Here is a 144179-nt window from a genome sequence, read left to right as displayed (position 1 = left end):
AGTTAACCGCAGTAAATATAAATATTATAGACAATCGTTTCTCAATCTTTCTTAGCCCAAGGCCCAGTAAACTGCCTAAAACAATTCAACGGACCACTGAGTTATGTAATTTTTTAAAAAAACCTATGTGGGGATTACCAACATTTGAGAAAAACTGTGCCATTTATAAAAGCATGTTTTGAATACATAATTAAATTGGAAGTAAACGATTAAAAGTGTATAATCATTGAACAGAGTTGTAATTTTTATTAAACAAATAAATAATATGATATAATTATGTTACTACTTGCTTTTAATGAGATGGTTCAGCTTCTCGCCCCTTTGTAGAGTTGCTGGATAATCTGCCTCAATATTGGTCAACTTCAGTCAAAGATCGGCACACACACACTAAGACGATTTCTGTAGTTTGTTTTTATTTGAAGGAGATGAAAATCCTTTCTCACAAAGATAGATACGTTGTAGAAAATTGCATGACGATTCAATGCTTCTTCAGATAATTCGGGAAAGTCACTTCTCATTGAAGGCGAGATCCAGAATCGAGCCAAACCAATATCACGGAATTGCATTTTAAGCCCACTGTCACTTGAAAGCTCAATTAGCTGTTATTTTTTCGATAACGAAAGGTCGTTCTTGTGACTGTAAACCTGGAATGGATCGCGAACCCAGAAATTTCTTATCAACGTTATTCGGAAAATGTGTTTCCAAATTCTGTTTTAGAGTTTTGAGGTGGTCACAAACCCTTTCCAGAAACTCAGAATCAACAAAAATATCATTTTCCACTACAAAGGATTCCAATGTTGGAAAAGGTGCAAATTGTCTGTCCTTTACATAACTAATCCATAACACCAGTTTTTTCCCCCTCTCGAATGCCTTTATTTTGTCGCAGGTACCAAGAACAGATAAAGAATTTTCTTGGATGGAGAGATTTAGTTCCTTTAATTTCGAAAAAAATGTCTGAAAGATAGGATAGTGTTGGTAGCCATGCTTCGTCAACAAGGAGCGATGCAAAATCAGAATTACGTTCATTTACAAACAATAAAACTCCATGCAGTAAACAAAATAACCTTGTTAGTACTTTGCCCCTGGAAAGCTAGCGAATTTCAGCATGAAGCAAAAGTAATATATATTCACCACAGAGTACCCATTTCATCGAAGAGTACTGAAAATAACCTGTTATTTAACGGTCGAGCCTTAATAAAATTAACTAGCTTTACTGAGTTGTTTGGCATAGTTTTAAATTCTGGTGGCATTCCTTTGGAGGCTAAAGCTTCCCTATGTATGAAATTATTATTATTATTATTATTATAAAAACCTCCATGGAGTCAAAGACTCATCGTGGGAGGTCCACTGTTATACACACAGTTTATCATACTGTGCCTTAAATATATTCACTGTCTCTGCACACACCACACTCACGGGCAAAGCATTCCAATCACTCGCCACTCTCCATGCAAAAAATCTGCTCCTCACTCCCTTGCTCACACCCTCCTTATACAGCTTCCAGGAATGACCTCTTGTTCTCCTGCTATCCTCACCCATTCTGTGCAAAACCTCCCTGACATTAATCTGGTAATAACCTCTTAACAGCTTATATGTCTCAATCATATCCCTCTCCTCCTTCTATCCACCAATTTCTGCAAATTGCATTTTGTCAATCTGTCTTCATACTCCTCATTCCAGGGAGCAGAAACCACCTTAGTCAATCACCTCTGAACTTTTTCCAACGCAATTTCATCTTTTTGAAAACCAGGTGACCAGATCTGTGCACAGTAATCCATATGTGGCCTGATCAAAGGATGTTATGGTTCCTTATACAAAGGAACCATAACATCCTTACTTCTACAAGTCAATGTCCTCCGCATCATTCCCATTATCCGCTGTGTTGTCTTCACTATTTTAGTAACATGTCCCCGAAATTTTAGGTCCTTGTCTACAATCACTCCGAGATCTCTCATTTCCTCTACCTCTTCCAAGATATTTGCACCGATTGTGTACTTTACATCACATCTCTGCTTCCCAAATTTCAAAATCTTACACTTTGAAACATTGAATTAACATCCCCACTTATTTACCAATTCAGCCAGTGTATTCATGTCCTATTGCAAAGCTACAGCATCCACACTACTCCTGATAGCTCTGCCCAACTTTGCATCATCTGCAAACAACTGCACATCACCATTCAGACCTCTCCAGATATCATTTACATATAAATTAAACAGAAATGGACCCAAAACAGACCCTTGAGGTATCCCACTAGTAACGTTCCTCTTCTGGGATATCGTTCCTCCATAGACAACTCGCCGATGCCTATCAGACAGCCAATCTCCAATCCAGCGAACCAATCTACTGTTCAGCGCCATCCGTTTCAATTTAATTACTAGCTTGTCATGTGGCAAATTATCAAACGCCTTTGCTCAATCTAAATATACCACTGTATATGCAACACCCTTATCCAACGCATTTGTCACTTTATTATAAAAAGTAAGCAGGTTGCTAAAGCATGATTTTCTTTTAGTAAATCCATGCTGGACGCCAAAGAGTATTTTTATGTTGTCAACACAATTCTGAATCTTATTCCTAACTAACTTCTCTAATACCTTGACAACAACTGCAGACACACAGACTGGTCTATAATTCAAAGCCTTACTCTTATCACCTCCCTTATGAATTTGAACAATTTTACCCTCTTTCCACTCTTTTGGAACTTGACCCAGTGAGAGACTCATGTTGAAAAGATATACAAAAGCTGTTGTTAACTCTCTGGCACATTCCCTCAATCCGGAGCTACTTCCTTGACTTAGAAACAACTCCACTATGCCTGCCTGTAAGGATGTGAGCTGCATTGGAATAGAAGTCCATACATTTTTCCAGCTGATCACTTGGTGTATTACGTAATTATTGAGAGTGTAAAATATTTCTTCTCCAGTTGTTCGCAATGACAATTTTATTAGATCAGACCAAGTGCTTGGATCTGGGGAGTGGAAGCAATCATCGACCATAGAAAAGAGACAGAGAAATCTAAATAATTCAAAATTAGCACTATCGTAGTGTGATAAGATGCAAGGGTACGAATGCATAGAAGGATGATAATCTATACAGAAAGAAATAGACTAAATGCTTGTGGTCAGTAAAATTCAAAGAGACAAAGTTCTACAAAATAGAATATCGTCATGAATGTTGTTATCATGCACATATCTTACGTAACATATTAACTGCGCCTCATGTGAAACATCAGTAGTCTCGTATATTTGTAACGCATAATAAGGGCTCTTCTTAGCTCTTTCGATTAACTGAGATTCCACGTTACCTGACATATCATTAATTCTGAGAAAAACAGTATCAAATCAACAGTATGAAAGAGGAATCAAATCAACATCTTTTAGTAACTTATTGCGAAACATGGTTTTTACCACAACATTTATAGCCGGAAGTAGGAAATTTTCCCCGATAGAATGAAGTTTCCCTGTTTTCGCTATGCGCAAACTTAAGAGATAGGATGCTTCCAGTGCCTTGCTATTAATCGAACCCATGGTCGAAACTATATCTTTCCCATGATTTAATATCCCTAAGCGTCTGAAAAAATTTAATTGGCTTATTTTTCACATCACAATGTTTAGTTTCTAAATTTCTTCGGAGTTTCGCAGGTCTCATGCACTCGTTGAACAACTCTTCATAGCATAAAACACATTGAGATTTCTGTTCACTTTCATCTCCACACCAAGTAAACCCGAATTCCAAATATGAACTGTTATATTTCCTAATGTAATTTTCTTTGAACTGCTTGTTTCTTCTACTTTAATAGTATCAGATTTACTCGCCGTTACAACACGTGTATCACAATTAGACTTAGCATCACCTGCTCCACTTGCATTTCTTTTCAAAATCCTAGCTCTAAGCCACTTTTCCATTATTAAAAAAAAAAAAAAAAACTTTTCCGAAAAATATATATAAAGATTGGGGGGTTAACTCACGACACACTTTGTCCAAGTGTCACTTAGCACTTCTGAAGATATACTGAGTTGGTTGAAGGAGGAAAACCTTCGATAATAAAAATCAATAAACAACAAGCAGTTGATTAAAATGTGGACAACACATGTTTACTTCAAATCTGACAAAACAGCAAGAGACAGCGGAAGCAATAAAACCATACTGTTGTTCACTTCACCCCTCTGTTATTACTCGGATTGAACATTATGCCGCTATTTGTTGGTTTTTTTAAATATCCACACTTATTTATCCAGTTTTAATTTGTTTTGTTTGGATAATTAAAAAATATCTATTTATTTATTTAATTTAAGTTTGCCTACGGACCACCTGTCCCATCGTCGCGGGCCACCTATTGTCAGTAGACCACAGGTTGAGAAACACTCTTATAGACTATTCCTAAAATTTTGTCTCTGCTTGAAGAAACTATCCAAAACTGAACAAATTAGGAAGCATTAAAACCACAAATCTGGGAAAAGTTCACCATAGAACCGTCGGCTTAAGGTCATGAACCAGTTTAGCCCGCTAGTTTGCACTAATTAGGAATTTTGGACTACTACCTTCCTTTCTTTGCTTACCCAGCATAGAGGCTGCGTGCACGTATCATTCTATATATTATTTTCTGATTTCAATTTGTCTATGACAACATTTTGGAAGTATTGTCCTTGCATGTAGCTTCCAATTCTTCTTGCTTTTACTTGTCTCTTCACTCAATATAGGTGCCAATCTTCTTTCACGTTTTTCATTAGATCCTGAATACACTATTTGATATGTTCAACATTTCTCACTTTTCAAAGCCAGTCCACCTTAGTTCACTTATTCCAAAAACGTCTATACCGTACTATATCATTTCCATGTATACCAGGTGTTGCGTCTTTAGAGTTCGGAGCATAACTCTAACATTCCATGCTGATATGAGTGTTTTTGTTTTGTTTAGATTCAGGTATACAGAATAACTTGGATTCTCGGTTTCCATAATTAGGTGATTTTTACAGTGTAGAGGTGATTAGCCCTTCGCAAAACCTGCATCCTTTATCCGTGGTTAGGGTAAGCAGAGGGAAGTCTACCCCAAGGCAGCACTAACCTACACTAACTTACTATGTTGTCAAAAGTATTTGGACACCTTACATACCATGCAAATTTCGGATCCTACCACATGCAGATATTCAAGGAGTATCTGCGTAAGTCTGATAATAAAAGGTGGGATGTGCTGCATGTTTTGCACTGTACTCGATGCCACGTTCAGCTGAACTGACAGACTTCCAAAGAAAGTACAGCATGTAACCCTTTTCTGAATGAAAAATCAATATACTTAACCACTTCCCAAGTCAGTAAAACCTGATGAGTTTCACCAACCGAAGGCAGAACAGTCACATCATTAAATGAATTCCCCTCTGTGTTCGATTAATTAAAGTCATCGGTGACTTTAATTATTCAAACTCCATATAGCTCACTTCACACCAGAGAGCATCAAACTCAATGTTACATGCAAAAATGTTATTAATATTGCAATAATCATAACTTTTCACCTTAAAGGGGCTCAAATTATCCGATATTACTGGCAGAATACCCCTTCTATCTTGCCTTCTTAAAAATACCGTTAGTATATCTACCTTTGTGAGCTAGGTCTTCATCATGTTTACAATCTAAATGCACAACTTTTCCACTAAAGCAAAAAAACTCTACCCATTTGTTCCAAATTGTCCTGGCATTTGTGTACAGACATAATAAGTTACCTTTCGGTTTTTTGTCTATTTTTTTCTGTAGTCTACATGATCCACTTGAACAACTTTTCGATCAATGTTCATATCCTATGCTTCACTTATGCAGATATCCTCACATACACTGAGTAAGTCTGAAACAAACGAGCACACACTCATTCGTTCTTTATAATCACCTCCACGAAAATGTACATTCACATCAATAACACAGTTATATAAATAGTCATTCTTGCGCATAGATTTCTTCCATCATGAATTAGTTTCCTTACTCTCCGTATTAGGTTTCATATCAAAAAATGATTTCTCCATACTCCTTATACCAAGCGCATTCAAGCTCAGGCTGTCCCTTTGATATAAATCCATTCTTCCCTCAAACGCAGTATATCAAAACGCGGTATTCCTCCATGCATCAAAAAATTAAAAAGCTTTCTTCCTGCACATGTAATCGTTTGTCACCATACCTCCCCATATTAATTTATACTATTATACCTCGGTGAAGCCTCCGTAGCTCAGTCGGTATAGACGAAGCGCTGTGGTCTGAAAGGCCTCGATTCGATTCCCGTCCGTGACTGGAGGAACCTTTATCCGGTCTCTTTTACCGAAATCTGATTTAGCTGGTCTCATACGGAGGTAGGAGTTTTCATCCCGAAAAGAGGGTTTTTCATCCCAGCAAACCGACCCTGTGAACACATGCCTCTACAGACATAGGAAACACCGGGAGGCATAGGGATAACCATCTTATCCTCAGGTTACAGTTTCGGTTGCGAAGTCCAAGAATAGTTGGAAGGTCATGGGCGCTTAAGTGCCTGTTAGGACCACTGATGGGTGGATTATATCGTGGTAACAGACATCGATTTTCAATCTCTCTCTCTCTTCACTTTTTTCTTTTTTCCAATCCTTTTATATCCTTTCTCAAACTGAATTTATAGATAGTTAAATCATTTGTACCTACCAGAACTACCACATCTTTTATTCTTCTCTTATTCTGTTGTATCATCATCGTGATCATTATTATTGTTATTATTAATGTGTCTCCGTAGAACACACTATTTCAGACAATAATATATTCTGTTGGAGTTAATGACCGTGAGATGGTGGCACATGTTTTCCATCTCTTCACTGGATGTGCCTCAAAATTAATAATAGTTTTGTGTCATGTATCTATGATTGGCTATCGGTGGAGTCTGAAGCTCACTCAGTCTGCAAAAGTTAGATACAGCTAAAAACGGCCTCAACTCTCTATAAGGGAATAAATGGGTCTAGCTGTTATGTTATTATTATTATTATTATTATTATTATTATTATTATTATTATTATTATTATGCAACACCTCCATGCAGTCCAATGACTCATTGCAGGAGGACATGCTGCTTCACTGCACTCAACTCATCATCTCCCCAACTTGGTCTTCCAGTCACAACGGCACTTACTTCCAGTAATACACAATGCTATATACTGCCCAACACTACCACCAAAAATAATACTTTTGTCTGTAAATTGTGTTGTACTCATGGCCAATTTTCCTGTATGCGAGATGAAACCGAAAATACTAGCATGGCCATCAATCATCAATGCGTGCGTGTGTGTGTGTGCTTGGTGCGGGTGCTAGTATTGGTCTTAGTAATCTAGTAATATGGAATATTTTCAAAACAACTTTGCTCGCAATGGTTATCGGAAGCGATTTCATGCTCATTTCTCTATGGAATATGAAATTAATTTCATTGTTTTTGGTATGACGATTCAAGTGTTTCTTTAAAATTCTTTTAGCTAGACAATCATCATCATCATCAAATTCCTGATATATACCCTCAAGGGGTGTACAGGATATGATAGTACTACATGAAAAACTTACATTATTACTATCTATCTATCTACAATTTTCCTCCAAATCAGTATGTTTCCTATCAAGACTCCAACATTATCAGAGCTTATATTTTTATCTTCTAAGGCACTTTTTACTGTATCAATCAAACTATATCTTGGTATTCTTCTGAGTCATTTTCCTGCCAACCTGGCAGAGAACACTTGTTTTGCTAATCATTCCTTCCCCATTCTGCTTAAGTGTCCATACCACCTGAGATTAGCTCTAGAAATGCATTCCTGGATACTCACAATGTCAAGTTCTTTCCTAATATCCTCATTTTTAATATGATATTGCCATCTGTTCATGCACCTAATCTTTCTCAGGACTCACATAATTGTGGTCTCTAGTCTTTGGTCAAGTGTTTTACTTCTAACTCAGCTCTCCGATCCATGAGTTAAAATTGGTTTGAACACTGTCTTGTATACAGCTAATTTAGTGGTTTGGATAATTTCTCTCTTATTCCATATACATTTATTCAGTTGCCTTCCTACCATACCACCTTTGTTGATTCTGTTGTCTATTTCCATATTTAATTTACCATCCTCCCTAAAAATTGTGCCTAAGTAGCTAAAATGTTTTACTTGTTCCATAGGTTCTTCGTTCACAATGCAGTTGACATTTTCAGCGATTCTGCTTATTTTCATTGTCTTTGCCTTTTTATTTCTGACCTTCATACCATATGTATTACAGCAATTATTCAATTTAGTCAGGGATTCCTGCAGACTTGTAGCAGATTTATTTAGAAGTATAACATCGCCCACATAAAGCAAAGAGATGATATTAACATCTCCAATTTTGATATCATGTTTAATACCACTTTCTTTCATAATGTGATCCATATAGATAATGATTTAACAGATTTAACATTAAACCATCTTCCTTTACTTTCTTCAATTCTAACTGCTGACTTACAACTCAAAATAAAAAGTAAGTATTGCTTGATATAATGCCCATTGACACCATATAACTGTAGCGTATTGAATAGCTTCTCTCTTGGCACCTTGTCATATGCCTTTTCCAGATCGACAAAACTTAAATACAGATCTTTGTTATATTCCCATGATTTCTCAACTATATGTCGTAAAGTGAAGATCTGATCCTGACATCCTCTATTTGGCCTGAATCCAAAAGCTTGTGGAAGGAAAGCTTGTTCTTCACCAAGCTTTCCTTCCACAATTCTTCTCAAACGTTTCTCAAGTATACTTGCATAAATCTTACCAGGAACACTCAGTAATGAAATGCCTCTGTTCATTACTCTGTTCAAAATAATACTGAATGTCTCACATTCAGTTTTATTTCGATTTTTATATATGGGTACTATGAGAGCTCTACTCCACTCATCTGGAATTTGTCCCTCTGTCCAGGCTTTCTGAACTATGCAGTGCAGCCACTGTGCAACTTTTATACCTCCATATTTGAGCATTTCTGGTCGAATATCATTTACTCCTGCTGCCTCTGCACATTTCAGGCTTTTGATGGATTTTTCTATTTCAAGTATGGATATGTATTCCAGAAAAAACACTGGCCAGGTATGGAGTCAGAAATACTGTTCTTGACTCCATGCCTGGCCAGTGTTTTTTACCACTGTGCAGTCATCACTGCTTGTTTCATTCAGCAATTTTTCGAAGTAATTATCCATACTTCAAGGATATCTTTTTCTTCTGTTTTCATGTCACCTTTATCATCTCTAATTCCTTTTACAGCACTCTTTCCTCCATTTCTGAGCATCCTCAGCAACCTCCAGGACATCTTGTCAACTTCGTGATATTTATTTTCTATGTTCTTGCCAAAGTTCTCCCATGACTTTCGTTCAGCCAGTTTTACAGAGTGTTTAGCTTTATTACATTTGTTCTGTATTCTCTAAGAGCACAAGCTAACTTATTTGCAAGAACGTTTGATATGCTTTCTTCTTTTCCTTCACTACATCTAACTTTCTGTGTCCCCCATGGAATTCTGATTTTTCTATCCTAGCAGACAACCTCACCACATGCCTCTCTTGCTTAATCAATCAGTGTTTTCTTCAGGGCTTGCAAACTCTCATTTTTTTCTTGAATATTATAGTCTACAGTTCACATCTGAGAGTTGCTGCTTTCATTCGCTTAAAACTTTCTTACATGTTCTTCTTTTCAATATGAAATTCACATAAATTCAAGACTAAACGGTGATCACTTCAAAATTCAAATTCTCTGTACACTCTGGTGTCCTGCACCAGTGGAAAAACATCACCATCAACAATAACATAGTCAATGAGACTTTTGTTATTCCTTTCCTCTTCTCTCCGTGTGAATTTGTGCACATTTTTATGTTGGAACACGGTGTTAGTAATACCAGTCCATGTCCTGAGCAGACATCCAACAGGCATTTGCCATTATTATTAGTTTTGCTCTTTCTCCAAATTTAACCAATATATTTTTGTATATCTGACAATCATTTCCTACTCTATTTAGATAGTTCCCCAACAAAGACCAGCTTTTCCTTTTCATTGTGTCAGTTTCTTTCTCTAAATCCTCAAACAATTCCTCCACTTCTACATTAGCATAACCTTCGATGGGACCATAGGCACAAATAAGTCTCTTTGTCTAGTTCTCCATTCTCACATTTGCCCCATTACTCTGCTGGAGACTGCATGCCATTAAAGAAGATTAGCCTCGTATTTGGTGTTGAATACTATAGCTTCTCCTTTTTCTTGATTGTCATTGCCTGAATATAACATTTTGTATTTATTGCTCAAAGAGATCTCACCAGTTTTTGTCTTTTTCTGTTTCAGTCACCCCTATTATGTCGATCTGGTACTTATCCAATACCTCAGTAGCTGGACAAGTTAATCGCAATTGATTTGTTGCATGTTTTTGCCTGAGAACGAATAATGGGATTGCTACAAATTCTTTTAAACTTCCCCATAAGTTTGCTTTTCCTGAAGTGGAAATTTATCTTGCTGTGGATAATTCTTTACAGCATTTCTTGTACATCAACATTGAGTAAAGTAACTCCAAAATAGCTTTCATCTTGGCAAAATCTTTTGGATCAACTCTGAGATCCTTTAGCTTATTTCTTTGATGTGAATCAAAAGGGCTGAAATCGATAAACCGCACTCGACTAGACGAACTATAGAACTTTTTTAAACTGCTCTATGCCTTCAATAATTAAAGAGCTGGTCTCATGCAGGTCAGTAATGTGATATACGAACCCTGTGGCCTGTTGGATGGAAGTACTATTCAGTTGGTAACTAGACCTGCAACCAGCTCGTTTTCAATGGAGTGACTTACTTGCACAAAGAAAAGTAAGTCCTTGTGCTTCATTGGATTTAAAATTTTTCCTCTAGTATAATGAAAATCGTATGATGTTAAAATCATGATATCTTTTGAGTATAATTTAATTAGTAAGAATTACGGCATGTATCTTAGGTTTCCGGTGTGTTAATTTTCTAGCATATATCCTTACTGTGCACCGTCATCACATTTACAAGTGTTGTTCACTGATATGATTTAAATCATGGTAAATATACATACTTATTAAGCGAAAACTACCTTTGTTAAACAACGGTCCTCAAATTTAACTACAATTAAATTTGAGGACCGTTTCTGCAAACATATCAGAATCATAGCAGATTCTGATGTTTGCGGTCAGAAGAGTTCATCCATTATCTGGTTGTGCCGCTTTTGATTGCCAGATGTCTTTTTTCTATACATTGTTCAAAGTAATACTGGGACACTCTATTCTACAATGAAATATGCTGATACATACAGTACTGTATATATCCCTAGTTCGTCAAATAATAAGAAAACAGCTGGAATATTAGGTCACCTACTGATTAATGACATAAAAAGACATCAGCCAGAATCAAATGTAGGCAGCACTATTAACCAACGAAAATGTGAAAATGGCATCGCGACCAAGCAACACAGAGAAAAATAAAATCGAAGGAGCAAATGATGCTTGAAAGGGTATTCAGTAGTTTGATGCGAAAATGATAAAGCAAACAATAATGCTGACTATGCTAGACAGCATTGCTATTTGTAAAGAACAATTTGTACATAGCACTAGAAGTGATATGAAGAGATAAATCACAATATATCAGACATCTGAGAGTGGGTGTAGCAGATTCCTGTTATTGCTCAGGACCTCCATGGAGTTATAGAACTTATCGTTCATGGTGCATACCAGACAGCACAAAGACTATCATACCATTTCTTAAACTCATTCACCGCTGTCAAGCAGTGCATTCCATGGTCCAACCACCCTACATGAAAAAAGCGACTTCTCCCCTCTTCCTTACCACTTCTAGAGATGGCTCCTTGTCCTTGCTCCTTTCCTTGTTCTACAATGCGAAAGACCCCCCCCCCAAGTGTCAATTCCATAACTACTTCTCAACGGCTTAAATGTTTCAATCATATCACTTCATCTTCTATTACACTCCGCCCATTCACTCGACCTCTATTTTATATTTGTCTTTGCATCCTATCCAAGATTAATTTATCCCCTTCAAATACCAATGACCAGATCTGAGCAACCTGGATGTAGTCTGATCATGGCTGTATACAGTGGAATAACCATTCTTCTATCTGTGATGTCATGCTGGTCAATGTAATTCTCAATATTGGAGGAATTACCTTCGCGATATGTCCCCTAAACTTCAAATTTCTATCAATCATTCCTACTCCCAAGATCTCCTACCTCCTCTATTATAGTGCCACCAATAAAATATGCAGTCTCAATTGGTGGATTGCAAATTTCAATATCATATATTTACATAGTTGCTTTAAACTAAATCCCCATTCCTTTGCCCATCTGTCCACCTTCTTAATCTTTCTGAAGGATCACCATATCTGCACTATTACTAATAACGCTTCAGTTTCACGTCATCCGTAAATAACTGACTATTCTCCTGCAATCCACTGCCAATTTACTAACATAGACGTTAAACAGTAGAGATCACATAACTAAGCTGTGATTCTCACTTGTGACCTTCTACTTCATTGATACCCTTCCCTTCTACATAGGTATCTCCAAATCCAGTTCAATAACCTAATATATAAACTCATATGTTGAAACCTAAATATCAGATTATCATGTGGCACCCTGTCAAATTACATCGTGAAATAATAAAAAAAAAATATATGCCAACAGATGTCTTTCGCTCATTAACAGCGCTTTAAGGAAGCAAAGCACTCAAACAAGATCGTTCCTTGACAAATCCATGCTGATCCTTCACGGATAACGTACCCTCGTCTGACCAATGCTCTACACATTATCATCTCTCACCAATTTCTACAAAACGTCACCGTGAGCATGGATGCTTGTAAAAGTATGCTCTAAACGAGCTTGCACAGTTCCTTGAGTTTATAAGCTTGTCTTTTTTTTTAAATAAATAAATAAATATTAAAAAATCTTAACTAAAGAAGATATACAAACTAGTCTACAGTTTGACACTTCCATTCCACTACCCTTATGCAATGCCACTCTTACCCTCCTTGGAACCTTTCCCGTAACTATTTATTGAAAAGCCAGATGGAGCTGTCAGTTTCTTTGCACACACGCTAAAAACATGTGGCGAAATCCCATCCACTCTTAAAAAGATAGGAATTTCAAAGCTTAGATGAACGAAGCACTACTTAGCTGAAACTCGACTAAGTAGCGGAACTACCCGAAACTCAACTCCTCATCCCCTCCCCCTAGTAATAAACCTACTTTTCCAGGACGAAATATCCCAATAAAGTTATTATACAAATTCGCTGTCATCTACATTAGTCACTCGACCTCTATTTTCAGCGAACAATGTGATTCTTATGCAATCATTTCTTCTCTTAGTCCTCCACAAAATGTAACGAGAGAAGTCCTTGGATCTTTCCTTGGCTCGCAGGGCTAATCTCTTGGCGCATTCAAGTTTGTCTTCCTTACTATGTTAGTCACTTTCCCGGCCTAAATCCTATATCCTTATATAGCTGTTCTCCATCCCTCTAAATATTATTTTTCCATAATCTGTTTTCACCTGCAGTTAATTTTGATTTCATTAGTCATCCACTTCACACCAAAATGTTTTATCTTTTTCACTCAAGGTATGCATCTTGCCATTGCTGCTGATAAATATTTCTTCACGAGTTACCAAATCTATCTGCTCATCTATCTCCCAATTCCTTCATCCATGGAATTTTCCCAAGCTGATTTTAAGACCATATAATCACCTGCTCCTTATAATTCCTACAAATGCCTTTCTCCTTGATACCAATTTTATTCATCCTCCAATTCAGGACTACATGATCACTCTCTCAAGGAGATGTTACAATTGGATGTTAGGACCGAAGTTCAAAACTTCGGAACTTCGTATTTCCTGTTCCAGAAATTTTGTTCCCTGTGTTGTATGATATTTCCTCTTCCTAACTTATACTTTTGTAGTTACATAATCTTCTATAATGATCGCTCGTTTTATACTTACCAAACTTAATGACCTAAACACCTCTTGCTCTTATCCGTATTCTCTGGCTTCAAGCAATATTCTCCCCAAATATCCTATCCACTTGACACTGTACGCGCACAACCCCCCCCTCCAAATTAATCACCGGGAGGACGCAATTAAATTTATGAGTAATCTTTCTGTCCCACAGAAATATGCTATATCCCTCCATTTCTGTCAGTACGCCTTTTCTGTCATTTCAGTGATCCTACGATCTTTGGCCAAGCTGAGGCTACCAATGCCACCAATTCATTCTCTTAATTTCTGGAATTTGTATAGCGAAGCATCATAGCATTATCATTTCTGTATCTACTGTTATTCCCCCACCCTACCTGAACATTACATTACATTCTGCAATCTCTCAAGTGACTAATCCCAAGAGACCCCCCCCAGGCAACTATAGTTTCCTTGTCCTAATATTTTCACTTGTCCAGAAAATAATTTCTTCGTATGGCTGCATCTTTTCATGTACAGCACATCATTTGCATGGAGTTCTCTTCAGTCATCATATGTACTCCAGATATTCACATAATCCAAACCACTCTAATACATTCCTGCTATCAATGTCATTCATTTCAGGAATGTATTCTTCTTCTCAACACTCTGCATTATCATATACTATCTTCCCCCACTCATACTGTTCTGCTCCACCTGTAACATCAATCTCAGATCTCTTGCCACCTCCTGAGTCATTCATATCCACCATCATCAATATCATCTCATCCACATGTTCACCTTGCTTAATTGCCATACATAGTCATACTCTCTATCAGTACTCCTCTACCATTCTATTTTGCAAACCATTAATCATGTCTTCATAAATCACACCGTTTGTTGATCCATTCATTCTTTTTTCACTTGCATCCCTCCCTCTCTTACTGTCATCCTCTCATCTACTGATCCCTTGCTCTTGCATTATCACAACTTCCTCTCTATTTTATTCCCTCTCCTCCCTTCATTTACATACTCTCTCTCACTCCTACTTATTTGTTTCACGTTAATTAGCCTTCCAAATCTTCTAATTTCTCCCTTCACACCTCTCGTTTTTAATAACTTCCACTTCTTTCTCTAAGCCTCCTACCTGCAACTTGACATTCACATATCCATTCAATGCCATCCCCAAAACCTTCTACACTTCCTAATGTTATATTCATCATGTCACACTCACCTTCCTTACCCTTGATCACGTTAATTGTATCACTCTGCCAGCTCACAGCCATTTCTGATGCACTGCTATTGCCACCAATGAAACCAGAAATACTTATATCAACATCACCTGGCTCTTCCCATCGTCTACTATTTATGCAGACATGCATTCTCCTATCACTCACCTACCACAAGCACTGCATGTTAGAAAATCTTGTAGGAAACTGTCCAAAAGGAAGTCCTTAAATGGCAGTGGACTGGGAAATAATATATCAAACATATGCTCAAGTACATATTCCAGCAATAAGTTATATATTGAAAATATCATGGTATGGATATGTTTCTCCTATGAATTTAGACCTCTGGTTGTAGTGCCTGGAAGAATGAATGCTGACAAATATATGCAACATCTTCAGAACAATGCAACACTTCCTATATTGTGACATGTTGAAACAGACTTGTTTTTTTCCACATCATAATAATATACCATGTCACACTGTAGGTAATATTATAACATGGGTTGATGAAAATATGAAGAAACTTTAGTGGCTTGCACACTATCCCAATCTCAATCCAAAATGAAACCCTTGCAATAACTGGAACAGGTGACATAAGCCAAAAAGATGCATCTAACAAGAATTGTCTAAATTGCTGACATCATAAATTGGTGGAGAATACTCTTCTTTCAGGTTACAATGTGATCAGCAATCATTATAAATAATTATGGATACACTACTGTGTTTAATAACTTACTTTAAATAAAATTCGAACATTTTTTTTCAAGGTCATCTTCAGGAATATATACACACACACAACAGATGACAAGCTACATAGTACAGTGGACAGAGAATCATATCAACCAACCAAATCTCAACGAAAATGATGGCCTAAAACTCCAAAGGATCTGGATGGCAGACCTACAATCCACATAACATCTGGAAAAAGAATTACCCACATAGTGAATACCAAAAGAAAAAAAAAATTAATTGGATTACAACACATTAATTCTCAGGCAGCTAACAGAAATTAAAATAACAGGACCTTAAGAAACAAATAACTGCTGATGTAGTTTCTATTAATATAATGTTTTACTGTATTTTATTTTCACCAAAGGGCAAGCTATGATCAATGACCGACCAGACAGTTGTGCTCAGCCCATTGTAGCATGTGATCCATTTTATCGTCATCAAATTCCTGATATATATGCCCTCAAAAGGTGTACAGGATATGGTAGTACTACATGAAAACTTACATCATTACTAACTAACTTCCTATCTACAATTTTCCTCCAAATCAGTATGTTACCTGTCAAGACTCCAATATTATCAGATCTTATATTTCTATCTTCTAAGGCACTTTTTACTGTATCAATTCACCTGTATCTTGGTCTTTTTCCTGCCAACCTAGCAGAGAACACTTGTTTTGCTAATCTTTCCTCTCCCATTGTGTTTAAATGACCATACTACCTGAGATTAGCTCTGATAACACATTCCTGGATACTGACAATGTCCAGTTCTTTCCGAATATCCTCATTTTTAATATGATATTGCCATTGATGCCATCTGTTCATGCACCTAATCTTTCTCAGGACTCACATATCTAGGGTCTCTAGTCTTTGGTCAAGTGTTTCAATTCTAACCCAGCTCTCAGATCCATAAGTTAAAATTGGTTTGAACACTGTCCTGTATACAGCTAATTTAGTGTTTTGGTTAATTTCTCTCTTATTCCACATACATTTATTCAGTTGACTTCCTACCATACCAGCTTTGTTGATTCTGTTGTCTATTTCCTTATTTAAATTACCATCTTCACTAAAAATCATGCCTAAGTAGCTGAAATGTTTTACCTGTTCTATAAGTTCTCCATTCACAATGCCGTTGATATTTTCAATGTTTTTGCCTATTTTCATTGTCTGTCTTTTTAATGCTGACCTTCATACTATATCTATTACAACAGTTATTCAATTTAGCCAGGGAATCTTGCAGAATTGTAGCGGATTTATTTAGAAGTACAACATCATCTGCGTAAAGCAAAGATTAACATCTCCAATTTTGATATCAGGTTTAATACCACTTTCCTTCATAATGTGATTCATGTAGATAATGAAAAACAGAGAGGATAAAGTACATCCTTGTCTGAAACCAGATTTAACATTAAACCACCTTCCTGAACTTCCTTCAATATTAACTGATGACTTACAACTCAAATAAAGACTAAGTGTTGCTTGATATAATAATGCCCATCGACACCATATAACTGTAGTGTTTCGAATAGCTTCTCTCTTGGCTCCTTGTCATATGCCTTTTCCAGATCTACAAAACTTAAATACAGATCTTTGTTATATTTCCATGATTTTTCAACTATCTGTCATAAAGTGAAAATCTGATCCTGACAGCCTCTATTTGGCCTGAATGCAGCTTGTTCTTTACCAAACTTCTTTTTCACAATCCTTCTCACCGTTTCTCAAGTATACCTGCATTATCTTATCAGGAACACAGTAGAGAAATATCTCTGTCATTCTCACATTCAGTTTTATTTCCCTTTTTATCTATGGGCACTATGAGAGCACTACTCCAATCATCTGGAATTCATCCCAGGCCTTCTGAACTATACAGTGCAGCAACCAATACTTTTATACCTCCATACTTGAGCATTTCCGGTCAAATATCATCTACTCCTGCTGTCTTTCCACATTTCATGCTTTTGATGGCTTTTTCTACTTCAAGTATGGATATGTATTCCTGACTGCATGCCTGGTCAGTGTTTTTTACCACTGTTCTGTCATCACTGCTTGTTTCATTTAGCAATTTTTCGAAGTAATTACTCCATACTTCAAGGATATCTTTTTCTCTTGTTTTCTTGTCACCTATATCATCTCTAATTCCTTTTACAGCACTCTTTCCTCCATTTCTGAGCTTCTTTAACAACCTCCAGAATATCTTGCCACCTTCTTGATATTTATTTTCTATGTTATTACCAAAGTCCTCCAATCACTTTTGTTTAGCTAGTTTTACAGTGTTTAGCTTTCTTACATTTGTCTCTGTATTCTCTAAGATCACAAGCTGATTTATTTGCCAGGAACTTTTGATATGCTTTCTTCTTTTCTTTCACTGCTTCTTTAACTTCCTGTGTCCACCATGGAGTTCTGATTTTTCTATCCTTACACAGGTGCCATCCTTCGCACAGGTGCCATCCTTATTTGCAACGTGTTTTGTCAAATTATACGTTATAACACACCAAAAATAGATGCACTAAAATACGCAAGGCAAACAAAACAAAACTACACAATACTAAGTAATTTGTATCGATAACTGAAAATGATACTTATCTTATCTGGAGCTTGCACGAACACTACACATTACGAATTCATCTAGCGGCGACTTCCCGACATAGATTATGTTATAAAACATTTAGTACACTAACCACGCTAATAAAGCTCCAATAATATACCAAAATTACACACTTAAGTCCATTAAATTGAATCCAAAACACCAATAAATCAACAAAAATCACAAATCTCTCAGGAGCTCTCCGATAGCACGTCCATTCACCAGCTAGCCTCGACACCAATGAATCTTTTGCCACGGTATGACAGTGAAATGTTTAAAAGGAGGGCTATAATTGCGAATGACTTTATGCGTGGGTTATGTATGATGAGTGGTGTGGAATTTATGGATGTGTGGAGTGAGTTTGATGGGCGAAAGGATCTATATAAGATGGATGGCTTGCATTTGAATGGTTACGGTGTAAGAAGACTTGAGAAAGTGTTGCTGAATGTAGTGGATGTGCAAATTCAGGGAAACTAGATTTGTTAGGGGGGGGGGGAGTAGAGATACAGTCCTTATGGAGGCAGTTGAATGTAAGAATGAATATAATATGCCAGAGCAAATAAGGACAACAAATCTGAGTGGGATAGTTAATATAAGGCATCAAGGTAGGGTTGGGGCTAATGGGTGTCTTAAATTCATGTACACTAATACTAGGAGTATTAGGAACAAGAAGGAAGAGTTTTTGGCCATGGTTGGCACTTCCAGACCACAGGTTACAGGTATTAGTAAAACATGGCTGACTGTAGATGATATAACTAGTGGGATTGAATGTGATGGGTATAGTGTGTTCAGGAATGACAGAGAGAATAAAATGGGGGGAGGAGTATTATTGATGATAGCTGATGAGCTACAGCCAAGGAGAATAGAAGTTGAATTGCAGGATAGAGAAAAGAGCACATTTGAGGCCATTTGGTGTGAGATTGTGGCTAGCAGAACTAAATATACAATTGGGTGCTGCTATAGACCAGGTGATGGAAAAGATGGTGGTGACAGTATGCACAAGCAAATAGAAGAAATGGGTGGAAGGAGGGTGATTATTATGGGAGATTTCAACTATGGTCGCATTGATTGGAGTGAGGAGAGGACACACGGGAGGAAGGAACTGGATTTTATGCGGTTATTAAGGGATAACTATCTGCGACAGCATATAATGGAAAATACTAGGGGTCAGAGAGTGCTTGACCTAGTAATTACATCTGAGGATTTGGCTGTAACAAATGACCACATTGCCACCAATCGGTGAGAGTGATCATAGGGTCTTAACTTGGGAGGTGGCTAAAGGTGTAGAATTTTCAATTAAGACAGGGTACATGTGGAATTATCGGGCTGGAAAGTATGACATGCTTAGGAGTTTGATTGGTTCAGTGCCATGGCATGTACAACTGCAAGGACTAGAAGTTGATAGTGCATGGGAGGTAGTTAAGAAGTGCTTGCATGAAGCAATGGCTGACTGTATACCTAGAGTCCGAATAATAAATCAAGTAGGGGTTAAATGGATGAATAACACCATTAAGCTTGAGTTGCAAAAAAAGAAACAACTATGGAGGGAATTTAAGGAGAAGGGTGACCGGCAGGCACATGAACGGTATAAAGCGCAGGCCAGAAGGGTGACGAGTGTGGTAAGAAAAGCAAAAAAGGATTACGAAAGAACATTGGCCATGCAGGCTAAAGAGAATCCTAAACAGTTTTTTAGATATGTAGCAAGTAAAAGGAAAAATGTACATGGCAGATTGATTTTAAAGAATGCTGATGGTAGGGAGGTAACTGAATCAGTTGAGATAGTTGAGTTACTGAGTGAGCACTTTGCAAAAGTATATCATCCAGGTGGTGACATTGCAGAAACGAATAAACCAGTAGATTATACGGGAATTGTGGTTAATGAAGTGGAGGTGAGTAGTTTATTGCATAACCTCAATGTCAATACATCTGTGGGATTGGATGGTATACCAGCTCGTGTTGTACGAGAAGCAGCTAAAGAATTGTCAGTACCCTTGACCATTTTGTTTAATTTGAGTCTCGGGTCTGGGTTAGTCCCGAGCGGGTGGAAAGAGGGGAAAATAGTTCCACTGCATAAAGGTGGTTCCAAGACTGCTGTTGTAAATTACCGACCGATTAGCATATCAAGAATCATTGTCAAGGTCTTAGAGAAATTAGTCAAGAAAAGAATACAGGATTGGATAGATGAAAATGGGATATTGTATGAGGGACAACATGGTTTTGTGAAGGGTAGATCATGCCTCAGTAACTTGCTCACGTTTTATAACACAGTGACGGCTGAACTGGATAGGGGTAATGGGTTTACAGTGATACTACTGGACCTTGCCAAGGCCTTTGATAGGATACCACATGGAACCCTAATCAGTAAACTGGAGCAGATGGGTATAGATATAGGGTTGGTGAGATGGATAAGAGGGTGGTTGAAGGAGAGATATCAAATAGTGGTTTATTCAGGAATGGAGTCTAAAAGACGTCTTGTGACTAGTGGAGTGCCACAGGGCTCTGTTCTTGGACCACTGCTTTTCAATTTGTTCATCAATGATATTGGAAAGAATCTGAGAGGAAGTGTTCACTTGTTTGCTGATGATGCAAAGTTGGGTAGAGCAATTGTGAGTGCACAAGATGTCAAAATTTTACAGGATGATTTGGATAGTTTGGAGGACTGGGCTAGGAAAAATGGATGTGAATTTAATGTGGCAAAGTGTAAGGTTATGCACTTTGGGGTGAAAAGAATAGCAGCAGTATATCGCATTGGTGGAATCATACTCCAGGAGATTGATGAGGCCAGGGATTGTTGGTGGATAGGGAGTTGAAGTTTAGGGGGCACATTGCAAAAGTAACTAAAACAGCTCACCAAATCACTTGGCTTCTGAAAAATACTTTAACATGCAGAGACGAACAAGTTGTTGTTCCTCTGTATCGAGCCTTGATAAGACCCCATCTGGACTTCTGTGCCCAGCTATGGGCACCAGGGTTTCTTCGTGATGGGGAGGAAGTGGAGAGAGTCCAGAGACGAGTGACCAAGATGATAGCAGGTCTGTGGAATGAACCTTATGAGAATAGGTTGAAGATTTGTGGGTTGCAGAAATTGGACGATAGGCGAAGGAGGGGTGATATGATTGAAACATTCAAATTACTGAAGGGTTTTTATAAGATTGATCCAGAAGATATTTTTGAAAATATGACTGGTGGTGGGAGGACTAGGGGCCATGCATGGAAGCTGGGCAAGAGCGTGGTTGACAAGGGTGTTAGAGCTAGGTTCTTTACTTGGAGAGTGGTAAATGAGTGGAATAAGCTTCCAGAGTCTGTTGTGGGTGCTACGACTGTGAATGAGTTCAAGGCAAGGTATGATAGATACTGTGTGAATGTTGAATAGTTGTTCTTGACATGATGTTAGGGCCTCCCTCGATGAGTCTGTCGACTCCTTGGAGTTTCCCGGAACAATAATAATAATAATAATATGACTCTCTGGCTGAATCAATCAGTTTTCTTCAGGGCTTGCCACTGAATCTCCACTGTGAATGAGTTCAAGGCAAGGTATGATAGATACTGTGTGAATGTTGAATAGTTGTTCTTGACATGATGTTAGGGCCTCCCTCGATGAGTCTGTCGACTCCTTGGAGTTTCCCGGAACAATAATAATAATAATAATATGACTCTCTGGCTGAATCAATCAGTTTTCTTCAGGGCTTGCCACTGAATCTCCAAGGTTTAATTCCTATTCTCAAACTCTCATTTTTTCTTCAATCATGTTTGTGTATTTTAGTCTACGGTTCACATCTGAGAGCTGCTCAATTTTTATTCGCTTTAAAACTTTCTTATATGTTATTCTTTTCAATATGAAATTCAATTTTATCCAGCTCATGACTAAATGGTGATCACTTCCAATTTTAAATCCTCTGTACACTCTGGTGTCCTGCACCAGGGAGAAAACATCACTATCAACAATAACATAGTCAATGAGACTTTTCTTATTCCTTGCCTCTTCTCTCCATGTGAATTTGTGCACTTTATGTTGGAAAACTGTGTTAGTAATAATCAGTCCATGTCCTGAGCAGAAATCCTACAGGTATTTGCCATTATTATTAGCATTGCTCTTTTCTACAAATTTTCCCAATATATTTTTGTATGTCTCACAATTATTTCCTACTCTTTTATTTAGATCCCCAACAAGGACCAACTTTTCCTTTTGTCAGTTGCTTTCTCTAAAAGCCTCAAAAAAATTCCTCCACTTCTACCTCAGTAGAACCTTCTGTGGGACCATAGGCACAAATAAGTTTCACTTTTTTAATAATATTTAACGTGAGTTTTTCCATTATCATATTTTTGAATTCAAGTCTCTGTCCAGTTTCCCATTCTCATATTTGCCCACATCACTCTACTTGAGACTGCCTGCCATTCAAGAAGATTAACCTCGTGTTTAGTGTTGAATACTATGGCTACGCCTTCTTTTCCTTGATTGTCATTGCCTGAATATAACATTTTGTATTTATTGCTCAGAAAGATCCACCAGTTTTTGCCTTTTTTTTTGTTTCTGTCACCCCCATTATGTCGATCTGGTACTTATCCAATTCTTCAGCTAGCTTCATTTCTTTGCCATTCAGGCTTATGCTGACAGTACCAATCTTGAACTCTGATATTGAATTGGGGAGGGTTTTAGGATTTGTTCCAGTAGCTGACTTTCTGCTGTTTTTCCGTGGTTCCTTGGTGAAAACAACGGGGGCCTTGTTTAACCAGGCGATGCCCCAGCCGGCATGAAATTCTGTCATGTTGTACCATCATTTTTTATTTTGGTTTAAGCTAATAAGAATACAATTTTTGTCAGCTAAATCCCAGATTGCTAGGCCATCCTCATTTGTTCAGTATCCAGGTAGATACCTAACAGGGTGCACCACGAGAAGGTGAGGATTGAACATTAGGTCAGAACCCCTGAATGGTTCTCCGCATTCCTTTTAAAGGCTATGTGGAGGTCTCCTCTCAATTATATAGCTTTGACTCTTAAGCACCCTGTGATCCATTTTATACATGACATATACATGTATTCCTGAAGATGAACTTGATATAAAGGTCGAAACATTTTTATTATTTTTACATTTGAATTAAATGTAAGTTCTTAAACACAGTGGTGTCTCCATAATTATTCATAATGGTAGAGAGCACACACAAAAAAAAAAAAATGTGACCAGAACCAAAGGAGGGCAAACATAAGGTGTTCACTCTCGAGTGAGACCACTTTTGGCCTGAATGATAGCAACTACACTTTGGGACTTGCTTTCAATCAATTTCTGATATACTGCAATAGGAATATTTTTCATTTGTCATGCAAAGCTCTCCCCACCCCATTGCTGGTGATGGCCTCTGTGGTCTGGAGAAAATTTGGCATTCTAATTCGTCCCAAAGATATTTGATGGGGTTCAAGTCTGGACTCCGAGCATGCTAGTCCAACACTTCGTTTTGTGGAAACCAGTCACCGACATGCAATATAGTATGGCATGGGACACTGTCATGCTGAAACATGAAAGGATCACTGCTGAAGTACTTCCACAGCATCAGAAGCATGAAGTTGCCCAGGAAGCCATCAGATATCATTGTTTTGGGCATGCCCACCAAATGGACCAAGAGCCATCCAACTGAAATGTCCATACGAAGCCTCAACCAAACTTCACATTTGGCATGATGCAGTCCAGCCAGAACTGTTTCCTCAGGTAATCTCCAGATTCAAATACACCCATCAGAGTGAAATATTTGGAAGCAGGATTTGCCAATGAATGGGAAAGGGCACAGAACACTTTTCCAATCACTTATAACAATGGTACAGTTTATTTTTCATCAGACAGAAAGACCACTGATGTGATGCCCAACTACCATCCAACAGTAGAAATCTGTCACTTGAGGTGAATGTGGCAACTTGACATAGAGTACATGGCAATTTTATATATATATATTTTTTTAGTGAGAGAATATTATTGAAGTTTTTGTAATACTCTCCGCAGAAGCTTTTTAAAATGTTTAAAGTGTCTTGGTTACATTTCTTGAACATTTCAAAGAACACATTTTAATTCCTTGGTAATTGCAGGCCTGACATGTGGCTTGAAAGAAAAAGTACCATGTAGGTTTGAATCCTAATACAGGGATGGATGCTTGCGATTGTCTTTAAGTGGGAGATGAATTTCATCACCTGGTGCGAGACTACCAATCAGCTTATCGGAGGCCTCATGGCTTGAAAAAGTTTGGTCTTTACAGCAATGTTCTGGATTATACAACTTTTTTATGCATGGCATTTACTTAAAAAAATAATAATAAGGCTTTATTTAACCTGAATTTGGGTAGTTCATTCTTTTGAAAAATACCAGCATTTTGTATATATGTGTTTTGCCTTTCCCCAATTAATACATAAGAGAAGGAAATATAATTTGCTGTTTGAATCTAGCATCAAAGTTATAAAACAGAATTTTCATTCTTCTGTTTATATTTTAAATTAAAGATGCCAAGAAATTATATTCTTGGTTTAATCCTTTATGCAAGTGTAAGCAAACAAAATTTGCACATAAATTTCACAACTGGGCAACTCATGACTTCACATCAATTGCCTTAGTATCCCATAATGCAAAACACATATCCTTATGGACATGTATAATGCTGTCTTATGAAAAGGGTCACTACCCAGAAGTGATACCAAGGTAATGCAGAAGTCATATGTGCTTTGCATTATAGGATAGTAGGGAAACTGATGTGAAACCATTAGCCTCTATATACGAGTTGCCCAGTCATGAAATTACTTCATGTGCAAACTTTGTTTGCTTACACTTGGATAAAGGACTAAACCAAGAATATAATTTCTTGGCCTCTTTAATTTATATTATAACCAAGTGGAAAAACTTTCAACATCTGTTTATATTTATTTACATTTCAAAATCAGTTGCTTTCAATTTAAAGCAAAAAAAATTCGGATTATGCATTTCATATTAAGTAATTCAGATGATATTCACATAAATTAATTTGTTCTTGACAATGAAAGTTTTTATTATTATTGTCATTTCTTTACATATGTACAGCGACTAAGGTCTAAAATACTGCATTTACTATGGGAGTAATTTTGCACACAGGTAAAGAATTTTCAATTTTGATCATTAAATTTCATATCACATATATGTAGAATAAAATTTAAAAAGAAAAAAGAACTGCAACTCCCAGATCATGCAACAATAAAATTCTTGGCTTAACTATGCCAGATATTTATATATTGTACCATATGTTAATAGCACACAAACATGTAAATCAATTTTAATCAAACTGCACAAAACTCATTTCTTCTCAAGAAATACATATATTTCAAAGATAATTATGGAAATTGAATATTATATTTTTACATTTCCATTTAAGATACTCAACTATTCCAAACAAGACTAGATCTAATATCTCTTCAGGAAATAAACTTTTTCTTCCCCTTTGGAAGTTAAAGAGAATATTAAAGAAGCTTTCTTCTTTAGATCTATATAAATACAAATACAGAATTGAGATGAAAAGAGCATTCTTATGATTCAAAAATATCTACCATATAAGAGAACATTACAAAAGCAAAACAAATATTGAAAACTGAAATTATATAGAATTTCATTAGAAGAAGAAAATGCTAATTCATTCAGAAATGGCTTTCTAAAGAATGAATATAACTTTCTGGCTTTTAAAATTGCATGAAAATTCTAGTTGGAAAAATTGAAAGAATTGAATTCAATCATACAGCCAAATATATTACAACAAATATAAAATAATTTCATTATTTCCTATAATTAACTGAATTTTTGTCAGATGCCAAAAATAATATCCACATGAAAATGAAATGCTCACATATACAGTAGGTGATTATAATAATGGGCCATGAAGAACACTATCTGGGAAAAACCAAAATTAATAGTTTCAAAACTCCAAGCCTCTACATGTAGAAGAGATTTCTTTTCTGAAGGTGTTTATTTTATTACTTATGCATTATATATACATACAGCTTTATCACATCTTCTATATATTAAGATTTTATTCTTCACACCAAAAGACAAGGGAACTGCAACAGCATGTTTTCTAAAAGAGTAAGCTAAAAACCGAAATGATAAATCTTCATTCATAAATCTTCCTTTCAAAGAAACAGTGTTGCATTTTGCAAGTTTGCGTATGAAGCATGCAGTAAAATACAGTACTAAAAATAGAATGCACTAATTTACAAGAAATCTTTGAAATCCAAAATCATTGCAAAACGGTACAAATAAAATTAATTGGAATAAAAAAACATAACTATACAAATAAAAATATAATAGAAAAGATAAAGTTAGCTTAATGGTAGTAACTGATATTAAAATTACTATTATGTATGTACGTAATGAGTGCCAGAGTAATTTTAAATATCTTTTGTCTAGAAGTTTTTTTTTTTTAAAAAAAAACAATCAAAAAAGATGTTTTGGAACTATAAATCTTAAATATTTTAATGTGAAACTGTGTGTGTCTACATAAGTGAATTTAATTAATTACAGTTGTTTAGTCAAAACAATGAACTGACTGAACAATGAAACAAAGAATTTAGAATACCAACAATTAAAGAAAACTGACAAATGTCCTTGTTTTAGTGCAATTTAAACTGGAATAATTTAACAGTATCATCTGAATACTTCAGGACTACAAATAAACTGGATGAAATTGCTTTAAGGTGAGTTTAGTTCGGCAGTTGGGACAACAATGATTTTTTCTAATGGCTTGTTGAAGACATAGGTTGCAAAACAAGTGTCCACAAACTGATGACACTAGGAACTTATCAAACTTTTCCATCTGTAAAAAGAAACATTACTGAAACAATGACAAAAATATTCCAAAATGCAATATAAATTTAATTATTTCATTAGTAAAAAAAAAAAATTTTGATTCAATGTGATGTTAAATAAATGGTATAGTTATAGTCAACAACAAAAAAACCTTACAAAAATAAATAAATACAATAAACAAAATAAATATTCACTATTGGATAATATTTATTTTACTTATAGCATTTATTTTTTTGTTGAATAGAAAGAAAATTTTTGTGAACTTCTGATTATCCTAATATAATATTCAGCTGGGTATAAAGCTCAAAGTTGATTTCAAAGGAATCTGCTATATCTTTTCAAACTCTGACTTGCCTGTCTACATTCCTTAAAGGCAGCATGGTGTGCAGAGAATGTTGCACAATATTCGTAATAATTATTTAGCCATTTCTACATTGAATAAAATAATTAAGTATGTATTTTTCACCATATAAGACATATTATACTGGATGCATCACATTTTTCATGTATAATTTTTGGGTCAAATTATGGGTCAAATTTTTCACGTAAATATTAATTTTTTTTTTAATTTTAATGCATGTATTTATCTGTTTATTAGATTAAAAAAACAATTATTCTTTAAAAAAATCATCAAATCATTAAAAAATCTAACATATAATAATATAAACAAAATATTTTTTATAAATTTCATTAATCTTCTTTTCAAATCTTTATTCATCTTCACTCCCAAAACTTTCTGAACTTGATTCTTCATCAGAAACCGAGTCAGGCTGCCTTGAAATAATAACTCATCCTCTGTACTGTCAAGAGAATTACTAATGTGACACTTCTCAATTCATTCAATGAACTCTTTACCCATTCTCAAATTCACATTTGAGAATGGATAAAGAAATGATCCATTTTTTCCTCATAAATCATTTAAATGGCTTGTTTATTGATACATCTAAAGGTTGAAGCACAGAGGTGATCCTGAGATTACAGCTATTTTTGTGTTCATTTTGCAAAGTTCATTCTTAACAGTTTTGGTTTTATGGCATCTAAATGGATCCCATACTAAGCAGGTTAGTATGGATGTAAACACCTTTGGGAAGTTTTTCTTTTGGAACCAAGTCTTGTTCAAGGATACGTCAAAATCCAGAGGCACTTCATCCATATTAGATATCTGTGAAATTCAATAATTTTATTTTCGAATTTGTCTGGCATTTTTTGTGATATTTTTGTTTTTGTGTGCATGCATAAATAATTTCTCTTCATAAATCTAAAGTGCCATGATGGTGATCCTGTAAAATCAATGATATTTCTTTCTGTTGTGAATAATTTTCTCATTGAATAATCATTTTTGTACATATGCAGCAAACTAATATTCTTTGACCCATTATCCAAGTTTTTAATTGATTTTCAATTTCTGGCCATGTTTTTTAGAATTTGCTTCTATTAATTGTTGCTCTTGTTTCCTCCAAGTTCGTACCATTTTTTCTGTAGGTGGAAGCCCAAAGTGATGCTCTACTGCCCTATTGCCATTCTTTTTTGCATACTCAATCCCACTACACTTAACCACAATCGTATAGCCTGTCTGTGCTTTGTAGACTCCATGAGTTATAAAAAAATTTAAATACAATAATATACCCATTTTAGAAATTATGGACTTTACAACCATGTTATAAATAACTAGTTACAAGAACAAGTTGAGTTACATTTCACACAGTAAGCTAAAGAAACAATGATTTGATCACCGGGGTTATTCTACTGGCATGACCTCTAATGAAAAAAAAAAGCAGATAAAATTACAAATTAATTATTTAGAAACTACATCAAAGCTAAATTCTATTTAAGATAACATGAGAGAAACATTCTTTCTTATAGACAGTTTTCTTACAGTAACAATGATGTCCTATTTTTAACATTACAATTGTTATAGATTTAGGAGTTTGGATTATCTAGTCCTGTTTATAGTTAACTCTTAGGAAGAAAGGTTCCAGAATCCTAAATCTAATATAACAATTATAATGTTAAAAATAGGAGATCATTGTTACTGTAAGAAAACTATCTACAAGAAAGAATAACATGAGAGAAAAAAAGAATGTTTCTCTCATGTCATCTTAAATAGAATTTAGCTTTGATGTAGTTTCTAAATAATTAATTTGTAATTTTATCTGTTTTTTTTTCTTTTTCACTAGAGGTCATGCCAGTAGAATAACCAGTGATCAAATCATTGTTTCTTTAGCTTACTGTGTGAAATGTAACTCAGCTTGTCCTTGTATATTTGTATATACTCCAGATGATGACCTTCATATGAAGGTCGAAACGTTGGGAAATTAAAATAGTTATTTATAACACGGTTGTAAAGTCCATAAATTCTAAAATGAATGCTGATCACAGTGCAACACTAAAAGAAAGGACAATAACATACTGATTACTAGTTTAAATGTGTGACTGTCCAACTATTCAAACTGATCATGCATTACCAACAAGCAATGATGTACCGTAACTGTGCATACATATAAAACACATTGGTGTATAACATGCACTGTGAGATGCATGTTATACACACATTCAGCTTATAGGACACATCCTAATTTTCAGATTAATTTTAGTTACAAAAAAGCGCATCTTATTAGGCGAGGAGAAAAAAAAAAAAAAAAAAAAAACAGCAATTTCTAAATACAGGAATTTCTAATGTGCCTGGCTAACATAGTTGGAAGAACAGTGGAACACATCCTTCAAATGAAAAAACCCATTCTCGTCAGCAGCTGAGGAATGTTTATATCAATTTTTTCAACTGAAGATTATTATTATTATTATTATTATTCAGGCCTCCAAGGAGTCAAAAGACTCATCGAGGGAGGTCCTTCCTAAGACATAAAGTCTGTCAAGACTCATCGAGGGGAGGTCCCCCCCTGAGAAACACAAACTTTATCATACCACTCTTTAAAGTCACTGACCGTTCTCGCTCCCACCACTCCATCAGGCAATGCATTCCATGGCTCAACCACCCTCCACACAAAAAAACCACTCCTTACCCTCTTGCTCACAGTTTCCTTTCGTAACTTCCAGGGATGGCCTCTTGTCATCACTCCTTCCCGCTGATCAACCAAGCGAAAGAACTCCCCAGTGTCAACCCTGTAACCACCTCTCAACAGTTTAAAAGTCTCAATCATATCACCTCTCCTTCTTCTATCCGCCAAACTCTGCAGTCCACATTCTCTCAGCCGATCCTCATAACTATCATTGTACAGTCCTGAAACCGTCTTTGTATCCTTTCCACAGTTAATTTATCCCCTTCAAATCCTGGGGACCAAATCTGAGAACAATAGTCCAAGTGTGGTCTGATCAGAGACTTATACAACGGAATGATAACCCTCTTATCTCTGCAGGTCAGTGTCCTTCTCATAATAGCAGCAATCCTCTGTGTTACCTTCACCACCTTTGCAATATGTCCCCTAAACTTCAGGTTTCTATCAATCATCAACCCCAGATCTCTTGTCTCCCCTACTTCCTCCAGTATAACTCCTCCCATAGAGTATGCAGCATCCCATCGATGTTTCCCAAACCTCAAGACCTTACATTTTGCTGCATTAAACTGACACCCCCATTCATTTGCCCATCTATCTAGCTTATTTAAATCCTCTTGCAGGGCTACCACATCTGCGCTATTACTAATAATCCTTCCCAGCTTCGCATCATCCGCAAACAACTGAATATCCCCCTGCAATCCACTGGCTATGTCATTGATATAAAGGTTAAACAATATAGGTCCTAGTACTGAGCCCTGTGGGACCCCACTTGTAACCCTCTGCCTCCTGGAAACTGCTCCACCATACACAACTCTCTGATACCTATCAGACAGCCAATCCTGAATCCAGTTGACCAATCTGACATCCAGACCCATGTGCTGCAACTTAAATATCAGCTTATCATGTGGCACCCTGTCAAATGCCTTCGCCAAGTCTAAGAAAATTGCAGTATATGCCTTTCCCTCATCTAATGCTCTTGTAACTTTATTATAAAAGGCTAGCATATTGCTAAAACAAGAGCGTCCTTTCACAAATCCATGTTGATTCTCACAGATAACATTACCCTCATCTGCCCAATGCTGTACACGGTCCCTCACTACTTTCTCCAAGATCTTAACAACTACTGATGACACACAGACTGGCCTATAATTAGACACTTCCAGTCTGTTACCACCCTTATGCAATGGCACTATCTTACCTTCCTTCCATTCCCTGGGCACCTTTGCCAAAGCCAGACTTTCATTGTAAAGCCACGTTAAAGGTATTGTCAATTCGCTAGCACATTCTCTCAAAACTCGTGGCGAAATACCATCCGGTCCCACAGCTTTACTGACATCCAGAGTACTCAGTATCTGAAACACACTCTCCTCCTGTACCTCCAGACCTCGTACCAGTCCTATCCCTCTAGCATTAAAATTGACTCCTCTAGGATGAAATACTCCAATAAAGTGTTCATTGAACAATTCCACTATGTCCTCTGCATCAGTCACTCTATTGCCATTTTTATCCCACAATATCATTCTTCCACAGTCATTTCTCCTCCTACTGGCCACATAGCTAAAAAATTCCCTAGGATTTTCTTTGGATCTTAGGGCCAATCTCCTCTCATATTCCAGTTTCGCTTTCCTTACCACACGAGTCACTCTTCTGGCCTGTGTCTTATATTCTTCACCCATCCTCTCTTCACCTGTCTCCTTATATCTCTTCCATAGCCTCTTTTTCGCATGCAGTTCCTGTTTAATGTTGTTTGTCATCCACTTTACTCCAAATTGCGCCCTCTTCTTCACTCGTGGTATACAACTTACCATTGCTGATAACAAATATTCTTTCACAATTTCCCGCGCACTGGTGATATCCCGGCCGTCCAATTCCTCCCTCCATGAAACTTCCCGAAGTTGACGTCTAAGACTATTATAATCACCTGCCTTATAATTCCACATAAGTTCCCGTCTCTTTGATACTCCTGCATGTCTATTCATTTTCCATGTCAACACCATATGGTCACTCTCTCCAACTGGTGGGAGAGACGTCAACTCAGTTATTATCAACTCTTCTGATGCTATAACCAAATCAAAAATTTTTGAACCTCTTGTTCCCTCTGTTACATGTTGCCTAAGACATTTGTCCCTTAAGAATTCTAGAAATTCCATTCCCCTATTGTTACATGCATGTTCCTCTCTCCAATTTATACTACTGAAGTTAAAATCTCCCATAACAATCATTCTTCTTGCACTTGCCAAACTTAGCTGTCTAAACATCTCCTGGTCCCCATCCTCTGTGCTCCTGGGTCTGTAGCAACACCCCACTAAATATCCTGTCTTGCCTACATCTAGCTCACACCATACGCTCTCAAAATCATTTGTCTCACTTCCTTCCAAATTCTCCACTCTTAGAGGACATAGGTCATCACTTATCATAAGCAGCACCCCACCACCACGCTTTCCCCTCCTATCCTGACGAAAAATGCTATACCCAGCGACTTCTATTCCTGTTTTTATATCCTCTTCTGTCAACCACGTCTCAGTGATCGCAATAATTTTTGGCCAGGCTGATGCTATCTGCGCCACCAATTCCTCTCCCTTATTCCGGAGATGTTCCATATAGAGACAGGGGGGGGGGGGATCTTCTAAAAATGATGCAAAAGCAGTGTAGGTGTTTTGCAGACTAGCCTCCTCCAATAAATTTTGGGGCTCCAATGAGGTGTCACATAATAATAAATTTGCCAGCTTGGTGTAATCAAATAGTTGGCATATCCGATCTCCAATCAACAGGCTATGGATTTGAATTCCACCGTGGGTAAGGACTCTTATTGTCTTTAGGTAGCATATGAATTTTATTACACAGTGCGAGACCACCACTACTCTGCTTATTGGGAGCCTGAAGAGGCTTGAACAAGTTCCATGTTTGGTTTCTAGAGCAGTTTCTGGACTATATAAAAAATAAAATAAAAACACAAAAATAGAAAATAGAATATTTTATATATATTTGAAGGGAAGGTGAGATGCAACAAAATATCAAAATCTAGTCAGTCATTTACTCAGATATTATTACACTTTAAATAAATCTTTAGATTTATTTAAAGTGAGATCTATTCCTAAACAAGTATTTGGGGATAGATCTAACTAAGTTGAATAACCATTACAAATTTGGTATAAAAAAATCAGCAATAAAAATAGGAAAACTACAAAAACAGGCAAGAATATGGGAATATTAACTGCATTCTCAATGATAATGCAGTTAATATACAGCTATATAACAAAATAAAATATTTCAGCTGCTCAGGTATGTTATTTAGTGAAAAATTAAGAAAAAATATTAATATGAAAACAGATAACAAGGAAACAAGCAAAGCGAGTATGGTGGGGTGCTAATGAATAAATTTAATTAGCAATATACATGGCAGTTTTAAATTAATTTTAACTTGCAGATCTGAAGGTTGCCTTTGAAATATAATGGCTGATAGAGTAGATTTTCACATACATGAATTCTGAGGAAGAAAAAAAAAATTTTTTTTTTTTTGGGGAGGGGGGGATAAACAGGTGGCAGAATCATATTAAAAATGAAAATATTATAAAGGAACTTAACACTTCTAGTGAGAATAATAAGTAATCCTCTAAAACTAACATTTTAGGTGATATGATCATTTGAAAGGGAAAGGAACAAACAAGTATGCTTGATGGCAGAATATCCAGAGGAAGGCTAAGATTTTTCATGGATTAATGCAGTTAGCAGTGTTGAAATAATAATTATTATTATTGTTATTCAGGCCTCCATGAAGTCAGAAGACTCATCATGGGAGGTCATTCTTAGGAAATACGACGTCTATCATACCACTCCTCGAACTCATTGACCATTCTTGCTCTAACCACTCTTCCAGGCAATGTATTCCACAGTTCAACCACCCTCCAATGCAAAGAAGCCACTCCTCACCCTCTTTCATAACTTCTAGGGATAGTCCCCTTGTTATTACTCGTTCCCGTTGTTCCACCAAGCGAAAGAACTGCCTCTCAACAGTTTAAAAGTCTTGATCATATCACCTCTCCTTCTATCCACCAAACTCTGCAGTCCACATTCCCTCAGTTGATCCTTATAACAGACCATCTTTGTTATCTGCCTTTGTATCCTTTCCACAGTTAATTTATCCTCTTCAAATCCTGGGGATCAAATTTGAGAATAGTAGTCTAAGTGTGGACTGATCAGGATCTTTCTTATACAACAGAATGATAACTTATCTCTGCAGGTCAGTGTCCTTCTCAGTATTGCAGCAATCCTCTGGGTTACATCACCACCTTTGCAAAATGCTCCCTGAATTTCAGTTTTCTATCAATTATCACCCCCAGATCTCGTCTCCCCTACTTCCTCCAGTATAGCTCCTCCAATTGAGTATGCATCCTCCCATTGATGGATCCTAAGACTTTACATTTTGCTGCATTAAACCAATACCCCCGACTCATTTGCCCATCTGTTAGTTTCTTCAAATCCTCTTGCAGGGCTGCCACATCTGCACTATTACTGATAACCCTTCCTAGCTTCACATCATCTGCAAACAACTGAATATCCCCTTGCAATCCATTGATATAAAGGTTGAACAATACAGGTCCCAGATGAAAAGCCAAATGGCTATTTTTTTCTGGAGAGGTTGATAAGTTAAGGGGATAAAAATCCCTTATTGGTGTGGCACTACCAAGTGGTCACTTACGCTTGGATCCGCCGACAGTTTGTCGGCATGAAACGTTCAGATCATAGTTTTCAATCTTAGTTTCGCTTACTGGCTGAAAAACAATAAGGGATTTTTATCCCCTTAACTTATCAACCTCGCCAGAAAAAAATAGCCATTTGGCTTATCATCTTAGTTATAATATGTTATAATATAATATAGTGACACACCTTTCTGGCAATCGTATAACGAAAGTATGTAAGTTCTTTTCACTTAAACTCTGATATTCTAGGTCTAGCTACTCACTGATGAGACCTCAAAAAAAGATTGAAACCGGTCTGGGTAGTGACCTCTCCTCATAATGTAAAACAGTACTACATCTCCTAGGAGCTGTGTGTTTTTACATTAAGAGAAAATATCAAGAATAGTGAGGGCGCTTGCTCCACCTTTGCAACGAGTTGCCCTGGTGTGGCACTACCAAGTGGTCACTTACGCTTGGATCCACCGACAGTTCATCGGCATGAAACGTTCAGATCGTAGTTTTCGATCTTAGTTTCGCTTACTGGCTGAAAAACAATAAGGGATTTTTATCCACTTAACTTAATACAGGTCCCAGTACTGAGCCCTGTGGAACCCCACTTATAACCTTCTGCTTCCTTGATATTGCCCCACTATACACAACTCTCTGATACCTATCAGACAGCCCATCCTGAATCAATTTGACTAACCCAACATTTAATCCATGTGCTGCAACTTAAATATCAGCTTATCATGTGGCATCCTGTCAAATGCCTTTGCAAAATCCCAAAAAAATGTCAGTATATGCCTTTTCCCTCATCGACTGCTCTTGTAACTTTATTATAAAAGGCAATCATGTTACTAAAGCAAGAGCACCCCTTAACAAATCCATGCTGATTCTCACAGATAACACTACACTCATCTACCCAACACTGTATATAGTCCCTCACTAATTTCTCCAAGACTTTAACAACTACTGATGACACACAAACTAGCCTATAATTAGACACTTACAGTCTGCTACTGCTCTTGTGCAGCAGCACTATCTTACCTTCTCCATTCCTTGGGTACCTTTCCCGCAGCCAGGCTTTTATTGAAGAGCCAGGTCAACTGAGCAGTCAGTTCTTTAACACATTCTCTCAAAACCTGTGGTGAAATACCTTCCAGTCCCATAGCTTTACTGATATCCAGAATACTCAGTATTTGGAATATATTCTCCTCTTGCACCTCTAAACCTGCCCTATCCCTCTAGTATTAAAACCTTCTCCAGGATGAAATACTCCAATAAAGTACTCATTGAACAACTCCACTATGTTCTCTGCATCAGTCACTATTCCCTTTTTTATCCCGCAATGTCATTTTTCCACAATCATTTCTCCTCTTACTGGCCGCATAGCTAAAAAATTCCTTGCTATTTTCTTTGGATTGCCAATCTCTTCTCAAATTCCAGTTTTGCCTTTCTCACCATAATAGTCACTCTCTTGGCCTGCGTCTTATATTCTTCGTGTATCTGCCCTCCACTTCTCTCTCTCTTTATATCTCTTCCATAATCTCGTTTTCAACTATAGTTCCTGTTTGATATTGTTTGTCATCCACTTTACACCAAATTGTGTCCATTTCTTCACTCGTGGAATACAGCTTACTATTGCTGCTAGCAAATATTCCTTCACAATTTCCCAAGCACTAATGACATCCTGGCCTTTCAATTCGGAGCTACATGGAACTTCCCCTAGTTGATACCTAAGACTATTATAATCACATGCCTTATAATTCCACATATGTTCCCTTTTCTTTGATACACCTGCATGTCTATTCATCTTCCAAGTCAAAATCACATGGTCACTCTCTCCAACTGGTGGGAGAGATGTCATCTCACTTATTATCAGCTCTTCTGATGTTATGACCAAATCCAAAACTCTTGATCCTCTTATTCCCTCTATTACATGTTGCCTAAGGCATTGTCCCTCAAGAATTTTAGAAATTCCATCCCCTTATTACTACATGCATTTTCCTCTTCCCAGCTTATACTGTTGTAGTTAAAATCTCCCATAACAATCATTCTTCTTGCACTTGCCAAGTGCAACTGCCTAAACATCTCCTGCTCCCCACCCTCTGTGCTCCTTAGTTTGTAGCAATACCCCACTAAATATCCTGTCTTGGCCACTTCTACTTCACACCATATGCTTTCAAAACCATTAGTGTCACTGCCTTCTAAAGCCTCCACTCTTAGAGGTTATAAGCCAACTTATCATAGGCAGTACTCCACCACCACGCTTTCCTTTCCTATCCTGCTGAAAAATGCTGTATCCTGCTACTTCAATTCCAATTATTACATCATCCTCCATCAACCAAAGATTATTGGGATCTCTGATCCCAATAATCTTTGGCCAGGCTGATGCTATCAGCACTACCAATTCATCTCCTTTATTTCAGATACTCCTGGCATTAGTATAAAGCATTAAAATGTCACTGCTTCTATACCTATCATTATACCCTCTCGAACCAACTGGATTCAGTGTTACCTGATGCCCCCCCCCCCTCAAGCATTCCCACATAAAGAGGCCACCCCTGCTACCATCCACCCTGGGAATTCTAGTTTCCCCTGCATTGACACACTGACCTGTTCAGAAAACAGCAATCTCTCCAGATGCCTTCATCCTTCCTCATTCAAATGCAAGTGGTCTCTCACATGCAGTTCCCTTCTGTCCTCAAATGCCCTCCAAGCATCCACATATTCCAATCCTCTCTTCTGGCTATTATGCTATTCAGTATTACTGCTCTTCTGCTCAGCTCGTCACTATCATACCTGGGCAACACACACACACACACACACACACACACACACACACACACACACACACACACACACACACACACACACACACACACACACACACACACACACACACACACAATCTTTCCTCTCCACGTTTTCTTTTGCATAACCTCAAGCAAGAATCTCAGATCTCTCACTGCCCGATTTACATTGCCTCCTAAGTCATTCATGCCCATCATCATCATCCTTTCACCTCTCTTAATTGCCATAGACACACTTTCTATTGTCCCACCAGGCAAACACTCCTCTGGCATCCTATCTTGCACACCACAGATCATCGAGTTCTCCATACATCATACCTCTTACACTCTGTTCCTTGATTACTCACTCTCTCTCTCTCTCTCTCCTCTAACCCTTTCTCTCTGTGTTCCCCTACTTACCTGCTGTCCTGGCATCATTCTATCCCTGGTTCCAGCACTTCCTCACATTCTTCTCATTTCCTTTCTCTGAATGTTTCCATTTCCCCCCCCCCTCTTCCATCATTCTCATTCCTCTCTTCTACTGCTATTCTCTCCTAGCATTCCCATACCTCTCTCTCATTCCATCTCTCCTACTGTTTCTATTCTCTCCTTTTCTATCATTCCCAAAACTCTCTCACTCCTACTCTGATTCGCCTCGCATTCATCTCTTCCATTCTCCTAATCTCATCTTTCATACTTCTCATCTCGTTCACAAGACATTCCTCTTTCAGCTCATCTATCCCTCTCTACAAGTTAGTTCACTCTTACTCGCCATTCATTCTCCCAATCAAGACCATCTCCGAAAACTTCACAGTCGTTCAAGCCTTCCACATGTCTGACTCTTATTTTCTCATTCATATTTCACTTGTCATTCTGTCCTATCATGCTACTCATCTCCCAACATTCATTTCCCGGATGGGAAATGAATGTTGGGAGATGAGAGAGAAAATTGCTGATTGACAGGAAGCTAACAATAACATAACTGCGTTGATTATAGTGCCCTGAAAATCCCTTAAGGGATTTCTTAAGGAATATTTTAAGATGAATCCTAAAATATTTTAATGTACATCTATTCCATTATTCTAATTACTTTGTTTTATGTACCTATAACAAATCTAATTATAATAAATATGGATATTAAACTTATCTTTAAACATCTCAGGGACTCATACCTAGTGAGTATGGGAATGCCAGTCTAAAGGAACCTGATACTAAACCATACTTTCTTTCAAACAACAGAATGAAAAGGACCAACCTATCATCTGTAGGTTGGTCCCTACTCTTCTGACTTCTCTTTCTTTCCACTTCATTTTTTCCTTCATAAGATATTATAGTAATCAAGGGATGAATTATTCCTATACTTCTGAATTTAGTACACTAAGCACTGGGAGTCTGCCTTCTCCCTGAGTACTTGTCCCACCTTAACTATGGACACTAACTGGTTCTTGGGGCCCAATTACAGTACCATCCCCAATGATTAATTATGGTAGGTCAGAGATATATGGAGAATTTGCCATGTGATCTGACTGGTCCTCAGTGCTGTCCAGGGATATCTCAGTCAAGTGAGAAATTGATTACTGCGGAAACAAAAGAAGTTATAAAAGATATAAACAAAGTGGTACATAAAATTAGTACATGGAATGTGAGAGAATTGAATCAACCTGGAAAAGTAGAAAATGTGTATAGAGAAAGAGAACAACTGGACATTAAAATAATCAAATTTAAACAAGCAAATTTAAAAAACCATGGATGGCTGAAGAGATCCTCCCTGCTTCCAACAATCTCTGACAGACTGTCATGTCAGAAACATTAATCCCACTAGTTGCCAAGTCTCTAAGTCTACAGAAGACAATCTTGGATTCATTTTGGTTTTCCTAACTAGTAAACGATCTTGAGCACAGTTTTCCTTTTTTTGCCCATATTTTTCTAAAACCTCTTTAAAATTGAATTAACAGTACCCAAACCAACACCACACTCACTGGCAATTTGTGTTTTAGTCATGGATGTGTGCTGAGAAAGAGTACATATTCCTACATTACGAAAATTATGGATACAACTACCATGTTGGAGTAAAACTTTAGCTTAATATAAACCAAAATATACACTCAACGTTTTGACCTTCACGTTAAGGTCATCTTCTGGAGTATATGTGTATACGTAAACTATGGTATCTCACAAAATATACACTCAACATTTCGACCTTCACATTAAGGTCATCTTCTGGAGCATATGTATACTCCAGAAGATGGCCTTATTGTGAAGGTCGAAATGTCGAGTGTATATTTTGGTTTATATTAAACTAAAGTTTTACTCTAACATGGTAGTTGTATCCATAATTTTCGTAACGTATTCTGATCACCGTGCAAGCATGAAAGAAAGGAAGTGCATATTTCCGAATGCTTTCTTGGAGATGTATCCATTTTACAGCTACAAAAAATGAATAAAATATTACAAATGTCAACCTTCTTTACACTATTAATAAACATAAACGAAGCACTCAACCAAAATAGTGAACTAAAACCAAAATTATAGTGAACTGAAACAAAAACTTGATAAAATTAACTTGTTTGTTACCATACTTAAGAAGAGACTTATCTTTTCCTCACATATGTATCGACATATTGCAGACTCTTCTGCAAGTCATATACAAGTAAATTTCAACCGTCATCTATCAACTGATTTGCAGATACAATATTTTTTTAAATAATATTCATCATTTGCTGATATGTATCCTTTAATGTACCTGATACTATGATAGTACGATATAATTACCCATATGAAGCAGTATGATCATTCTCTGATAATTATGTTTATTTCATTATTAGTTTCCTCAACAATTTTCTTCTATATCATAATGCAGGGTGTCCACATTGGACCTCATTAATTTCAACATGTTACTACTACTTAAGCATATACAAATGAGAAGGAACACACACACACCAAGTGTAAAAAAATACTGCATGAAACATGCAAAGTCCCTGGAATGTTTGAACAACCCAAACCTTACATATTTCCACAGTTCAATTTTTTACAGTTCTTTGAAACTAGGGAGGTCCAATGTGGACACCTTGTACTATTTATTTGTCAGATCTCTAATGTCATATCTTATATTTGTCTTCGAGATACTTCTAATATCTTTATTTTTAATATGATTATGCTGCTGATACCATTTGTTCACTCTGCAAATTTTCTTCACGACTGTCATACTTGTCTCCAATCTTCAATCAACAGTTTTATTATGATTATGAAGTTCATCACAGCAGATGATAAATAACAGTGGAAATAGTATGCATCCTTATCTTACACCTGATTCAACATCAAACCATCTTCCCATACATTCTTCAATTATAACTGCTGACTTACAGCCAACATAACTGTCTTATTTTAAAGATTTCTCTTGGTCTATCATAGGCCTTTTCTAAATCTGCAAAATTTAAATATAGAGCCTTGTTACATTCCAATGATTTTTTATTTCTTTTCAAACAAAAATTTGGTCCTAATAATTATTAGAATGAATCCAGCTTGTCCTTTTGCAAATTTCTTTTTCACTTTTTTTTTTTTTAGCCTCTTCTCAATTATGTTTGAATAAATCTTATTAAGAACATTCAGTGGAGAATCAGTGGAGAAATTTCTTTTGGAATTCTTTTATTTCTTTACTTTTATTTCCCTTTTTAATACCACAAAAGTACTACTCCTGGAATTTGGCCTTCTGATCAGGGTAGACAGTAGAACTTTTATATCTCCACATTTGAGCAGTTCTGATGAAATGTCATCTACTTCAGATGCTTCTGAACATTTCAGATTTAGACAGCTTTTTCAACCCACAAAAATTAAATGCACTTATGATTATATTCCACCTAAATATTAGAGTGAGAGTGAGAAAGTGAAAATCATCAGTATTTTAGCTTGATATGATAAAAATGAATTAGGAAGAAGGGTTATGATGGCAAACAATTTGACGCATCGGCAGTGTAGAAGGAATGGATGCGAGTTTTTGGATATGTAGAGTGAGTCTGTATAAGAGGGACAGCCTACACCTGAATGCGTTTGATATCAGGAGTCTAGAAAAACTAATAATTGATATGAGACTTAACAAAGAGAGTCAGGGAAACTAAATTATAAAGGGAAGAATGGTGAGAATGCAAGTGTAAGAGCGACAATGTTATATAACTGTGTTAATGATGAGAATGGGCTTTGTCATGAAATGTTGAAGAGGAGAGAATGATTTCAATTTTGTGTTCATCTGGTTCGGACCCATTAAACATGTGCAAAGATGCCTACTCGTATAATGCACTAGAGAAGAATAGAGATCTGCAAGTTATCCAACTGTGTCATGCAGACTATAGACAAGAGTATACAAAAGAACATGCAGGTAGATTGTCTGCACATGAATGCTAGGAGTATCAGAAACAAAGGGGTAGAGTTTGTTGCCTTAGTCAATATTTGGGACCTCAGATTGTAGGCATTAGTGGGACTTGGCTATCAGACAAACATAAGGTATGACATTAGTGTAAAGGGTACAACAGTATTTTTTAGGAAGGATGGAGAGAATAGGAGGAGGGATGCATGCTGCTAATGACATTGAATGACTTGAATCCAGTTAGAGTTGAGACCTATGATTGTAGTATTTCACGAGGCAGTGAGCTTGAAGCCATCTGGTGTGAGGTGCAACCTAACAAGATCAATTACATAGTGGGATGTTGTTACAGGCCTGGTGGATCGGTTGCTAGTGATGAAGAAATGCATCACCATATAGAAAAGATGAGTGCGAAGAGAGTAATCATAATGGGAGACTAATTATCCAAATATTGATTGGGTAGCAGTAGAATCTTATGAAAAGAATGAAAATTCATTTACTGAGCTGTTTAAACAGACTAGCAGTATGGGCAAAGGTAAATCGCTGCCAGTTTAATGTGGCTAAGTGTAAGGTGATGAGAAGAGATTGAAAGCTGTGTACTACATTGATGGAACTCAACTGCAGGAAACTGATGAGGCCTGGGACTTGAGTGTGATTGTGGACATGGAGTTGAAGTTTAGAGGACATATTGCGAAGGTAACCAAAACAGCACGTTACATTATGTGGTCTGAAGAATATACTACGAAGTAGGGATAGAGAGGCCATTGTTTGGTTTTGTTCCCCTATATAAGGCTTTAATAAGGCCACAACTGGACCACTGAGCATAGATCAGGTCTCCAAGATTCTGTGGGGGATAATGAAATTGTGGAGAAGATCTAGATACAGAGGTAAGTGGCAAAAATTGTGATAGGTCTGTGGAATGCTCCCTATGAGAATAGACTGATCATCTGTAGGCTTCAAAAATTAGTTGATAAGTGAAAAAGATTAGACATGATAGAAGCATTAAGGCAAGTCTTTGAGAAATCTTGGGAATATGCTAAGAATGTCTGCACATGTTTGGTGGACTTGGAGAAGGCATATGACCGGGTTCTTTGGGATAAGCTTTGGCAAGTAGTACAGGAGTATGGAGTGGATGGCCAACTATTAGCTGCCATCAAGTCCCTGTAAGAATGCCCGGAGTTTTGTGTCAGGGTAAACAGCAGAGTCTGAACCTTTCAGAGTCTCCGTTGCTCTCTGCAAAGGATGTGTTCTGATACCCCTCCTTTTCATAATATTTATAGACTGGATTGATAAGCACAGCCATACAGCAGCGAGTGTGTCAGAATTGGAAGATGAAGCATTGGACGGCTGCTTTTTGCAGATGAGTTTTGCTTAGCTCTTCCACAGATGACTTCCAGTGGACCCTGGATAGGTTTGTGCAGAAACCGGGATGAAGTTAAGTTTGGCCAAAAACATTTGTGGTCTCAAGACAATCATCCCAGTGCACTCTACATGTGAGTGGAGTCCCACTGAGGCAGGTGGAGGTTTAAATACCTTGGGACCATATTCACGAGTGATGGAAAGTGTGACGTAGAGCTAGATACTTGAATCGGCTCAGCAAGCGCAACATTGCAGGAGCTTGGTCGTTCGGTAGTATTGAAGCAGGAGTTAAGCCAGAAGGCAAAGTTGGCTGTCTTCAATACAGTTTATGTCCCCATCCTCACCTATGGTCATGAGAGCTGGGTAATAACCGAAAGAATGTGGACACGAATCCAAGAGACTGAAATGAAGTTCCTTCGAGAGGTTACGGGACTGACAAGACTCGACAGAGTCAGAAGCTCTGCAATTCGGGAAACACTCAATACTCAACCGCTGCTTCTCTGTGTTGAGAGATCACAGTTATGATGGTACAGGCATCTGGTCAGAATGCCACAAGAGAGGCTCCCCCAGCAGCCCTCTTTGCCAAGCCAGGGGGTGGGAGGTCAAGAACTCGCTGGATAGATTACATTCAAAACCTTGGGTGGACAAATCTGGGAGTCCCACCAGAACACCTGAGCTTGGTGATGGAGGATCACGACCATTGGAAGTCCCTCTTGCAGCTGCAGTCCCCACAACCCAATTAGGAAAGCTGGGCCTTGAAGATGGACGACAAAAGCATTTAAATTATTAAAGAGGTTTTATAGGACTGACACTGAAGGCTTTTTTTCATGGCAAGAAGGGAGAGAACAAGGGGTCATCAGTGGAAGTTGTGTAAGAGTGTGATTAGTAAAAGTATTATGACCAGATTTTCTGCTTGAAGGGTGATGAATGGGTAGAATGGGTTACCAGAGATGGTTGTGAGTGTCTCATCAGTGAATGAGTTTATGGAGAGGTATGATAGGTATTGTGTGAATGATGGATCTCCTGACTTTTTTTCATGGCAAGAAGGGAGAGAACAAGGGGTCATCAGTGGAAGTTGTGTAAGAGTGTGATTAGCAAGAGTATTAGGACCAGATTTTTTGCTTGGAGAGTGGTGAATGGGTAGAATGGGTTACCAGAGATGGTTGTGAGTGTCTCATCAGTGAATGAGTTTATGGAGAGGTATGATAGGTATTGTGTGAATGATGGATCTCCTGCAATGTATCTTCTCACTCCATGGAGATAAGTGTGTAATAATAATTTAGACACAAACCCAATCTGTTATTTATCACTGAACTTCAACTGACATCCTCAATTATGGCTTGATTATTATGATTACAGCTTGCCTAAACTTTCCCCCAGTACCCTCACTAATGCTTTCTGTAAGGGGAGAAAATGCAGTTTTGTGAGGTTTGAAATTCCATGCCAAGATTATAGGACCTGGACTATCCTTTGTATGATCTGCTTTGATTCAAGGCTTTCTTCTCATTTTGCTATCTTCATTTTCTGCCTTTATTTCTCTCTTTCTTTCTCTATTTCTGAAGTCAAACACATATGGTTTAATCACCCAAACAGTGATATAATCTTCCTAGGCAGCCCTACTCACAGACCAAAGTAGAATATAAGCAAAATTGTTTTCCCTCAATAATGATTTAACATAAATAGTTAATCTGTCTACTAGAATTCTAGATAATCCTCATCCATTCTCCAGACAACCTGGATCTCATCTTAACTAGCTCTCCCTCCAAATACACCACCATTTGCTTTCTTCTTAGCAATAAGGCACTTAATACACATCTGGCAGATCCCCTTAAGGACCAGCTCCTTCCTCTCTCATTTGTTGGTGTGTATAGAGGTGCCTCATTGCTGCAAGTTGGTCTACTCTGAACAGACTAGAAGATCAGCCACCATCTATCTGCATGAAAGAAAAGAACATAAAAAATATCAGTGGTGAATTCTCCATGCTTGCTATGCAAGCTCATTAATTGAGAAAGAAGCTATTTATTTGTTAATAAATGCATGCATTTATAAGCATTCCATTTAGGCTTTTATTTTTGTAGACAGAAGACATCTTAAACTTGTGCAGCAATAATTGAGCTTTGTGTTGTGTATCGAAGGCTGATGTTTGCTTGTCTAGTCAAAGCTACCTTGGCTTGCTCGGTTGTAGGAGCTTCCAAATCATCACAGCAGCACTGTGATTTCATGCACATGCATAGCCATTTCACATCGTCTCACTCTGTTGCTTAAACCACAGGCCATATGCAGTCAACGTAGCTCTAGCCAGTGAGCTTCAGCAGTCTTTACAAGTGTGCATGTTGCTTGGGAAAATTAAGTTACAACCAACTTTTTATGATGATGTTATCGACCAGTTCATAAAGAAGAACCGTAGGGTAGAATTTGTATTCAAGTAGCTAAATTGAAAAATATAGAATATCATTTGTAAAATAAATGTTGTATTTGTATGCTTAAATGTACATAAATTTCTAAATACATATATAGTTCTAAATGGTCAGTACAAGTAACCCTCGTATGACGCGGTACTTATACAATGCGGTCTACAAGTTTTAGTAACCCTTGTTCAATGCGGTTTTGACAAAAACACAGTCTACAAATTGTAGTAACTCTAACTTTTCATATATTTTTCACCATGCAACTTAAAAATCAAATTTTATCTTCGTTAAATTTGTGGCTGCCCGTACCGTGCAGGTAGTTATAAGTAGTGAATTTATATTAGGGGAAACACCCTTAAGCATGCATGTACATCAATTGTATACTGTATAAGTGTTTATTGTTGAAAATTATCTTTGTTTTCTGACAGAAAAGTGCATTAAAAATCATAAGTGTGTTATCTCAAGCTCAGCACTTTATTTTCTGGTGAGTTACATACATAATTAATATGTAATGCTTTTTTATGTAAAAAAATTATTTTTATAGTAATGGCCACAAATTGCATTGAAAGGGAAAAAATGAATATTGAAAAGAAAATTCGTCTCAAAGAAAAAAAATTAAAATCATGGATCGGTTGAACAATGGAGAAAAACCAGTTGTTGTAAGGACTTTGAATTTAAATGAATCAACAATTCAAACAATCAAACACAATGAACATAAAATCCGAGAAAGTGTTTATTGCTGGATCAACAGTAAGTGCAAAGCTCGTTGCTCGTGTACGCAATTTTCTAAGAGCAAAATGAAGAAATCTCTAATAATTTGGAAAAAAGATGCACTCAAAAGAAAATCCCTTTGGATGGAAATCTTATTAAACAAAAAACTCTCAAAGTTTATAAACATTTATAATGCAGACAGTTGTTCAATGCTGATGAATCCGGGTTATATTGGAAAAAAATGGCGAAATACACCTATATTTCGAAAAATGAAAGATCATCTCCTGGATTCAAAGCTTCCAAAGACAGAATTACTCTACTGTTTTGTAGTAATGCATCAGGTGATTACATGACAAAACTAATGTTTATTAACCGATCCTCAAATCCTCGTGCTCTGAAAGATTAAAATATGCACTTATTTTTATTTTGCCCGAAACATTAATGCATTACGTGCAATGAAGTTTAATTACAATTTGTAATTTTATAATTTTTTAAAATTGTATTTGTGTCATAGTTTATGTGTTTTCTTAACTTACATGAATTACCTCAATTAAATAAAAATATTTTTTTGTTGGATATGTCATTGTTGTTTGTATAGTATTTTAAAATAAAAAAAAAAAACGATTTCGGAACATAACCCTACTTTTTGTATGTGATCTGAGTCTCACATAACGCGATTTATATAACGCGGCATTTCTATGGAACCTAACATCCGCGTTATATAAGGGTTACCTGTAATTCATTATTCCAATAATCAGATTTCAATCACACCTCTCACTCCCTAAATGATGACAAGAGCAAGCGTAAATTTCAAGACCAGCATTCGATCCTGAAAAATACATCTGTAATCATGACTGTGATCAGTTAGGTCTAGCAGACCATACTTCACAGGAGCATGGTCAGTTTCTATGAAGAATCCAATGGGATAAAAACCACACATGTTACATCACAGCAAGTTTAGAAATGAAAGACATTAGAATCAACAGATATCCTCAAAAATCAACCTAATCTGAATAAATATGGATGCAATAAACTTTTCAAAATATTGGAAACAATTCTCCAAGACTTATTACAATTGAGGCCCCAGTAGGTGCCCTATCTAGTTAGAACTCTGGTTAATGTTTTGTCTACAAAGTTGCACCTAGTTTTGTGTTGTGTGTGTTACAATTTTATGCTGTACTCCCAAAAAAATGTCCCTGTGACTAATACAAAATAGTGGAAGAATTAAACATTAGTTTTAATTCTTTTCCAGTGCTGTTTTACTTTATTAAACTTCCAACATGAGTTCCATCCAATCCTAAAGCTTAACACATGGGAGGAATAGCAGCCATAAAATCTTTAAATTAAACTTAAGGTTCTTATCTAAATTTGCTGTTTTAATCCATTTTACTTTCTTAAAAAAATGGATAATATGTAAGCTTATAAAAATATAAATTGGATAACTATAATTTTATCTCTGATGACTTCATTACTAGAGAAATGTTGGAGAGGTAAAAAAAAAAGTTGCTATTTCCCACACTTAGAAATTATTATGCTCAATATCCTTTTCTCTAAAACAAACTGCAGTGTTGTCAACTGGATAATCAAGAGATAAATTTATAGAATTAATATTTAAATTAAGGGGATATAAAATCCCACATTGTTTCAAAACCGAATAAGAAACTCAAAGATTAGAATCAGAGAGTTTCATGCCGAATATAGTAAACTATAAAGTATCGGCGATCACTAGCGTGAGCTAATGCAAGTGACCCTAGTACGTAGTACAATACCGGACAACTCGTTGCAAAGGTGGGGAAAGTTCAGATCGCTATTCTTAGGTATTTTCCATAATGTAAAAACACATTTCCTAGGAAATGTATGCTGTTATTACATTATGGTGGGAGGTCACTACCCAGACCGGTTTCAGCCTTTTTTGAGGCTTCATCAGTGAGTAGGTAGACCAAATTAATACCAAAGTGTATAGCAGAAAGAACTTATATACTCTGCTATACGAGTTTCCAAACAGGTGCAACCATTAAGTTACTTAAATATAAAGAGCTAATAAGCTTCATTTTGGCAATATAAACAATTTTTAAATTAAGGGGATATAAAATCCCACATTGTTTCAAAACCAAATACAGTAAACTATAAAGTATCCTCGATTACTAGCGTGAGCTAATGCAAGTGACCCTAGTACGTAGTACAATACCGGACAACTCATTGCAAAGGTGGGGAAAGTTCAGATCGCTATTCATAGGTATTTTCCATAATGTAAAAACACATTTCCTAGATAAAGTATGCTGTTATTACATTATGGTGGGACGTCACTACCCAGATCGGTTTCAGCCTTTTTTGAGGCTTCATCAGTGAGTAGGTAGACCAAATTAATACCAAAGTGTATAGCGGAAAGAACTTATATACTCTGCTATATGAGTTTCCAAACAGGTGCAACCATTAAGTTACTTAAATATAAAGAACTAATAAGCTTCATTTCGGCGATATAAACAATATTTAAATTAAGGGGATATAAAATCCCACATTGTTTCAAAACCGAATAAGAAACTCAAAGATTGGAATCAGAGAGTTTCATGCCAAATATAGTAAACTATAAAGTATCGGCGATCACTAGCATGAGCTAATGCAAGTGACCTTAGTACATAGTACAATATTGGACAACTCGTTGCAAAGGTGGGGAAAGTTCAGATCGCTATTCTTAGGTATTTTCCATAATGTAAAAACACATTTCCTAGGAAATGTATGCTGTTATTAACATTGTCTGGTACTGTACTACGTACTAGGGTCACTTGCATTAGCTCACGCAAGTGATCGCCGATACTTTATAGTTTACTATATTCGGCATGAAACTCTCTGATTGCAATCTTTGAGTTTCTTATTCGGTTTTGAAACAATGTGGGATTTTATATCCCCTTAATTTAAATATTGTTTATATCGCCGAAATGAAGCTTATTAGTTCTTTATATTTAAGTAACTTAATGGTTGCACCTGTTTGGAAACTCATATAGCAGAGTATATAAGTTCTTTCCGCTATACATTTTGGTATTAATTTGGTCTACCTACTCACTGATGAAGCCTCAAAAAAGGCTGAAACCGATCTGGGTAGTGACGTCCCACCATAATGTAATAACAGCATACTTTATCTAGGAAATGTGTTTTTACATTATGGAAAATACCTATGAATATCGATCTGAACTTTCCCCACCTTTGCAATGAGTTGTCCGGTATTGTACTACATACTAGGGTCACTTGCATTAGCTCACGCTAGTGATCGCCGATACTTTATAGAATTAATGTTTGTTTTGAAATCATGCATATGTGAATAAAAAGAAAATACTTACCATTATTACTGTATCAAAACATACAGGACAAATTATCCCTTCTTTACTTTTTTTTGAATTATCATCAGCAACCATGCTACTATAATAAACATTTAAAAAAAAAGTGTCATCAAACTGCACATTTTAATATACATGATACATGTTACTTAAATAACTCTGAGTGTAGTTTGAAAAGTTCTACTGTATACTCCTGTTGCTAAACCAAATATTATGTAATAAAATATATTCACAGGCCTTCAAATACAGTCTATTTCTACCTTACTGCTTCTCATCATTTGGTTAAGTATTATATTTCTGTCAAACCCATTATCAAACCACCATCAAACTCCATTGTTGGTGTGGATTGATAAATCAGGTAACATCAGCAGACACTTAAATGGTAACGAAGTGGTTCATTTCCCATGGCATGGTTTTTTTTTTCAAGTTAGGAAACAGATCAGTGTGGAGGACTGATGTCAGGACTTCAGATGGCTAAGGAAGCATTTGCCACCCATACTTTTCTATAAGAAATCTTGCAGAAATGCTTCATATTTTAAAAAGACATTGACTTTTTTTCATCTCATTTTGCACTGACATACTTCTTCCAGCAGACTGCTAACCATAAGTCAGAGGCATAGCTAGGGAGAGACAGGGGGGGGGGGGCAGCACTTTGAACCTTTTTGAACTTTTGCAGTTAATTCTAAAATACAGTCTCGAGAACTCATTTCCAAATATTGTAATACTACTGCTAATTTTTCTCACAATTGCTGTAGGTGTTGCTAGTTGTGAGAGGAGTTTTTCTAAATAAAATGGATTAAGAAGTACCTACATTATTATGAAATAGACTTCGCCAATATCATCGACGATTTTGCTAACAGAAAAGCAAGAAAAATAACATTCTGGAATGTTGAAATTAAAGTTTTACTTCAAAAATAAACATAGTGTTTTAATTTATTTCCTTATACGTCGTTTTGACTTTTTTATTACTATTATTACGGGCAACTCCAGGGAGTCATTAGACTCATCGAGGGAGGCCCCAAATCATATTCATCACAACTATTTGACATTCATACAGTACCTATCATACCTCGCCTTAAACTCATTCACTGTCACAGCATCCACCACAGACTCAGGGAGCGCATTCCACTCATTCACTACTCTAAAAGTAAAGAACCCAGCTCTAACAACTTTACTAACCACACTTTTGCCCAGTTTCCATGGATGTCCCCTAGTCCTCCCACAACCAGCCCTGTTCTCAAAAATATCTTCTGAATTAATTTTATAGAAACCCTTCAGTAATTTGAATGTCTCAATCATATCTCCCCTCCTCCGCCTATCAACCAATTTTTGCAACCCACAAATCCTCAACCTGTTCTCATACGGTTCATTCCACAGACCTGCTATCATCTTGGTCACTCGCCTCTGGATCCTCTCCACCTCCTCCCCATCAAGAAGAAACCTAGGTGACCAAATCTGAGCACAGTAGTCTAGATGGGGTCTTATCAAGGCTCGATACAGAGGAACAATAACCTGCTTGTCAACGTATTCTTCAGCAACCAAGTGATTTGATGAGCTGATTTGGCCACTTTTGCAATGTGTCCCCTAAATTTCAATTCCTTATCTACCAACACTCCTAAATCTCGTGCCTCATCAATTTCCTGGAGCACGGTTCCACCAATGCAGTAAACTGCCTCCAATCTTTTCACCCCAAAATGCAAAACCTTACATTTTGCCACATTAAACTGACATCCATTCTCCTTAGCCCAGACCTCCAATCTATCCAAATCATCCTGCAAAAATTTGACGTCATCTGCATTCACTATTGCCCTACCCAACTTCGCATCATCCGCAAACAAATGAACTGTTCCTCTCAGATCCTTTCCTATATCATTTATGAACCAATTAAACAGCAGTGGTCCAAGAACAGATCCTTGTGGCACACCACTAGTCACAGGCCGTCTTGTGGACTCTACTCCTGAGTAAACCACTCTCTGATATCTCTCCGTCAACCACCCTCCTATCCATCTCACCAACCCTATGTCCATCCCCATATGCCCCAATTTACTGATTAGAATTCCATGTGGTATCCTGTCAAAGGCCTTGGCAAGGTCCAGTAGAATCACCGTAAACCCATTACCCTTATCCAGTTCAGCCGTCACTGTGTTATAATATGTGAGCAAGTTACTGAGGCATGACCTACCCTTCACAAAACCATGCTGTCCCCGATACAGTATCCCATTTTCTTCTATCCAATCTTGTATTTTCCTCTTGACTATTTTCTCTAAGACCTTGATAATGACTTTTCTTCAGTCTATCCCTGTTCTGCATTTATTACATACCTGTTAGCTGTGTTAGTATGTATGTATTCTGAATTCTAAAATTTGTTTCGGTCTTTCGCATTCAATGCCTTTTAACTGTATTCTATCAAATGCTTTAGTAAAATAAGCAAAACACAAAACTATATGAAACTAGAGGTATTTGATATTTGAAATGCATTTCTTTCACTTTTTGTAGTTTTTTTGGTGTGTATTGAGAGGGGCAGCAAATTCGGGGACCGCTCCGGGCAGAAAAATCTCTAGCTATACCATTGCTATAAGTATCTATGTGTTATCTGCAGTTGTCAAAGACTTGCCACTTATTGAATTGTTTTTAATTTATTTAATTCAATTATATCACCAGCATAACCAATTATTCTTAATTTTCCATTTTTAATTTGCATTCTACATGTTTCCACTTTGTTTACTTTAATTTTCTTCAGTCTATCCCTGTTCTGCATTTATTACATACCTGTTAGCTGTGTTAGTATGTATGTATTCTGAATTCTAAAATTTGTTTTGGTCTTTCGCATTCAATGCCTTTTAACTGTATTCTATCAAATGCTTTAGTAAAATAAACAAAACACAAAACTATATGTAACTAGAGGTATTTGATATTTGAAATGCATTTTCTTTCACTAAACGTTTTACCTCTTTGTTATACCATGATTAATTAACTCTTTGACAATTAGGTTCCACTTACCCCAAGTTTTTTTTTTTTTTTTGCCGAATTTCAAGACTACTTGACTAACAAGGTATAAAAAATATTTATTTACAAAATATTTTATTTACAATTATTTATTTTTGTAAATAAATATTTACAATTTATTTACAATTTACAATCATTGACAGTTTTTTACAAAAACTGTCAATGATTTACTAAAAAGAATATTAACTAATAAATGATTTTTATACATACAAAAATAACTATAATAACCTACATACATACAGTGATATTTCTTTGGAAGTTTTGCTTTGCAGAAGAGAGTATATATTCTGGAAAGTGCTTTCCTGTTAGTTTGATTGGGCTCCCTCCTTTAGCTGGTCTTCCATCTTTCTTGTTAGCCCTTGGGGTGTGTGGTAGGTTTCAATGATTTTGTCCAGCCTAAAAGCTATATGATCAAGCTTACCACCTAACTTTCTGTGTAGTATAAAAGCATTGTACACAGAGATATGTAAAAGGTGTTCGAATATTTTTACGTAATCTCCCTGTTTGTTCCAGGTAGCAGGATAATATTAAAGCATTTGGTCTAAGTGATCAACACCATGTTGTTGTACTAATACCACAGCTGGGTTTTTTCATAGTTCCTTTCCTTGTCTCTACATCCTCCATTTAGTTCCCATGGATCGTGCTCAGCATAGTGACATCTTTCTTGTCTTTCCATTTCAAGCAAACGATCTTCCCATGCTGAAAGACACGAATTTCTCCTTTCTTCAACTTCTTCAATTTGAATTCTTCAGGTATTTCTTTTTGGGTTGTCTTAGCAGTCCCATAAACATCAGTTTTCTTGGTAACTAAGTAGTTTGCAAGCTCGGGTAATGAAATAAGATATTGAAATAATTATCTAAGGTAATGCAGTACCTTAGTTTATTCAGCTGAGAAGATGACATGGTAACAACAATTCGTGTACCAAAAGAAACATCACGCAGTAAACTGGATACCTGAGTTCCTTTACCTCTACAAATTTATTAGGTCGTATATGTAGCCGCTAGATGATTCCAAAGTTCAAATCATTTCAAACCAAAATGAGAGTGTCAGTGGCATGTGCTTTTTCCAACCAAGTTGACCCTTGTATAAAATAAGGATTTCCTCTTGTGAAAAAAAAAAGCTTATTTTTTTAAGTTCTGGATTAGGATAATCAGAATCGCTATCAGCAAAGTGTAAAAATTTAATTATCAGGAATATTTACATTCAGACATCGCTTCTGAAATAAATGGTATCTCAATCACTCTCCTCTTTTTTTTTTTTTTTTTTAGTCCAATACCATTTCATTTCTGAACTATGCCTTGAAGCAATAATAATGCTTCAAGAAAAACTTTTGGGGTTTGTAGCAGCAATAAAGTGCATAGCTTTCTTGTTTGTTTCCTCAACTAAAATGTTCATTATATCTTTGTCAAAATATAATTCAAATAGTTCCAATGAGCAATTAGTTACGGAGTTATCTTGAGAAATACCAGGTGTTCCTGTAAAAGAAAAGCAAAGATAACTCCTAGCTTGGAACAAACCACATCACTATCAGAACTCTCCAATGAGATATCGACATTGCTGTAATCACTTATATCTAAAGAGAATTCTCAACATATTCTTCATTTGATTCGCTATCAAAATCTCTTGCAAATAATGCAGCAGACATCTTGCGCCTCTGCAAACCCAATGTTGAAGCCATTTTTTTTACACCACTTGAGTACTTACTTTCGGTTCTAGAAAAGTACACAAATTTCTTTTCTCACAGTGAATAATTGTCCTTTATGTGTAAGCACAAAAACTAAATCATAAATATGTCTAGTTCAGTTATAACGAATGCAAAATTAAAACATTTATGGAAATGTACTCAAAGTGTTAGTAACACTATCAACAAATTACAGAAACATGTTCACTGCGTTAGTAATGATAAAGAAACGATGCAAATGAACGTGCACAGTGCTCATGTAACGGTCAAAGGGTTAATTAGCATATGATGCTAATTAACCCTGATACAGAGGCTGGGTCCCAGCCTCTGTATTTCATATGCCACCATCATATGAAACCAACCTGAAGCTGTTGGTTATAATGTATTTTTGTCTGTCAACTGTTGCTTTTTCCTGGCTGGTTTGCCTATTCTGAGGGACAAAAAACCCAACTTTTTAGGAGAAAAAGTTTTCTATTTCTGTATGAGACTGGCTAACCCATCTTTAGTCGAAAGAGACTAGATAAAGGTTCCTCATGTCATGGCTAGAATCGAACCCAAGTCTTTCCAAACAAAGGGCTTCATCTAACCCTTTGTTTGTCAGTGAAACCTTTCTAAATTTGATATAATTTTTAACCTAATTTACTCTAGAAAATAAACAATATTCTTCCTGGTGATAACTTTCTTGTACCATTTAAAACAATAATCTGGAATATTATTATCATTATTTATTATTATACAGGTATCTTCATGGAGTCAGAAGACTCATTGTACAAAACCAATTATTTATGCATAATCATCAATTTTGATATGTACCCTGAAGGGATGTTCAGGTTACTATGACAGTACTATCTTACATTAAGAGTGAACCCTCTCTAAATTTGATATGATTTTTAACCTAATTTACTCTATATAATCTGGAATTATTCATACACCAACCATTATTCACATAATACCCATCTTACCTCTCCTTGAACTCATTCACTGACAAAGCACTCACAACCATCTCTGGTAACACACTCCATCCATTCATGACTCTTTAAGCAAAAGGTTAAAGCCTAGTTACTGGCTAAACACACTTTTATACAATTTTGAGAGGGGTGATCCCCTTGTTCTCTCTCTCTCTTCCTGTCATGTACTGAAAAGTCTTCATTATCAATCCTATAAAATCCCTTTAACAGTTTATATGCTTCTATCATCCACTCATTTTCACCTGTCAGCTAGTTTTTTAAGCCACAAACATTCAATCTATTCTCACAGGAGATAGGCCTGACACAATCTTCACTCGTTTCTAGATCCTTTCCACCACTTCTTCATCCCTGCAATATCCAGATTTGGTCTTATTAAAGCCTTATAAAGAGAAATAATTTACCTCCCTATGCCTACTTTTGTGTTCTTCAACCACCACATAATCTGATGTGCTGTTTTGGCCACCATGCAATAAACTTCAAACTTCCTGTCCACAATCATTCCCAAATCCCTGCCCTTATAAATTTCCTGCAGTTCCATCAATATATGGACAGGAGGAAGAGAGGAGATATGATAGAGACCGACAAGTTGGCAAGGGGTTGTAATAGGATCAATGCTGGAGAAGTTCTACAGAAAATAGTGGGAGATCAGGGAAGAACCAGAGGTCATCCCCGGAAACTGTATAAAGAGGGTGTGAGTAAGGGAGTGAGAGGCAGGTTTTTTTCGTGCAGAGTTGTAAATGATTGGAATGCCTTGCCTGAGAGTGCGGTGTCTGCAAGGCGTTTGAGTGTGTTTAAGACTCGGTATGATGAGCTGTGTGTGTGATAAAAGGACCTCCCAGATGAGTCTTTGAACTCCATGAGGTCTTGGGGTAATAATAATAACATATTACACAGCTTGTGATCTCTTCTTCCATGCATCACCTTACACTTGAATATGTTAAAATGGCACCTATTCACCTTTGCCCATACTGCCAGTCACTCTTCTCAGCTTTACATCATCATCAGCAAACAATTCAATATTTCCTCTCAAATCGTTTCTTACATCACCAATGCACAAATTAAGCATAAGACCAAGTATTCAGCCCAGTGGTACACACTAGTCACCTACCTTTTCCCTTCATCAGCCACCCTCTAATCCAAATCACCTTCTTCTTCATCCCTTATTCGCTCCAATTTATGCAACTCAGTTCCATGTGGAATCCTGTCAAATGCTTCTGCAAAGTCTAGCAGTATCACTGAGTAGCCAATTCCTTTATCCAACTGTACTGTAAAAAGTAAGCAAATTATTAAGTGAAGACCTACCCTTCACAAAACCATGTTGCCTTATAAAGTATCACATTCCTGGCCACCCAAGTCCTGAATTTTGTCTTATCAACTTCTTCAATATCTTCACAACCACTCCAGAATTAGAGGAGTGGTCTATAATTTGCTACTTCTATCTTCTACTCCATAGTCACATTCCTAGAACTGAGGCTTAATGAACGGCTAGTTAGAAGTATGCTAATTCCCTTGCACATTTTCATAATACATGGGCTGATAAGCCATCAAACCACACAGCTGTATTTGCATTTGGTTTTGCAATACCCTAAGCACCTTCCATTCACCAACCTCTAATCTCCCATTAGTCAGTGACATCTGGTGCTGTCATATCACCACCTGGATGGTACACCTTACAGCAAAATGATCACTCAGTAACTGAACTTTTTCTTGTTGGTTTGCTTCTGTTACCTCCTTACCATTAGCATTTTGAACTCATTCTTCCTTTTACTTGTGACATGGTGAAAGACATAAAATTTCTTTTGGCCTCATCAGTTAGTTCTCTCTTAAAATTACCTTTGGCTTTCCTCACCATACAAAGTCACACCACTTGCCTGTATCTTGCACCGGTCATGGGCATGCTGATTGCCTTTTTATTTTTCTGCAACTCCTGCTTAATGATGCTATTCATCCATCTAACTCCTACCCGATTTATCCTCCTGACTTTGGGTCTCTTGACTAACTCCTTTGCAATGCCAACCTCTCTCCCCTCTAAATTCATATACCATGCACTGCAGCAACCTGACCTCTCAGCTTATCATAATCACCTGCTTTATACTTCCACATATACATTTTTTTAACAAAAAATTTTGCATGTACAATATGTTTCTTCAATTCACATGAAAACACAAGGAAATAAGTAAATTATATTTATTTAAATAAATATTATTTCCTTATTGCCTTGTATTTTCATGTGAATTGAACAAACTTTATGGCACAAGTATCTCTCAAAGAACTTCTGCATGTATGGCACTCTCCCAGGTCAAGACCAAATATCACTTCCGCAAGAACAAAAATTAATTTTATGTCTTTTTATAAAGACAAAATTATTTTTGTTCTAGGTGTTTATCAGAACTTTCCAGGCTCCCCCCCTTCCTCATATTTCAGCCAAATAGCCTCAAATTAACTGTCCTCTCCATCTTCCTAAGTACTTCTACACTTTTGGCTTCAATTCTTCTGCTAACATTAACAAAACCATTACTCCCATTTTGTTCTTTCTGAAAATACTATATCCCTTGCATTCTCTCCCTATAATCATCATCAATCAACTAAGTCTCACTAATACGTAACCTCTGGCCAAGTTGAGCTAACTAATGCCAAAAACTTCTTCTGTTCAAGGATTAGGCATTTGCCTGTTCTGGCTTCATCAACCCCCCTCCTGTCTATACCTATCCACTACTTTTGGTAGCCAATATCTTTCCATCCTAAATAGATGTTCTTTCCATTTCTCTCTAACCAGAAACTTCTCTCCCTTATTCTGATTACTTCTAGCAATTAGTACACATGAACTGCAACATTCCCTTCATTCCACAACCTCCCTTACATCTTGTGTTGATTATCCCACTAAGTTAAGAAACTATACTCCTTTTCAGGTTATCTTGGAAATAGCGGAATAGACTACATTTCTGGCTTTTCTTACCATTCGTACTATAGGCTTATGCTGCACAAAATAGTTCCTTACATTTTTTGTTTTCACATAATGTGGTACTTTGTATATAATTATTTTACTACCTCCTTACTTGCCAATGCTAGAATTATATGTTTCATACCATTAAATTGTTACAGAGAACTTATTGTTGGAAAATGCAATTATCTATCACATGATCTGCCATGTTCAGGGTAAAATCGGCGGCCACCATGTGATAGATAATTGCATTTTCCAAAAATAAGTAACTGTAACAATTTAATGGTATGAAACGTATAATTCTAGCACTGGCAAGAATTTGGGAAGAGGGAAAAAGTCTGCAGGAGCCAAATCTTGCATATGGGGAGTGGGAGGGGGGGGGATGTTTAATCACACAGATTGACTTCGAAGCCAGAAACTGCTTCACAGGCTGTGCACAGGTGCATTGTTGGGCAACAGAAACCAACTGTTGTTGTCGTTGTGGAACAGTTCTTTCCTGACATGTCACATATGGGCTTACAGATAATGCAATACTGACCGTTCACTGAAGTGCCCTCAAGAACAAATTCACAGTGTTAATTCCATTCCTGTGTGTCAATGACCATTCCTTGACATTATCTTTACATGTGATTTTTGCAACCTGACTTTCTTCTATCAGGGAGAAGATGTTCCACGCCATCCATGACCTGGCATTTCGTTTCTGGATCAAACTGAAAACACCAACTTTCATCACCAGTGACAATTCTTTGTAACACATCATGATCTTGATCAACTGCATGGATGAAATTTTGACAACCTGCAACCTGGTGCTCTCTGTTCATGTGTCAATGTGTGCAGCACAAACCTCGAACAAATCTTCCTCTTATGCAAATCTCTTTCTAACATTAATTAGGCCGTTTCCTTATCGACACCAAGCTGTACAGCAGGTAGCCTAGTGGTTATCATTATCTGCCTGTCATGGATAACAATTTCCCTAGCTTTCACCACATTTTCATTTGTCCATGCAGAAACTGGCTGTCCACAGCATGGTTCATCCTCCAGGGGACCCCGTCCTTTTAACATTGAAAACCAGCAATAACACCTATTGCTGGTTTTCAATGTTACAATGACTGTCTGCATGGCTCAGACAGTCATTGCCATAATTTTTTTTAGGTCTTGATACACTTCTGTAGTATTTTTTCCTAATTTATAGTAAAATTTTATCACAGCTCTTTGCTCCATGATGCAACTTCTGACACACTCCACTCACTCACACACACTCTCTTATTTCAACAGTTGCCAACACAAAAACTGCTGTGTCACCTGACTCGAGAGTTGCCTCCTGCAATTACAACAACTCTAGCAGTCAAAACTATAAATACATTAGTTAATTTTATTCAAAGGGACTGTTCTGTAAAAAATCAATCTAATTACTTAACGGACATACTGCATATGTAGGAAATATTCAGATCTTATTGAGGATCAGATTTATTTTCTTGGACTGCTTTAAGCTTCTAGTCTTTCCTAGCAAAAACACATGTATACAGCTTCCTCAGTCTCCAAAAAACTTGGTATCCTCTTTTGTTTGACACATTACTTCTCACCTATACAATTTCTAATGTTATACAAATCCAAATCTTTGTCCCAACTTAGAATACTGTTTTTGCATTTGGAATGCTTGAACAAAAAACCTGACTCAGAATTATTCTTTTTATCTAGACAAGGACAATCTGATTAAGAGATGATTCTTCCCCCTCTCAAATTTCCTTCAATCATTTTCTTATCGAAGCTTTATGACTTTTACACAGGTGTTTTCAAAGGCACTCCTCCACAGAACAACTATCATTATTATTATTATTTCGGGCGACTCCAGGAGTCCTTAGACTCATCGAGGGAGGCCCTAAACATCATGTCCACACAACTATGCAATTACATTCTCACAGTATCTATCATACCCTGTCTTGAACTCGTTCACCATCATAGCACCCACAACAGACTCTGGCAGCTTATTCCACTCATTTACCACTCTAAAAGTAAAGAACCCAGCTCTAACACCCCTGCTAACCACACTCTTGCCCAGCTTCCATAGCTGTCCCCTAGTTCTCCCACCACCAGTCCTGATCTCAAAAATATCCTCTGAATTAATCCTATAGAATCCCTTTAGCAATTTGAATGTCTTAATCATATCTCCCCTCCTCTGCCTATCAACTAGTTTCTGCAACCCACAAATCTTCAACCTGTTCTCATATGGTTCATTCCATAGACCTGTTATCATCTTAGTCACTCGCCTCTGGATCCTCTCCACTTCCTCCCCATCATTCCTTCACTTTCCTCTAAATAAGTAAAAGCATGAGCAACTGCTAGTCATCATCAATACAAAATTCAGCTTTCAACTTAGTGAGCCAACTTCTCATCCTCCTCTTCGATTTAATCTGCCTGTTTATTAAAAGAGCCTCTGGGCAACTACTTCATCTGTTCAACCAATGATCTCTTTTGATCATCTGCTTACACATGACACTCTTGTGTTAAAAGGTGTTGCAAAAAACCTTTTGTGTTATTTTTGCATTAGATGCAAACAGACACACACTACCAATAATTGCCTGGATGTTATTTGGATGTTAAGTGTTATTTGAAGTTATGGAATATTCCAGGTTTGTTAATAACATAAAAACCAGTATACAGATAGTAGGAAGTAGTATTTCATTGTAGCAGTTAAATACAGGTGGTATGGCAACATGACACGAACCCAGTGATTTCAAGAGAGGTGTCAATGTATCACATTGGTGGCATGTCCATATGAGCCATTGCCACTCAAATGGAGCATCAACAATCAACAGCTGGTGATGTGATCCACAAATGGAGACGTTCTGGCATCACTAGTGCAGGAAAACACCCACAGTGGCTGCCAAAAATGACTGACAGGGACAGGAGGGTGTTAAAATGGGTAGTATGCAATAACCAGCTACAATCAGCACAGACCATCCGTGATGAGTTCCAGAGTATCAGTAACACCATGGTGAGCACTAATACTGTACGAAAAGAACTCCATTCAGTGGGTTTCCATGGAAGAGCAGCGGCACACAAGCCGAACATCACGACAATGAACACGACTGCTTATCTGGCTGTCGTGTTCATCGACTGCTGCAAAGAGCATGTGAACTCGACAGTTGACCAATGGAAAATGGCAGTCTGGAGTGATGAATCAAAGTTCACCTGTTTCCATTCTGATGGCACGGTGCGAGTGTGGAGGCAGCCTGGTGAACGTTTGTTACCACAGCATGTTGTACCCACAACATGCTGTGGTAACAGTTCAGATTTGTTTCACAAACAAATCTGAACTATGCTAAACTGTGTAGAATGTTATTTTCTCTATCTTTAGATTACTTCCAGAATAATCTGGAACAATGAATGACTTGCATGCTAATGCAAGTTACTAGGATAAGCAACTGGAATGCCAATTTATTTTAGTTCAAATATGCAAAATTTCAATTCTAATTACAAAAGAAATGAAGTGGCTTCTGTTATTACTCGAAAAGTTTTGTACTTACTTAAGTGAATTTGTTTTTTCAGGATCAGGACGCTCTTTTTTGCCTGTAGTAACTTTGCACATGCTTTTTGGCCTTTTTGTGGAAGTTGATGCCTTTGATTGTGAAGATGATCTGGTTAAACTTCTTGAACGACAGGCAAGTTTTATTTTTCGCTGTAAAATATATTTAGCTATTCATTCTATAAGTAATAATTATGAAGGGATATGGAATTCCACACAGAGGCATATTAATTTGCTAAACAATGTAGATCTACTGTCTAACAAAATGCTAACAATTGAAAATTGAAACTCTTCAAATTAACACATTAGTTATTACACAATCTGTCTTGAAGCATACTGTAAAATTACTATTTCATACTTTGTAAAGGTGGGATTTTTTTTTCTTTTTTAGTTTTAATGTAATTTCTGCATTCCTAATATACATTGTGTTCTAAGGTTGTGGTTTAAGGATTAGATAATCCAAAAACCATAATCCAAAAATGCTAGACAGACCACAAATGGATCTTTTTTAACCCATTTCAGGCTTTCAATAAGCAGGGTGGAATCTTAAAAAAAAAATCAGTTTTTTTTCTTTTTTAATCAGATCAATGCATGAAGTTGCAAAGCCTATAGCACAATTGTGTAATGTGCAAGCAATAGAGTAAGAGGAAAGAAGGAAATTGGTAATGGAACAGCTAAAGTCTGTAATTTATGGGAAAGATAGAGTAAGAGAGGCTGTTCCAAAAAAACAGCAGATGGAACGAAAGAGTAGGAAGCTGGTTCGGTAAGTTTGAAGCTGGACAGTAATTCAATATTTACCAGCAATTGCTTGTCTTCTTACTATTTTGGAAGATAGTGGATGAATGATGGCAGCCATTTCAAAAACATCTGCAGAAGACATAAGGCAGAAACAGAATGTGTATAAGACTGACTGCAGCGAATCTGTGAGGGAGAGATCATCAGTTAATCAGTCTGTTCCTTCTGAAATACTATCAAGCAATCTTAGAGAAGTGTTCTAAGTGCACACCTCAATGTACAAGCAGTATTCCAAGGTTGGGCAAAGTTGAGATTTATATTGTTAGTAGTTCTATAAATGAAAAGTAGTGTTTTGAGTGGAAAAGTAAACCAAGTTCCTTTGAAGGTGAATAAGCTATGGCTGAGATGTATGTGTGGAGAGATAAGGGAAATCTGATCCTATCTGGACCATCTCTGTATTATCAACAGTAAGGGAAACTGAAGTGAGATATTACTCGTAAAAGATGAGACAGTACTGTTTGAAAGTACTGGACCTCTCAAGGTTGAAGGAAGTAACAAAAGTATCTTCAAAATTCAGAAAACTCAAGGTAACTTAGAGAATTGTTACTCAAGATGAAAACTCACACAAGAGCGTACAGAAATAATGACTCGATTTTTTGGGAGGTCTTACAACACTGATGTACTCTCAAAACAGATCTAGATTTTGCAACAGAAAGTATTAAACATATTGAAAACCCAAGAAAATTCTAATGAAATAGTACTGTAAAAATTCAATGTAGATTGAAAATGCCAGAAAGCTTTACATCAATTTTTACAGAGGTTAAGTCCTGTAAGATTGTTACAAAAATAACCTGTATGTCTGTATATAGTTAAAACTAAATGTTAATGTAAATAATCCTTATTATTAGTGCTTGGGAAATTGTGAAGGAATATTTGTTAGCAGCAATGGTAAGCTGTATACCACGAGTGAAGAAGAGGACACAATTTGGAGTAAAGTGGATGACAAACAATATTAAACAGGAGCTATATGCAAAAAAGAGGCTATGGAAGAGATATAAGGAGACAGGGGAAGAGAAGATGCATGAAGAATATGACACAGGCCAGAAGAGTGACTAGTATGGCAAGGAAGGCGAAACTGGAATATGAGAAAAGATTGGCCCTTAGATCCAAGGAAAATCCTAGGGAATTTTTTAGCTATGTGGCCAGTAGCAGAAGAAATGACTGTGGAAGAATGACATTGAGGGATAAAAATGGGAATAGAGTGACTTATGCAGAGGACATAAGGGAATTATTCAATGAACACTTAATTGGAGTATTTCATCCTGGAGGAGTCAATTTGAATACTAGAAGGATAGAGCAGGTTCGAGGTTTAGAGGTGCAGGAGGAGAGTGTGTTCCACATACTGAGTACTCTGGATGTTAGTAAAGCTACGAGACTGTAAATTCTCTAAAAACTCATGGTATTTCACCACGAGTTCTGACAGAATGTGGAATAAGGAACTGACAGTGCTGGACAGTGCTCTTGACCTGGCTTTTCAATGAAAGTCTGGCTGCGGGAAAGGTGCCCATGGAATGGAAGGAAGGTAATATAGTGCCATAGCATAAGGGCGGCAGCAGACTGGAAGTGTCTAATTATAGGCCAGTTTGTGTGTCATCAGTAGTTAGTAAAATCTTGGAGAAAGTAGTGAGGGACCATATACAGCATTGGGCAGATGTAGGTAATGTTATTAGTGAGAGTCAACATGGATTTGTAAAGGGGTGCTCTTGTTTTAGCAATATGCTAGCCTTTTATGATAAAGATACAAGAGCAGTTGAAGAGGGAAAGGCATATACTGCAATTTTCTTAGACTTGGCGAAGGCATTTGACAGGGTGCCACATGATAAGCTGATATTCAAGTTGCAGCACATGGCTCTGGATGTCAGATTGGTCAACTGGATTCGGGATTGCTGTCCAATAGGTATCAGAGAGTTGTGTATGGTGGAGCAATATCAACGAAGAAGAAGGTTACAAGTGGGTTTCACAGGGCTCAGTACTGGAACCTATATTGTTTAACCTTCATATCAATGACATTGTTCGTGGATTGCAAGGGGATATTCGGTTGTTTGCGGATATGTGAAGCTGGGAAGGGTTATTAGTAATAGTGCAGATGTGGTAGCGCTGCAAGAGGATGTGAATAAGCTAGATAGATGGGCAAATGAATGGGGGGTGTCAGTTTAATGCAGCAAAATGTAAGGTCTTCAGGTTTGGGACACATCGATGGGACACTGCATACTCTATGGGAGGAGTTAAATTGCAGGAAGTAAGAGAGACAAGAGATCTGGGTTTGATGATTCATAGAAACCTGAAATTTAAGGGACATATTGCAAAGGTAGTGAAGGTAACGCAGAGGATTGCTGCAATAATGAGAAGGACACTGACCTGCAGAGATAAAATGGTTATCATTCCGTTGTATAAGACTCTGATCAGACCACACTTAGAGTACTGTTCTCAGATCTGGTCCCCAGGATTTGAAGGGGATAAATTAACTGTGGAAAGGGTACAAAGGCAGATAACAAAGATGGTGTCAGGACTGTACAATGTTAGTTATGAGGATTGGCTGAGGGAGTGTGGACTGCAGAGTTTGGTGGATAGAAGAAGGAGGGGTGATATGATTGAGACTTTTAAACTGCTGAGAGGTGGTTACAGAGTTGACACTGGGGAATTCTTTCGCTTGGTTGAACAGCGCGAAGGAGTCATGACAAGGGGCCATCCCTGGAAGTTACAAAAGAAAACTGTGAGAAAGAGGGTGAAGAGTGGTTTCTTTGCATGGAGGGTGGCTGAACCATGGAATGCATTGCCTGATGGAGTGGTGACAGCAAGAACGGTCAATGCATTTAAGTAGTGGTATGAAAGACTTTGTGTTTCCTAGGAGGGACCTCCCTCGATGAGTCTTGATAGACTTGTGTTTCTTAGAAAGGACCTCCCACAATGAGTCTGTTGACTCCATGGAGGCCAGAATAATAATAATAATAAAATCCCATGGGGATTGTCTATACTTACTGCCCTAAAAAGGAAGTTTCTAGAATGTTTTAAACAAAGGCAATACCTTGCCACCAGAAAACTTTGTATGTTAGCTCCTTTTAACCATATATGAAAGTTTTTTGTGAATTCCACTTGTAAACACATTCGAGGTCAGTGTCAAACGAATCGACAAACTTCAGACGAGCTGCCGCTGCCCAAGCAAATAGGATTAAAAGAGTGCAGTAGAAGAACAAAGAAAGGGTCAACGTTAGTGAAAGAACAAGAGATTGAACCGAAATATTCAGGGTCCCATATCTTCGTCCAGGGATCCGAAAGAGGATGAATAAAAGGCATTGGCCAGAAGGTCAAGTATCAGTTTTCCAGGGGTTGTCCATCGGTCGTCTATCAGAGGTCAGCCATCGAGGGCACGACCTTCTGAAGAAGCCATGCCAGAAGTCTGAAGGGATGATGAGAGAAGCCGATCCACCAGGCAGAGACTAGACCAGATGTCAAATCTTTGCCAGGAGCTATTGTCTGAAGAGAAAAAACTTCGAGCTGGAAGGAACTGTTCCATTACGTTGATGCGCAAGCAAGTACTCATCATGCCGAACCTTTTCGGCCTAGTGCCAAGAGGACAGCATCCCAGAAACCGTCAGTGTAAATAATCTATCGCCGGTGTAAGGAGGGAGTCAAAACCTGATACAGAAGGAAAAGGTCAGGCCTCTGAACTCGAAGCAAAGGAATAAGTTCGTTATAGTGGGTAGCAGCCATAAAGTGAGTTTGAACCGTTTATTCAATTTTGTGAATTATAGGAGAACTTTAATATCATCATCACCATCAAATTCCTGACATGTACCCTCAAGGAGTGTACAGGATATAATAGTACTACATGAAAAATTTAAATCATTACTAACTTCCTATCTACAATTTTTCTCCAAATCAGTCTGTTACTTATCAAGACTCCAACATTATCAGATCTTATATTTCTATCGTCTAAGGCACTTGGTACAGTATCAATCCAACTATATCTTGGTCATCCTCTGGGTCGTTTTCCTGCAAACCTGGCAGAGAATACTTATTTTGGTAATCTTTCCTTGCCCATTCTCTTTAAGTGACCATACCACCTCATTATCAGATCTTATATTTCTATCGTCTAAGGCACGTGGTACAGTATCAATCCTGTACCAAGTAACAATCCTGTATCAATCGTTTTCCGGCAAACCTGGCAGAGAATACTTGTTTTGCTAATCTTTCCTCGCCCATTCTCTTTAAGTGACCATACCACCTGAGATTAGCTCTGCTAATGCATTCCAGGATGCTGACAATGTCAAGTTATTTCCTAATATCCTCGTTTTTAATACGATATTGCCATTGATGCCATCTGTTCACACCTCTAATCTTTCTCAGGACTCTCATATCTGTGGTCTCTAGTCTTTGGTCAAGTGTTTTACTTCTGACCCAGCTATCAGATCCATAAGTTAAAACTAGTTTGAACACTGTCTTGTATACAGTAGTGTTCAATTGACTTCCTACCATACCAGCTTTGTTTGATTCTGTTGTCTAATTCTATATTTAATTTACCATCTTCACTAAAAATCGTGCCTAAATAGCTGAAATGTTTTACTTGTTCCACAGGTTCTCTGTTCACAATGCAGTTGACATTTTCAACGATTCTGCCTATTTTCATTATCTTTGTCTTTTTAATGCAGACCTTCATACCGTATCTATTACAACAGTTATTCAATTTAGTCAGGGAATCTTGCAGACTTGTAGCAGATTTATTTACAAGTATAACATCGTCCGCATAAAGCAAAGAGCTGACATTAGCATCACCAATTTTGATATAATGTTTAATACCACTTTCCTTCATAATGTGATCCATATAGATAATGAATAACAGAGGGGGATAATGTATGTCCTTGTCTCACATCAGATTTAACATTAAACCATCTTCCTGTACTTCCTTCAATTCTAACTGCTAACTTACAACTCAAATAAGGACCAAGTATTGCTTGATATAATGCCCCATTGATACCATATAACTGTAGCGTATTGAACAGCTTCTCTCTTGGCACCTTGTCATATGCCTTTTCCAGATCGACAAAACTTAAATATAGATCTTTGTTATATTCCCATGCTTTCTCAACTATTAGTCGTAAAGTGAAGATTTGATCCTGACAGCCTCTATTTGGTTTGAATCCAGCTTGTTCTTCACCGAACTTTTCTTCCACAATTCTTCTCAACCGTTTCTCAAGTATACTTGCATAAATCTTGCCAGGAACACTCAGTAGGGAAATACCTCTTAATTCTCACATTCAATTTTATTTCTCTTTTTGTATGTATGTACAATGAAAGCTCAACTCCAATCATCGAGAATTCATCCCTCTGTCCAGGCTTTCTGAACTATGCAGTGCAGCCACTGTAAGACTTTTATACCACCATACTTCAGCATTTCTGGTCGAATATCTTCTACTCCTGCTGCCTTTCCACATTTCAAGCTTTTTATGGCTTTTTCTACTTCAAGTATGGATATGTATTCCTAACTGCATGCCTGGTCAGTGTTTTTTTTTTTTTTATCACTGTGCTATCACTGCTTGTTTCATTTAGCAATTTTTCAAAGTAATTACTTCATACCTCAAGGATATCTTTTTCTCCCGTTTTCATGTCATCTTTATCATCTCTAACTCCTTTTACAGCACTCTTTCCTCCATTTCTAAGCTTCTTCAACAACTTCCAGAATATCTTACCACCTTCTTGATATTTATTCTCTATGTTCTTGCCAAAGTCCTTCTATGACTTTTGTTTAGCTAATTTTACACATGTTCAGCTTTCTTACATTTGTCTCTGTATTCTCAAAGAGCAAAAGCTGACTTATTTGCCAGGAACTTTTGATATGCTTTCTTCTTTTCCTTCACTGCCTCTTTAACTTCCTGTGTCCACCATGGAGTTCTGATTTTTCTATCCTTGCAGACAACCTCACCACATGCCTGTCTGGCTGAATCAATCAGGGTTTTCTTCAAGGCTTGCCACTGAATCTCCAAGGTTTGGTTCCTATTTTCAAACTCTTTCATTTTTTCTTCAATAATCTTTGTGTTATTTTAGTCTACAGTTCACATCTGAGAGCTGCTCAACTTTTATTCGCTTTAAAACTTTCTTACGTGTTATTCTTTTCAATATGAAATTCAATTTTATCCTGCTTAAGACTAAATAGTGATCACTTCTAATTTCAAATCCTCTGTACACTTTGGTGTCCTGTACCAGGGAGAAAACATCACTATCAACAATAACATAGTCAATGAAATTTTTCTTATTCCCTGCCTCTTCTCTCCATGTGAATTTTTGCATATTTTTATGTTGGAACTTGGTGTTAATAATAACCAGTCCATGTCCTGAGCAGAAATCCATTTGCCATTATTATTATTAATAGCATTGCTCTTTTCTTCAAATTTTCCCAGAATATTTTTGTATGTCTGACAATTGCTCAATTGCCAACAAGTACCAACTTTTCCTTTTTCATTGTGTCAGTTGCTTTCTCTAAAGCATCAAAAAATTCCTCCCCTTCTACTTAGTAGAACTTTCTGTGGAACCATAGGTACAAATAAGTCTCATTGTCCAGTTCCCCATTCTAATATTTGCCCACATCACTCTACTTGAGACTGCCTGCCATTCAAGAAGATCAGACTTGTATTTAGTGTTGAATACTATGGCTACTCCTTTTCCTTGATTGTCATTACCTGAATATAACATTTTGTATTTATTGCTCAGAAAGATCTCACCAGTTATTGCCTTTTTCGTTTCAATCATCCCTATTATGTCGATCTGGTACTTATCTAATTCCTCAACTGGCTCCATTTCTTTCCCATTCAGGCTTCTTATGTTGATAGTACCAATCTTTAACACTGGTGATGTTGAGTTGGGGTGTATTTTCAGATTTGTTCCAGTAGCTGACTTTTCACTGTTCGCCCTGGTTCCCTGGTGAAAACAACAGGGGGGGGGCCCTTGTTTAACCAGGCGATGCCCCAGCTGGCATGAAATTTTGTCATGCTGTACCGTCATTTTGTATTTTGGTTTAAGCCAATAAGAATACAATTTGGTCAGCTAAATCCCAAATTGCCAGCCCATCTTCATTTGTTCAGTATCAAGGTAGATACCCAACAGGGTGCACCATGAGAAGGTGAGGATTGGACATTATGTCAGAAGCCCTGGTCAGTTCTCCGCGTTCCTTTAAAAGCTATGTGGAGGTTTCCTCTCAGTTATATAGCTTTGACCCTTAATAGTGGACTGTTAAGTTTAAGGTGCTGAAATTGAGCAGAGCTAATGAATGAAAATTAATGTTTGATAAGTGCTAGAAGATTATATGTGTAACAGTCAGAGTAAGAAGAGTAACAGTTTGCTAATAGTATGGTTGCCTAGAGTATTATTTTGGTATCAAAAGGAATGAACTTTTATGTGTAATGATGTTCTTATGTGTGTAACCGTTAAGTAGCAACAGTCTGTTAATAGTACAATTACTTAAGATATTAACTTAGCATTGGAAAGGAGTGAATATTTGTGTCATGATAATCTTGAATTGAAAGGGCATTTTAACATAATTGTTTTATTTAGAATTAAACTGAGCATTTCTCTTTAACAGAATTTTTGTGTAAATTGCTTTGTTGAAAATAAAATGTGTTTTTTAAATGTTAATTTAATTTTAACTTATTTTTAATTTTATTTCACCTGAACTTTAATTTTACGGTGCACTGTTCTGAAAAATATTAGAGTCGATTAGCGGGAATCCAGGAGAAAGGATAGAAAGAATTGTTAGTGGACCATGACTGTAGATAATAATTAATCAGGGATAAATTGAATATAAAGGGAAAACTACTGGACACACTTACCACTTCTTATCTCTAGAAAACGGACATCGTTGGTACAGCTTATCAAAAATAAATTTTCTGGTGTTCGAGGAATAAGAAGGCAAGTGTGGAAGGCAGTATAGCTTAACCACCTTACGCCATTAAATCAAATACGCACCCTCAAAAGCTTCATATCTGTCAATAAATTTCAATGTAATGTCAATGGTATTACAATTTTAATATGCACTTCGCATCCATGGAAATGTGGACGTATATATACGTCCTGGTCGGTAGCGTGGTTAAAGAGATATTAAAGAGATATAAGGAAAATTATAAGGTATATAAAATAGAGATTACCCCCACCCCCGTTTACAGTACTGAGGCACATACAGAAAAAAATTGCTAACAATGGAAGAAGAACTGAAGAGAATTTTAGAAAGTGCAAAAAATTCTTTAGTGTTGCCACTCTCAAAAGGCAAATAGAATTGTAACTTGAAACAAGATTTGTCTTATTTAAAAATATAAAGCAAAGAACAGAAAACTTGAAAAATATATATATTTCAGGCTTTCTGACAATTCAGCCAAAATCGACAAATTCTGGAAGAACATTTTCAGTTGCAACAAATTGGTGCAAAGTTCATTGAAATCTGTCAGACACATCTTGATTTTTATAATCCACTTGGAATTATAAAAAAAAGTAGAAGGAGGCCATTCCTGGAAGTTATGTAAGAGTGTGGTGAAGAAGGGTGTGAGGAGTAGATTTTCACATGAATTGTGAGTGGAACACATTACCAGAATACATTGTTAATGTAGGCAGTGTTAAGGATTTTAAGATTCAATATAATATAATAAATATGTTGTCAGATGAATGAACCTCCCATGATGAGTCTGCAAACTCCATGGGGGGTGTAATAATAATAACTACAGTTCCACTGCTAGTGCTTTAGCCAGCAAAGACCAAATGGCTTTTAAAATCTTAATTTTGGTCTCTGTCTTTGGTGTGACCCTTACACTCCAAAAATCTATTTTAATCTATTTTGTGATCTTCTGTTTAAATGATCATGACATGTTTAATTAGCTCTTGTATACATTCTTGAATGTTAATAATGCCACATTCCTTTCTGATATATTTTATTTTTAGCTTCTGCAACTTTTCAGTGGCAGGATTAATGCTAAAATATACATATATAAAATATATATATATATCAATTGAGAGTATCCTGTTGTTCATTTTAAGGCGACTGTTAAACAAGCTTCCACAGCAAACCAGAAAGATATGTAGTCTTTTATACATGTATTTTTATTTATTATTTATGTGACACCTCCAGGGAGTCCAAAGACTCATCGAGGAAGCATGTGCCAACAGCATCGAAAGATTGATTCCCTTCCAACTACTAACCATGCTCAAGCTTGCTTAACTTTTTGCGCAAGCCATTAGTAGCAGAGGCTCAACCAATCGATCAACCTTTGCTTTTTGTGTGTGTGTGATATCATCTTGAATATTATTAAATATTCAAGACAGGTTTAGCAATGATAAGCCTGTTCCAAGATTCTTTATATGCCCAACAAACCATTTTCTTATGTTTTTTATTTTTGTATACTTATATCCTCTGTCTTTTGAAGTGAATCAAATATGCTGTATGATTATATTATTAATATTATTCAGGACCTCCATGGAGTCGCAAGATTCACTGCAGGAAGCCCAAACAAGAAAATAGAGTCTATCACACCACTCTTTGAACTCACAGCTTATGCTCTCACCACTCTATCAGGCAATGCATTCCATTGGTTCAACCCCCTCCCCAACTCCATGCAAAGAAACTGCTCTTTATCTTCTTGCTCACGACTTCCTTCTGAAACTTCAAGGGATGGTCTCTATTGTCCTTGCAACTTCCCCTTGTTCCACCCAATGAAAGAACTCTCAGGCCAGCCTGGTTGGCCTACTGGTTAGCATATCCACTTTCCAGCCAAAAGGCTGTGGGTTCGAATCCCATCGTGGGCATAGATGTTTATGATTCTCTGTGAAAATACTAGTGGTGGTGGGTGGTAGATGGTGTTGGTGTAGTTGCTGTTTGTTGTAGGTGAAGACAGTTGTAGAGCAAGTGCCCTGCCTCGATGAGCCTATGGACTCCATGGAGGCATCACATAATAATATCATCTCTCCTTCTATCCTTTAATTCCTTATAATAACCTTTAATTATAATTGGTTTTTATATTTCATCACAGTGCCAAGTAGAGAATACCTACCAAACTGATTCTCTCAATATTTCAAAACAACTAATGCACAGAGTGTGACACAGTATTAGAAAAAAGTAAGAGATGCAGCATTTTATGTAATTCATATAGATAGATTAGCAAAAATTCAAAAATCACTACTTGCATATTTCTTTGAAAGGCCAACAAAAATGAAGTTAATTTGATGGAGAGGTCATAAAACCAATGAGTACCATCAGTGCTGAAAGGAAAGTGATGTGCATTACATCTGTAATGACAGACCTGGTTGGGCAAGTGATAGTGTATTCACTCTCCATGCCAACAAGTTGTAGGTTCAAATCACAACATCCTGTGGCATGAATACTTGCAAAAGTTTTTAAGGAAGGACATGATTTTCTTTGCACTGTGTAAGACCACTATTCTGCTTATTAGAGATGAACTGATTGAACAAGTTCTGTGTTTAGTCTCAGACATGGTTTCCAGATTATTTCATCCTCAGTCATGCCCAATTACTAATGTATTAAGTTGAAGACATTTCATGAGTATGATTCAGATTAAATAAAAATGTACAAATACTGCAAATTAACCTCTTGTAGTTTAATGCATCTCTTTCACTATATTTTTTAAGATTTTTTTTAAAAATTTCTGTGATTAAAATATCAATATAACTATTTATTTAACACATCTTAGTAAGTACAAAAGTCCCTATGCATTCCTAACAGTTTATTTTAATTCTTTAGCAGATTGCTAAATAGTATAATTTATTCTCCAAGTAACAATACTACTTACCTCTGTAGAAATGCAGGTTAAGGCTGAAAAGAAAAAAAAAAAAAAAAAATTAAAATACACACACACATTGTTACTAACTTCAGTGATAAATATTTATAATCTGAATAATTTTTTTGTTTTTTAATGTAAAAACTAAATAACAGTAAACACAGAAAGTAAAATGCCAAACAATTGCTATACTTCATTATTTAAACACTGAATAACTTGAATTTTGATCAAGGACATCATTCTCAGATACTACAATGATAAATCAGTAGTTATATTCTTGGTTTAATCCTTTATCCAAGTGTAAGCAATTTCAGTAATTTCAGGACTGAGCAACTCGTATATAGAAGATAATGACCTCACATCACTTGCCTTAGTATCCCATAAGGCAAAGTGCATATCCTTACAGACCTGTATAATGCTATGCATTATGGGAAGGGTCACTACCCAGACTGGTTTCAATGTTTATTTAGGTCTCATCAGTGGGAGCAAGACCCAGAAGTGATACCAAGGTTGAAGTAATGCAGAAGTCATTTTCATATGCGAGTAGCCAAAAGGTGTTACACCTTATTATTAAAATACTCTGGATATGAGAGAGAGAGAGATGTTGGAAGTTTTCCCATTTGGTTATACTATAAATTAAAGAGGCTTCGTATATGAAAATATGACTTCTGCATTACTTCAACCTCGGTATCACCTCTGGGTCTGGCTCCCACTGATAAGACCTCGATAATGGTTGAAACTGGTCTGGGTAGTGACCCTTCCCATAATGCACAGCATTATACATGTCTGTAAGGATATATGCTTTGCATTATAGGATACTAAGGCAAGTGATATGAAGTCATTATCTTCTATACATGAGTTGCCCAGTCCTGAAATTACTTCAGGGGCAAACTTTGATTGCTTGGTTTGCACCTGAAGTAATTTAGATAAAGGATTAAGCCAAGAATATAATTTCTTGGCATCTTTATTTCATAGTATAACCAAGTGGAAAAACTTTCAAAATCAGTAGTATTATTCAACAATGGATAACTGGTTGTCCAATCCAATAACAACTGCTCTGCATAACAATGCAGAACAACTGTTCTTTTCCCCTTTAAGTAAAGTGCGATTTCTATAACTTTATGTGTGATGAATTCAATTCTGACTTCAGAATTAAAAAAAAAAAAAGTTGAACTGTTTTCAAGCAATTTTAAATGGTCTTAAAATGACCATCCCCCATATTTTTGATAAATTAACGTAATACTCTCTATTAAGTATAGATTTCTGGGAAAATTCCCATTTTACTCCTCTTAAACACTATTAATATAATTACGGCTATTATAGCCTGTTTTTGTTTAGGAGTGTCCCTTATTTTAATACATTGGCTAACATTACTCAAAAAAGGGGTATAAATATTTTAGGGCATTATGGGTGAGTATAGAATGCAATTATGGCAGAATAAAAGAGGTGGAAAAATTTTGTACATACCTTGTTTTTGGTTCTATGATGCCTTCCAATTCCAAGATCCTGCTGAAGGATGTTTTTAAACGGGGGGGACATGGGAGTGTGTTTCGACGCGGGAAATAAGTTTCGAAACCCAGGTTACAATTAATAATATATATATATATATATATATATATATATATATATATATATTATTTTGTTAGGGCGACATTTTCTGTGGGGGAGGGGGGAGAGGGGGAAACGAAGGGGATCCTTATGTGGAAACTGGGACAGGGGTTAACGGGGTGTGGACCGTTTCGGTCGTCGTCTGACCATCATCGGAACTTTGTCGGAATGAGTGTAGGGCTATGTCAAGGCTGCAAGTTGCATCTGCCAAATTAGGGCATTTGTGGTCGCTATATGGCCGGAGGCGTGGCTTAATTTGTAAGTTCTGGATCATCCAACATTCAGAAATTAGGTAGGGGCGGTGGACGTTGATAGAATTTTCATCACATTTTATGGCAATAGTTTCTGATATTCTAAGCAGTTTTGTTGTCTTGTTTGTCTATGATTATGTGATTATGGCCTTGTTGATTTGGGGGATATGTTTTAGTTCAAGGACGTGAGCTGCAATTTCTGTCTTCCGTGTACTCTGTTTTGTTTTTCTTTTTGGTGTTGCAATTTTTTTTTGTGTTCAGATATTCCGGAATGGGAGTATTGCAATGCCTGAAGTGCTCTTGTAGTCTAGTCCATAAGGACCTAATAGTTGAGCCAGTGTAGGTGACGTCATAGTCTTTTTGACAAGGAAATTTGTAGACTACGTTGTGGCGTTCGAATATTTCTTTGTGAGTAAGAGATTTAGTACGTTTCAGCAGAGTTGCTAATTTTTGGTTCGTAGTGAATACTAGTTTATAGTCCGTGTTTTTGAAAATGTATTTGTAGGCTTTGTATGTGTTTTGGATGTATGGCAATTTGATGACCATACGTGCCGGGAAGTCTGTTTTGGTTGTATTATTGTTAAGACAGGATTTTGCCGTGTTGTTCGTGTAATTTATTAGATGTATGGGGTAGTTGTGATTTTTGAAAACCTGTGTTAAATACTTTAGTTCCATGTTAAGATAATTGCTGTTGGTTGAGAATAAAAATATTATAAAAATATAATAAAAACAGTATAAAAATATTTATACCCCTTTTTTGAGTAATGTTGGCCAATGTATTAAAATAAGGGACACTCCTAAACAAAAACAGGCTATAATAGCCGTAATTATATTAATTCTTCTATTAGATACTGTGCGATGGGATGTCGAAAGGTGGCCTGCCTATTCCGACTTGCTATAATCATAAGTGCTGATATTTCTTACGTACTTCAAGATTATTATAACGGTTCTTCCTTTTTACGTGGTTGTATAGTATTAACACCACTTTTATCAATTCTCTTATGCCTTTCTCAAGAGAGAAATAAGTGAATGGATAAAAGTGGTGAAAATACCATATTCAGTTAACATTTTGGTTATGTTTTCAAACAACTCTAGATGATGGGGACAGGAAGTTTTACTGTGATCATGTATGTCTAGGGAGCAGGGGCATATAGCAGTTCCGAATTAAACCCTGTGGAGGCCCCTAGGCAGTCGAAATCTTGCCCCCCCACACACACCCCCCAACTGACAGTTAACAGAAAATGAGCTTTTAAGAAACAAACTGTAACGTGAACCTGATGTCTATGGTTTGGGTGCATTACATTAATACAATATTTTCTCTATAGTCTTTAATTGAAGTTTTCATTTCTTTGAGTTGATTCATTTTTTCTATCTTTTGGAACCAATTTAAGAAAGCTTGATTGTAATTTTCTTTCAAGATGAAATCAATATTATTTTGATCCGTTGTTGCGGAGCCCCTAAGTGGCATAAGGCCCATAGGCCAGTGCCTACTCTGCCTATTTGGTAATCTGGCACTAGCATATAGCATTTTATCTATTGTAAAATGGTGACAATTAACCCATTCCCTTTCCTGCAGGAGCAGCTAGTGCATAGGCAATGCAGACCTGCAGCGCCACCAATTTTTCTCGATACATAAATATATTTATTAATTTATTTATATTTGCTTGTAATATTTAATTTTATCATCAACTATCCTATACAATTCTCTTATTTTGTATAAAAATAATAAAAATCCATCTTGTAGCACTTAGGAGGGCGAAGTAAACAACAGTGGAACTGCGCAACTGCCACTGTCCGTTGTGCAGTTCCACTGTTGTTTATATGCAGTTTAAGCCAGTAGTAGAGTGTTCGTAGTGTTCATCGTGTTTACTCCATCTCTTCAAATATTTGGACATTACAATTAAAGACATAACATTTGTTATAGTTTTTATTTTAGAACATTATTGAGGTTAAGATAATGGATTCTATTTTTAAGTAATTTTGAATTATACTAAACTGCATAATTTTGTCGATAATATACAATATTTTTTCATGTTTAATTTTTACCATAATTTTGATATTTTATTCAAACCCCTATATACTGTACTTACAGTGTGTATGTATATTTCGAAAGTTGCAGCACCCCCACAATTTCAAGTCACGAGCCACCACTGCCCACCTGCAAAAAAAAAGGCACACGAATAATTAGGTTCTGTGGCACAGGAACAAACAGCCCTGGGATATGCCACTGTTAGGCCATGTTATAGTGTGACAGTCTATGATAATATTTTCCAATGCATGCAATGTGTGTGTTGGTTTCTAGGAAAAAAAATGAATAATTTGAAATATGTACAACTAATATGTCTAAGGAAGGGGGACATTTAATTGATGAATCGGCAATAAAAACTCCAGATCAACCTCAGCCAGCCATTCTTTTGTCAACTATGCCTCCCTTCCATGAAACGGTTCCTAAATCAACGATATAACACCGCAATATTTGAAGGAATGTGCCAGGGAGTTGACATCTGCCTTGACATTTTTTCTTTTTTTTTATCATGAGTCTTACATTAGGTCAAATTCAAAAGGAAAGGAAGGGAAAATTGTACCACTTCATAAAGGAGGTGAGGTGACTGATTTCAAGCATCAAATTACAGCTCAATCTGTGTGTCAGGTGTTGTGGTTAAAGTGTTGGAGTGGCTGATGAGAATCAGGATCCAGAATTGGGTTGACAACAATGGTATTATCTTTGATGGATAGCACGGTTTTGCTATAGGAAAGTCATGTTTTAGTAATCTACTTACTTATTACAATAAGGTGAAGGCAAACTGGATGTGCACGATGGATACACGGTAGTATACTTTGCAAAGCCTTTTGACAGATTACCGCATGATAAGTTGATTCACAAACAATTCATTGCCGACAATTCATCACAGGAAAAATTCATTGAGAGCAAAATTTGATGTAGGAAAAATTCATCACAGAAAAAATTCTGTGATGAATTTTTCATCGCAGTGATCAATGATATTACATTGATACCAATATATAAAAAGTAAATGCAGTGCAAAATAAATTTCACAAAATAGTTTTTTTTTATGTATTATTTGTTTAGATTTTAATAATTTTTTTTTATACAGTGAAAGTGATATATTTATTGATTGGTGAGTTTCCTAATTTCAGTTTTGTTGTAATTGTTATTCATTTTAACCTGGTTCAGAAATCCAATTCAAATTCCATGACCAAACATGAAACTACTCAAGCCACTTCAGGCCTCCAATAAGCAGTGCTGTAATCTCACATCATACGACAAAATTCATCTCTTACCTAAAAACAATTACAAACATCCATGCCCAAGCACTCAAGCCACTTCAGGCCTCCAATAAACATGCTGTCATCTCACATCAAACGATAAAATTCATCTCTTACCTAAAAACAATTACAAACATCCATGCCCATTGTGAGTTTTGAATCTACAACTCATTGGTGGAAGAGGGTACACTATCTAGACAGTTGTTAATGACCTGATATTTCTGATTAGTTTATTTTTGAATGTTTCACAAGAGAAGTAATTAATTACATTTCACTTTGGGAGCATCTATACATATATATCATCATCATCAAATTCCTGCCATGTACCCTCAAGGGGTGTACAGGATATTATAGAACTACAAGAAAAATTTACATCATTACTAACTTCCTATCTACAATTTTCCTCCAAATCAGTCTGTTACTTGCCAAGACTCCAACATTATCAGAACTTATATTTCTATCTTCTAAGGCACTTTGTACCGTATCAAACCACTTATATCTTGGTCTTCCTCTGGGTCGTTTTCCTGCCATCCTGGCAGAGAACACTTGTTTTGCTAATCTTCCCTCGCCCATTCTGTTTAAGTGACCATACCACCTGAGATTAGCTCTGCTAACGCATTCCTGGATGCTGACAATGTCAAGTTCTTTCCTAATATCCTCGTTTTCAATATGATATTGCCATTGATGCCATCTGTTCATCCCTCCAATCTTTCTCAGGACTCTCATATCTGTGGTCTCTAGTCTTTGGTCAAGTGTTTTACTTCTGACCCAGCTCTCAGATCCATAATTTTAAAACTGGTTTGAACACTGTCTTGTATACAGCTAATTTAGTGTTCCGACTAATTTCACTCTTATTCCATATGAATTTATTCAATTGACTTCCTACCATACCAGCTTTGTTGATTCTATTGTCAATTTCCATATTTAATTTCCCATCTTCGCTAAAAATCGTGCCTAAGTAGCTGAAATGTTTTACTTGTTCGACAGGTTCTCCATTCACAAAGCAGTTGACACTGAATGGAGAACCTGTGAAACAAATAAAACATTTCAGCTACTTAGGCACGATTTTTAGTGTGTGTGTGTGTGTGTGTGTGTGTGTGTGTGTGTGTGTGTGTGTGTGTGTATATACAGGGTGTTCGGGATAAATTTGACATATTTATAATTAATTATATTTTTCCGTAAGTTACATGTATTAACACACACTTCTCTTCATTTAAAAGTTTGGACCCTTCTTCATTCATATACAAGATGTCAGAAAGGATGGATAGCTGGAACCCACCTGAATCATGGAAGAGAATAACTTGTATCATGATGATTCGTGCCTGCCATCAAAATAAGGATATTACGACTGCTGCCCAATGCTCCCTGAATACAGTAAAAACAATCAGGCATGAACTAGAGACTTGCAATGGTGACTACGAGGATGTAGCAAGAAGAAAGATCCCTAGCAGACGATCTGATTGCATTCGTACAGCAGAATTCCTCGCAAATCTGCAGGAACAGGTGTTGAAGAACCCTGGCATTGGAATTCGGGCTTTGTTCGTGGAGTTGCTAACTGTAGTCAAGCCCTGGATAACAAGGGTAGCCAATGGTAGGCCGTATGTATGGCAGCAGGATTCGGCCCCTTGCCACACCTCTGGGAAAAGTCAAAAATGGTTGTCTGAAAATTTCTACGACTTCACCAGTCCAAATGTTTGGCCTCCAAACTCCCCAGACCTTAACCCCATTGATTATTTTGTATGGGGCGCAGTTGAAAAAGACACCAATCGCACTTCCAGTAATACAAAAGCCCAGTTAATGGATAAAATTAAAACAGTTTTTGCGGCCCTTCCCAGGGAGACTGTAGTATCAGCTTGTTCGAGGTTCCGAAGCAGAATTGAAGCTGTGATCGATGCTAATGGTGGTCATTTTGAGTAAATCTTGTTGATAGTATTGTAATTAACTCTGCCTGTAATGTTTTTTTGTCAATTCATTAAATTTAATAGATACAAAGAAGATTTTCTTTTTCCTTACGAAACTGTCAAATTTATCCCGAACACCCTATATATATATATATATACACACACATATATAGTATATATAATAGTAATATATATATATATATATATATTTTTTTTTTTTTTTTTTTCCAGTAAAAAGACTAAATATAAAATTTATTTAAAGTTTCTTAGTGTTATAAAATACTAGTATTGGAGGAAAAGGTAAAGACAGTATTGCACCTGCAGATGGCAATTTAGCTTATGCTGATTTATATAATGATTATAGGATTTACATCATTTTATTATCATTTTCTTTAATATAATTACTCAAAAGTGAACCTATGATCTTAAACTAGCTGTGTAAATGATAGCAGCGTACAACATATCTTTCGTATGCAGGAAAAGTGGAGTCATTTTCAAAATACACATGGTGTATTCACTTTGGGAGCATCGATGAGTTTAGATTAAAAAAATATCACACCTGGATGGATGTCTAAATGCACAGAACAGAAAAATAGTGAACGGTTAGAAGAATAAATATTCTTAAATATTATGCCCTTTCTCCTTAACTATCCTTAAATATTTTATTCTCCCTAATAACTATTCTAACTATTAATAGAATAGTTAATAGGAATAATAACTATTAATATAATAGCTGATAGGAATATATAAATAGTTAACTATAAATATTTGTTGGATATAACTATTCTCCCTAACCATCCTATCCGAGTTCTGTAATAACAATTAATAGTCCATCTACAGAGCCTGTAGTAAGAAAGAATATTAATAACTTTATACGGAATAAAAATTTTCAGAGCTAAATATAATCGAAGTATTAAATAATATATAAAATATTTCTTAAATCCCCCCCCATACCTGCAAAGAATTTTCTTGTAATTAATTTTCCCATGATGAATAGTCTCCATGATGAATTGTCAGCAATCAATTTTCCCAATGAATTGTTGTCCGGACATGTGATAAGTTGATAGTCAAACTAGAGTGGATGGGGTTGGATGTTAAACTGGTGCACTGAATCAGAGATTGGCTGTCTGATCAGTATCAAGTTCTGTATGAGAGGGAGCAATATCTCAGAAGAGAAAAGTTACTAGTGATGTGCCTCAGGGGTCTGTTTTAGGGCCACTGCTGTTTAACCTGTATGTTAATGATATTGGAAAGATTTGAATTGGGATATTCAGTTGTTTACAGACGATGCAAAGTCAAGATGAACTATGAGGAGTAGAGCAGAAGTTGTGGCCTTACAAGCTTGAATAGACTGAGTGAATGGGTATGGGAGTGGGAATACCAATTTAAAACCTTACATTTTTCAATGTTGCAAAATATAAGGTTTTAAAATTTGGAATGGGAGGTAGAATTTACTCTTGGTAGGGATATATTGTTGGAGGCAGAGGAAAGATCTTGGGATGATCTTGGATAAGGATCTAAAATTTAGAGGATATATTGCCAATATTTTGAGGACAACAACGAATTCTGGCAATGATGCAGAGGACTTGTAGAAGTAAGGAGATTCTGGTTTGATTGTATAAGACTCTGCTTAGGCCACATATGGACTACTGTGCACAGATCTGATCACCTGGTTTTCAAAAGTATGAAGAGAAGTTGGAGAGGGTCCATAGGTCATTGACTAAAACAGTTTCTGATCTTTAGAATGTAATATGAAGAAAGGTTGAGACAATGCAATCTGCACTAGTGGATAGGAGGAAGAGGGATAATATGATAGACATACAAGTTAGTAAGGGGTTGTTACAGGATTAACATTGAAGAGGTTTTTCAAAAAATAGTGGTAGATTTGAGGAGAACATGGGATCATCACTAGAAGCTGTATAAGGAAGGTGTGAGCAAGGGAGTGAGAAGTAGTTTTTTTTTGCATGGAGAGTTGTGTTCAGGCAATACATTCCAACCAACCCCATGGAATGTATTGCCTGAGCACATGGTGTCCACAAAGAATTTGAATGTGTTTAAGACACTGTATGATGAGCTGTGTGTATGACAAAAGGGACCCCCCCACAGATGAGTCTGTGACTCCATGGGGGGGGGGGGCTTATGATAATAATAATAATCGAGGAAAGCATATGGACAGAAGAGAACAGTGGCTTATTATGCTTGATAATAATTTCTTGCATAAAATCAATGTACTAAGAAGAAAAAAAAAAAAAAAAAAAACTAGAAGAGATTCATAGTCAATGACTTGACACTGTCAAGTCAATGGCTATGAATGTGCCCACTGCCAACAACACCAGCAAGGTTTGCTCTCATCAGCAAGTCAGTCCAAGACTATGGAAGCAGAGAAAAAAAAATTCAATGCCATTGTAGTGAACTGTCATTCCAAAACAGACACAACACTAAAAAATCGATATCTGCAAGCTCGTTGAACTTTACAAATTTAACCTCAAGAAAATCATCAGTTCTCACTGCTTCAAGCCCCCCAACACACCGAGTGACAAAATGAATCTCCTGACCTAGTCAGTGATGATATGCCAGTGAATAGATAAGTGTTCATAACTGCTGTAAATGTGTCAGAAAGCATCACTGTCATGTATATGAGCCTGACCATATACAATTAAAAAAATTCTTGCTGTCCTACACGCAGCGAGAACAAAATAGAAAATTACAGCAGTAACTGGAAAAAAAGAAAGCAAGAGAGTGGAGATAATGCATGCACGATTAACTATAAAATAAGGAGTGCTAATGCAAAAATCTAGTCCTACTACCAGCTAGCTCAGTAATTGACTATCACTGCATAAAGGAACATGCATGACTGATGCTGTCAACAACAAACCTTACAGAACCTTCTTAATATGCAACAACAATATACATGACCTCCGTTCAAACTTCAATGATGTCCATTTCAATCTGCAGTCTACAAAATCCCACTTTTCCTGAGAGAAACCCAAATTTCTACTTCCCACCTCCCCAAGTACAACTCACCTCAACTTTCCCAGTTACCCACTGACTCCTTTTGTCTCAAAGGTGGGATTCTGTGCATACATTCGCTCTGACATAATTTCAAATAGTGTCTAACCTGGAGTCTCCCAATTTTGACTTTCTCTGGCTGAAAACCTCTGTACCCCATTCCATCAAATTCATTTGCTGTCTTCACTGCTTCCCTAATGCCACAAACCATTCTGAACATTTTGACTTCCTTTCCTTAAAAGTCAATATTCTTCAATCCAGCTTTCCAAACAGTGAGGTCATTTTCCTTAAAGACTTGAATGTTCACAACACCATCTGGTTCTCCTACTCAAATTACACGGGTCAAGCAGGTAAAGAGGTTGAGTCATTTGCCTTACACAAATAGTACACGTGCCTAACCGAATACCAGACAACCTACTCTCCAAATACTTTGGACTTCTTCCTTACTAGTGACCCATCCAAGTACAACATTAATGAAGTCTCTTCCCTACATAGCTCAAACCACAAACTCGTGCTGATCTGTTCTCCTATGAAAGAACACAATCACTCAAAGAAAGTCAAGTGGAATGATCTACGCAACTACTATGCCACATTTCCTTGGATTGATTATTGCTTCCAGACATCTGACCCAAACCTATGTGCTGAACATATCACCAAAATAATTTTTATTGGCATGGAAACATTTATTCCCCACTTCATCCTAAGTTCCTGTCCCTAAGCCTTGGTTCTCCCAAAGGTGTACAAGAGAAGAATCAAGCATACCATAAATGGCTTGCATCCAGAAGTCCATCCATCTATACCATAATACATACCACAACGGGATAGTTGCAAGAAAACTATCCACATCAAAAAATGACTTTGAAAGAGCTAAAAGCAAGAAACTTGCATCCTACCCATATAGCAGCCATGCTGGCCAAAGCCATTGGTTGCAACTTCTGCCCAATACTGCTCCCACCTCTGATACATCCTGATGGCTGTGTAGCATCATACAGAAAAAGTCAATTTCCTTCTACTTCTCCTTCAATTCTTGTGCTGCTGATTTTGGTAAATGTTCCCCCAACCATCCCACATACTCTACACTCAAATGTCCAGTGTGTCCTTTTGCCAAAAGAGATCAGAATTTCCCTCAAACTGGATACCAAAAAGTCTCCAGTCCAGATGGCATTCCTCCAATTGTCCTAAAGGTCTGTGCTCCAGAGTTGACTCCCATTCTGTGTCGTATTTTTACACTCTCTTATTCCACTGGTAGCTAACCTGCAGTATGGAAATTAGTTCATATTCAACCTATCCTTAAAAAGGGAGACAAATCAATACTCGCACACTACCATCCAATTTCTCTTACTCACGTTCTTTCCAAAGTAATAGAAAGAGTTGCCATCTTGAAGATTCTCAGCTAATAAATGACCACCAATATGGGTTCCATAACTGTCGGTCAATTGATGATCTATGTCACCCACATCTGAAAAAATACCATGGAAATGTTTGACGAGTCCCAAGTGATTATGATTGATATATCCAAGGCATTTGACTGGGACTAGCGCAAAGGCCTTTTAAGCAAACTCCCATCATTTGGTCTACCTTCTGACTTCTGCACTTGGAGTGCCAGCTTTCTGATTGGATGCTCACTTATCTTCTAAGTGTACAACCACTGCAGTGTTTCAACAAAGCTATGAGTTCTCACTCATCCAATTACTTCTATATATAAATGACTTACTCCAGCAGACTACCAATATAATGCATAATTTTGCTGATGACAGCACATTGCATTCCTTCCTTTCATTTGACAAACCCAGCAATGCACAAATCACCACAATTTCCAGAGATCTAACCACACTACCACCTTAAATACAGATCTCCAAAACATTCATCAGTGGGGTTTGGAAAATCTGGTCAATTTCAATACAAGCAAACAACTCTGTCTTATATCACATAAAAAGAACCCTTCTCTTCCAGCCATACTTTTTACAACACCCAAATCCCCATGACAAACAAGATTTATCTTCTTGAGATAACACTAACCTCAAACTATTATACAAAGATAAATATCGGATTGGCGAATGTTTGGGATACCACATATTCTGGGTGGCTTAGCAGAGTGATTTCAGCTTGTTAAATTATTGCATTAAACCATAAAGTAACTTTTTTCCCAAATAATTTACAACTTTTTCTTTTGTATATTACTGGGATCGTGATCTATAATCTGACAACTATTGGATATCAGTATTGATTTAATGAAAGATAAGCACCACTAAGATTAATCTATATTTAAGTAAATCAAATATTTCTATCCAGATTACTATGACATAATCAGGGGTCAGAACCTCAATGCTGTCTTACATAAAGCAGGAATGCTGAGGACCTGATTACTAACCATGTGAACCAAATTCTGAGAGAGAAAGTATGAACCCTAAGCTTATCATCTGCACAAGAAATTTTGTGTTTCTATGGTATACACAGAACTGCATAATATGAAATTTTAAGAGATGCAGTCTGCCAGCATTGATTAACAAAAATGAGCATTGTTGACCGGCATGAGTCATGGCACATAAAACCTGAATCATGAGGAAAGGGAAATTTTCCTGTGAGACAATGAGTCGCCCAACACAATTCTTCTAGTCTGATGGATGTGTTTAAGAATGGAGGATACCTGAACTACTTTTACCCAAGGTGGTTACACCGACAACGAAGTGTGGATGTTGCAGTTCAATGATGTGGAGAATGCTTCAGGGATACAGATTAGGTTTGCAGGGAATTGTGTAGCATCATGACTGCAGGGATCTTCAGTGAAGTATTCTGGGAAATCAGAGCAATGACTGTAAACATACAAAGAGAATAAAATCAAAACAAGACCCCATACCTAAAAGAATATTTTTAGGATAAACTGTACTGCAGAATTATGGCAAAGTCTGTCCTCCTCATTAGTGAAACTTGAGAATGATTTAGAGAGGGGAGTGGATGAAACTACCACTTTCTAACAAGAATTAACAGAAAGATGATGCAAAGAATCACATATTACAGCCAATGGAAGGATATATAAATTCAATTATGTCAATGAAATTGTGTTTTGTTGATATTTGAACATTCTAAGACTTCTAACAGAACTGTGTATAAACAAACACATAAGTTACAAAACTTGCAGGCGCTTTTGCATCAGAAATGTACCAAAGAATATGGTTTCCATAACTTTTTATTTATTAATTTTTTTGAAACACTTTAGCATGGATCCATGAATTACTAATAGTCTAATTAGCTGAAATGTTTTACTTGTTCTATAAGTTCTCCATTCACAATGCAGTTAATATTTTCAATGCTTCTGCCTATTTTCATTGTCTTTGTCTTCTTATTGCTGACCTTCATACTATATCTATTACAACAGTTATTCAATTATTCAAATTAAGGGGATATTACATTCCCTTAAGTCTATCAAGACTCATGCTGTTACTGATTGATTCCAATCTTTGAGTTTCTTATTCGGTTTTAAAACAATGTGGGATTTAATATCCCCTTAATTTGAATAATGTTTATATCGCCGAAATGAAGCCTACTGGCTCTTTATATTTAAATAAGTTATTCAATTTAATCAGGGAATCTTGCAAACTTGTACCAGAGTTATTCAGAAGTATAATATCATCTGGATAAAGTAAAGAGTTGAGATTAACATTTCCAATTTTGATATCAGGTTTAATACCACTTTCCTTCATAATGTGATCCATATAGATAATGAATAACAGAGAGGATTATGTACATCCTTGTCTGACACCAGATTTAATATTAAACTACCTTCTTGTACTTCCCTCAATTCTAACTGCTGACTTACAACTCAAATAAAGACTGATTACTACTTGATATAATGCCCCGTTGACACCATACAACTGTAGTGTATGGTGTCAATACAGATCTTTGTTATATTCCTGTGACTTCTCAGCTATTTGTCATAAAGTAAAAATCTGATCCTGATAGCCTCTATTTGGCCTGAATCCAGCTTGTTCTTCACCAAACTTCTCTTCCACAATCCTTCTCAATCGTTTCTCAAGTATAATTGCATAAATCTTACCAGGAACACTGGTAAGATTTATTTCCCTTTTTATATATTTGTACTATGAGAGCTCTACTCCAATTATCTGGAATTCGTCCCTCTGTCCAGGCCTCCTGAACTATGCAGTGCAACCACTGCAAGACTTTTATACCTCCATACTTAAGCATTTCTGGTCAAATATCATCTACTCCAATTGCCTTTCCGCATTTCACGCTTTTGATGACTTTTTCTACTTCGAGTATGGATATGTATTCCTGATTGCATGCCCTGTTGAGGTTTTTTTTTTTTTGTTTTTTTTTGGCCAGTATGCTGTTACTGATTGTTTCATTTAGTAATTTGAAATAATTACTCCATACAAGGATATCTTTTTTTTCCAGTTTTCAGGTCACCTTTATATCATCTCTAATTCTATTTACAGCACTCTTTCCTCCATTTCTGATCTTTTTCAACACCCTCCAGAATATCTTGCCACCTTCTTGATATTATTATTATTCAGGCTTCCATGGATTCAAAAGACTCATTTTCCTAGGAAGGACTTCCTAGGAAACAGTCTATCAAGACTCATCATGGAAGATCCTTCCTAGGAAACACAAAATGTATCATACCACTCCTTAAATGTACTGACCGTTCTCGTGCTCACCACTTTATCAGGCAACGCATTCCATGATTCAACCACCCTCCATACAAAGAAACCACTCCTCACCCTCTCGCTCACAGTTTCCTTTCGTTACTTCCAGGGATGGCCCCTTATCACTCCTTCCTGCTGTTGAACCAAGCGAAAGAACTCCCCAGCTCTCAACAGTTTAAAAGTCTCAATCATATCACCTCTCCTTCTTCTATCCACCAAACTCTGCAAGTACACATTCCCTCAGCCAATCCTCATAACTAACATTGTACAGTCCTGAAACCATCTTTGTTATCTGCCTTTGTAACCTTTCCACAGTTAATTTATCCCCTTCAAATCCTGGGGACCAAATTTGAGAACAATAATTTAAGTGTGGTCTGATCAGGGTCTTATACAATGGAATGATAACTCATTTATCTCTGCAAGTCAATGTCCTTCTCATTATTGCAGCAATCCACTGTGCTAATACCAAGTATAGCTTCTCCAATAGAGTATGAAGTATCCCATCGATGTGTCCCAAACCTCAAGACCTTACATTTTGCTGCATTAAACCCATACCCCATTCTCATTTGCCCATCTGTCTAGCTTATTCAAATCCTCTTGCAGGGCTACCACATCTGCACTATTACTAATAACCCTTCCCAGCTTCACATCATCCGCAAACAACTGAATATCCCCCTGCAATCTACTGACAATGTCACTGATATAAAGGTTAAACAATATAGGTCCCAGTACTGAGCCCTGTGGGACCCCACTTGCATGCAATCCTCTGTCTCCTTGAAACTGCCCCACTATACACAACCCTCTGATACCTATCAGACAGCCAATCCTGAATCCAGTTGACCAACCTGACATCCAAACCCATGTGCCGCAACTTAAATATCAGCTGATCATGTGGCACTCTGTCAAATGCCTTCGCTAAAACCAAGAAAATGGCAGTATATGCCTTTCCCTCATCTACTGCTCTTGTAACTTTATAAAAGGCTAGCATATTACTAAAATAAGAGCGCCCCTTCACAAATCCATGTTGACTCTCGCAGATAGCATTACCCTCATCTGCCTAATGCTGTATATGGTCCCTCACTAATTTCTCTAAGATCTTAACAACTACTAATGATACACAAACTGGCCTATAATTACACACTTCCAGTCTGCCTCCGCCCTTATGCAATGACACCATCTTACCTTCCTTCCATTCCCTGGGCACCTTTATATTTTCTATGTTCTTACTGAAGTCTTCCCATGACTTTTGTTTAGCTAGTTTTACACAGTGTTTATCTTTCTTGCATTTGTCTCTCTATTCTCTAAGAGCAAAAGCTCACTTATTTGCCAGGAGCTTTTGATATGCTTTCTTCTTTTTTTTTCATTGCTTCTTTAACTTCCTGTGACCACCATGGAGTTCTGACTTTTTTCATCCTTGCAGACAACCTCACCACACGCCTCTCTGGCTGAATCAATCAATGTTTTCTTCAGGATTTGCTGCTGCATTTCCAAGGTTTGGTTCCTGCTCTCAATAATGTTTGTGTATTTTAGTCTACAGTTCACATCTGAGAGCTGCTCAACTTTTATTCACTTTTAAAATTTTCTTACAAGTTCTTATTTTCAATATGAAATTCAATTTTATCCTGCTCAAGACTAAATGGTGATCTCTTCCAATTTCAAATCCTCTGTACACTAGTGTGTCCTGCACCAGTGAGAAAACACCACTATCAGCAATAACATAGTCAATGAGACTTTTTCTTATTCCTTGCCTCTTCTCTCCATGTGAATTTGTGCACATTTTTATGTCAAAACATTGTGTTAATAATACCAGTCCATGTCCTGAGCAGAAATCCAACAGACATTTGCCATTATTATTATTAGCTTTGCTCCTTTCTCCAAATTTTCCCAAGATATTTTTGTATGTCTGACAATCATTTGGTAATCCTACTCTGCTATTTAGATCCCTAACAAGGACCAACTTGTCCTTTTTCATTGTTTCAGTTGGTTTCTTTAACTTGTGGCATTCCTTTACTAATAGCAAAGATATACAAAATGAAGATAAAAATCACACTCTTGTATGGTAAAAAAATAAAATAAAAAGAATTTGCCATATAACAGCATGATTTTTATAAATTTATATCACAACAAACTCGACTTTGTCTATTCTTCTTCCATGTGATAGTAATGACTAAGACCACCAATGTCAGTTATGCTACCCAGAAGAAGAGTATATAGTCCATTTAATAGATGACTCACTCCCACTTAAAGATTTGCTTACAAATGCTGCTTCTGTCTTATGCTATTTCTTTAGATATTTCTCTGGGCATAGTTTGAATAAATATGATCACCATCATTCCTCAACCCTTATAAGCATGTAAAAACATGAGCTCCTGCTGTCACCATCTAAATACAGTTCTGTTTCCAATTTACCAAACCAATTTCACATCTTCCTCTTTCATTAAATTTGCTTTTGTTCTCTGGAACAGCCCCTCTCACACCATTTTTCCCCAAGACTAATGTTAATGTGTTTCTAGTCCAAGAAACATATTAATAGGTTCCTTCTTTCTCCTTATCCACACATGATAACTTCTTTGCATGAATGGTGTTAAAAGAGTCGACCATTAAATTTCATTAATTAAAGTTGCCAAGAAATTATATTCTTGTTTAATCTTATATCCAAGTGTAAGCAAACAAAGTTTGTGCTTGAAGTTTCTACATTAAACTTCATTAATTACCATATTTTTATTTCCGGTAACTGGTTGTGTTATAACTGTATGAAGAGAAAAAAGGGCTGGACAAAAATGATAAACTGTCGTTAATCATGACAGGATATAATACTGATAGAAAAATAATTTGAATAGATTTTTTTTTTTTTTTTTCATTTCTTCAGATTGAGGTCAAGATTCTTTATGCAAACTTTCTTAGTTACACAATTTGCATTCTATTATTAACAGATGACAGTGCAAAAATTGAAACAGAGAAAAAAAAAAATAATGCTGGCTCAATGATATTTCCTGAAACATACAAGAAGAATTAGCAGTTCTATTGATCTTTAGCTCATTTTAATGGAGATTTGATTATTTTTAACATGGTACCTTTTTCTTCATTTTATTATATAAAGAAAAAAGTTAATGCCATCTGAAAGACATTCACTTTCTCTAGTTATATAATAACTATGTAATATATTAATATTTTATATATAAACAGAAATAAGTGAGTAATTACTTATATATTAAAATTAAGACACACACATATACAAGGCTTAATTTATAATATAAAACTTACAACTGAAAGTGTGTGTGTGGGGGGGGGGGACTTCCCTGGAATTTTTTTAAAAAAATTTTGCACATACATGCATACAAGGAGTCGTCTGACCTATAGCACCTCGTTCACAAACATGAGCAGGATAAGAAAGAAGAAACTTGTTAACTGAATTTCAAGAACTGAAGATTATACTCTTTAGTAGAGAGAGAGAGAAACAGAGTTTCAAATAAAAACAACAGAGAGAGCAGGAATGAATGAAGGTTTTAAAAAAAAATTACTTTGTGAGTCTAACCTGTGAAAACATGTTAAGAAATAGAGAAGTATGAAGAAATTACCAATGCTAATTCCAACAGGCCATCATAGAAATATTTGTAGAAAATGCAAGTAAATGCAAGTAGAGAAAATCCATATTCTCTGTTTAAGAATATGGATAAATTGGCAAGATGTGGGTTAATAATCAACCAAACAATAGTGAATAAAACTTTTATACTACAAATTTATTTCTACGGGGAATCAAATAATTTTAAAGATTCACTTAAGGGATCCATCCCAAATGTGAGCGCAGAATTCTCAAGACTTGGAATTGATTTATTTGTATAGAGTAAAACTAAATAATTACTGCACAGAGCTCCATGCATCAGTTGGAATGATAAGGAGGCAATATCTATAACATGACAAGAAAAATTGCAAGCTATATCCCATGCAAAGAAATTCCATCCAGCTCAGAAATTGGGTTAATAATAAAGAAAAGTTTAATTTTATGCAAAAAATGCAGTGCAAGCATAGTTAAGAAGTTTGTCAGAGCCTTCAATGAAGAATGGCAATCATAAATTAAGGTGACAGAAATAGATATTCTAGATGTTTTGTTACTCTTAGTGGAAGATTTATCAAACGAGATAATGAGAATACAGTACAATGTCATCAGCAAAATTGGGGACTGAATTTCCAGTTGAATGACAAACATTAACAATATATACGCAAAAAGAAGCTGCCAAAAGAGCAGAGTTCTAAGGTACATCAGCTTTAGTTGCCAACTTTGAGGATAAAGATCAATCCACCACACACACACAGAGAATCTCTTCTGATAAAACAAGTCAGAGGAGAGATGATAAAATGAATAGTTACTAACAGGTTAGTGCCAATCACTCGGAGAAGAACAGCAACCAGTTGAATTTCTCCAAACACCCCATGGCATTTGTCCAAAGGCAGGTGACAAGATCACCACGCAGAATCAAAACGGGTGATCAATCGCTTATTAAAAGGATTTTGAAATTATTGAAAGGATTCTGTGTAAAGATTGCTAGTAATGGTTTCCTTCACGAATTTAGAAAGACATGCAGCAAGAGCAATGGATAGTAATTTGATGATAAAAATCCCACAGCTTTTTAGGAAAAAGTGAAATGGGCTCATTTCCATTTAATTCCATGTATAAACATTTGTGGAACAGTAGTGTTGTTATTATTAGAGGATGATACTATAGGACAGGGGTGTTCAACCCGTCGATCGCGGAGCGATTTTTGGTCGATCTCTTGTGTATTCCTCCTTACAAATTTAATTAAAACTGAAAACAATATTTTATTTATCATTATTTTGTATTACTTTTAATTCGCTTTAAATGTATTGCTATTGTTTATTTTTCATTAAAATTGTCAAATCAGTAATTTTCTTATAAGTCTGGGTAAATGAATTAATTTGGACCAGTGGAAGTCAAAGTGAGCAGAGTGAATATGATTATAAGCAAAGTGTAAAAACTCGATTGTAACTTAAATATTAAATATTCCAAAACACATTACAGCAATTTTTTTTATTAGGTTAAGTCCCATGTGAATATTGTAAAAAATAAACTTTGTTTGTCTCGGTATAGTTTGTATTAGATGTTTTTGTAAATAAATCTTTTGAAGCTAACTGTACATACTGCTTTAATAAGAATATGTTAGTGTTAAAAACAAAAGCAATGTTTTTGTCTCCGAAGCTGTATATGGCAGCATTAGAAAGATTGTTATTGAAACTTGTATGAGAAAGGCTTGCAGGCTCTAAGTGTAAACATCTCCGAAGTCAGTCAGAAAGAGTTCAAACAACTTTCCGATGGCCAGCAACTTACAATCAAAAGAAAGCAGAGGAGAACAAAAGGCATGCCAAACTGGAAACTTATGGTGAAAGACTCATACCGATTCTTTGGGGGTTGCCAAACTTCATGCGAGATCGCAGAGGAGGCCTAATAAAAAGGGACTAAAGCAAGCAGAAGGGGGTCCCGGTTCCAGAATTGCTGTCAGAGAGACAAAGGATGCCTGTATCCACGTTGCTTGAGAGAGGAGTTTCCTGCTTCCAGAAAGGAGCTTCTCGGTTAGAGACACCGCTAGAGAGAGACTACTTCTAGGCCGCAGACAAGGTTTCAAATTGGCGAAAGGAAGAGTTCCAATTGCCGGAGAAAAGTTTCCAGGCCAGGTTAATGTCAGACATTCACCATTGTGTTGCGTCTTCATTACAATTTGATGAATCAAACGACTTCACTGATATTGCTCAGTTAATGGTATTTATTCGCATGGTATTTCAAGATTATTCAAGTGAAGAAGAACTTTTGAACATTATACCATTATTGGGAAGGACTAGGGGAGAAGACATTTTTTCGGAATTTGATGAATTTGTGAAACAACACAAACTTCTGCTTTTTAAACTTGTGTCTATTACTACTGATGGTGCTCCTGCAATGATAGGTAATAAATCAAGCTTCATTTCATTATGTAAAAACGATGACAAATATCCAGATTTTTTACGTACCACTGTATTATTCACCAACAAGTATTATGCAGTAAAAGATTAAACACAAAAGATGTTTTGGATATTACATTTAAAATTGTAAATTCTGTTCGAGGAAAAGCCCTGCAACGGCGGTTATTTAAATTACAGGCAGATGATGATGGGGAACTTCTGCTGCACAATAATGTTTGCTGGCTCAGCAGAAGTCAATTTTTAGAAAGATTTCTTGTATTAATTAACGATATAAAAATTTTCTTGATGAAAAAGGAGATATTTATCCACAATTGAGTGATAAAAGATGGTTGTTACACTTATCATTTTTAGTAGATTTCTGTACGAAATTAAGTAATTTAAATTTAGAGTTACAAGGTAGAGATAAAAATTTAATTGACATGTTAAGTTCAATAAAAACTTTCCAACAATACTTACTTTTATTAAAGAAAAATATAAATGACCACGAATTTAGACATCTCCCATATTTATTAAAATGTTTTGAACAAAATCAAGAAATGCTTCACTATGATTTAAAATAATTTATTCGTGAAATAGAATTAGTTGAGGAAGAAATAAATTCAAGATTTAAAGATTTTAATAAAACTGAAATGATTATGTCTTTTATCAATAATCCATTTCAAGAAAACTTGAACATCACAGAAATTTCAAATAAAATTAGTGGGCTGTTTGATATAAACCAAGCTGAAGTAGAACTTGAGATAATAAACATTCAGAATAGTTTACATTTAAAATCAATAAACAATGAAGTCATTTGGAAGTATGCACATGAAAAATTTCCAATATTAACTGATATTGCGGGAAAAATTCTGTCATGTTTCGGATCGACATACTTGTCAGAAACCACTTTTACAAATATCACAGTCATAAAAAATCAATTCATCATCATCATCATTAGTGTTCTGTCTCTTGACAGGTCCAATGATATAACTCAGCAGATTCTCTTCCCCCAATTTCCTCTGTCTCTTGCTTCCTCCATTTCTTGATATCTTCTTGTTCCCATTATATCATGTTGTTGTCAAGGTCTTGGAGAAAGTAGTCAAGAGAAAAATACAGGAATGGATTGATGAAAATGAGATACTGTACAGGGGACAGCATGGCTTTGTAAAGGGTAGATCATGCCTCAGTAACTTGCTCACGTTTTATAATAAGGTGACGGCTGAACTGGATAAGGGAAATGGGTTTACAGTGATACTGCTGGACTTGGCAAAGGCGTTTGACAGGATACCACGTGAAATTCTAATCCGTAAACTACAACATATGGGAATGGATATAGGGTTGGTGAGATGGATAAGTGGGTGGTTGATGGAGAGATATCAAAGAGTGGTTTATTCAGGAGTGGAGTCCAAAAGACGGCCTGTGAGTAGTGGTGTGCCGCAAGGTTCTGTTCTTGGACCACTGCTGTTTAATCTGTTCATTAACGATATAGGGAAAGATCTAAGTGGAACAGTTCATTTGTTCGCTGATGATGCAAAGTTGGGGAGGGCGATAGTGAATGCAGAAGATGTCAAAGTCTTGCAGGATGACTTAGATAGATTGGAGTTCTGGGCTAAGGAGAATGGATGTCAATTTAATGTGACAAAATGTAAGGTTATGCATTTTGGGGTGAAAAGATTAGCAGCAGTATACCACATGGGTGGAACTGTACTCCAAGAGATTGATGAGGCCAGGGACTTGGGAGTGTTGGTGGATAGGCAGATGAAGTTTAGGGGGGCACATTACGAAAGTAGCTAAATCAGCTCATCAACTCACTTGGTTGTTGAAAAATACCTTAACGAGCAGAGACAAGCAAGTTATTGAACCTCTGTACCGAGCCTTAATAAGATCTCATCTTGACAACTGTGCCCAGATTTGGTCACCTCGGTTCCTTCTTGATGGGGAGGAGGTGAAGAGGATCCTGAGGCGAGTGACTAAGATGATAGCAGGTCTATGGAATGAACCTTATGAGAACAAGTTGAAGATTTGTGGGTTGCAGAAACTGGTTGATAGGTGGAAGAGGGGAGATATGATTGAGACATTGAAATTGCTAAAAGGATTCTATAGGATTAATTCAGAGGATATTTTTGAGATCAGGACTGGTGGTGGGAGAACTAGGGGACACTTATGGAAGCTAGGCAAGAGTGTGGTTAGCAGTGGTGTTAGAGCTGGGTTCTTTACTTTTAGAGTGGTAAATGAGTGGAATAAGCTGCCTGAGTCTGTTGTGGGTGCTATGACAGTGAGCGAGTTCAAGGCAAGGTATGATAGATACTGTAAGAATGTCGTATAGTTGTGTCGACATGATGTTTAGGGCCTCCCTCGATGAGTCTAAGGACTCCCTGGAGTAGCCCGAAAATAATAATAATAATAATCATCATCAAGCATCGTTAGTCGTCTTCTTCCTCTTAGTCGCTTTCCTTCAATTTTCCCTTCTATCATTCTTTTCAGTAGGCTGTCTCCTCTTAATACATGTCCTATCCAGTTTTGCTTTCTTCTTCTTATGGTCTTTAGTAAATTCCTTTCTTCTTCAACTCTTTGTAATACTCCTTCATTGGCAATTTTTTCGGTCCACTTTATTTTCTCCACTCTTCTCCATAACCATTTCAAATGCCTCCAACATTTTAGCTTCTTTCTTCCTAATTGTTCATGTTTCTGACCCATATAAGGTCATACTCCAAATATAGCAGTTAATAAGCCTTTTCTTTAGATTTTTATTCATTTTATTAGTAAACAAATTTTTCTTGCTATAAAAGACATTTTCCTTTGTTAATTCTTTCTTTTATTTCCATGTCACATTTTTCATTTTCTTGTATTATACTACCAAGGTATTTGTATTGTCTCACTTGCTCTACACTTTCTCCATTCATCCTCACCTTGATACTTCCTCATTTCCTGGAGACTCTCATCACTTTTGTTTTCTTTGCATTAATTTTCATACCATATTTCTTGCATACATTTTCAAATTTTTGCATTAGGTGCTGTAGTTCATCTTCGGTATTAGCTAACATTGCTTGATCATCTGCAAATCTAATATTTTGTATTGTTCTTCCTCCAATAGCGATTCCTCTTTCCTCTTCATAAAATGCTTCTTTTATCATTTCTTCTGCAAATACATTGAAGAGCGTCAATGACAGGCAGCAGCATCCCCTTCTTACACCAATCACACATTTTTTAGTTTTTCCTACTTTTGTCTTTATTATGACTGTCTGGTTCTTATATAATTCAGCTATTAACCTTCGGTCTCTCCAATCTAAACCTAATTTGCAGTAATATTTCCATCAAATTTTCCCTTTTCACTATGTCAAATGCTTTTTCAAGGTTGATGAAACAAATATAAACTTCTTTATTTACTTCTATATTCCTTTTGCATATGGTCCTCATTACTCCAATTGCATCTCTGGTTCCTCTGTCTTTTCTCAATCCAAATTGATCGTCCCCCAGAAAATACTCCACTCTATTATACAATCTTTGATTTAATATTCTTAGCAGTACTTTGGGCATGTGAGAGTATGCTTATAGTTCTGTAGTCACTGCACTTAGCAGGATTGCTTTTCTTTTTGATTGGTACAAGAATACTCTCTGTGAAATGTTTAGGTAATACTCCTCATTACTCCAATTGCATCTCTGGTTCCTCTGTCTTTTCTCAATCCAAATTGATCGTCCCCCAGAAAATACTCCACTCTATTATACAATCTTTGATTTAATATTCTTAGCAGTACTTTGGAGTCATGTGAGAGTATGCTTATAGTTCTGTAGTCACTGCACTTAGCAGGATTGCTTTTCTTTTCGATTGGTACAAGAATACTCTCTGTGAAATGTTCAGGTAATACTCCTGTTTTGTAAATGAGGTTGCAGAGTTTCCATGTTTCTGTTATACCTTTGTTCTCCAGTTGTTTTAGGATTTCACCATGTATTCCATCCACTCCTTCCATCTTACCACTTTTTAATTCCTTAATTGCTGTTTCTACTTCTCTCTTTAGTATTTCAGAACCTCTTTCTTCTGTTGAGATTTCATTTTACTCTTCCAATTCAATTTTTGTTGGTCTTTCATTTTTTGCGTAAAGTTCTTCGATGTATTCCTTCCATCTTTCACCCTGTATTTCAATATCATAAATCAGTTTTCCTTGCTTATTTTCTAATGGCAGATTTCTTTTGCTTTTTCAAACATTTTATCATATCGTCCCCCTTTTTTCCCTTACTTCAATTTCTTTACATTCTGTTTTCAACCATTCCTCTCTTGCTTTATCAGTTTCTCTTCTCAGTTCATTATTTAACACTCTGTATTTTCTTCTTCCACTCTTCAATGTTTACATTTTTCCATCTTCTTCTTTCTTCCATTTTTCTTATCATTTCATTTGTAATCCATGGCTTTTATTTCTTTTCCCTTCCACAAAGCCTATCTCTTCAGCAGCTGTTTGATATATCAAGTTTTTCAGTTGATTCCATTTTGCATTAACATCTATAGTTTCTTCATATATATTCTCTTTGTTCCTTATTTTATTTTCCAGTTCTTCTCTGAATTTCCTACCTGCATCTCCTTTGAGTTTTTCTAGGTTCCACCTTTTCTTGCTTTTACCTTTGTTTATTTTCTTATATTGTATTCTTAATTCCTTAACAAGCAAATTATGGTCTGAGTCAATATCAGCTCCTGGATATGTTGATATCCTTTTTACACTGTTTCTGTACCTGTTTTGTATTAACATATAATCAATCTGGTATCTTGCGATATGACCTGGCATTTTCCATGTATATCTTCTTCTCTTTAGAAGTTTAAACTAAGTATTACCAATGATCAGTTTGTGTCTTTTACTAAACTCTATAAGTCTTTCACCTCTCTCATTCCTTTTTCCAAGGCCATATCTTCCTGTTATTCCCTTCTCTACCTTTTCACCTACTACCACATTCCAGTCTCCCATGCAGATGGTACACCTTTTAGTTCTGTCTTCTTCCATTATCTCTTCTATTTGATTATATATCTTTTCTACTTCATTTTCATCATGGTCACTTGTGGGCATATATATCTGGATAATCATTATGTCCACAGGCTTTGCTTTCAGTTTAATCATAATCACCCTGTCACTTTTATATATTATTTTTTCTACTGAATTTTTTAACCTTTTCATTCAAAACAAACGCTACTCCATTTTCCCCCCGTGTTCTACAGGAATATATAATTTTATAACCATCACTTTCAAAATCTCCTATATCTTCCCATCTGACTTCACTTAGACCAATCACATCTAATTTATTCCTCTCCATTTCTTTCTTCAAGTTCTCTAATTTACCAGCTCTTAACATTGTTCTTACATTCAAAGTTGCAACATGTATACTTTGTATCTCATTCTCTCTTGGATGTCTTATTTTCTTCCTATTTTCCTCAATATTTGGGATCCCATCCTCATTGTCCATTTGAGGATTTCGTAGGTTAACGACCTGAGAAGTCTAATTTCTTCTTCTGCCGGGCATGACATCCATCCATCGTTTGCCGATAGACCCCATTTTTGCCAGTTGTGGAAACTAAATTTGCCGAGTTCACCATATTTCTTGGAAATAATATTGAGGTGGTTTCCCGTTGCCTTCCTCAGGAAACCATTATGGTATGGTTTCAAACCTGGGAGAGCAGCAGACACCCACTGCTTAAAATAGGCTACTCCTCTCACTACTAAAGGTAGAAAATAGAAAAGATTCACCCCTGGCCCCCAAATTACTCTAATAGCATTGGGGAGAAGGGACAAGACGAAGAGAGGAAGTATAAAGAAAGAAGATAGGGACCAGTCTACAGATAATATAACAGACATACATTACATGAAGCAAGGTATGGTCCAGCATCAGGTACCTCGGGTTTGCCATTCCCGTACTCACTAGTTGTGGTTGGTTGATTGGTGGAGATGGAGAGTTGTAGAGTAGGCGCCCTCCCTCGATGAGTCTTTGGACTCCCTAGAGGTGTTTATGTAATAATAATAATATGTAAGATCCTGTGATACAAATCTGTGTGCAAGTTAGACTTGTGGTTCAATTCTTAAGTTCAGAGTTAAACCACTTGGTATAAAAAGAGCAATTTACTAATGGTACAAATGATAGGATTGCATGCATGCGCATGCACATACACACAACCAAAAAAAGTAAATACCCCCCACCCACACACACACACATATGTACAATGTAATAGCCAACTACAGCATGATAATGCTGTAATGTATTTTGTCTGGATAATGTGTGTATTCTCTAGCTAGTTTGTCTGTTTTGTGAGATGAAAACCTACAGTTTCCAGGGGAAAGAACCTAAAACACAAATTTTACTGGGTCACATTTCTATATGAACTGACAAACAAATGTTTCTTTCAAATTTCACTAAATAAATCTTATATGGATCAGCTATCTCTTACATTCAACTGAAAAAACCCTTACCCTAAAAAAAATATTTAATATTTTCAGTGTGTCACAAACTGTCATTTTTCCATCTCTTTTTGTTTAAGGTTTTATTTCTTTTTCTTTTTTAGCAGAGAAATGTCATATTGATTGCTTTCTTTTAACTGAGTTTTAAAATATATTTTTAAATAATACAGAAAATGTTTTAATGGTGTGAAAAAATGTTAATGCTAACATATTTACTAACAGCAAATAAATAGTGAACAAGCATGAAAAATTAATTTCCGGTATAGATGATACAATGCAATTAAGGATGTAAAGAATATTATTTTTGTTTATTATTGTAGACAATGTACACAATATGTTTAAGAAAATGCAATGAAAGATGCGGATATGAAGGACTAACTCAGTTTATGAAAACTCCACTGCTGCACGAATACTCCACTGTTGCATCAATACCTTTCTGATTTGATGAGCATATTTAAAAAAAGCATAGCAATATCACATGATTGTTGTTATTCAGTCAACAGTTACTATCTTCTTGCAAAAGAATATTCATAACAAGTAATGAAAATTCCTACAACTTTAAAAATTGAATTTGCACAATTTATATAAAATGTTTCATGTTCAAAGTACTAGAGAACAATACATATCAGTGAAAAAAAAAAAAAAAACACCAGAGCACTGATTGGGTATCCTCCAGCCTCATTACACTGCTAAACACTTTTGAATAATATAATGCTCCCTATATTGTGACAGTTTTACACACAACAATGCACAATGCTATAATGCACACCACAGATGATAGAGCAACATGATTCTGAGGAATACAATGTGGGAGAAATTAAATTAATTAGCCTGCATCAGTTTACTATTATTATGATTAGGACATCTTAACCCAATGGAACACCTTCAAAACAAACTACTGTATCTAATAATGGTACAAGGAACAGCAGTCATGAAGGATGAATGGTTCAAAATAGCCTCAATATTACAAATTGTGTTAGTATGCCTAAAAGAATAAAGTATAATGAGGGACAAAGGAGGACCATATATAATAATTAAGTTCTCTCTGAAATTCAGAGCTGTCCTATTATTTAATTTAATATAAGTGTATTCAAAGTATATAAAAAATAATAATTTCTGCTTTTAAATATGAACTTCAAATAAATTAATAAATTCAGAAGAACTTTTTTTTTGTAAATTTAATGAGCATTTCTTAATGTACTAGTGGTCTATGTTTAGAAATTAACATACATCCTTAAGATAAATGGTATAAAATGACTGAGAATTACTATTATTATTATTATCTGATATCTCCACAGAGTCCAAGGACTGATCAAGGGGAGGGCACTCTACTCCACTACAAACATCTTACCATCTCCCCTCTACTACTTCTCCCACTACACACAACCACCAATGCCATCTGCTGCCAATTACTACCACCAACAGTATTTTTGTCTGTAAATTGCATATGTTCTCGCAGCCAATTTGTCTATACGTGGGATAAAAAAACCAAGTTTCCAGGAGAAAAAAACCCTGTTACCTGCATGTGAGATCAGTTAGCTCACCTTCAACTGAAAAAGCCCATGTAAAGATTTCTCTCAACAAGAATTGAACTCAGGCCTTTTCCAATCAAAGGATACAATGTATCATCATAGAGAGGTTATGATTCCAAAGGCGTTGATCAAGCCTCATATGGATTATTGTGCACAGATTTGGTGGGCAGGTTTTCATGGTGATGAGGATATGTTGGAAAGGGTACAGAGAAGATTCACAAAAGGTAGTCAGTGATCTTTGGAATGTGGAGTATGAGGACAGATTGAAAGAATGCAAGTTGCAGAGTCTCGTGAATAGGAGGAAGAGGTGGGGGATATGATTGAGACATAAGCTGGTCAGGGGTTGTTATCAGGTAGACATGGAAGAGATTTTTCATAGAATGGGAGAGGGGAGTAAAACAAGAGGCCATTGCTGGAAACTATATAAGGAGGGTGTGAGCAAAGGAGTGAGAAGCCGGTTCTTTACATGGAAGGTGGTTAGTGAGTGGAATGCATTGCTTGAGTGTGTTGTGGATGTGGACACATTGAATCAGTTTAAGATGCAGTTGGATGAGCATTGTATGCAATAGTGAGTACCTCCCACGATGAGTCCCTGACTGCATGGAGGTCAAATGTTGATAATAATAATGTTGATAATAATCATTCTTCCAATTGTGAAACAGAAGCACTTAAAAGTAATTTTTCCCTAGGTAAGATGCTTACAAGTAACTTTTCACCCATTATGTATGTTTAAGTAATTGAAAATTAGAAGATGCCAGCATGAATGAATGAAATACTATAATAAATTATAGAAAGAGATGGCAAACATTAAGGAAAATGCAAGGTAGAAGAAAGAATAACATATGCTTAAGAAACTTTGGCAGCAGGATAAGAAAAAAAACAAAACTGTTTTTAATAAAGTGATACAATATAAAAATTTAATAAGAATTTAGAAGAATATAATAGGGTTAAGCAAAAAAGATAAAAAGAGAAAAAAAAATTGATTAAGTCTAAAGAACACAAAGAACTTTAGCATAAATTACAGACAGAGGGAAATAGGGGAGAAAAATAGACAAATGATGAAAGTTGAAAGCAAGGGAAAAAATATCCATGATATCTATAAATAAAAGATGCCAAGAAATTATATTCTTAGTTTAATCCTTTATCCAAGTGTAAACAAACAAGTTTGCAATTTATAGTCTAAACAAATGAAAAACCTGTCAACATCAAGATATGTGATTTTAGTGATGGAGAATAAAAGGATGATTAATCCTAAAAATAGAATCAAGACTATGAACATTAGTGCCAAATGGAATCTCAGCAGATGTGCAGAAGATGCCAAGAATCCTTGTTTATAATGCAAGGATTATGTCTACAACTATGATAATTACTGGAACAAAGTTAATAAGCCACACTATGGAAATGTGGAGGAGTGAGAATATCAAGGAAAATGAGAGGCTTCCAGGAGTAAAAACAATTGCCACTGTATGAGACCAGCTCAGAAGGGTCGAAGATTAATGCTGCGAAAAAAGTGTACTGTGCATTATAGAATATAACAAGAAGACGGATGTGGAGTTAATTGTTTTCTGTATATAAATACCTAAGTCATAAATATACGGCTTCGAAAGAAGTCAACGGAAGGACACCCACATGGGCAAAACTTACTCTTTTTATAATTCTTTTTCATTATGTTAACTCATGGCATTTTATTATCCATTTGTTATTGTTAGGATTACTGGAATGCAATGGATGAAAAAAAGCTGGATAATTACATTACAGAAATCAAACAGACTAAAACAAGTAAGATACTTTAAATATAATAACTATACGATGATTTATTCAGGCAATAAATCGTATAGTTTTTTTTTTTTTTACTACTACTTTTTCTTTATCATTATAATGATAAAGAAAAAGTAGTAGTAATGGTATTCAAATAAACACAATGATGAATTTCTTGTATTGTATCAGAGGAAATGTGGACAAATTCCAAATCAATATACTGAAAATGGTACTGTGCCTATTGAAGGTACAAGTAGTACAAAAGCAGGGGTTGTAGTTGTTGTTTATGAATTATGGCCAAAACAACTAAGGCCATGAGGCTAGTGTATGATGTCTGTTAATTGCATATGTTCTTCTAGAGAGTTTTGTTGAATGAAAAACCTGTGTCCCTGCCTCCTCTGCTGGTTACTCAGCTAGAAAAACACATAGTGGTGGTGGTGGTGTTTGCAAAGAAGAAAAAAAATCCAGAATTCTATGGAAGACTCAAGTTAATGAGACACTCCATAAAAAGACAAAATCATACCAAAAGTTCCTGGCAACTAAATCAGCAATGTAATTGTTGTAAAAATATAATGTAAACAAAAGTTATGAGACAACTCTGAGAAGAATGTAAACATAAAAGTAGTAAGATGCTAGAGAGGCTACTTAACAAAGCTCAGAAATAGAGGAGTAATAAAACTGAAGGCAAATATATTCTAAAAGTTTGAAATAATTATTAAATGAGAAAACAAAACAATAACTGAGAATATCCAACAGCAATGCAGTAACGAGTACATTTCAGTATTGGAAATTGCACCAGAAATACCAAAACTGATGTATAAAAATTCAGTAATTATGCATAATTCAATACAAATTCCAGATGGAGAAATGCACTGAGTGCATTAACACACAAATATATATATATATATGCATATATATAAAATAGATATGAAAGAGAAATCAAATAACCAAGGAATTTTCCTACTTGAGTTTTAATACGTAACATTTATGAAAATGTTTGAGAGGTTAACAAAAATTGAAAAGAGTAGGAAATAAAAGCTAGGTTAAGGCCAATTTGATTCTGACAAGAAAGGTTGTCAGAATCAAATTTTTACTTTAAGACAAAAAGGCAAGAAATCATGGAAATATAACAAGGATCTGTATATCAGTCTTGAGGTACAAAAGGAATGAGACAAATAGGGAACAGCTGTTTAAAATGGTAAAATTATATAGTTATAAATGGAACATTATGCAATCTAACTGAATGCTACATAGAAACATAAATTTGATTTAATAGGTGAATCTATTCAAATCACACTGTGAAGGAAAGAAGTGTGTATCCTGATATCAAACCCAGTGATATTAAAGTCACGTTTTTACATTATGAAGATAGCGCATATTTATTTAGTAATTGAGTCTTCAAGTCTATAACTAGATTAACTGCTGCAACAAATTCAGTATGAAAATTAAATAAAAAATAACCTATTCAATCACAAGGTTTAGAGAATATGAGAATAAACTAGGCTGGTATGGTGGGGTGCAATCTGAATAAATTCATATAAAACATGAGAGAAATTGCCAAACAAACTAAACTAGTAATATATAGGATGATCAAACTAATTTTAACTTATAAGTTTGGGTAAAAATAAAACAGATGACTGGAGAAGAGAGACAACATTCACAGATAAGAGAGTTCTTAGGAAAATTAGAAATGAACAGATAACACCAATGGCAGAATCAGATTTAAAATGAAGACATCAGAAAGGAACTCATATTATTAATCTATGAATAGACACTAAAAGAATGAGAGATGAAAGGAAGCTAGTAATAATGAAAACTTACAGTATCCTGTATACTCTTTTGAGGAAATCAGGAAATAATGATGACAAAATATTTTTATGTCTCATTTGGATTACTGTTATGTTTGCAATGGAGAAGTGTTTTACAGACTACTTCAAAATTTCTCACATATTAGAGATGGTTAGACCACTTGCAATAATAGACAAGAAGGTTGGCAATTAGTATTCCTGAATACACGTGATACCAAAACAGAACAGGAAGAAAACCTTTCTATTATAAGTAAATAGCTTCAATGGAGTCTTATGTAAAGAATATTATGCCAGTATGATAGAAGATTAATTTTTATAAATCTTAATAAGAATTGTTTGCATGGGTTGAAATGATGAGCTATGGGAAAAAAAGCACAACAAGTACTATATGAAAGAAACGTATATGTTGAAGTGGATATGGTTTTGCAAGTGATCATATAAGGAATGAGTGAATCAGAAGAAAACTAATGATAGCAATCAGCCAAACCAGCTTTCTTTAATGTGTCCAAACCACCTTAGCCTCTGCTGAGGCTAAGGTGGTTTGGACACATTAAAGAAAGCACCGAATAATATTACAGACAATGTTAATAGATTAGTAATGGTGATGATAGAGAGACCGAAGTGTGTGTGTGTGTGTGTGTGTGTGTGTGTGTGTGTGTGTGTGTGTGTGTGTGTGTGTGTGTGTGTGTGTGTGTGTGTGTGTGTGTGTGTGTGTTTGGGGGGGGGGGATTATGTAATCACAAAGGATTCTAGATTTAGTTCAATTGTTTAAAAAAAAAAATAAAAAAAAAAATAAAAACCAGCACCAGACCTAAAGGTTAGTAAAAATCTCAAATACTCTGATGAAGAAATAAATCTGGCAAGAAATTATATTCTTGTTTAATTCTTTATCCGAGTGTAAATAAACAAAGTTTGCATATGAAGTATCTTCTTGACTAGGCTACTTGTATATAGAGGCAGTTGACTTCAATAGACTTGCCATAATGTAAAACACTGGAAGAGCCACTACCCAAACTGATATCAACATTTACTGAGATCTCATCAATGGGAGCCAGACCTAGCAAGGCAATAATTAATGCAGAAGTCATATTTTCTGCATACAAGTAGTAAAAATGGCAAAACTAATAATAATAGTATCTGCTGGATTTCTGCTGAGGACAAGGACTAGTCATGACTAACATCATGCTCCAACAAAGATGTGCACAAGTTCATGTGGAGAGAAGACAAGAAAAAGCCTCATTGAATACATCATTATTGATGGTGGTATCTTCATGATGGTTCAAGATATAAGAGTGTACAGAAGATTAGAAATTGGAAGTGACCATTACTTAGTGATAAGCAGGATAAAAATGGATATTACATTGAAAAGAACATTATGTAAGAAACTTTTTAAAAGAATTGAAGTTGAGCAGCTTTCAGAGGTAAACTGTAGACTCGATTATACAAACATTGTTGAAGAAAATTTGAATCAGTTTGAAAACAAGAACCAAACTTGGGAATCTCAATGGCAAACTCTGAAGAAGACATTAATTGATTCAAGGCTAGGGAGGTACATGGTGAAGTTTTCTGTAAAGATAGAACAATAAGAATCCCATGATGGACACAAGAAGTTAAAGAAGCAGTTCTGAAAAAGAAGAAGCATAGCATACCAAATGCTCCTACTAATAAGTCAGCAGATGCTCTGAAAGAATACAGAAAAAATGTAAGAAAGTCATGTGTAAAATCAGCTTTGTAAAATTAACAAGTCAAGGGAAGACTGGTAAGAATATAGCAAATAAATATCAGGAATGTGGCACAATGTTCTAATGAGGCTAATGAAAAAGCTTAGAAATGGAAAGAGTACTTTAAAATGAATCAAAGATGATAAAGGTGACATCTTCACCTTTATCATCTTTGATTCATTTTACAAAGTAATGACTCCAGACATCACCTAATGTCTGGAGTAATTACTTTGAAAGACTGTTAAAACAAACCAAGCAGTGAAAGAACCGTACTAGAAAATTTAAGAGGAATGCAAAGAGGAGTACATATCAATACTTGATGTAGAAAAAGCCGTCAAAAACTTGAAATGTGGAAAGGAAGTAGATGATATTCGACCAGAAATGCTTAAGTATGGAGGTATAAAAGTTTTGCAGTAGCTACACTGCATAATTCAGAGGGCCTGGTCAGAAGGTCGAATTCCAGATAATTAGAGTAGAACTCGAATGGTTCCCATCTATAAAAAAAAAGGGAATAAAGCTGATTGTGAGAATTACAGAGGAATTTCTCTATCAGCTTTATTCCCTTTGTTGTGTTATCTCTTACAGGTCCATAGATTTATGCAAGCATACTTGATAAAGGGTTAAGAAAGATTGTGGAAGAGAAACCTGGTGAAGAATAAGCTGGATTCAGGTCAAATAGAGGTTGTCGAGATCACATTTTCACTTAACGATGGTTGAGCAATCATGGGAATATGACAAGGATCTTAACTTTTGTAGATCTGGAAAAGGCACATGACAACGTGCCCAGAGCAAAGCTTTTCAAAAGACTACAATTATATGTGGTAAATGGAACAATACACAAATCAATACATAGACTATATTTAAGTTGGAAGTCAGCAGTTAAAATTGACAATACAGGAAGATGGTTTGATGTAAAAGCAGGTGTAACACAAGGATGCACATTATCTCCATTCTTATTCATCATCTACATGGATCACATTATGAAAGAAAGTTGCATTAAACCTGATATCAAAAATTTGATATTGGAGATATCAAACTTAGTTCTTTGCTTTATGCAGATGATGACATGCTCCTAAAGACATCCAATGCACGTATCCAAAATTCTAACTAAATTAAATAATCCCCTTCTTTTTTAGCTAGTTGAATGCACCAGCTTCTTCCATTCCTTTCTGTACTGAGCTTTTTCATTTCAGTTCCGAATTCCCATCTCATCCAAGTCTTTTTGGATGTTATTCACCCAACGCATCCACAATATACCTCTCGATCATTTTTCATCAGGCTTCATCTTGAATGATTGTTTAGTCATTCACTCCTCCCCAATTCTTTCCACATGTCCAAACCATCTCAATCTGCTTGCTCGAATCTAGAAGTGGGGATCTATAGAGTTCATATAGTTCTTGGTTATTCTTCTCTATTCTCCTCTTGTGTTATCTCTTACAGGTCCATATACTTTTCTGAGGATTTTATTTTCAAAGATCTGCAATGCTATTGCATCTTGGTCTGTTATGCTCCAGGTTCCATATGAAAAAATAGTTCTAATAAATGTAGTGAATGATAAGATCTATTGGAGACATGTATTCTAGCTTTTATTTTTGTACTAATTTTATTATCTTGAGTAATCAATGTTCCAAGATATTTGAAGGAGGTGACACTTTTAAATTTCTGGTTCATTTCCCCCTTGATTATGATTTCTCCATTTTAAACATTCAGTTTTATCCTGGTTGATTTGTAATCCTAGTTTTTCGGCAGCAATTTTGAGTTTTATAAATGTTGTTCTAATGTCTTCAGCATTTTTTCCAAGGCATATATCATCTGCATATACGATAACATAAACAGAACATTACTGTTCTGTCTATGTTATCTTTCACAATTTCTCAAATGCATTTTTCTAATGCTAAATTAAAAAGGATGGGTGAGAGGGCATCTCCTTGTTTCAATCCTGTTTTAATATCAAAAATTAAATAACAGCTGTAACAAATTTGGCATGGAAATCAGCAATAGAAAGACCAAAACTATGAAAATAGACAGAAACATTGAACACATCAACTACATTCTGAATAGAGAACCTATAGAACAAGTAAAATATTTCAGCTATTTAGCCACAGTTTTTAGTGAAGATGGCAAGTTAAATTTGGAAAGAGATGAGAGAATATGCAAAATTGGTATGGTGGGTAGCCAGGTGAATAAATTTATATGGAATAAGAAAGAAATGAGCCAAAACACCAAATTAGCATTACACAAGATAGTTCAAACAAATTTTAAGTCATGGATCTGAGAGTTGGGTTAGAAATAAAACACTTTTTCAAAGACTAGAGACCACAGACACGAGGGTTGAGAAAAATTAGAAGAGTGAACAGATGGCATCAATGGCAGAATCATAAAAATGAAGATATTAGAAAGGATCTTGACATTGTTGGTATTCAAGAATGTGTGAGCAGAACTAATCTAAGGTAGTATGGCTACTTAAATAGAATGGGCAAGGAAAGGTTAGCAAAACAGGTGTTGGATGCCAAGATGGCAGGAAAAAGATCCAGAGAAAGACCAAGGTCTAGGTGGATTGATTTAATCAGAAGTGTTTTAGAAGCAAGAAATGTTAGATATGACAATATTGGAGTACTAACAAGTATAGACTGATTTGGAGGACAATTGTGGATAGGAGAGTAATAATAATGTAAACTTAATCATGTAATGCTGTCATGGTAGCCTGAACACTCCTTGAAGGTACATATCAAGAAATTAATGATGTAGCACAAAGGTGTATCTTTTCCTTCGATCTCTTTCCATCCACTGCTAGATATAGCCCCCTCCCCTTAACTTTCCAGTTCTGTATATCTTTAGCCAATGTACCCCATCTCAAGTCAAACCTTCATAGATCATCCCTTCAACTGGTTCTTTGGTGACCTTTCATTCTCTTGGCATCCACTTGGTGCTTAATTTTGCCTACCTTTTGTCTGATAGTGCACTAATATGATCAGCCCATCTTCATGTAACCACTTTACAACACTTCACTAAGGTGTGTCACCTTATTAAGATTCTGGATCATAAATAGTTGTAGTTTTTTTTTTTTTTTAACTTGATTACAAAGTAAATTAAGTTTGAAAGATTATAATCTTGTTTAATCCTTTATCTAAGTGTAAGCAACAAAGTGAAGATACTTCATGTACAAACTTTATTTACTTACACAAAGTAAGGAATTAAACAAGAATATAATTTACTTTGTAAGCAAGTGTAAAAACATTCGATATCTGATGCTGAGGATGACCTTAATAAAGGGGAAGAAATTAATTTATTTACTCATAAACACAGTAACTTAAGTAACCAACATGGAAGCAAAATACATAATTCCCAAATATCCTCTATGTTAAATCACAAGAAATATGTCACATTTATCAAATTAATATAAATCTATACAGTATTACATACAGTTGCAGGAAGAAATATCAATTTCTACAGATGCATATACTCCAGCATCCTGAGTGTTTTGATTAAGTTTTCTTTTTCTAGTTGTCTGTTTACTCTAATGAAGAAAAAATAAAATGTATTGGTGTAATAATGACATATTGAAAAGAATTTTATAATCATAAATGCTAACATTTTAAATGACAAATCTATGTTAATTAAATTTGTTCTTTAAATTCTTCTTATGAAATAATTATTCTTACACTATAATATCATGAGAATAACTTATAACAAAGAAAATAAAGAACTCCTGTTAAAGTTATTTATGACATTGAGTCCAGTTGTTGGAATAGCACATATTAGAATCTGTACTTCACATTTAGTAATAACTAAGAAATAGTTTTAAATATTAAAAATATCAAGCTATTTTAAACCTGGTTTTTACTCCATTTCCCAAGTAAGCAAACAGACAAGCAAGTCAAGTTTGTGCCTGCACGTATTGGAAGTCTAGCTGACCCTCAAAGTAGTGCAAGACCAAGGCAACTCTTGGTAAAAGTAGAATAAGCTCTGATCACTAATCTTAATATTTACCCTTAATGCAAAGCACATCTCCTGGAGCAGATGTATGATGTTTTGTATTAAAGGCAAGGGGCCACTACCCAGACCGGTTTGGACCTTTATTAAGGTCTCATCAGTGGGAGCCACGCTAGAAATACCAAGATTTTAGTAATACAGAGCTTATAAGTATTTTACTAGAACAAGTTACCATAAGGTGTTTTAACCTTATTAAATAAAAATCTCAGGAGGAGATATAAATGTAGAAAGTATTTTACCTTGGGTATTAAATGTTAAAATAGCTTGGTATTTTTAACATTTATTATACCCAAGGTAAAATACTTTCTACAAAAAAAGAAATAGTTTTATTCATCACACAACAATAAATTTACATTTTTATTTTTTAAATAAATGCATGTGATAATGTAATAAATGATCATGTAAAATGCATATTATTATTTTTTTTTAAATTTTATAAGAGTTAATAAGAAATTTAAAAAACCATATATTGTTGATATCAGGATCATAGAACCAAAGAAAACTGATCACAATGGGTCTGCATGAATGATCATAAAATGTAGAAAAGGTGACTCATACTATATCAAACTACCAAAAAAAGTCCCAACCATGGCATCAATGCCATACTAAAGGAAATTCACTATAGAAAACTGTCCACTATAATATACCATTTGAAGTTTTAGTTTCTAAGAATCATAGTGAGAGTTGAATGCAGCATGTTTGACCTCTATCTTTACCAACCAATTTGTCAACAATTTGCCAATAGATGGGCCTGCAACATGGCATCTATCACAATGCCTCTTTCAAACTCCAATTCTCCTCTCACAACTATTCCATCCAAACAACAGTTGCACTGACTTGGGAACATCATATTCCTGTAATTTATACCATCTACAAACATGTGACTCATTAGATGGCATAATGCACCTTGTCCATGGTGGCATATGTTAACTTCTTTCCAAGCAGAGTGAGTGTACAGTAATAAACAAATTAATTCAAAGAAGCTGAATTTTCTCAAGTTTTTGACTTTGATTTGGTTTGGTTTTTGTTTCAGCTCACAATAACTTTGGTTCACTATTTTGGTTAAGTACTGTGTGTTTAACTGTCTCTATGATGTTTATCACTAGTGTTGTGCATTTTTAATAGTGTAAAACAAGTTGACATTTGTAGTGCTTTATTGATTTTGTATAGCTATAAAATGGATACACCAAGAACGTGTTCAAAAATATGTAATCTTTCTCAACACACACATCCATCACTCAAAGACAAATTGCCAATGAGTGTGTGTTTTGGGTACTGTTAATGTGATTTTAAAGAGGTTTCAAACAGGTACCTTTTCTCCTGACAGAAAAGAAAAATGTGGGCAAAAAAGCAAAACTACACTTACAAGATTGTTTACTGGTTAGGAAAATGAATCCAAGATTGTCTTAGACTTAAATAGAGACTTGGCAGCTAGTTGGATTAATGTTTCTGACATGACAATCTGTAGAAGATTCCTGGAAGCAGGGAAGACTGCCCACAGACATAAACAGAAAACTGTTGATAAAGGCTAAGCAGAAAAAGTAATACTTAATATTTAATAATAAAAAAGTAATAAGACAAAGATTCTGTTGAGAAGTGGAAGGAGGTCATATTTTCATATGAGAGTCATTTCTTTTGTCCAAGGAGAGCGAGTATCCTATGTTTGCAAATCAGCAGCTGAGAACACTTTTCCTACCTACTTTCAACAAGCTCCTGAACACCAGACTAAAAAGATGTTCTAGGGTTGTTTTACTCATAACGGTCCAGGATTTGAGGGCATTCTTTTTTGAGGACATTCACCAGTCGGGTCACCTGCTCAATTACTTCTAAGTATCGTAATATGATAAACAAATTTGTAGTGCCACAACTACAGCAGTGCCTGTGCATGAATTCAGTCATTTTCATGCAGGGGACACTCCACATATCGGTAGATCCATACAAGAGATTCTTTGAGAACATTTCACGGAAGCCAGAGTGATCAACTGTGCATTTGTCACTGCATGGCCGCCTCATTCACCTGATCCGATCCCCCCTGTGATTTCTAGCTGTGGGGATTTCTCAAAGAAAAAGTTTATTGAGCTCATACTGATAACTTGCCAGCACTGAAAGACAGCATATGCACAACATCAGTCCTGACTAGCTGCATTCTGCTGTTGAACGCATTATGCCAAGGATGCAGTTTGTGACATACTGGGAAAGGCAGCATACTGAACAGTACAGGCTGTGAATACATAATGTGAATACATAATGTAGGTGATAACCTCCATTATGTATTCATTTACACATACATAGAAAAATTACTACATCTACATTCGGTACACTTCTGTGTGACGTACAATATATTACTGCAAAGTTTCACTGCATTTGGATCACTGGATGGCACTCCGCAAGACCTTAAACAGGGATACTTTAATTTTGATCACCCTGTGTGTGTGTGTGTGTGTGTGTGTGTGTGTGTGTGTGTGTGTGTGTGTGTGTGTGTGTGTGTGTGTGTGTGTGTGTGTGTGTGTGTGTACACACACACACACACACACACACAGAGAACAGTTATAATACTATAATACATATAATAAAAACAATATACACAATGAAGTCAATCTATTAAAAACAAAGTGCCTAGCAGGTGGAAGTGACAGTGCAACAGACATTGACTTGGAAGTAAAAACCATAAAATCATTGAATGCCTTGTATCAGGGCTCCATAATAGATACATCTGACTTCTTTTTTTTTTGGAACAGTATGTAATAGTATGACATATGGGCACTTTCATTAACAGTGACACATGACATATAAATGTGGTATCATTTTAATTTTCAAATTTACTACTAGCAAAAAAAAAACAGTAAATCTGACCAATGTGAACTGGTTATAGTATTTTGAACAGGATAGACATGAGCAGCTATCAGAACCATGATGGGTATTTTATGGAGTCAAAGTCAAGGAAAATTAAGGAGCTGTACTAGTTGATTAAAAAGAGTATTTACCTATGAATGAGAATTTGACCCTCACTATAAACAAAGGAAATGAAAAGAGGTTGTGGAGACAAAGTATGAGAGCCATCAGTATGGATTGTGCGAGGAATGCAGATATATTTGAACAAAGATGAAAATTGAAGAACCGATCAGTGAGAGGATGGAGGTGCATGCCTTGAAATCATACATACATACATATCCAGAGAATGAGAGAAGAATGATGGCCATTGAGAATTATGAATTGGTCCCCCCCCCTCCACACACACACACACACACACACAAAAAAGGAGGAAAAGACCAAGGGTTAAATCAAGAGGAACCATTGTGAGAAGGTATGGAGATAAGAGGCTTATAAGATGAGGACTGGAAAAATTATCAAAAATGGAATCTGGGAACAGACAGCTGCTAACAAGTGAAAATGTTTGCTAAAAGCAAAGCAACTATAATATATAATACACTACACACTTACATATAAATGATATGGAAATAGTAGTGTGAGAGATGAAGAGAGAACAACAACACAAGAGGAACAGAGAAATCGGGCCGAGAGTTGGGGTGGATAAGGAGACATCATAAGGAGACAATACTATCATAGGGATAGTAGACATTGTAAGTAGTAATGAATATGTGTATGGGAGATGATTGGCTTAGAAATGAAATGGATTGGGATGGGAGGGTGGGATAATAAAGACAAAGGAGATATATGGGATAAGCTTTAAGAAATATTTATATATAAAGGTGATTGGGAAAGGGCAGGTGTGGTATTGGACAAGGGTGATAACATACAGAACAATAAAAGCATGTAAACACAAGAAAAATATTTAATTAACCAAATATTTCAGTCTGGAAATAGCAGACCATCTTCAGTGGCACTACAAGAACAATATTTAAAAAAAAAAAATACAAGCTGGAATACAAGCAGAGACATGACTGAAATAAAGATATTAATTAATAATATTAACAATAGATCATTTAAAAATAGAACAAGCCGCGTGATGTTATATCACTAAGTATTAAACGGAATATTTTTAAGCAGAGACATGACTGAAATAAAGATATTAATTAATAATATTAAATAACAAAATTAATATGAATTAATGAGTTATCCTGATTAGACTTTCCCAGATTTTTGATACAGATATACAGTCATTCCGATTCAGGTTAGGACGATGGAGTAAGGCCTCTATGCTTTCTTTGAATAAACGTTCAAATTTATAATGGAATCTATGTGAGAGGCGAGTTTTTGACCAAAGGATGTTGTGGTTAGTTTCAATCCCATGCTGAGCCAATCCAGATTTTTCAGGTTTGTCATGATGAATGGAGGATTGATGTTCTTGGATCCAGTTTGTCGTTCAACCTATTGCAAGAATTCTGAAGAAATACAAGTTAACAGCTACGTATTCACCTATTAACAAATTATCTTCCCATTTTCCTTCTCCTAAAGACAAATGCTCAATTATGTCTCTTCCTGGAGTTTATCAAATTCCCAGCAACTGTAATCTCTCTTATTTTGGACAAACTGGACGTTTGTCCAAAATAGGAGAGATCACATTCATCACAACAAACCTGAAAAATCTGGATTGGCTCAGCACGGGATTAAAACTAACCACAACATCCTTTGGTTAAAAACTCACCTCTTACATAGATCCCATTATAAATTTGAACGTTTATTCAAAGAAAGCATAGAGGCCTTACTCCATCGTCCTAACCTGAATCGGAATGACTGTATATCTATATAAAAAATCTGGGAAAGTCTAATCAGGATAACTCATTAATTCATATTAATTTTATGTTATTTAATATTATTAATTAATATCTTTATTTCAATCATGTCTCTGCTTAAAAATATTCCCTTTAATACTTAGTGATATAACATCACATGGCTTATTCTATTTTTAAATGATCTATTGTTAGTATTCCACCTTGTATTTATTTCTTTTTAAAACTGTTCTTGTAGTGCCACTGAAGATGGTCTGCTATTTCCAGACCGAAATATTCGGTTAATTAAATATCTTTCTTGTGTTTACGTGCTTATATTATTCAGTCTTTATGTCATAAGTATCCTTAAAATATCAGATACATATACAGTTGAATAATTAAATTTTGCAAAGGCTTTTGATAGATTGCCACACCACAAGTTGGTAACTAAAGTGATACAGGAGTCTCTTTTGGGACCGCTGTTATTTAATTTGTATATTAAAGGTATTCATGAGGAACTCTGTAACCTCTAGAAAGCGTCCCCAAGGTGGCAGATACGAGAGCCCACCAGATATGATGGAATGATCAAAATATATTGAATAAGGACTCATGGACCAACAGGGCCATCATCTTGATTGTAAGAGAAGTAGCATACCCATGGTCCCATAGGTGGATCTATCCTCTTCTTCTACTACTACTTTGAGGAAGATCATAAGAATAAGGTGTTAGATCCTGAATGAAGAAATCTTGCAAAGAAATCATTCATTCATTCAGGGTCTAACATACTAAACTACACAAACAAAGAGAAATACCTGCACATCAGCTGAAATTAAAGTGAAACTTCTTCACATATGTATAAAATTGCATTTTATTTTATGTACCATGTATTTTAATCTATTGTGATCATACCAAGATCGAATTAGAGATTGTCTTAAAAGAGGAATTTGTTAATATTATTTAAACCTCACTTTAGCTGTATAGAATGATTGAGAGTCACCAGATAGATATTAAGTAACAATTCATAGAAGGTATACAACTACACATGTCCAGCGTAACGCCAGAGGCAGTAGTTTATGCGGAAAGTACGTCGACGCGAATTCCATGAATACAAGAGTATAACAGCAAAGGGGAGAGCAAGGGATGAACCCAAGGGGACTCCGAAAAAGGGGGCGCTCGAACGAAGAATATAAGAGAATGAGCGCTGTATCAGCTCTCTCTTGTCTTATCGTTTTTCCTGGTTCGGAAGTTAGCCGGTAGTTCGAGTAAGGGGGATGAAGCGTCAGTGCTACAATGTCAGACGGCGAGCTTTCCTGAGAATGTTGTAGGATTCCACGCAGAGCTGAAGGTGAAATTTTCCAGCCCTAGCAGAATCGAGCCCTCGCTGAAGAGTCCCATCGAGAGGAATAGAGATGTTTCCTGAGATGCAAAGAATCGAGTCCGTGATCGGCAGTAATTATGAAGATAGCGTAGCCCCCTGCTGGCGTAAGGACAGCCAATAGACAAGAGGTAACCAGACGTATACACAGTGCTGAAAGATGTCGGAAAAGGTTCGATAAAGTAGAATTACTCTATTTTGTGTTTAGAATTCCTTAGAAGAGAGAAAATTACTTGTGAATGTAAATTATGAACATCATTCTAAAGATCTTTGTGGACAGACTCTAATTAGATAGTTAGCCTCCTTTTGAGAATAAGAAGAATTGTTTGGAAGAGGTCTTTTGTGTTGTATGTGATTGATTTGACATAACAAGATTAGGACTAGACTTATAGTAACTGAATAACATTAGAATTTTAGTTATATTATCTTATGAACAGCTTGCAGAAGGGAATTTTAGCTTAACACCATATCATTTGCTATCTATCTCAATTATCAGTCACTGTGTCTTACATGCTTTATAACCTTTGATTTAAATTTAAAGTGTGTTGATCTTTTAACTCGAGTTTCCTTATTTAGTATTGAGATAAATTGAATGCCTGAATTCCTTTAGTATATTTTGCTTAGATATTCCAATAAACATGATTTATTTGCCTATACCTGAGTCATGCTTGATTACGATTCCGAATTACCACTCATAAAAATAGAACCTCTTTAGGCGGGAAGGAATTAGAAAGTGTATATAATCATAGATTTAGGTCATGAATGCAGTCTGAATCTATACAGCCGTATTAAAGTAAAATATAGTGTAAGGACGCCTCAGAATCTAGTATTGTCTCCCTGAGTAAGGATCTTTTTTGCTATAGGATACTGGCTGGCGCAGCATAATATAAATTTGCCAGTATCCGAAGAGGAAACAATCCTAGATGTAAGTATATTAGGCCCGCTATCTGAAGAAGTAAAATAGTGATTGAAAGATAGAAAGGGATGATATAAAATAAGAAAAACAATGACGTAACAAAGGCTTTATCAATGAACTCTTATGCTATTAGAGTATTCAAAGTCTATGGGGTCTTTCCATTTCAGCTGTATATTTATGTCTCCTCTAAAATTTCCTCTTTTCCCTTCAGTACACCTTATTGGTTTAAATCTGAAAGAACAAGTTCAGCCCTACCACTGGACTATCCATTGCCAGGTTAGTAACCTGACATGGAGAACACTAAATTAATTTTAAGCCAACAGAGAAAGGTATTCAAAATGAATCTACAGAAAATGAAAATGGAATGAAAAAGGTAAAACAAAAATGGAAATGACAAAATCTAATACACATAACAAACTGGAATACAAGAAGAATAGCATATAAAGAAATAGAATTAGATTTAATATTAAACAAAATAAACTTTCAAAAAGTATTAATCACTGAAACAAAAAAGAAATTAAAAGGAGCCATGAGAACTGAAAATTTTAATGTAACATATAGTGGAGTCAACAAAGACCAAAGAGCACAAGCAGGTGTTATGATTTGGATTCATAATTCTCTTTCAAAACAGTTAACATATTATAAACTATGAAATGAATGAATAATAGAAGCTAGAATAAAAATAGACATAGGTTATTTAACAACAATTGGTTTATATGCCCCAGAAGAAGGAAGAAAAGATGATAATGTTGAATTTTATAATCAATTACAAAATATATATAATAAAATAAATAAAGATGATTATGTAATATTAGCAGCAGACAAATGCAAGAATTAGAAAAATGAAAATTAATAATAATATAGGAATACATGGAGACATATTCTAAACAGGAATGCTAAAAAAATTGATTGTACTTTGTAGTTTATAATAATCTTAAAATAATGAATTCTTTCTATAAACATAAAGACATACATAAATACACTTGGACAGCAAGTGAACAGAAATCAATATTAGGTTACTTTATCATAAATGAAAAGACAGTTTTCTATAGATGTTAGAGTCCAGAGGATATGAAATAAGTAGTGACCACTTCCTCATTAAAATATAATTAAGATTACCTCCTAAATGGCTACAAAAAACAGAAAGAAAATTTAAAACTTTTTTATAACACTAGATTATTAGACAAATATACAATAGTTATATGAACAAAGAATTAATCAATATTTAGATAAAATAAAACGAAATGAAGAAATACAATGGCTTAATATAAAAATTATACTTAAATACATTAGGAAATGAAAGCTTAGGAAATCCAAAAGATTCAATTAAAATAAAAAAAAAACTGAAGATATGGGATGATACAATCAAAGAAATAACCAAAATGAAAAAAGAAGCATATCATAAATGATTAAGCAGTATAAATGGTTAGAAGATGAAACAGAGTACATAATAAGAGCCATAGCTAAAAGAGAAGTCAGAAAAAGACAGACTTATGGAACATTTTTTTTCTAATTTAGAACATGACTTATATAGAATAAGACCCAATGTATATAAGATATTGAAACATTTAAGCCTAGAGAAAGCATAAAATTAAACACCAAATCGAAATTAGAGGAATTTCTAAATTTCTATACAGAATTGTGGACAGACAAATATTTTTTAAAAAAGATAATTGGCAAACATTCAATGAAAATGAAACAGAAATAACTAAAGAAGAATTAGAAATCAGCCTGAAAGAAACAAGAAACAGAAAATCATCTGGAGAAGATAAGTTAGGTTCAGAATTATATAAATATGCAGGAATAAGGTTTAAAGAAAGACTCATTATTTTAAAATAAAATCTATTCAACCAATAGAATGGAAAAAAGTAATAGTGATCCCTATTTTTAAAAAAAGGCAATAGAGATGACCCTAAAAAATATAGATGTATAAGCATTCTAAATTCGTTATAAAATATATAGCAGAATTTTAAATAACAAACTAATAATATATTCCGAAGACTTTATTTTAGAAGTACAAAACAGATTTGGAAAAGGAAGATCAGCCTTTTGCCTAAAATTGATAGAGAAAATAAGAGATACAATTTAGAAACGATTATTTATTGACTTTGAAAAAGCATTTGATAAAGTTAAAAGAAGTATTTTATTTAACATATTAAAAGAAAGGCAAATATCAAATAATATTCTAAAAGCTATTATAAGTATAAAAAACTTATTGTTTAATACTGACCATATACAAATATTTTAACATTCTTTGCCTACCAGTTTCGCTAGCAAACTGTCTAGCTTTTTCAAGGCGTTGATGGAAAAGTATAAAAAATACTAGTAAATGCAAATTGAAAGGAACATTAAAAAACGCTGAAACACTCTAATAGCTAAGCTTGCACTTTCGCGTGACAGAGACTGAGTGAACTTATTGTTCTTAATCATTATCACACATGCGTGTTTGTTGTAAACCATAATGTGATTACTAGCTAGCTGTAGTTCAGATGGATTTAGAAAGAGGATGAGGTTTTTCCATGAACTGTTAAGAATAGTACCCTGGTTTCTGTTGAGGTTTCCACCAGTTTTTAATACTACTGAGGCTTCCTTGAATAAACAATGTCTATAATCGTCGTCTAAATATGGCATGGAGCTATTTTGCCACAGTATTGTGTGGTTAGATGCACAGAAATGATGTGCTAAGCTGGAAGAAATACTAAATACTTCTGTTGTGGTTTACATCACCAACATGCTCCCTCTGTCTGATCTCCAAACTCCGTGAAGTTTGTCCAATGTAGGCGAGACCACAGGAGCAAGGAATGTAATATACTCCTGGATATTTGTAGAATGGCACCTTGTCTTTTGGCGATCCTAAAAGTTTGATGCTGGTGGTTGGTTGTTGTCTGATGTTGTGGGCTTTTGGTATTCTGGCTATTTGATAAGAAATTGACTTCATGAAGGGAATCACTACAGCAGAAATGTGCTGAGAGTTTGGTTCTTCTTGTCTGGGGTTGTCACCGTATATATTACTTTGCAATTACACCAAAGCACATTCCTAAAATGGATTTTATGTGTGGAATTGAAAAAGGCCTATATCCACTACTGCAAATTGCAGCCAACACTATTAGATTCAAAAGTACCATAATCCTAGCCAAAGCTAAACAACCTATTCTCAACATGTCTCCTTATGATAGAAAGGCAATCCTTAACTTAAAGAAAAACAAAGATGTCATCATCATTACCAAGGTTGATAAGGGAAATTCAACAGTCATCCTTAACTCTAAAGACTATTATGATAAGTTAAATGTATTACTATGAGACAACTCTACCTATAAGATCCTAGACAAAGATCCCACCATAAAAAATCACAATGAAACAAACCAACTAATCCGTAATTTCAACATTTGGCCAGAAGAGGTGAAGAGAAGAATAAAATTTATCATATCCCATTACTCCCAGACTATATGGGACACCTAAAATACATAAAAAGATTATACCTCTCCATCCAATCGTTGACGGGAGATCATCCCCAACTTACCTTGTGGCTAAGCATCTTGTAAACTTATTAAATAACAAAATAAGATCAACAGAATCCTATATCAAGAATACTCAACATTTTGTAAATAAACTCCAAGCCGTTAAGATTGAACCAACAGACATACTAGCCAGTCTGGATATTCTGTCCCTCTTCACCAATGTACCAGTAGAAGAGGTAATAAACATCATTCAAGACCTCTTTCCTCTAGACATTACACAGATGTTTAAACACTGCCTTCAGTCTAACTTCTTCAAGGTTAATAACACCATATACCAACAATTAGAAGGCCTAGCAATGGGAAGTCTGCTATCACCATCTTGTGCAGACCTTTTCATGGAAAAACTTGAAAAAGAAATTCTCTCAGCAATCTCCCCTAGACCATCTATATGATGGAGATATGTTGACGATATTTTCATTATATGGCAAGATAGCTTAGAAAACCTAAAATAGTTTGTGAATAAAATCAACTCCATACATAACAAGATAAAATTCACTCTGGAAGTTGAAAACAACAACCATCTGCATTTTCTAGACATCTTGATAAAAAGACAATCAAATAGTGTCAATTTATCTATTTACAGAAAGTGGACAGACACTGGAAGATACCTTCATTATACTTCTAACCATCACAAGACACACAAACTAAGCATTATCCATATGTTGAAAAATAGAGCAGGTAAGTTTATATCAGAAGAGGAGTACACAGACTGAAATCTCACTAATAGCCAAAACATTATCACAAAATGGATACCCTCCGAACATCATCAAAAAATATCTATATGGTGACAACCCCAGACAAGAAGAACCAAACTCCCAGCATATTTCTACTGTAGTGATTCCCTTCATCGAGTCAATTTCTTATCAAATAGCCAAATACTAAAAGCCCACAACATCAGAGTGATCTTCAAACCAACCACCAGCATCAAACATTTTTTAGGATCACCAAAAGACAAGGTGCTATTCTACAAATATCCAGGAGTATATTACATTCCTCGATCCTGTGGTCTTGCCTACATCGAACAAACTTCACGGAGTTTGGAGATCAGACAGAGAGAGCACGTTGGTGATGTAAACCACAACAGAAGTATTTAGTATTTCTTCCAGCTTAGCAGATCATTTCTGTATGTCTAACTACACAATACTGTGGCAAAATAGCTCCATGCCATATTTAGACGACGATTATAGACATTGTTTATTCAAGGAAGCTGCAGTAGTGTTAAAAACTGGCAGAAACCTCAATAGAAACCAGGGTACTATTCTTAACAGTTCATGGAAAAACCTCATCCTCTCTCTAAATCCATCTGAACTACAGCTAGCTAGTAATCACATTATGCGTTTACAACAAACACGCATGCGTGATAATAATTAAGAACAACAAGTCCACTTAGTCTTTGTCACGCGAAAGTGCAACCTTAGCTACTAGAGTGTTTACGACGTTTTTAATGTTCCTTTCAATTTGCATTTACTAGTATTTTTTTATACTTTTCCATCAACGCCTTGAAAAAGCTAGACAGTTTGCTAGCGAAACTGGTAAGCAAAGAATGTTAAAATATTTGTATATGGTCAGTATTAAACAATAAGTTCTTTATACTTAACTTTCAAATGACCAAATATTTTAATTTGAGCTATTATAAGTATATATATGAAAATAATTAAAATACAAATAAGATTAAATTATGAACTATCATATCCGAGAGAGATCAAGGAATCAGTGTGTGATCTCAAGGCCATTTGTCTCTATGTGGGATGAAAAACCCAAGTTTCCAGTAGAAAAACCCTGCTACCTATGTATGAGATCGGCTAACTCATCTTCAATTGAAAAAAATCCATACAAAGATTCCTCTCTTGTTACAATGAGAATCAAACTTAGGCCTTTTCCAATTGAAGGATGCAACATTCTTCCAATTGCACTATGGAGGTACTAAAGGAGCAGGTTCTTTGCATGGAGAGTGGTTGGTGAGCAGAATGTACTGCCTGACATTGTAGTAAATGTGGATGCACTGAATGAGTTTAAAGCACCAAGATGAGCCTTTTGACTGCATGGAGGTCTGGTGTTAATAATATAGTAGTATTATTAAGTCCGTATAATAATAATCATCATAATACGAACTTAACATATCAATTCATGTCTTGAAGGAATTCTCCAGGAAGTTAATGATGCCCTCTGCATACCTGCTTAGCACATCTTGCAACAGAAGTCGCAAGATGAGTTTGGAGATCAGACAGAGAGCACGTTGTTGATGTAAACCACAACAGAAGTATTTAGTATTTCTTCCGGCTTAGCACATCATTTCTGTACGTCTAACCACACAATACTGTGGCAAAATAGCTCCATGCCATATTTAGACGACGATTATAGACATCGTTTATTCAAGGAAGCTGCAGTAGTGTTAAAAACTGGCACTGCACATCCCAAAGAAGTGGAAAGATGTTAAGTTGTATCACTACACAAATGGAGTGATAAGATTGAACCTATGAATGATGGGGTTGTGATTAAGGTGGTTTAGAGGTTGGTGAAGGATAGGATTCAAAACTTGGTTGATAATAGTCATTCTCTGTGATGATTGGCATGATTTGCTTCTGTACCACTCCAGTTCGAGTGACTTCAGCGTCCCCTGCAAGTTGCTAAATACTCCAGGCACAATTTGACAGAGTAAACTTCAGGAGGACCGGATGATCAGGAAGTCATTCAAAGTGTTATCAAAAGGTTCAGTACTGTGCCATCTAGCAGCTAGCCTACGAAAACTGTTTTACTGCTGTGCGCTTGAATGGAGATGCTCGCCATTAATTAGGGTGTGGATAGCAAGGTCAACAAGGCCATCATCTGCAATGTATGTGTGAAAATGGGCGAGGAGACTGATACTAATCTGGGGGCAAAACATGGATCCAAAGTAAACAATAGATTTACAGTTGACTAAATTCAATAAATGTTTTGCTTATGATAGTACAATGCACTCCTTTTTTCTCATATGACAAACTTTCAGAATATCAACTTTGGCAACTCTAAATTCTGATCTTTAAGCCATTCTTCAATGAGATGGTGATAATCTTGTTTAACTTTAATGCTAATAAAAGAATCCCATATTTCTTAGAAAAAAAGAACCTTTCCTTCCAGCCTTAGTTTTGACAACTTCCAAATCTCTAGAAATGGTAAGATTTCATTTCTTGGGTGTTGCAAGTTTTTTCGCTTGGTTATAATATAAATGTCAAGAAATTATATTCTTGGTCACATCCTTTATTCAAGTATAAGCAAACACAGTTTGTGCATGAAGTATCTTCACAACTGGGCTACTTGTATATACATTCTAATGACTTCACAAATTGCCCTGGCATCCCATAATGCAATGCACATATCCTTACAGACATGTATAATGCCATGCATTATTATCTGGCTCTCACTGAGGAGACCTCAAAAGTCAAAACCGGTCTGGGTAGTGGCCCTCACCCATTATGCATTGCATTATACATATCCTTACAGACATGTTTAATTATTATTATTCAGGCCTCCATGGAATCAAAAGACTCATCTCAGGAAACACAAAGTCTATCACACCCCTCCTTGAACTCATTGACCATTCTTGCTCTCACCACTATCAGGCAATGCATTCCATGGTTCAACCACCCTCCATGCAAAGAAAATACTCCTCACCCTCTTGCTTACAGCTTCCTTTTGCAACTTCCAGGGATGATTACTTGTCATCGCTCCTTCCCGCTGTTCCACAAGCAAAAGAACTCCCCAGTGTCAACCCTGTTTAAAGTCTCAATCATATCACCTCTCCTCCTCTATCTACTAAACTCTGCAGTTACCTCAAACAATCCTCATAACTAACACTGTGCAGTCCTAAAACTATCTTTGTTATCTGCCTCTGTACCCTTTCCACAGTTAATCTATCCCCTTCAAATCCTGAGGACCAAATTTGAGAACAATAGTCTAAGTGTGGTCTGATCAAGGTCTTACACAATGGAATGATAACTCTTTTATCTCTGCAGGTCAGCATCCTTCTCAGTATTGCAGCAATCCTCTACGTTACCTTCATCACCTTTGCAATAGGTTCCCTGAATTTCAATTTTCTTTAAATCACCACCCCCAGATCTCGTCTCCCCTACTTCCTCCAGTACAGATCCTCCAATCGAGTATGCAGCCTCCCATCGACGTATCCCATACTTCAAGACTTTACATTACATATCCCTACAGACATGTATAATGCTATGCATTATACATGCCTATAAGGATATGTATAACAAGGATAAGACTTCAAATTTTTGGTAGGAAAACAAGTTGGGAATCATGCAGAAATGCTTCAGTACTCTCTCTCTCCAAATAAGCACCTAAATTTGAAATGGCATCTACAAAAAATAAGAGGGTCCTAAACCAGTGATTCAGAGATTTCAGTGATGCAAGAGATAGTATTATCTCTATAAAGAGACTGTGTCAATTTGTTTAGATTACTCATGTTTGTTTGTGTGTGTTGATGTGCATGCCTGATGTACCCTTACAGATACATCTTACTGTTTTCACACCAAGTCTTAAGTAAATTTAAATCCGATTGGTACAATGACTTTTAACTTCATTATTTTTAGAATCCAGGAAGTGACTGACTCAAGACTAAATAAAAACATATTTAATGAAACTAAAAACTGTATACATGATAAACTATAAAACTAATTGGATAAAAGGCCTAAAACAGAAACTATATTTCTGAGATCTCCTTTATCTTTAGACGATACATTTGTTCTCTCACTGACTCGTTCTATTATTGGTTTGTTTTTACATAAATTTAATCAGTTTAGCACACTAAACGTTTTGTTTTTCACAACAAATTCCTATAAAAACAATAATGATTACATTACAATATCTGCATTTTGTGTAGGAGATTGTTCCAAAGCACAGAGGTAGACAGAATAAAAAGGAAGAGAAATTTGTTCTGTGTTTCAAGTTGAATTACAAAAATACAAGGCTTAGATGCTTAAACATTTAGAAGAGAATGGGGAAAGTGATGTCAATTCTAAGAAGAAACTGAATATCTATATGATAGTAAGTTGAATGAATCAGTGAAACATGAATCACCAATCAGTCTTACTGATCTCTTCTGTTCTGCATACTGCATCAAGAATTTAGAGAGCTTAGAAGCACCACCCTCAAATATGATAACACTCAATGATTGGAAAGGTTAGATATGAGAGTAATTATTATTATTATATAACACCTCCAAGACTCATCGAGGGAGGGCACGTACTCCACAGCTCTCCATCTCCACCACTCAACCTCATCCACCGGCCAGATTATCTACACCAACGCCATCTACATCCACCACCACTAGTATTTTCACAAACATCCATGCCCACGGCAGGATTCCAACCCACAGTCTTTTGGCTGGAGAATGGATACGCTAATCACTCGGCCAACCAGACTGGCACCCAACATCTATTAAATAACCCAACAACTATTATTATTATTATTCAGGCCTCCATGGAGTCAAAAGACTCATCACGGGAGGTCCTTCCTAGGAAACACAAAGTGTATCATACAACTCATTGACCATTCTCGCTCTCACCACTATCAGGCAATGCATTTCACAGTTCAACCACCCTCCATGCAAAAAAAAAACACTTCTTACCCTCTTGCTCACAGCTTCCTTTTGTAACTTCCAGGGATGGCCCCTTGTCATGACTCCTTCGCGCTGTTCAACCAAGCGAAAGAATTCCCCAGTGTCAACCCTGTAACCACCACTCAACAGTTTAAAAGTCTCAATCATATCACCTCTACTTTTTCTATCCACCAAACTCTGCAGTCCACATTCCCTCAGCCAATCCTCATAACTAACATTGTACAGTCCTGAAACCATCTTTGTTATCCACCTCTGTACAATTTCCACAGTTAATTTATTCCATTCAAATCCTGAGGACCAGGATTTGAAGTGTGGTCTGATCAGAATCTTATACAACGGAATGATAACTCTTATCTTTGCAGCAATCCTCTGAGTTACCTTCACCACATTTGCAATATGTCCCCTAATTTCAAGTTTCTATCAATCATCAACCCTAGATCTTTTGACTCCCTTACTTCCTCCAGTACGACTCCTCCAATTATTATTATGAAGTGTCCCAAACCTCAAGACCTTACATTTTGCTGTATTAAACAGACAGCCCCATTCATTTACCCATCTGTCTAGTTTATTCAAATCCTCTTGCAGAGCTACCACATCTGCACTATTACTAATAACCTTTCCCAGCTTCACATCATCTGCAAAAAACTGAATATCCCCCTGCAATCCACTGACAATGTCATTCATATAAAGGTTAAACAATATAGGTCCCAGTACTGAGCCCTGTGGGACCCCACTTGTAACCTTCTGCCTCCTTGATACTGCCCCACCATACACAATTCTCTGATACCTATCAAACAGCCAATTCTGAATCCAGTTGACCAACTTGACATCCAAACCCATGTGCTGTAACTTACATATCAGCTTATAAAGTGGCACCCTGTCAAATGCCTTCGCTAAATCCAAGAAAATGGCAGTATATGCCTTTCCCTCATCAACTGTTCTTGTAACTTTATTATAAAAGGCTAGCATATTACTAAAACAAGAGTGCCCCTTAACAAATCCATGTTGACTCTCACAGATAACATTACCCTCATCTGCCCAATGCTGGATACAGTCCCTCACTAATTTCTCCAAGATCTTAACAACTACTGATGACACACAAACTGGCCTATAATTAGACACTTCAGTCTGCTACCACTCTATGCAATGGCACTATCTTCCATTCCTTCCATTCCCTGGACACCTTTCCCATAGCCAGACATTCACTGAAAAGCCAGGTCAATGGAGCTGTCAGTTCTTTAGCACATTCTCTCAAAACTCATGGTGAAATACCATCCAGTCCCACAGCTTTATTGACATAAATAACCCAACATCTATGAAAAAAAACAGCTATTTCTGAACAAAGATGATATAAAAAATATACAGGGTGTTCGGGATAAATTTGACAGTTTCGTAAGGAAAAAGAAAATCTTCTTTGTATCTATTAAATTTAATGAATTGACAAAAAAACCTTACAGGCAGAGTTAATTACAATATTATCAACAAGATTTACTCAAAATAACCACCATTAGCATCGATAACAGCTTCAATTCTGCTTCGGAACCTCGAACAAGCTGATGCTACGGTCTCCCTGGGAAGGGCCGCAAAAACTGTTTTAATTTTATCCATTAACTGGGCTTTTGTATTACTGGAAGTGCGATTGGTGTCTTTTTCAACTGCGCCCCATACAAAATAATCCATGGGGTTAAGGTCTGGGGAGTTTGGAGGCCAAACATTTGGACTGGTGAAGTCGTAGAAATTTTCAGACAACCATTTTTGACTTTTCCCAGAGGTGTGGCAAGGGGCCGAATCCTGCTGCCATACATACGGCCTACCATTGGCTACCCTTGTTATCCAGGGCTTGACTACAGTTAGCAACTCCACGAACAAAGCCCGAATTCCAATGCCAGGGTTCTTCAACACCTGTTCCTGCAGATTTGCGAGGAATTCTGCTGTACGAACGCAATCAGATCGTCTGCTAGGGATCTTTCTTCTTGCTACATCCTCGTAGTCACCATTGCAAGTCTCTAGTTCATGCCTGATTGTTTTTACTGTATTCAGGGAGCATTGGACAGCAGTCGTAATATCCTTATTTTGATGGCGGGCACGAATCATCATGATACAAGTTATTCTCTTCCATGATTCAGGTGGGTTCCAGCTATCCATCCTTTCTGACATCTTGTATATGAATGAAGAAGGGTCCAAACTTTTAAATGAAGAGAAGTGTGTGTTAATACATGTAACTTACGGAAAAATATAATTAATTATAAATATGTCAAATTTATCCCGAACACCCTGTATATCTATATAATTATAATAATACAAGGATAATAAGGAACATTCAACTAGCATAAGTTTAAAATTAATCCAAGAATAGGAAGGTTATATAGTACACATTAATAAGCAAACACTAGTCAAAGTTAACACTGGAAAGTTTTCATTTATAAAGAACTTTTCTTTTTTTTCAAAATTTATTTTTTGCTTTAAGTAAATGCTTATAAATCTAAATGGTTAACATTAAAAAAAAAAAAATCTGCCCTTTTAAGCCACCATATGTGTGCATAATATAGGTATATGTGTGTGCATGCACACACAGGGTATAACTGTGATAGATTTGAGTTGAGTATCTTACCGCGGTATGACAGCGAAGTGTTTAGGAGGAGGGCCATAATTGCCAATGACTTTATGCGTGGGTTATGCATGGAGAGTGGTGTGAAATTTGTGGATGTGTGGAATGAGCTTGATGGGCGAAAGGACTTATATAAGATGGATGGGTTACATTTGAATGGAGTTGGTGTACGGAGACTTGAAAAAGTGTTGATGAATGATGTGGAAGTCGATGTACAGACTCAGGGAAACTAGATTTATTAAGAGGGGGGGGGAGTAGATATGCAGACTTTAGGGAGGCAGTTGAGTGTATGAATGAGTATATTATGCCCGAGCGAGTACGAAGGACAACAAATCAGAATGGGATAGTTAGTATAAGGCATCAAAGTAGGGATAGGACAAACGGGCTTCTGCAATTCATGTACACTAATGCCAGGAGTATTAGGAACAAGAAGGAAGAGTTTTTGGCCATGGTTGGCACTTCCAGGCCACAGGTTGTTGGTATTAGTGAAACATGGCTGACAGAAGATGATAACGCTAGTGGGATTGAATGCGATGGGTATAGCGTGTTCAGGAGTGACAGGGTGAATAAAAAGGGGGGAGGAGTGTTATTGATGATAGCTGATGAGCTGCAGCCAAGGAGTATAGAAGCTGAACTGCAGGATAGAGAAAAGAGCACATTTGAGGCTGTTTGGTGTGAGATAGAATCTAGCAGAACAAAATATACAATTGGGTGCTGGAAAAGATGGTGGGGATAGTATGCATAGGCAAATAGAAGACATGAGTGGAAGGAGGGTAATTATTATGGGTGATTTCAATTATGGTAACATTGACTGGAAAGAGGAGAGGGCACATGGGAGGAAGGAATTGGATTTTATGCGGTTATTAAGGGACAACTATCTACGGCAACATGTATTGGAAAATACCAGGGGGCAGAGAGTGCTGGACCTTGTAATTGCAACTGAGAATGTGGCTGTAACGAACATGACCATGTTGCCACCAATTGGTGAGAGTGACCATAAGGTTATGACTTGGGAGGTGGCTAAAGGAGTGGAATTTACAATTAAGACAGGGTACATGTGGAATTACCGGGCTGGTAAGTATGACAAGCTTAGGTGTGTGCTTGGCTCAGTGCTATGGCATGTAAAACTGCAAGGGCTGGATGTTGATAGTGCACGGGAGGTGGTTAAGAACTGTTTGCAGGAGGCAATGGTTGACTGTATACCAAGAGTCCGAATAATAAATCAAGTAGGGGTTAAATGGATGAATAACACTATTAAGCCTGAGCTGCAAAAAAAGAAACAATTGTGGAGGGAATTTAAGGAGAAAGGTGACCATCAAGTACAGGAACAGTATAAAGCTCAGGCCAGGATGGTAACAAGGATGGTAAGAAAAGCAAAAGCAGATTATGAAAGAAAATTGGCCATGCAGGCTAAAGAGAATCCCAAACAGTTTTTTCAATATGTTGCAAGTAAAAAGGAAAAATGCTCATGGTAGAATGATCTTAAAAAATGGTAGAATGATCTTAAAAAATGCTGAGTCCGAATAATAAATCAAGTAGGGGTTAAATGGATGAATAACACTATTAAGCCTGAGCTGCAAAAAAAGAAACAATTGTGGAGGGAATTTAAGGAGAAAGGTGACCATCAGGTACAGGAACAGTATAAAGCTCAGGCCAGGATGGTAACAAGGATGGTAAGAAAAGCAAAAGCAGATTATGAAAGAAAATTGGCCATGCAGGCTAAAGAGAATCCCAAACAGTTTTTTCAATATGTTGCAAGTAAAAGGAAAAATGCTCATGGTAGAATGATCTTAAAAAATGCTGAGGGTAGGGAGGTAACGAATCAGTCGATATTGTGGAATTACTGAGCGAGCACTTTGCAAGAGTATATCATCCAGGTGGTGACTTTGCAGGAATGGAAGAACCAACAGCTTATACTGGAATTGTGATGAATGAAGTAGAGGTAACTAGTCTATTACAGAACCTCAATGTCAATACATCTGTGGGATTGGTTGGTATACCAGCTCGTGTCGTATGTGAAGCGGCTAAAGAATTGTCAGTGCCCTTGACCATTTTGTTTAATTTGAGCCTCGGGTCTGGGTCAGTCCCAAGGGGGTGGAAAGAGGGGAAAATAGTTCCGCTGCACAAAGGTGGTTCCAAGGCTGCTGTTGAAAATTACCAGCCAATCAGCATAACAGGAATCATTATCAAGGTCTTAGAGAAAATAGTCAAGAGGAAAATACAAGATTGGATAGAAGAAAATGGGATACTGTATCGTGGACAGCATGATTTTGTCAAGGGTAGGTCATGCCTCAGTAACTTGCTCACGTATTATAACACAGTGACGGCTGAACTGGATAAGGGTAATGGGTTTACAGTGATTCCACTGGACCTTGCTAAGGCCTTTGACAGGATACCACACGGAATTCTAATCAGTAAAATGCAGCATATGGGGATAGATGTAGGGTTGGTGAGATGGATAGGACAGTGGTTGACGGAGAGATATCAGAGAGTGGTTTACTCAGGAGAGTCCACAAGACGGCCTGTGACTAGTGGTGTGCCACAAGGATCTGTTCTTGGACCACTGCTGTTTAATTTGTTCATTAATGATATAGGAAAGGATCTGAGAGGAACAGTTCATTTGTTTGCAGATGATGCAAAGTTGGGCAGGGCAATAGTGAATGCAGATGACGTCAAAATTTTGCAGGATGATTTGGATAGATAGGAGGTCTGGGCTAAGGAGAATGGATGTCAATTTAATGTGGCAAAATGTAAGGTTATGCATTTTGGGGCGAAAAGATTGGCGGCAGTTTACTGCATTGGTGGAACTGTGCTCCAGGAAATTGATGAGGCACGAGATTTAGGAATGTTGGTGGATAAGGAGTTGAAATTTAGGGGACACATTGCAAAAGTGGCCAAATCAGCTCATCAAATCACTTGGTTGCTGAAGAATACGTTGACAAGCAGAGACAAGCAGATTATTGTTCCTCTGTATCGAGCCTTGATAAGACCCCATCTCGACTACTGTGCCCAGATTTGGTCACCTAGGTTTCTTCTTGATGGGGAGGAGGTGGAGAGGATCCAGAGGCGAGTGACCAAGATGATAGCAGGTCTGTGGAATGAACCTTATGAGAACAGGTTGAGGATTTGTGGGTTGAGGATTTTGGCTATGATTTGACTGATTTTACTGATGTTCATCAGCAAAAAGATATTTTAGATGTCTCAAAGAATCTTCAAGGGCTCATTCTAGTGAGTATGGGAATGGCAAACCCGAGGTGCCTGATGCTGGACCATGCCCCCCCCCACACACACCCTCCAATGCTATTAGAGTAATTCGAGGGCTAGGGGTGAATCTTTTCTATTTATTTTCTACCTTTAGTAGTGAGAGGAGTAGCCTATTTTAAGCAGTGGGAGTCTGCTGCTCTCCCAAGTTTGAAACCATACCATAATGGTTTCCTGAGGAAGGCAATGGGAAACCACCTCAGTATTATTTCCAAGAAATATGGTGAACTCAGCAAATTTAGTTTCCACAACTGGCAAAAATGGGGTCTATCGGCAAACGATGGATGGATGTCATGCCCGGCAGAAGAAGAAATTAGACTTCTCAGGTCGTTAACCTACGAAATCCTCAAATAGACAATGAGGATGGGATCCCAAGTATTGAGAAAAATAAGAAGAAAATAAGACATCCAAGAGAGAATACGATACAAAGTATACATGTTGCAACTTGGAATGCAAGAACAATGTTAAGAGCTGGTAAATTAGAGAACTTGAAGAAAGAAATGGAGAGGAATAAATTGAATGTGGTTGGTCTAAGTGAAGTCAGGTGGGAAGATATAGGAGATTTTGAAAGTGATGGTTATAAAATTATATATTCCTGTAGAACACGGGGGGGGGAAATGGAATAGCATTTGTTTTGAATGAAAAGGTTAAAAATTCAGTAGAAAAAATAATATATAAAAGAGACAGGGTGATTATGATTAAACTGAAAGCAAAGCCTGTGGATATAATGATTATACAGATATATATGCTCACAAGTGACCATGATGAAAATGAAGTAGAAGAGATACATAATCAAATAGAAGAGATAATGAAAGAAGACAGAACTAAAAGGTGTACCATCTGCATGGGAGACTGGAATGCGGTAGAAGATGAAAAGGTAAAGAAGGGAATAACAGGAAGATATGGCCTTGGAAAAAGGAATGAGAGAGGTGAAAGACTTATAGAGTTTAGTAAAAGACACAAACTGATCATTGGTAATACTTAGTTTAAACTTCTAAAGAGAAGAAGATATACATGGAAAATGCCAGGTCATATCGCAAGATACCAGATTGATTATATGTTAATACAAAACAGGTACAGAAACAGTGTAAAAAGGATATCAACATATCCAGGAGCTGATATTGACTCAGACCATAATTTGCTTGTTATGGAATTAAGAATACAATATAAGAAAATAAACAAAGGTAAAAGCAAGAAAAGGTGGAACCTAGAAAAACTCAAAGGAAATGCAGGTAGGAAATTCAGAGAAGAACTGGAAAATAAAATAAGGAACAAAGAGAATATATATGAAGAAACTATGGATGTTAATGCAAAATGGAATCAACTGAAAAACTTGATATATGAAACAGCTGCTGAAGAGATAGGCTTTGTGGAAGGGAAAAGAATTAAAAGCCATGGATTACAAATGAAATGATAAGAAAAATGGAAGAAAAAAGAAGATGGAAAAATGTAAACATTGAAGAGTGGAAGAAGAAAATACAAAGTATTAAATAATGAACTGAGAAGAGAAACTGATAAAGCAAGAGAGGAATGGTTGAAAACAGAATGTAAAGAAATTGAAGTAATGGAAAAAGGGGGGGCGATATGATAAAATGTTTGAAAAATCAAAAGAAATCTGCCATTAGAAGATAAGCAAGGAAAACTGATTTATGATATTGAAATACAGGGTGAAAGATGGAAGGAATACATCGAAGAACTTTACGCAAAAAATGAAAGACCAACAAAAATTGAATTGGAAGAGTAAAATGAAATCTCAACAGAAGAAAGAGGTTCTGAAATACTAAAGAGAGAAGCAGAAACAGCAATTAAGGAATTAAAAAGTGGAAAGATGGAAGGAGTGGATGGAATACCTTGTGAAATTCTAAAACAACTGGAGAACAAAGGTATAACAGAAACATGGAAACTCTGCAACCTCATTTACAAAACAGGAGTATGGCCTAAACATTTCACAGAGAGTATTCTTGTACCAATTGAAAAGAAAAGCAATCCTGCTAAGTGCAGTGACTACAGAACTATAAGCATACTCTCACATGACTCCAAAGTACTGCTAAGAATATTAAATCAAAGATTGTATAACAGAGTGGAGTATTTTCTGGGGGACGATCAATTTGGATTGAAAGACAGAGGAACCAGAGATGCAATTGGAGTAATGAGGACCATATGCAAAAGGAATATAGAAGTAAATAAAGAAGTTTATATTTGTTTCATCGACCTTGAAAAAGCATTTGACATAGTGAAATGGGAAAATTTGATGGAAATATTACGCAAAATAGGTATAGATTGGAGAGACCGAAGGTTAATAGCTGAATTATATATGAACCAGACAGCCATAATAAAGACAAAAGTAGGAAAAACTAAAAAATGTGTGATTGGTGTAAGACGGGGATGTTTCCTGTCACCGACGCTCTTCAATGTATTTGCAGAAGAAATGATAAAAGAAGCATTTTATGAAGAGGAATCACTATTGGAGGAAGAACAATACAAAATATTAGATTTGCAGATGATCAAGCAATATTAGCTAATACCGAAGATGAACTACAGCACCTAATGCAAAAATTTGAAAATATATGCAAGAAATATGGTATGAAAATTAACACAAAGAAAACAAAAGTGATGAGAGTCTACAGGAAACCAGGAAGTATCAAGGTGATGATGAATGGAGAAAGTATAGAGCAAGTGAGACAATACAAATACCTTGGTAGTATAATACAAGAAAATGGAAAATGTGACATGGAAATAAATGAAAGAATTAACAAAGGAAAATATGCCTTTTATAACAAGAAAAATTTGTTTATTAATAAAATGAATAAAAATCTAAAGAAAAGGCTTATTAAGTGCTATATTTGGAGTATGACCTTATATGGGTCAGAAACATGGACAATTAGGAAGAAAGAAGCTAAAAGGTTAGAGGCATTTGAAATGTGGTTATGGAGAAGAATGGAGAAAATAAAGTGGACTGAAAAAATCAGAAATGAAGAAGTATTACAAAGAGTTGAAGAAGAAAGGAATTTACTAAAGACCATAAGAAGAAGAATGCATAATTGGATAGGACATGTATTAAGAGTTGACAGCCTACTGAAAAGAATGATAGAAGGGAAAATTGAAGGAAAGCGACCAAGAAGACGACGACGACTAACGATGCTTGATGATATAATGGGAATAAGAAGATATCACGAAATGAAGGAGGAAGCAAGAGACAGAGGAAATTGGGAGAAGAGAATCTGCTGAGTTATACCATTGGACCTGTCAAGAGACAGAACACTAATGATGATGAAATGCAAAGAACAAACAGAGCTCATAATTTTTCAGTCTAACTGTAAAAGTAAATTTATACTCATAAAGCAAAGACTGCAATTTTTTTAAATCTGATTTTTAAATATTTATGTTGTATTTATATTTATAAATAAATAAACATTCTACTCAAGGATATTTATTTTCAAGCAAAGAATGAATGATTTGATTTCAACAAATTTCAAATAATGATAGCTACACAGATTAGATGAAGTGATTTTTATCAAAATCAGTTTGGGATCTTGAGTTGTTTCATGCAAACAGCTGAATAGATATGGCAAAGCTAACCGCTGATGTTTGCTCACGTGTGTTATGATCCATCGAGTTGTTTCCGACTCCTGGCGACTCCACGAACATACACTCTCCATTCCAATCTCTCCCTGACCATGTCCCTCAGAACCTCCAAGAACACTCCAGTTGCTTCTTTAACTCCATCCACCTATCTAATTCTTGGTCTTCCTCTTCTCCTGCTTCCATCAACTTTAATAAGTATCATCATCTTCTCCAGACTGTCATTTGCTTGCATAATATGTCCGAATTATGACAATTTTTGCTTGATGATCATAGCTTCAAAGGAGCAATCTGGCTTTATTCTGTCTATCACTGATTTATTGGTTTGCTTTGCAGTCCATGGCATTCTTAGTAAGCATCTCCAAACCCATAATTCAAATACATTTATCTTCCTTCTCAAACTCTTTCTCAGGGTCCAACTTTTACATCCATACAGCACCACAGGGAATACCATTGCTTTCACAATTCTGATTTTTGTTGTGAGGCTAATATCTTTAAAGATTTTGCTGAAATTTGTCATTGCTTTTTTTCCGAATAATAATCTTCTAACTTCTTCGGTACAATAACCCTCTTTATCACTTCGGGATCCCAGGAACACAAAACTGTTAACTGTTTCCATTTTCTCCCCATCTACTTCAAAATCATTAAGTTCACATGTTGCCATAACTTTTGTCTTTTTGAGGTTAAGTTTAAGACCATATTTAGCACTTTCTTCTTTACCTTTCATAATAAGTTCCTTCATATCTTCTTTACATTCTGCTAGCAAGGTAGTATCATCTGCATACATCAAATTATTAATATTTTTTCTACCAATTTTAATTCCATCTGAAGACTCCTCCAGCCCTGCCATTCTTAAAATGTATCCGCTGTACAAGTTAAACAGGTATGGAGATATAATACATCCTTGTCGCACCCCTTTACCTATTGTGAAATACTATGTTTCTCCAAGATCTTTTAGGACAGTAGCTTCTTGTTCATAATAAAGATTCCTCAGAAGAATAATGAAATGCTCTGGGACTCCTATTGTTCTTAACACATTCCAGTTTCACATGATCTACAGAGTCAAAAGCCTTGCTATAGTCAAGGAAACAAAGGTAGACATTCTTGTGATATTCCTGTGCTCTTTCTATTATCCATCTTACATTGGCGATTTGATCTCTTGTTTCTCTGCCATTCCGAAATCCTGCCTGTTCATCTGGCATTTCTCTCTTCATGAATGGTTCCAGTCTTTTCTGAAATCTCAAGACTTTACTTGCATGAGAAATCAATACTATAGTTCTGTAATTTTCGCACTCTCTTGCATCGCCTTTCTTCAATAAAGGTATATAAACTGATTTTTTCCATTCCCTAGGACATGTAGTTGTGATCCAAATTTTCTGACATAGAGCTGTTAAAATTTTAACTTTGAGCAAAATTAAAATTTTGCTCACATATATATATTCCTAAATTAATACTCACTAACTGCTTATTCTATTCTGTAGAAAAAGATTGTGAATCAACATTGAATAGTTCGAATGCTGTGTGACCAACTCTCTTATGATTTAAGTGAACACTGTTGAACAGTGACTGTCCAAAACTGATAAGATAATTTATCATTTACTCAAAACAAATATGGAAAGACATCTTTTTTTTTTTTTGTGGCAAGATGACTTAATAACCACTGATAGCCAGAAAGACGTCAGAAATAACTGGAAAAAATTGAGAAGTTTGGTTCCATTTTTAAATAAACAGTCCACTGTATTACATCCTCAAAGTTTAACTTATATTAAGTGCTTCATTTGTAAAATTAATAAATAGTTGGCAACAGAAATGCGCAAGATATAACATTAAACTAGAGCAAGGAGGCTAGACTTAATCCATGAAAGTTAAAAAGAAGAAATTAAAAATATTCGAAAATATTGGTTTTGCTCACATACCACACTGTGTTCTATAGGTTTTGCAACTCTTCATGTGGGTTGGGGGGCTGTCAAAGAATAATCTAGGAATGGATGAGGATTTTTACAGATTAACTATTATCTCTTCCAAATATCATATTCCATAATTACTTGTCCTTAAGTAGCATATTTCCATTCACTTCAATGATACACGGAATAAAAAATCTGTATCAGTATGTCCAAAATTATTTGAAATTAATATAATACCGGATATCAAAAAATATTTGAAATTAATATGTGGATACAATTTAGCTATTTAATTTAGATAAAATTTAGCTATTAATGCTTTAATAGCTAAATACTATATCGTATTCTCAGCTGGCAAATATCAACAATCGCACTTCCTTCAACTAACATTAAATACCTTACTATAAAAATATTTAAATACATTAAGAAAATTTACTAACCATTTTTTTATTTTTCAAATACCGGAATGACAAGCAATGAGTTCAGTTTTAATAATAAATCATATTTCGGTTGCCGATAGAAAAAAAAAACTTTCGAATAGCGCTCTAAACTGAAGGTCAGATGATCAACGAACCTTCTATACTCTTTGACCAGAGTATCATACTACACAAAACTCTAATTCATCTGCTATTGTTACTTTCTTAAGTAATATTTCACACCAATACTCAATATGAAAGTTTTCTTTTGTCCGATAAATATGAATAATGATGCATAAAATAAACAAGTAAACATCATACCACTCAATTTTTAGTGGTACTGTTCAGGCTGACAGAAATATTTTGCACAGTTTAAATATATAAAATTGATTTTCACAATAAGATTGCATGTGAAAAGGTGAATCCAAACCAGCAATTCATAAAATTCGATAGGGGAGATACTATCAAACGAACAGAGGTAAGTAATAGGCCAATTCCTTCAACAACAACAACAACAACAACAAAAAAAAAAAAAAAAAAAAACGGGTTGTTTGTGAAGTAGTGCAAAGAGGGAGAACAGCATCCTCTGGGTATGACTGGGGGAAAAAACTACCTCTATCTGCTTGGAAATAAGGGAGGAGCACGGAAATGATCCATCCCTACATTGTGACTTGAAGTTAGTAGGGAGCAACACTACGACTGCTGACATGATAAAGCTGTTCTGTTTTCGAGGGAACAGTTTTTGGATTACCTTCGACAAACAGTAAAATATAGTATTACTGGACGAATCCAAATTCCTGTTTATTCATAAGACATGATTTCAAGGTGGCCACATATACACACAGGGTCGTCCCATGCAAATACACGTCTTGCACCGTAGGTCTTGAGACCTATAACAGTGCAATGGGTGTGTGCAAGTGATCAGAAAGGATCTCTTAAATGTTTTTCTTGAAGAGTTGGAGGATATATTATATGTATGGGAAAGACTGTTCCAAAAGACAGAAATATATTATAAAAATACATAAATAAATCTGCTAAAGTAGCTCAGCGAATATATATCTATTTGCATAAGAGGAAGTATATGACTTATAATTTTCAGATAAGGTAAAAATATTTTACCTTATCTGAAAAAACTACCTCTATCTGCTTGTATTTCAATGGATGTTAAATGGCAAAATAACTGCCCAAAAGATTGCACAGGACTCTAGATGAAAATAGATGTTGGGCATGTTATCATGTTGTAAATAAAAAATTGTTAACTGAAATAAGCATGCCATGTACTTATTGAATATATGTTATTGTATATTGTATTATTTTATTGTATATATTATAATGTTGTAAATGAAAATTGTTAACTAAAATAAGCATGCTATGTACTTATTGTATATATGTAAATAGTTCGCCCGAATGTACATAGATGTTTTTGAGAAAATAAAATACTAGTGGATGTGGCGTTTGCATACCACGGCACTTGGTCGCACGAAGGAAGACTTGATTTCGAGTCTAGTCGGCGACTAGAGGAAATTTATCTAAGCCTTTTTTCGACCGGTTCCCGAGTTAGTCGATCTCTGGCATGGGCAAGAGGTTTTTTCTCCCGGAAACTCGGGTTTTTCATCCCGTAAACTCAAGAAAATCGACCGTAGAAGCAGCCACATTATTTCAGACATTAAATACGAGTATTAGGGTTGGGAACCACAAGATGGCGGAACTTGTTGAGCCGTCACTCTTCACTGCGTGCCGCTTAATTCGTGATAGCCTTGGGCCAGCTATCCACTGATTGGGTACCAGTGGAGATTGAACTTCCCACTCAGGCTCCGAAAGTTAGATAGGGTTAAAAACGGCCTCGCCTAAAAAGTCGTTAGCTGATTTTTTTATTATCAGTAGTAGTATAAGAGACCTGAAGGGAGTCAGGGCTCGTCAAGGGAAGTCACATGCCACTCACACTACAAGTTATAAATTCTCTTGATTTTTTTTCCTGGTATCTGCGCTAACAAACTCATCATAACAAACTCATGGCAAGCCATTCCAAACATGCACCTCTCCATGAGAGAAAAAGCTAGCTCTCACTCATTTCTTGACTGCCTTTATTCTCAACTCCTGTGAATGTCCTCTCATCGTTTCCCTACCCTCCAAAAAGTGAAAAATTCTAGCTGATGAAATCTTTCATAATCCTTTCAGAAATTAGTAGGTCTCTATCAAGTCACCTGCTCCTTCTGCTGTCAGCTTGCATCTTCAATATCCACAAGTTCTCAATCTTTTTCCATAATCCTGACACCATCTTTAGCACTCACCCTTTCACTCTATATGCATCACCTCAGAACCAGCAGAACAGATCTGCTCACAACAATCCAGATGTGGTGGTATTAAAGCTTTGTAAAGAGAAAAAATGACTTCCTTATTCTTACATGTTAGAGTTCGTTTCAGCATTATAATTATCCTCTAAGTTGCATTCGCAATTTTTGCTATATGACCTCTGAACTTCAACTTTATATCTACTAAAACTCCAAAATCACCAGCCCGGTCAGTTTCTTCTAACATAATCTCGCCAGCATAATATACCATTGGATATCTCATTGCACCAAAGTCCAAAACTTCAGATTTACTAACAATGAATTGATCCCCATTTTCTAGTGCCCACACTTCTAGCCTATTCAAATCATTTGGCAATTACCCTGCCTATATTTGCATCATCAGTAGATATCTGCATGTCACCTGTTAAATCCTATCCAATATCATTAATGCAAATATCAACACGCCAAGTATTTATCACTGATATGGAATGAAGAAAGTGATTGAGAATTTGGTTTGGGAATTTCGATGTTGACTAACACATGTTATTGTTCATGCATGATTAGAGAGAAGTTGAAGAATAGTCATGACTAGTTGTTCCATAGAAATACCTATAGAAAAGCCATAATAAAGGAACAAAGCATCTATGGTAATGTGATTCGAATGAGAGAGAGAGAGAGAGAGAGAGAGAGAGAGAGAGCAATTAACGCTATTCTGGAGATATAATATAACTTTTTGAATGTGGATTCTGGGGCATCATACCAATTATGAGAAAACTATTCTAAATTTGGACAGATTTTGGATTTATAAGGGGTTAACATTTAACTAGAAGTGAGGTAATGTCTACTAAGAAAAAGAATACCATTCTTTTGGAGGTTATGGAACAGGAGATATTTATGACAGGATAAGCTAGATGTGAAAGTTAACCCAAGAAGACAAACACGATCTTGAGTTGATGTGGAATGTTATCAACAGTTAAGGAAAGTGAGACATAGTCTGTTCCAGAAAATAAGACAAGACTATGTTTTTTAAGTTCAATTTTAGTAAATTATCTTACATCTACTTAACAATGGCTGGAAATTTGAGACAAAGCATTAGCCATAGGAGGTCTTAAAGCTTGTCATCTGAGTACTACAAGATTTTCTGAATGACAAAGTACTCTCATCAACAAAACTATTCGTAAGATTGGACATTAGTAAAAGATGGTCGCTGATATATAAGATTGATTCTGTTTATATGGAATTATGACCAAAGTAAATCAGTCTCTGAGGCCAGTGTCATTACATCTGTTAATTGCATATGCTCTAATGTCCAGTTTGCCTATTTTACGGAATGAAAAACCAGAGTTTGTGGGAGGAAAACCGTGCCACATCCGTATCAGCCCTGCTAACTCACCTTCAGAGGAAAATTACTGGTTCTCATCCTAGATGGAATTCGAATTGAGGTCTTTAAAACCAAAGGATATTGTTGAAACTGGCTGATCTACGAAGTTTTTCGATGTATAGGAAAGAGTGCAGATTGAAGAACAATAACTGAGTTACTCCAGCATTGATGGAAAAATCACACGAGAGCGACATTCATGACATTCAATGAATGACCATAGAGCATCGTTTCTCAATCTTTCTAAGCCCAAGGCCCAGTAAAATGCCTAAAACAATAAAGAATTCCACGGACCAATAAGGCACGTAATTTTTTTTAAAACATATGTGGGGTTTACCAACATTTAAGAAAAACTGTGCTATTTATAACAAAAAATAAATCCAAAAGCATCTTTTCAATACATATGAAACATAATTAATTAAATTGGAAGTAAACGAATAAAAGTGTATCATCACTGAACAGAGATGTAATTTTTATTAAACAAATAAACAATATGGTATAATTATTTTACTGCTTACTTTTAATGAGATGGTTGAGCTTCTCGGACCTTGCTGAGTTGCTGAATAATCTGGCTCAATATTTGTCAACTTCAGTCGAAGATCGGCACACACACACACACACACACACACACACACACACACACACACACACACACACACACACACACACACACACACACACACACACACACACACACACACACACACACACACACACACACACACACACACACACACACACACACACACACACACACACACTAAGACGATTTCTGTATTATGTTTTTATTTGAAGGACTGAAGAAAATCCTTTCTCACAAAGATACATACGTTGTAGAAAATCGCATGATGATTCAATGCTTCTTCAGATAATTCGGAAAATTCACTTCTCATTGAAGGCGAGATCCAGAATCCAGCCAAACCAATATCACGGAATTGTATTTTAAGCCCACTGTCACTCGAAATCTCAATTAGCTGTTATTTTTTCGATAACGAAAGGTCGTTCTTGTGACTGTAAGCCTGGAATGGATCGTGAACTCAGAAATTTCTTATCAAAGTTATTCGGAAAATATGTTTCCAAATTCTGTTTTAGAGTTTTGAGG

The 144179-nt window shown here is 36.1% G+C and overlaps 1 protein-coding gene across 1 annotated transcript; it reads right to left on the bottom strand.

Annotated features, from left to right (window-relative positions):
• Positions 1–25490: 25490 nt before the first annotated feature.
• LOC150110612 (uncharacterized) lies at positions 25491–139828 on the bottom strand. The gene is made up of 6 exons (XM_090395195.1): positions 139433–139828; positions 110981–111074; positions 73650–73672; positions 62075–62226; positions 49955–50033; positions 25491–27306 (listed from the first exon to the last, which is right to left on the bottom strand). The coding sequence occupies exons 1-6, from the start codon at positions 139433–139435 to the stop codon at positions 27157–27159; spliced, it is 501 nt and encodes a 166-aa protein (XP_090251321.1). The 5' UTR covers positions 139436–139828; the 3' UTR covers positions 25491–27156.
• Between the last annotated feature and the right edge of the window lie 4351 nt (positions 139829–144179).

The sequence above is a fragment of the Typopeltis vanoorti genome, chromosome 1 (assembly GCF_054136105.1).
Source record: "Typopeltis vanoorti isolate ZY-2024b chromosome 1, IOZ_Tvanoo_1.0, whole genome shotgun sequence".
In the NCBI taxonomy this organism is placed as follows: Eukaryota; Metazoa; Arthropoda; class Arachnida; order Uropygi; family Thelyphonidae; genus Typopeltis; species Typopeltis vanoorti.
The sequence above is the reverse complement of the archived record's forward strand: the minus strand, read 5'-3'. Positions and strand labels throughout refer to the sequence as shown.

Coding starts and splice junctions, on each gene's coding strand:
- LOC150110612 (XM_090395195.1), bottom strand. Junction 73,673..110,980: donor TGATATTTCTTCCTGCAACT/GTATGTAATACT, acceptor TTTTCTTTTCAG/CCTTAACCTGCATTTCTACA. Junction 62,227..73,649: donor TAACCTGCATTTCTACAGAG/GTAAGTAGTATT, acceptor TATATTTTACAG/CGAAAAATAAAACTTGCCTG.